This window comes from Eucalyptus grandis, chromosome 5 (genome assembly GCF_016545825.1).
Source record: "Eucalyptus grandis isolate ANBG69807.140 chromosome 5, ASM1654582v1, whole genome shotgun sequence".
Lineage (NCBI taxonomy): Eukaryota > Viridiplantae > Streptophyta > Magnoliopsida > Myrtales > Myrtaceae > Eucalyptus > Eucalyptus grandis.
In genome coordinates, this window is record NC_052616.1 from 59,896,070 (window position 1) to 60,017,965 (window position 121,896).

General features: G+C 40.8%; 10 protein-coding genes, 1 long non-coding RNA gene, 1 other non-coding gene and 6 pseudogenes across 12 annotated transcripts; 7 read left to right on the plus strand and 11 right to left on the minus strand.

Annotated features, from left to right (window-relative positions):
• Nucleotides 1-5,350: 5,350 nt before the first annotated feature.
• Nucleotides 5,351-5,740, plus strand: LOC104447535 (cysteine proteinase inhibitor 1). Its single transcript, XM_010061258.2, has one exon. The coding sequence runs from the start codon at nt 5,351-5,353 to the stop codon at nt 5,738-5,740; it is 390 nt and encodes a 129-aa protein (XP_010059560.1).
• Nucleotides 5,741-12,124: 6,384 nt separating this feature from the next.
• Nucleotides 12,125-13,421, plus strand: LOC120294127 (cysteine proteinase inhibitor 1-like). Its single transcript, XM_039314105.1, has one exon. The coding sequence runs from the start codon at nt 12,204-12,206 to the stop codon at nt 12,552-12,554; it is 351 nt and encodes a 116-aa protein (XP_039170039.1). The 5' UTR covers nt 12,125-12,203; the 3' UTR covers nt 12,555-13,421.
• A 4,317-nt stretch (nt 13,422-17,738) lies between these two features.
• Nucleotides 17,739-23,549, plus strand: LOC104445627 (putative MO25-like protein At5g47540). The gene is made up of 11 exons (XM_010059535.3): nt 17,739-18,190; nt 18,745-18,906; nt 19,045-19,163; nt 19,833-19,907; nt 20,753-20,846; nt 21,646-21,705; nt 22,144-22,212; nt 22,586-22,684; nt 22,905-22,949; nt 23,037-23,139; nt 23,229-23,549. Exons 1-11 carry the CDS (start codon nt 18,071-18,073, stop codon nt 23,303-23,305), a joined length of 1,023 nt encoding a protein of 340 aa, XP_010057837.2. The 5' UTR covers nt 17,739-18,070; the 3' UTR covers nt 23,306-23,549.
• Nucleotides 23,550-26,627: 3,078 nt separating this feature from the next.
• LOC104445626 (inositol-phosphate phosphatase) lies at nt 26,628-30,770 on the plus strand. The gene is made up of 12 exons (XM_010059534.3): nt 26,628-26,815; nt 26,938-26,993; nt 27,102-27,152; nt 27,561-27,641; nt 27,763-27,866; nt 27,971-28,055; nt 28,297-28,351; nt 28,431-28,474; nt 29,835-29,903; nt 29,994-30,094; nt 30,183-30,239; nt 30,510-30,770. The coding sequence occupies exons 1-12, from the start codon at nt 26,803-26,805 to the stop codon at nt 30,604-30,606; spliced, it is 813 nt and encodes a 270-aa protein (XP_010057836.2). The 5' UTR covers nt 26,628-26,802; the 3' UTR covers nt 30,607-30,770.
• Nucleotides 30,771-31,406: 636 nt separating this feature from the next.
• LOC104445625 (cytochrome b561 and DOMON domain-containing protein At5g47530) lies at nt 31,407-34,233 on the minus strand. The gene is given in 4 exon segments (XM_010059533.3): nt 31,407-32,042; nt 32,213-32,467; nt 33,134-33,390; nt 33,393-34,233. Coding segments are annotated over 4 exon segments (1,203 nt in total). The 5' UTR covers nt 33,748-34,233; the 3' UTR covers nt 31,407-31,706.
• An 11,795-nt stretch (nt 34,234-46,028) lies between these two features.
• Nucleotides 46,029-48,381, minus strand: LOC104447534 (annotated as a pseudogene).
• Nucleotides 48,382-50,724: 2,343 nt separating this feature from the next.
• On the minus strand, nt 50,725-59,663 carry LOC104431184 (ABC transporter G family member 31-like). Its single transcript, XM_039312570.1, is given in 23 exon segments — nt 50,725-51,175; nt 51,867-52,012; nt 52,015-52,032; nt 52,119-52,206; nt 52,287-52,458; nt 53,295-53,522; nt 53,651-53,784; nt 54,596-54,679; nt 54,774-55,064; nt 55,152-55,228; nt 55,231-55,483; nt 55,595-55,725; nt 55,858-55,923; nt 56,058-56,214; nt 56,290-56,393; nt 56,490-56,650; nt 56,733-56,954; nt 56,956-57,047; nt 57,322-57,425; nt 57,428-57,602; nt 57,668-57,969; nt 59,408-59,552; nt 59,643-59,663. Coding segments are annotated over 23 exon segments (3,426 nt in total). The 5' UTR covers nt 59,649-59,663; the 3' UTR covers nt 50,725-50,905.
• A 3,222-nt stretch (nt 59,664-62,885) lies between these two features.
• On the minus strand, nt 62,886-64,034 carry LOC120286161 (annotated as a pseudogene).
• Nucleotides 64,035-66,409: 2,375 nt separating this feature from the next.
• Nucleotides 66,410-67,938, minus strand: LOC108959780 (annotated as a pseudogene).
• Nucleotides 67,939-68,770: 832 nt separating this feature from the next.
• LOC104445623 lies at nt 68,771-70,923 on the plus strand (annotated as a pseudogene).
• Nucleotides 70,924-71,329: 406 nt separating this feature from the next.
• LOC104445622 lies at nt 71,330-74,508 on the minus strand (annotated as a pseudogene).
• Nucleotides 74,509-74,603: 95 nt separating this feature from the next.
• Nucleotides 74,604-76,844, minus strand: LOC120286108 (aminomethyltransferase, mitochondrial-like). Its single transcript, XM_039312718.1, is given in 4 exon segments — nt 74,604-75,424; nt 75,727-75,845; nt 76,271-76,680; nt 76,683-76,844. Coding segments are annotated over 4 exon segments (1,224 nt in total). The 5' UTR covers nt 76,831-76,844; the 3' UTR covers nt 74,604-74,877.
• Nucleotides 76,845-79,955: 3,111 nt separating this feature from the next.
• Nucleotides 79,956-92,638, plus strand: LOC104445621 (annotated as a pseudogene).
• Nucleotides 92,639-95,523: 2,885 nt separating this feature from the next.
• LOC104447533 (glucan endo-1,3-beta-glucosidase 1-like) lies at nt 95,524-98,045 on the plus strand. The gene is given in 3 exon segments (XM_039314006.1): nt 95,524-96,874; nt 97,498-97,525; nt 97,713-98,045. Coding segments are annotated over 3 exon segments (1,557 nt in total). The 3' UTR covers nt 97,891-98,045.
• Nucleotides 98,046-100,859: 2,814 nt separating this feature from the next.
• Nucleotides 100,860-104,264, minus strand: LOC104445620. The gene is made up of 7 exons (XR_005550977.1): nt 103,950-104,264; nt 102,610-102,889; nt 102,392-102,511; nt 102,151-102,308; nt 101,800-101,972; nt 101,535-101,640; nt 100,860-101,192 (listed from the first exon to the last, which is right to left on the minus strand). It is a non-coding gene; the product is annotated as an uncharacterized LOC104445620 (transcript).
• A 4,478-nt stretch (nt 104,265-108,742) lies between these two features.
• Nucleotides 108,743-111,308, minus strand: LOC120293203. The gene is made up of 3 exons (XR_005550920.1): nt 110,741-111,308; nt 109,016-110,443; nt 108,743-108,902 (listed from the first exon to the last, which is right to left on the minus strand). It is a non-coding gene; the product is annotated as an uncharacterized LOC120293203 (long non-coding RNA).
• A 648-nt stretch (nt 111,309-111,956) lies between these two features.
• LOC104447531 (arogenate dehydratase/prephenate dehydratase 1, chloroplastic-like) lies at nt 111,957-114,579 on the minus strand. Its single transcript, XM_010061256.3, has 5 exons — nt 114,343-114,579; nt 112,883-112,963; nt 112,696-112,791; nt 112,194-112,271; nt 111,957-112,079 (listed from the first exon to the last, which is right to left on the minus strand). Exons 1-5 carry the CDS (start codon nt 114,577-114,579, stop codon nt 111,957-111,959), a joined length of 615 nt encoding a protein of 204 aa, XP_010059558.3.
• A 1,876-nt stretch (nt 114,580-116,455) lies between these two features.
• LOC104447530 (inositol transporter 4-like) lies at nt 116,456-120,801 on the minus strand. The gene is made up of 6 exons (XM_039314007.1): nt 120,646-120,801; nt 119,222-119,329; nt 118,804-119,139; nt 118,615-118,722; nt 117,165-117,770; nt 116,456-117,056 (listed from the first exon to the last, which is right to left on the minus strand). Exons 1-6 carry the CDS (start codon nt 120,799-120,801, stop codon nt 116,583-116,585), a joined length of 1,788 nt encoding a protein of 595 aa, XP_039169941.1. The 3' UTR covers nt 116,456-116,582.
• Between the last annotated feature and the right edge of the window lie 1,095 nt (nt 120,802-121,896).

Below are 121,896 nucleotides of genomic sequence, written 5' to 3' on the forward strand. Positions count from 1 at the left end.
TCTGTTGATGATGAGGAACCAAACAAAGATGTAGTCTGCTTTGAATGCAAGAAAAAAGGGACACATCAGACCCAACTGTCCTCTTTTGAAGAAGAAGAAAGGAAAAGCTGAAAAATTTCGAAAAGCTCTCAAAGCTGAAACTTGGAGTGATACTAAGTGTGAAGAAAGTGATAATGAATATGCAAATCTATGTCGATGGCACAATTAGACTCGGACTGGATCGGACTCGGGATCGAGACTCGGACGGTGAATTTGAGGCAAGTAATTTTAAAATTCCTGTCAAAGTTTCTAAATATATTGAGGAACTATGCTTTAGTCTTAAGACTTCTCTCAAAAGTATTTCCAAACTAAAAGGAAAACTCAGCTCTAAAACAAAAGGAAAATGTTTTAGCGAAAGAGTTAAAAGTCTAGACTTGTCGTTTCCAATCTTAAAGAAAATGAAGAAAATCTTTTAAAAGAAAATGCGTTTTTAAAAGACTTATCTAATATATCAAAGAAATTTTCTATGGGATCTGAAAAACTTGAGAAAATTCTTTCAAAGACAAAGACCTTACTTCAATAAGTCTGGTCTAGGTATGACAGAAGAAACAATTCCCTTGATTGATTTTCCTAAAGTAAAAGAAAGAATTAAGAAAAGGCTTTCGAGTGAGGTTTACAAAAATCACTTCAAGAAAGTCTTTGTAAAACCTGTAGGTAGAAATGCTCTCGAATGTTCTAAGTGCAACGTTCGGATCACTTTGAAAAAGAGTGTCCTATGGTATGGAAACCTATTAAGAAAGTATGGGCTAATACATTTTATCTTACTAACACCAAAGGACCCAAGAAAATTTGGGTACCAAAGAAAGCTTGAGACTCTTTGTTAAATGCGGAGTCTCCATCAAGAAACAGGTAAAGTGGTATCTTGACAGCAGATGCTCAAGACACATGACAGGAGACTCAAATTACTTTATAAAGCTTGCTCAAGTAAATGGTGGAAAAGTTTCATTTGGAGGAAACAGCAAAGGAAGTATTGTGGGATTTGGAACCGTGAAAATTGGAACTCTCACAATAAGTAATGTTTCCTTAGTGGAAGGACTCAATTACAATCTTCTCGGCATTAGTCAATTGTGTGATACTGGTTTCAAGATCTCCTTTCAAGAAGGAACATGTCTGAATCGATAAAGACTCTACTCAATCTTTTCTGGGTCGAAGACATGGAAACATCTATCTTACGGATGTGAAACCAAATGAATCGCAATGTCTTATCTCAATTCAAGACGAAGCAAGCTTATGGCACAAAAAAGCTTGGACATGTCAATATGAAGCAATTAGCCAAAATATCATCAAAGCAGCTTGTTCGAGGTCTACCAAAATTGCCATACCAAAAGACCGATTCATGCACTCCATGTATTCGGGGAAAGCGGTAAGAAATTCTTTTTTAAGCCAATAAATCATGTCTCTACTAATCATGTTCTACGGTTGTTGCATATGGATCTCTTCGGACCAACCAGAACTCACGAGTATTGGGGGTAAGAAATATTGCCTAGTAATTGTTGATGATTACTCCGTTTTACTTGGGTATATTTCCTTTCAAGTAAGTCCGAAACCTTTTCGTATTTTGAAAAATTTGCTAAAAAGGTTCAAAATGAAAAAGGTTGTGTTATCTCTAGTATAAGAACAGATCATGGAGGTGAATTTGAAAATCAAGATTTTACAAAATTACTGTGATGAATAACTGGCTGTAAGCATATGTTTTCCTCTCGTATACTCCTCAGCAAAATGGAGTTGTGGAAAGAAAGAACAGATCTCTTCAAGAAATGGCTAGAACTCTTTTAATTGAAAGTAAAATTTCTTCTCAATTTTGGGCTGAAGCTATTTCAACAGCTTGCTATATCATCAATAGAGTCTTCTTAAGATCTATTCTTCAGAAAACCCCTTATGAGTTATTCAAAGAAAAGAAGCCTATTGTTTCATACTTTCATGTATTTGGTTGCAAATGTTTTATATTGAAAAATGCAAAAGATCGAGTTGGTAAGTTTGAAGAAAGATCAGATGAAGGTATCTTCCTTGGATATTCTATATCAAGCAAAGCTTACAGAGTCTATAACAAGAAGAGCCAGTCTGTAGAGGAGTCAATGAATGTCAAATTTCAAGACTCAATGCAAGATGAATCAAGTCAGACTCATCAAGAAGAATCTGAACCTACTCCAGACCCTCCAAAGTCTACAACTCAAGAAGCATCTCGGACTCTTGAAAACCAGCATCAGGTTGTTAGTGAAGAACCAAATAAAGAAAGAGATCATCAACTGAGACAAATCAACAAATAACCGGAAGCATAAGTCCAGTCATCCCAAAGATCTTATAATCGGCGAAATGAATGAAGGAATTCGCACAGAGATCAAAAGGCGAGAAGAGTCTAGTCTTTGTGGCACTCGTCTACGAAATTGAACCAAAGAGCATAGAAGAAGCTTTATCCAATGAAAGCTGGATTGAAGCTATGCAAGAAGAACTCGGACCGTTCAGCATAAATGATGTTTGGGAATTGACATCCAAACCAAAAAGGAAAAACTGTTATTGGAGCCAAATGGGTGTTCAAACAAGATGAACGAAAGGGAAAGTCGTACGAAATAAAGCAAGACTCGTGGCCAATGGATATACGCAAGAAGAGGGAATAGGCTGAACATGAGAGTGTTGAAATTAATGAATTTCACTAAAATCAAAACCAGATTATATAGAAGAAAACGAAATTTACGAAGTTTGAGGATCATGTGGTAAATTTTGTTCAATTCTTCGAACAAATTTTCTCCAAAGACCAGAAAAAGTATCTTTTTTTTCATAATAAGAATGGTTTTGTTAATAGATGCCTCTAGAGTACATGTTAAGCATAACTAATAGAAAATATTTTGGTGTCTAAAACGTCGATTACGAATAACACGAGAAAAATAGTGCGTGAAAGCACTTTTTAACAAAATCCTACTAATAATAATAATAATAATAATAATAATAATAATAATAATAATAATAATAATAATAATAATAATAATAATAATAATAATAATAATAATAATAATAATAATAATAATAATAATAATAATAATAATAATAATAATAATAATAATAAATAATAATAATAATAATAATAATAATAATAATAATAATAATAATAATAATAATAATAATAATAATAATATGATCAAATATGAAGTACGGATACAATTTTCATGGCACAAGTTAGAGTGTATTTAGTGATAAAATTAAATGGAAACTAATGGAGGTTAAATTTTCCACGAATATATTAATTTTTTTGGTAAATTTATCACAAACGTGTCAATTTGAAGTTCTTCATTGTATTGATGTTAATTAATATTACTTTGCTCATAGCTTATTAAGTCAAACATTCTGGTGAAGGTAGGTCTATTGAGAGTGCTTCAAAAAAACTAATTAGTAAGTTTTTGGGCGAATCATCTTGTTGATTGTTCTTTGTCTAATGCTGGGGTCTGGCATGTTTTGAAACACAAATTTGTGTTTGTAAATTCTTATCATGTACATGATAACTTTGTTTACACATTAGGATAACCTCAAGAGTGGTCCTTTTATTATTTTTCTTGAAATTTAAAATCTCACCAATACTTTTCTTCTCTTATTTTCTCTTTTCAAAAATGGATTACACGTGCAATATTGTGATTTTTCATCGGAAATGGTTAAGCACCGAGCAACCAATCTTTATTATGAATTTTGACAAGATCCATCCTTTCCGCGACTACGTGCTACTTTTGCATCGGAAGTGGACGACAAGACGGGGCCATTCTCACGTTTGTGCGATCCATCTGTCATAAACGCTGTCGTTTCCTGCCGCCATTTGCTCATCCCTTGTTACCAGCCACAAATTCTGCTACGATGTCCTTTCTCCGCACACTGTTTCCGGATAAAATCGATCGAGTACAGGCAAGCTCCCATCTTATTTTAAGGGTTTTTGATTTATGGATTTTACCTCGTGTCCTGCCAAAAATTACCGACATACTTCTTCCACTCGATTTTATTCTATAACTACTGAACTCGAGGATTTGATTGAAAGATAAAATGAAAGAACACCATCTTATTTTCTAAAGAGCATAAGATCTCATTTTCAATTTCCTCGCTTGAAGTCAAGCTCCAAGGAAGCAATTTTTGGACTTCGGAGAGTCCCTTGGTTCCGACGTGCATAATTTGCCTTTGACTGAATTAGGAAGATCGCTTAAATTCGAGGACTTGATTGAAATGAAAGAATACTATCTTATATTCCAAAGAGCACGAGATCTTATTTTCAATTTCCTCGCTTGGAGTCAGGCTCCAAGAAAGTGATTTTTTGGACTTTGGAGTCCCTCCGATTCTGAGGTGCATATTTTGCCTTTGATTGAATTAGGAAGATGACTTGAGCTAATGCATGAAAGTTGACTCGTGATGTCGTCCGATAAATAGAGGAGAATACACTAGTCTAATTATTGATCTAAACTCCACTTAAAAATACATGAACATATATATTTCCATGCGACTTCCAGCATAGATGTAACTGCTAAATTGAAAGAGCTCATTAATCTCTCAAAGCATGAAGTCAGTTAAGACCTTGCCATGAAATATGAGGCTAGAAATCCCTTCACTATTGTGCATGTATCACAGGCCGATAGTTTCCTTGGCCGCAGAATGACCCGTGCAGTGCCCAGTGGCCAGACCAGCTTTCCTTCTATAGCTGTTCCAGCGAACAATACGGTGAATATATTCTCTGTACAAGATTGTATCACGCCCAGCTTTGCTTGGGCGTATAGTTTATCGAGTGAGATAGCAAATCTCTACTAGTTTCGGCCTGCCATGACCTCGTCAAGAGAGCAGCATTAGCTCCCGACCAGTTTGTGCACGGAAAGCCAACCCCGCCTTCAGCTCCTAAATGATATAATTATTCTATTCTAGAACTCCTAACACTAACCGTTCTAACGACACTCCCACTGACTGGTTGTGTTCATCCCCTCTGCTTCCTCACTCTTCATCCAATAACCCCAAACATCGCTAACAAGTGTCACGAGTACAGGAGGATTTACGGACCGTGACACATGCATGTTGGTTAAAAGAACCCTAAAAGGGTAACTTGCTCACCTTTAAGCAAGATAATTAAAAGCATTATAATATAATCCTTAAATTAGCAGCAGATCCAGAACTGTTTTCAGTCAACGAAAATTCTTAGCTGGCCCAAAAGCAAAATCGGATGAGTTCATTCTCTTGTTTACAAAATCTAAATAGTAAATACACGTTCCCACCACCTATAAAAACATTCGCGATAGGCATTCCACTTCAAAGCCAGAGAAGACCCTAGAAAGCAGTTACTAAAAAACCTCCGAAGATGAGATTCGTCATCCTCGCTGCTGCTGCTGCCGCCGTCCTCCTCCTCCAAGTCTCGGCCTCCAGTGCCACCCGCACGGAGGCGCTGGTTGGGGGTTCCCCGGAGGCGCTGGTGGGGGGGTGGAGGCCGATAAAGAACCTGAGCGACCCGTACGTGAGGGGGATCGCTGAATTCGCCATCAAGGCGCACAATGACGAGGCCGAGACGGGTCTGGTGCTGGTGAAGGTGATGAAGGGCGAGACGCAGGTCGTGTCGGGGGCGAACTACAGGCTCGTCGTCGAGGTCAAGGATGGGGCCGACACGAAGAGCTTCGAGGTCGTCGTTTGGGACAAGCCGTGGGAGCATTCCAGGCGTCTCACTTCGTTTACGGCCGTTCCGGGCAAGGCGTGAGGTCGTCGTTTCGTCTTACCTGTTAATAATCATCCTTAGACGTACCACATTTTCAGTAATTTGATGATAAAGCTGCCATATAAATTGAGGAAAGGAACTTATTTGGTGCTCCCTTTGAAATAGATATGTCTGTCTTTTTCTTTTTCTTTTTTTTTTTCCGTGGATCTCACTATTGGATGGAATTGGGAATGGGAAAGCAGATAAATTTCAATGATTCATAAATTAGGTTATCGCAAAGAAAATGAAATTCGGGAAGTTTGCCCGTTTGTTTCGTGAAATAATTAGCTAATAAAAAATATTTTTATCATCAATAATAATTTATATTTAAATATTTGATTTGTTCATTTATTTTTGTAAATGATTCATGCAATTATTTTTTGAAAACATAAATTTGAAATTATTCATTTTTGGTGAAATAAACGGAATCTAATATTGTTAATTTCATTAAATAAATCTTCTTCCGAGACTCAGAAACTACCGTGCTGTCTATGGCAACGACGACTATCGCACACATTTGTTGCAACTTTGGCAAAAAGTATTAGAGGGACGAGAAATTTTCTTTTGATCAAGGCTAAGTGGATAACAAGTTTAGCGTCATTCATTCTCGTAAGCAAATCCGTCACCGAAAATGGTCTAATGATTCCTTTCGTAGCTCTGAGAGTTGTGCTGCTGGGAGTTGAATTGAGGTGCCTGCTTAATTGGCAAAACCCTAAGAAGAGGAGAGCTCAAGCTGTGACGGAAGCCACACGACGAAGGCGTTCCAGATTCATCCTTTTCACGACCACTTGCGACTTGTTCATCGGTGATGGACAGCAAGACAAACCATTCTAACGTTTGTGCGGTCCATCTGTCGAAAACACTGTCATTTCCCGTCGCTATTGCTCATCCCTCACGATCCTTCGAAAATTCTGCCTGCGATTTCTTTTCTCCACACTGTTTTTTTGGGATAAAATCCATTGAATGCAGATGGTCTCACATCTTTATTCTTGGGTTTTGGTCTCTGGATTTTGTCGAGCACCCTACCTAAAAATCAGAACGTACTTTATCGACTTGACTATATTTTGTAGCTACTAAACCCAAGGATCTGATCAAGAAATAAAATGAGACGAGTACGATCTTAAATTTCAAAGAGCGTGAGATCTCATTCTCAAATCCGTCGCTTGGAGTCAGCTCCAAAAAAGTTAATTTTGGACTTGGAGGATACCCCAGTTGTGACGCATAATTTTCCTTTGGATGAACTGAAAAAGTGGATTTAGGCTAGTGCTTGGAGTTGACTCATGATATAATATGACAAAAAAATAAATGAAAATTTACGATTTGATGAACAGATTATATAATACATGAGCGTGTATATTTCTGTGTCACGATTAATTTTACCTAACGAAATCCAGAACCATCGCCACGTATTTAGTATTTTCCTTTAACATTTCCAGACTCTCTCTCACTAATGCGTGGTGAGTTTGCGTGAAGTAGCTTGACGAATTTGACGAAATGGAAGTGTTCCATATGTTTGTGGGAAAAGAACTTTGGGATGGAAGAATTCACTGTCAAGGTATAAATTATTGTTCCATCAGCCAATGATAAAGGAATTTAAGGTTCACGACCATTGAACTAGGTAAAGAACCAAAGGGATTTAAGGTTTAACCAACAAATTAGATAAAGAACGAAAAGAATAATTCACTTAAGAAAAATTCTAATGCATTATCAAATCAAAACTCTGCATACAAACAATAGAGAATGCACTTTTATTTAGAGAGAGATTAAGACACAATAACTTAGGAAACATCAAATTAGGGGATCAACTTAAATTTGGAAGCTACCCTTCAGCTTTTAAATCAGCTGAAAGTGCCTTTGTTCTTCAACTTATTGAGACTCCATTTTGGACGCTTTCCCCTCATTGCTTCTATAGGATCATGTTGTGCCCGAAATGTCCCTTTGCTTGCACAAACAACAAATGGTCTTCGATGGAATTCGATACTCCTGCATCACTCAACGCAGATTGATGGAGATGTAACCTCTAATTAGATAGGGCTTCATCCTTAAGATGTGGGAAAGGTCTCCAACAATGAAAGTTCCCGAGACGCCACAATTACCTCTACTTAAAGGACCTCGACTATTAAAGTTTCTCGGACCGCTTTTGCAACTTACTAGACATTACAGCAGCTTTGTTGGGAAAACTTTTTATGGCAATTTAAGGTTGACAAAACCTTCTATCTCTCGTTATTGATTAATAAATACAAATGTAATCTCATTTCAAGAAATATTTATATGAATGAAGTTTTATCTCTATTACGTAATCTAATGTACAACATGAAAAGACTGATGGAAGCTAGATGGACCTTGACATAAAGTGAACAAAAATATGAAGGACGAGAAGTTCATGAAGACTTGCAGGCACCATGACAAAATAAACAGCTGAGTGAAATCTTGATCACTAATACTCTAAGGAAGACCAAAGGGAAAATTGTCAAAAAAAAATAAAAAATCTTAAACCTATTGTACAACAGTCAATTCAATTATAAACTTTTCCTAATTTGGCTAATTTAATCCTCAACCTTTTGGTGATTTTCCAACAAAATTCCTTTAGCCAATTCTAGGCAAGAATCACTCATGTGGCAATCTAGTTTAGCGCCAGTCATCATATATGGTATGATTAGCGTTGAAATGGACAATATTTGCAATTTTTTAAAACTAAATCTCTTCTTCTTTTTTTTTTTTTTTTTCTTTTTCCCTCCTTGTTTTTCCTATTTTCCTCCGCTTGTCGTCAAGGCCTCAGTGATAGTTGCCCAACCGTTGTTAATTCTACGTGAAGGCCTGCAAGCCCTCATTGTAGCTAATGGCAACCTCTACCAAATATCGCCAAGGCCATGGCGACCAGTGAAAGGAATTAGGAAAAAAATAATAAAATAATAAAATAATAAAAGAACAGGAAAAAAAAAGAAATCGTCCATATCGGCATTGGCCATACCACGTAGGACGGTGAGCATTTAAATTGGTGATTTTCAATCAAAATTGGCTACAATATCTACATTGACAAATTGTCAAAAAGTTGATGATTAAATTGGCAAAATTTTTATAATTAAATTGGAAAATTTTATAAAAAAATTAGGATTGAATTGGCTGCCTTACAATGAATTTATAACTTTTCAGAATATTATCCCAAGACTAAACAGATAGCAATACATAAGTCAAACTACCAATGAAAAGCTTGGATAGACTCATGAATTGCTAAAAGAAGTAGCTCATACAATCAAGTAAGAAGAAATTATTGTTCACGTATTTATGGAATTTGGGTAAGAAGATCATGATATTACCTCGACTAAAATTGAAGTTAAAAGAAAATTAACAGCTATCTTCAAGCTTGTAACTCTAGAAGAAATATGTGAAAGAGAATTCAACTGATTATTATGGAATGGATAATTACCAATTGTAATTAACTCCATTTGAGGAAACCTCACTATTCAAAGAAAGATTTGATTGTATGAACAATCGGATCTTCGGATTCTCGAAAATTCGGGATGAGTGGTTGGTGTCAAGTATTGATGGACAATGATACGACGGCGGCACAGCGAACAAACCAGCGGCAACAAGCAAGGTGAAGCGACGACAAGAGCTACAAGCAATAGTACTCAAACATGTGAGAAATAACTAAAAGAAGAAAGTCAAACTTTCTCTCTTTTCCTCTCCCTGCTTTAGGAAAGTGGTGTCCCTGCAGAGGAGATAGACCAATTTGCCCAAGTCCTCTTTGATTCCAACAAGGAAGGTGAACGCCTCTATCTCTCTCTTTCTCTCATGTGTCTCTCTAAAGGCGTTCTCTGAATTGTGAAATCCCGACTCCTAATTTGTGAGGCATAATTTGATATATATAGTGTTAACCTAAGTCTAATCACGGACTTAATAAAGGCCTTTTTCTTGATTCATGGACTCTAAAGCCTAGCGTCTACTTCTTGATTAATTCAAATGGGCTGAATTATATTCAATTAAGCTTAATAAAGCCCCCCTGAAGTTCGGCCAGCACCCCACCAAAGCTTGGTGGAATTCTTCCCCTCTTTGCGAACTCAGTCTATTCATTTAAGCTCAAAATTTTCCACTGTTGGTCCGATTAAATGCAATTAATTGAAATGCACTCCTAGTGACTATATGCAATGAACTTATGTTTTTGCTAGGGCCCAGGGCAAGCCCTAATTTCTATGCAGTGAAGTAAGTGGGACACCAAAATTTATGTGTCAAATAGTGTGGTGGATGTGAATTGATGGTCTCCATTATTTTCCCCGTCTCACTTCGTTCTCCAAGAGGTTAACAACTTCAGATCTATCATCGGAGATTCTCTATAGCGAGGTCACACCTTTCACTGTGGGTTTGTTCTATAGTCAAGCCTCTAATAACTAGATTATTCATTTTTTTAAAAGGAAAATTGGCGAAAAGTCCGAAACCTGTTGTACTTTTATCAATTCAATCAAAACCTTTCCAACTTTAACAATTAAGTCTAAACATTTTCATTTTTTGTCAATTGAGTTCATCTAACTAATTTTAGCCAAAATTTGCTGACGTGGACAAATTTTTTTTTTTTGAATATATTTTTGGAATTTTAAAATTATTTTTATATTTTTTAATTTTTTAATTTCTTTCCCCTTTTTTTTTTTTTTTCCTTTGGCTGGTCACCTAGCCTCCTACAACCGACCAAAGGCCATGACCGAGGAGGGCGAGGGCAAGCCTCACTCATGGCTTGTGAGGTCGCCCCTCACCAAATCCTAGCAAGGGTGACCTCGCCTAAGGTCCACAAGGCCAACCCTCGTCATTTACCAAAGGCTAGGCAAAAAAAAAAAAAAAAAAATTAAATTTAAAAAGAAATTTAAAAAAATTTAAAATTTAAAAAATAATTTTGTTTATGTCAACGTCGATCATACCACATAAAATGATCGGGATCCACATTATGAATTCTAATCAAAATTGGTTAGATGGACTCAATTAATAAAATATCGAAATGTTTAGTACTCAATTGGTAAAGTTGAAAGATTTATGACTCAATTAATAAAAGTACAATAAGTTTAGAACTTTTTGGATAATTTTTCCCATTTTTTTTAGAAGGAAGTATGAAGTAGAGAACGGGAGAATTCACTCGACTAACTCAACCTAGAAACTCTTATACCAACTTGATGAGTGGCGTGTTAGGCTAAAATTGCTAAAAGAATTTGATGGAATGCATATGTTTGATGTGTTTGGAAAAAGAACTTTAAGATAAAAAAGTTCACCATCAAGACATAAAGGAATATTCCACCATTCAACAATAAATAACTTTAAGTTTCACCACCAATGATTTGGATAAAGAATAAAATGAATCACTCACTTAAAAGAAATCCGTGTATTATGAACTCAAAATCTTGCATGCATACGACTTAGAATGCACTTCTTATTTATTGAGGGAGTAAGACACAATTTGTTTGGTAATACTTTTGTTTCTAAGAATAATTTCTTTTCATAAATAATCTTTTTCAATTTCCATTCTTTAGAATAATTTTTGAGTAAAAGAACGCGTTTGATAATTATATAAAATTTTTATTCTTAGAATGAAAAAAGAACGGGAATATGTTTGGTATGATCCACAATTCTTTTTTTTTAACGTATAATTTCTTTTATTTTTTTAGTAATTTTTAAGATTTTTTTTTTTTTTCCTTTTCTTTTTATTCCTTGCCGCCACGGCCGATCGCCACCACCGATCACTAGTGGCCGATGATGGCCAGACAAGAGGGGCGGCAACAGGGCGCGGGCCATGAGGAAGAAGAAAAGAAAAAAAGAAAAGAAAAAATAACTTAATTCTAGAAATTATTCATAAAAACAAGAAATTACTTTTTTCTATTTTTTGTTTCTATTTCAAATATATTTCTCGGCCACTTTTCTATTTTGGAAAATAGAAAAAGTAGTTGATATTATTGAATGGATTTCATTATTTTTCTATTTCAAGGAAATAAAAGAATAGAAAAACAAAAGAATAAAAATATTGCCAAACAGAGCCTAAAGCCTAAATCAAAAAATCTTAAACTTGGGAACATCAAATTAAAAGGAAAAGTTTAACTAGGAAATGATCAAACTAAAAATCAAAATTAAATTAGGAAACTCCATTCCAAAATACAAATTATCTTTAAAATCATGTTGTGTCCGAAACGTCCCTTTGCTTGTATTTAATGGAATCCGATACTCCTACATAACTTATTACATCCTTAATTTAGCTTCCGTTAAATCGCAAGTCATTAATTTCATAATCCATGAAAAATTACCTTTCCATAAATTTCTTTTTTTCCCAAACCACGCGACATCCGTGACTCCCGCAATTCCAAGACCTATAAATGTATGTACCCACAAGTCACCACCCATAGAAACCATCGAGATAAGCATTCAATCTCAAACCCCACTACAAGGAAAAACAGTTACCAAAACCAAAAACCGAAGCCGAAAACCTTCGAAAATGAGACTCCTCATCGTCGCCGCCGCCGCCGTCCTCCTCCTCCTTCAAGTCTTGGCTGCCGGGGCCACCCGCACGGAGCCGCTGGTCGGGGGGTGGGAGCCGATAAAGAACCTAAACGACCCGTACGTCCAGGAGATCGCCAAGTTCGCCATCAAGACGCACAATGACCAGGCCAAGACGGGGCTGGTGCTGGAGAAGGTGGTGAAGGGCGAGACGCAGGTCGTGGCGGGGACGAACTACAAGCTCGTCGTCGCGGCCAAGGACGGGGCCGACACGAAGAACTTCGAGGCCGTCGTTTGGGACAAGCCGTGGGAGCATTTCAGGAGTCTCACGTCGTTCAAGCCCGTTTAGGGCAACGCCTGAGTCGCGTTCGTGAATAGTTTATAGTGATATTGAGAATAAAACAAGATCTGGTTTTCATTTCTTAGGATGGACGTTGTAATCTGATCTGATGGCCCGGTTTTGTTTGAAACGTCTGGTGCAACTTGACTGATCATATGTTTTATCTTTCCCTTTCTTGTTCTGCTTTTGCTTTTCTGGGTCTGGTCTTGCGTGATGCAACAGGCAAGAATTTCGTGAAGATGGATCAGATTAGGTGAGCTGAGATGAGAGATCTGCATATAGCTTTTGTCTTTTCCTTGGAGGAGTGCTTAGAAATTATTCAAATTTTGATCTTTGACGGTGGGGCAAGCAGATTTAAGGGATATTTCGGACGAATTACAATCTGCCGAAGGTAAGTTCTTGATGAAAACTCAGATGACTTCGGGTGAAATATAAGAATGGAAACTCTTCGTTGTTCTGCAACTCAGCAGTACCATGGCGATCACGTCGTCGATCGCAGCGCCATGATCACCACTCTTAGGCGACGACTGCTCGGTTATCACATCTCTCCGGCGATTTCTCTCTCTTCCGCCTCGGATCTACGGCCTGAATGTGCAGGACCGCCCATGATGGATGTCGGGATTGCGGTCGGCGCGGCGTATGGCAAAATGTCTCTCGTCCTCTTCCCCTCCAACCCCGCTTCCCGTATTTCCTTTTCCTCCATCGCAATGGTCATGAAGGACCACCGCAGCAATGGCAACCACCACCGTCGTGGTGGTCATCGTGGAGACACAACCACCATAAAGGTGGTTGTTGCCAACAATGGCTACTGGCTATGAGGATTTAAAAAAAAAAAAAAAATCAAGGATCATATCTTATCGTATTCTATCTTATCATTTCCAACTCTATCTTGACAAGCCAACTTGATCTCAATTATTTCCACTATTACTCACTGTTGACCGTATTATCTAGATTGACTTGGACCAGATGAATTGGAGTGTAGTGCTAAACAGTACATAGAATCGCGCACATATCTATTTCCTTATGGTATGTTTAGGGCTTTGAATTCAATTTGCGTAGATTGAATGCCTCGTTCAAATACCATCCTCAATTTCCTGTGGGCTGGCAATGCAAGGTGCTACACAAAACATATCAAATGAAATATTGGATCCATGGGAAGTAATTATTTGCACCATTGTATGAACAACCGGGGCTGAAATAACAAAAACTATGGTCCGTTATAAAATTGGATTTGACTACCTTTGCTCGAAGGTGTGCAATTGGGATTTGTTCAACTCAAGAACCAAGCGGACCGGCTATTTCAACCGCAGGAATGTTTCTCTCTATTGATGAAAAATTGCTTCTTGCCGACGTGGACAACCAATCATTTTTTTTTTTTGAAAAAAAAATGTTTTCCAAATCCTTTAAATGTCGTGAAACAAACGGAGCTTAAATGATTTGACAAGATATTTAAAAAATAATCAAGTTATTAATGATTGGACAAAACCAAGTTATATTGGATATCGACTATTTATATATAGGTTTTGCTCTTACCTGAACATCCAATTACTAAATCACCAGGTATACTAAGTGTTAGCAAAAATTCTTAGTATTGTTATCCTTACTCCGGCTTAACTCCCTAAAAAAACTCCCAACTTTAGGTTCAATTCTATCTAAAAAAAAAAGAAAAAAATTGTCTTTGAAAAAGAACTCAACTTTTACTCTAGACCCAAATGTGCCAATGCATCCAAAGATCGTTACTAATTTCTTTAAATTATCGACATCAAGGTCAACTAGAGGTCCATCGAGAGGTCCATTGTCATAACATGTGTCTTCATTGACACCATCACATTCATATAGAACAACAACAGTCTCTTGATGTTGATAATTTTACAGAAACAGTTACGACTTTTGGATGCTTAGGCAAATTTGGGACTACAATAAACTTGGAGATATTTTCAGACAAAAAGAAAAAATTTGGGACAAAATTGAAATTAAAGTTAGAGGTTTTCAAGGGAATCAATCCTCCTCCTCAAAATGACTTTTGAAGTTATTGGTATTTTTGTTCTAAAAGATTATTCCAGCACATGAAGCCCTAGATTGTGGGGCAGGCAATGCATTAAATGAGAAATGGAGGCATGTGAGAGTGGAGTTGGAAAGAAGCTGAGCCCGAGGGTCGATTGGATATAAATGCAAAAGTTGACTTAAAGTTGGATATGCTGTTAAAAGATTTTTTATTTTTTATTTTTTTTTTTTTTTATAGAAAGGGATGGGAGCAAATTAACTGCTGGTGTGTCTATTAATTGAAAAGTCGCCGACTCTGGTTCCTCCAAAGGTCATTTCTGTTGAGGCATGAACATTTAAGGACTGTGTAATGGATATGAGATTTTCATTTATACTGTCTTTTGTATATGATTTATGAGCATTTGGATCCGAAATATTCAATTCTACCTTATAAAATAAAGTTCGAAATATACTTGACATACATCCAGGACACCGCCAATGATTCAATTCCACAGAAATCGTGTATACAAATAAAAATCCTTCAGGTATATGTCTTAAAAATGAAGCCAATTGTAAGTTTGTAACACCCAAAAATTTAGATTATTAGGCGAAAAAAGATTAAGGTTTTAACTTCCGACTCGTTCTAAGTTAGTAAATATGCATTCCGTAGCAACTACACATATGTATAATTGACCCTTACAAGTGCAATTTTATTTATTTATTTATTTCTTATTTTGTTTTTGGAAGGAAAGTGGGTAATATATACAGATCAGTTCAAATGGTTGTTTTTGTCTTGATAAATAACTCGAATAGGTCATGAGAGAAGCGATGTGCATGCTTTTGCGATCAATCGTTGTGTTGCGTGGAAATATATGATGTAGCTTAAAGAAAATGTCCAATTTAGAAAATCATTCTTAGTGAATGGAGGGTAATAAATATCAGCACAATATTGCAATGCAGTTTTTGTTAACGCGCACCATGCCATACAAAAAGAAATAATAATAAAAATCATCCCTGAACTTTATTTATTTATTTTGTGTAATGTGATTTCTGAACTCTGCTACAATATACAATATCTTCATTAGATTTATTTTGTTCCATATGATCCTGAAATTATTGGTAAATATTCGATATAATCATTTCATTTACTCAAAAAACAAATAAGACATTATTTGATTACGTGAATTATTATGTATCGAGTTGGATTTTTAAAAATGATAAGTCAGCATGTTTGTCCTTATATCCATCTTTATTAGAAAATGGAAAAAACAAATTAAGGACTCCAAGTATTCCACGTGGTCATCTTTTTCCCAATTTGAGATTTATCGTAAGAGGACAATCTATCTATGATTCACTATTTGAACTTAAAGGATTTGAACCCACATAGTAAACTCCATTAACTTAAATTAATGGAATGATGTCATGAATCATAAAGGTAACAAAAGGAAGCACTTAGACTGGACCGAACCGGTAGGTTCCAAGCGATTCTCAAAAGCATCAATCTAGTTCCTGGTTCCAAAAAATTGGAACTCATGATTTTTGGTTCATATATGTGGAACCGTGTACCCATATCACCTAGACCAAACTGGTTTTTTCTTTTTAATTTCTTAAGAAACTATAAAAATTAATGTGAAGTTTATACTTGGAAGGAAAACTAAACTTTCAAGAAAGATTAGGGAAAAAAATACTTTTCCTCAAACTAGCTATCTAGTAGAAAAACACGGGATGCTTATAGATACAAGGAAAAGAAAACACTTTTGCACTCTACTTCTCAACTCTATGCGACCTTACTCTTGATACCCTAAAAGAAAAAACAAATAATTGGTGGATTTTCTATTTGTTAAGAGGTAAAATGCGATTTAATGAGAGAATATAACGACAAATCAACAACAACAACAACAACAAACATACTGCTGATTTTAAGAGGCACTAGTTTGGTTCTCGATCCTACAAAATTAAGAACCGGCCCATGTTGTTGAATTCTCGATTCCCGAGTGAGAATTAGACTGCCCAATAATCGATTTCCTCTTGTCTACGAACTAGATTGAATATTTATCAATAATTATGGACACATCAAGCAAATTAGAAATTCAAGAATAACATTGTACATTAAACCAAAGTTTAATAATCATTTGCATCATTTTTCCTTTAGAAAAGGTAAAACAAGTTGTTTAGATTTTGAATAAAAAATGATAGACAACCGTCCAAGCAAACAAAACTTCATACTATTGTATTTACATCATAAGATTCTATTCTCGATTTAACATTGACATCATGTCAAGTGGTTCATTCGACAAAACACTTGATGTGATATTTTAATGCGTTATAATTTGGGTTAATATTTTTAAAAACTTCAAATTGGTACACATGTGACAAATTTATCCCAAACTATTTTTTTTTTTTATCATCAAAAACACAAAACTAATATACCTTTGCAAATTTACATCAAATTGGTATATTTGTGATAAATTTATTATCTATTAGTTTTTGTTAAATTTTACTATCAAATTATTAAGTTAAATGACATATGACAGTTGACTGGTATACCAATTTAGAACTTTATGCTATGTTTATCATAGTTTACAATTTTTGTGATTTTTTTGTAGTATTAATACAATTTAGCGAATGGTATATTTGTCACAAATTTATCAGTTTTTGGTTTTTGCGTTCAAATAAATTAGTTTGGAGTAAATTTTTCATAAATGTCTTGGTTTAAGACTTTTTATAGTCAATTGAGGTAAATTTGTCACATATGTACTAGTTTTGGGTTTTTCAAGGTATTAACCATTATATTTTGTTTATCTTTTACTATATCTCGACTACAAGTTGACTCACGTATTCCGATTTCATACGTAATCGTATACTAATGTACTAAGGTAGGAAATTCCTTTAATATAAAACGCATAAACAACTAGAACTAAATTAACAAAGAAGATATAAGGGAGAGGGAGAGAGGGACACGTGTTAACGACCCCGAAGGAGGGTTCGAGATCCGTTGGTCCCCGCCCGATCAGCTACCGTGCATCCGCGGCCACCGAATCGCGACCTGACGACCGTCGGATCTCTCGCCGGGTCGCGATCTGACGCCCCATAGCCACGTCCTAAAAAAAAAAAAAACTCCGAATAAAATAAAAAATTTAAACGAAAAATAGGGAAAAAAAAAGAAAAAGGAATGAAACAAATAAATTAAAGAAATAAAAGGGAACTGCATGAAAATCAGAAGATCACGTTCTCTCTCTCTCTCTCTTCTTTCTCTCTCTAGCTCTGCAAAAATCCTATCTCGTCATGCCCGATCTGTTCTTCGCCAAATCCAGGAGCTCGGCCGGGAAACCCTAGGGGAGTAGTGGGGATTAGCGGCGGCGGCGGCGGCGGCGGAGGAGGCGGCGGAGCTGTAAGTAATCTCCATGGAGGATTGCGCGGGAGGGAGCGAGCGTCGGTGATCCGGCGGTGCCCACGTCCCGCGATCGAGCCGAGCCGAGCCGAGCGGAGCCGAGCCGGAGGGCGTTGACGGAGAGCCGCGGCGGGTTTTGTGGCGGCCGCCGATGAAGGGGCTGTTCAAGTCGAAGCCGCGGACCCCGGTGGACGTGGTCCGCCAGACGCGCGATCTCCTCGTCTTAGTCGATCGCAGCGGCGATGCGCGCGAGAGCAAGCGCGAGGAGAAGGTGCCTCCGATTTTCGGTTTTTCGTGGTTTCGATTATCCTTTTTTGTTTCTCTGTATGGAGTTTTTTTTTTTTTTGGATTCAACGGTTGAATTGGGCCGCGAGTGGGAAGGAGCTGGAATTGGTTTCTGTTTCGGCTGGTGGTTGGTTTTCCAATGGAGGGAATAAGTTGAGTTGAAAATTGCGAAAATTTCTGCAGTATCTTCGGAGTAGGAGTTCACTTCCGGTTTTCCTCTAAAGTTTGGCGCTTTTTAGCTGATACTGCTTCGTTAAGTATTCAACTGTTTAAGGGTCCTTGAATTCCTCACGGATTGGCTGAAGAATCTCGTCATTACTTGGTTATGTTGGCGCCGCTGAAATTTGATTAGCATGTGGGCTTTTAGGATGGAAAATAGTTCTTAGATATCAAGCTAGGCTCTTTTGAAGCTTGCCGTTTGTAATTCTCTGGTAGCTTAGCATATTGATCTAGCATTTGATCATATAAGCCAGAGTTGTGCAATAAGCTTTGTGGTTGGCCGAAACGACGTTGATCTTGCTGTTCTTTGTCCTCATGCAGATGGCAGATTTGTTTAAAAATATAAGGGAGATGAAGTCAATTCTCTATGGGAGTAGTGAAGCCGAGCCGGTAGCAGAAGCTTGTGCACAGTTGACTCAGGAACTTTTCAGAGAGAACACTCTGAGACTTCTGATAATTTGTCTTCCGAAATTGAACTTAGAGGTTAGCTTATCTGAGAGTCCCCCCTTTCAATTGGCTGGGTTTCGCGAGAGAATTCTTTTGTACTCCTTAAGTGATTAGTAAGAAAGTCTTGGGGTCCTTTTTGTGTGTTGTATTGATAAGCATCTACCTTTTCTTCAGGCTCGTAAAGATGCCACTCAAGTTGTTGCAAACTTACAGAGGCAACAAGTTCATTCGCGATTGATTGCTTCAGATTACCTTGAAGCAAATCTTGATCTGATGGATATTTTGATGGCAGGGTAAGTGGCCGTTTAAACTTTATGGTGTGAATCAGAGCTTATAACTTTGTGTCAAGACCTTATAGAAGGTCCTGCTTAGATTTTGATCTCTGCCCTGTCCCAAAAAAACGCCATTTCTTTCGAATAAAAGTCGAAGATTTGTTGATTTCTTAAGCACTTCAAATAATGAAATTCTATCTGAAGTTACTGCTTTTCTTTTGCTGCTATTTCTTTTGTTTACTAGCATCTTTAGTGCAACAACAATTGGAGGAATGACATTCAAGATTGGCCTGGTTGGCAGAGTCCACTTTACCCACTGGGGTTATTGTTCATCAATCGCCTCCACTGCCTTGTTTAACCATTGGAGAAACACAAAAGAAAACTGGATAAAAAGCTTAAGAAAAATTATCTGTTAGATACAGAGGATTGGTCTTCTAATTTCTTCAATTAATTTTTTGGTAAATTATATATTTTGAAGCTGGTTTCAGTTTTCTTGCTAAATTGTACTGGTTGGTACTTCCTGTGCTTTCTCAATGGATGGGGCATATCTTTTGTTCCTCCAGCTGAGGAAATTGCCAGCATTAATATGTTTGGATGATTGTATGTTGTGATTTTGTTGTTTTTTGGTCACCTCAATTAGATGCTGTACTCATTTGCATCTTATAACTTGGCTTATGTTGTCTCTTGTAGTTATGAGAACACGGAGATGGCTTTACACTATGGGGCAATGCTGAGGGAGTGCATACGGCATCAGGTTGTTGCAAAGTGAGATTATAAACCAGGACTATTCATCTTCTTCTTCTCTCTGTTTCTCTCTCTGTTTATAAACCAGGACTATTCATCTTCTTCCTCTCTCTCTGTTTCTCTCTCTCTCTCTCTCTCTCTCTCTGCTTATTTTCTTAATAAGTTTAATGACCACTTTTTGTTGCATGTTAGCTTATTGAGCTACTTTATATTCTTACTTTTGTTACTACTATACCGTTGTGTTGTTTCTTCTAATTCAGATAACAACATAGTTATATACATAGTCAACTAAAAGTCAACACCAGGGGAAAAGTTGTGCTGTTATATCTTTCAAAGTAACACTGCAGGACTTGTGCTTTTAAGATTGAGCATGTCAGAAATATGTCTACTCCGGGCATATGATACTGTTTGCTAGTATAATCATTTTAACAAGTATACAACGTTATATAAATATTTCTGTATTTCCATGGAAACCTTTTGCATTATCGACTACCATATATGTTTTTTGTATGTATATGTGTATTAACATACATATTGACATCTTGGCTTTTCCAGGACCCTTCAACATCATTACTGTCTACTATATCACTGTATAAATTACGACTAAGAATAAGTATTTGTACTGAAGAAGTTCATGTGAAAATGAAATTGTAAGTACTGTATCAGTGTATCAAGCATGAGACTTTTTGCCCAGTTTGTCAGGACACTTGGATGCCACAAAAAATTCATGATTCATCAATTTGTGGCATCAGGGAACTTTAGGGAAATGAAGTTTGAGATATTATTAGATGTCAGCTTAAATTTTGATATGCAGTTTGCTTTGCACAGTTTTGGTAATGATCTGATGTTATTTACTCAATTTGTAGGTATGTGTTGGAATCACAGCACATGAAGAAGTTTTTCGATTACATTCAACTCCCAAATTTCGACATTGCTGCAGATGCCGCTGCAACCTTTAAGGTCAAGTACAAAAAACACTTTCTTGCAGACATTAACTCCGCATTCTCACCAAATATTAGCAAACCTTGGCCTTTCATTAGAGAGAGTTTAATTGGACATAGGAATTGCTCTGTTGTTTATGGCTTTTGACCATGGTGTGGAATGGGAATGTGACTTATCTGAGGAAATCTTTGACTGTCTTGGTTATCTGGTTCTTGTAATAATGGGTTACTTCTTTTAGTGGCATTTCAGTTCTCCTTCATGCTGCAGTTCTTCTATCAAGGGAACAATTGGTCTTCTAGTAAACTGGAAACGACTTTCCTCTGAAAATAGATTCTCACTTCACAGTCTGACCATATATTTGTTTACAGTAGAGGTCATATATGTAGCCTAGACTGGTTCAGTGGGTAAGATTGGTTTTCTGAGCAGGGGATTCTCCCCTTCTGAACAATGAGAGAAATGGAAGTTAAGTTTTTTGGTTTTTGTTCCTAACTTTTGGTAGCCTAGACATTGCCCTGGTTCTGTGACATGCTCTGCACATAGGCTTTCAATTTACATGATTAGTCCATGGAAGGTTCCATGCCACAGCCTTTGGACTCCACCACCTGCCCAAAATATTACTTGTCGGAGTCCTATGGTTCTGGCTCTTCTTTGCCGTGTATGGTTTGTTAACTAAATTATCATTATACATAGTTGATGAAGATGCTAATCTGTTTTTGCAACTTACCAAACAGGAAAAGAACAAATTATTTTTGGTGAATCATGTTTGACAAGTATACATGCATTGGTTATACCTGACACTATCTACATTTGGTTCCAGGAACTTTTGACGAGGCATAAATCTACTGTAGCTGACTTTCTTACCAAGAATTATGACTGGGTAAGCAGTATTTGTATGGCGAAGTTGTTCTTTGGGTTTGGCATGTGCATTAGTACATGCACACCAGATAACTAGTTTTTGTACGCTATTAGATGTAGTTACACTCAACAGCCCACAGGACAATATAAACTCACACAATGACAGTTTATATTGTTCTGGGGCCTTGAAAATTTTAGCTTTGCCACATTGGGACTTGGTTTGCGGAGTAATCAACTTTGGAATTCTACTGCTTATCATCCAATTTCTTGTCTACATGATTAAGTGCAAATATTTGTGCGATCCTTTTGTTCTGTTTTTCTTTGGCTGAACAAGTGTTTGTCTTGTTGTTTCTTTGTTGTTGCTTTTACAATCTCACCTAACCATGGGATGTTGCAATTTTAGAGATCTCAATATTAGAACATTTGAAGTGATTGGCTTACCTTTTATTTCTGTGGGTAGTTCTTTGAAGAGTATAACTCGAAGCTGTTGGAGTCAAATAATTACATCACCAGGCGGCAAGCTGTAAAGGTAAAGCATCTATCTAATGGCTTTTGCAAGCTTATGCTCTGAAATACCGCAGTAGACTGCAGATATACTCCCCACCAGTCCTTTTTTAATTTTCCTGGAGAATGTCCTTTCTTTGAGAAATTCTAGGGAACCAAGTACAATTTATGTTTTTGACCCAAAGATAGTGTGTTGGAGATGTTTTAGAATCACGAAGTTCTTTAGATTTGAAATGTAAACCTGATGGAAACTGGGCTGGAGATTTCAAGGAAATCTGGTTCCTAGAGTTTTCTTAGCATACATTGCAATGAAGTTTCCATTATAGGTCATTGCATCATCGGGTTCTGTAAATAATGGAATGTAGTCTTATTCATTCTTTTATTCTCCTTTGTGGCAGCTTCTGGGAGATATGCTGCTTGATCGTTCAAATTCAGCAGTGATGACCCGTTATGTTAGTTCGAGGGATAATTTGAGGATTCTCATGAATCTTCTCAGGGTAATTGCTTTTGTATATGATATTCTCCCCTCACTGAAATTATTCTGAATCTCGGCGGACATATGATGTCCCCTTGGTCTTTAACCCCTCTTATAGTCTATGAACTCATGTATTTAGGATGAACAAAGTTTCAGCTTTTGGATTGTTAATTTCACGGGTTTCCTCTGTTTTCATGGCCATTTGAACTGAATTTACCGCATTAACTGCTAGCCTTCTGCAGGAGTCAAGTAAGAGCATCCAGATGGAAGCATTCCATGTGTTCAAGGTATTATTTCCAGGGAGAGCTAAGAATGTGAATTTACATCGTTGCTTCAACAGTTCTCTAAATTCTCGACACTTCTAACTTCTGCAGCTCTTTGCTGCCAACCAAAACAAACCTCTCGACATCATCGGCATACTCATCACAAACAGAAGCAAGCTTCTCCGCCTGTTTGCTGACTTTAACTTTGATAAAGGTTAGGAGATAGTCAATTCTCTCTTTCGGAAACTCATGCTATTAGCGACCGTGGACTTGAGTGACACGTTTAGTTCTGTCTTGTTGCAGTGTATGAACAGTTTGAGGCGGATAAAGCTCAAGTAGTCAAAGAGATAGAGGCGCTCGAACCAAGGGAAAGCTCGTGAACAGGCCCGTTTTGTATTTTTATGTCCATAAGTATTATGGTTGTCCTCCCAATTATATAACTGTGAATTATGAGAGGCTCTTCATCTTCTGTAAGGTAAAAAGTTCCTGAATCTTGCCCGTCCTGCCAAGTAAATTATTATTATTATTATTTTTCAAACCAGAATGCAAATTTTGTAACCTTATCAATCAGCTTAGCAATTTGTGTAAGACACATCTGTAAGACACATCTGTATATTTCATTCCCTTCACTTTGTTAAAATCGAAATGCAAAGCTGGTCTGGCTGGTTTAAGGCTTGATATTCCAGCTCTTGCGATCGCCGTGACTTCGGCGATCTTCCTGTGTTTTGCAGCTGCAGTAACACGGTCCTTGCCATTCTCTTTGACGGAATTTTGGATGTGGGCGTGAAGTTTTCTTGCCGAGCTCCAAAGACGCTTTTTAACCGGCCTAGTGTGCAAATATTCCAGGAGCCTATATATATGCTAACGGCCAGTATGTTTTGGGGAAAAACCCCGTTTCCCATGAATTGTTTCCGACTTAACAATGTTTCGATGACAAACCACCCGCCGCGGTGGCTCTGTTGGGTAGGCTCCAGACTTCCATTCGGGACACAAGTTGCAGGGAGGCTGGCGAATCATTTGGCGACTTACTCAGGTGCATGGGTGGTGGTTTCCCACGTGCCTTTTAGGGTTTACTTCCAGCTGTCGGTTGTGCGGGGTTTCCTAAGTCACAAAAAAAAAAAAAAAATTTTGACAACAAAAAGTTAAGCAGAAAATACTTTATAATTATTTTAAATATGAAAGGAATAAAAATTAAAGATAACGATACAAATAGTCTTGAACTTTGGCTCACTGTTGATTTATCAATCTTGAATTTGTGTATTGTGATTTATGAACTTTGAATCAATACTCAATTGGGTTTCTGAATTTTTAATTTGTCAAATGTGATTTTTGGAATTTCAATTTATTTAATGTGATTCTTATTTTTGTGCTTGTTTAATTTAGTTTGTAAACTTTATAGAATTGTTTACTGTTGTTCTTGGACTTGAATTAATCGAACGACAACATTAAACATGCTCATGTAGTTTATTAATTATATTAAAAATCACATTTTTTTTTTTTTTTTGGTTAGTCTACTCTAATCCTACTTACACTCACTCGCGTAAATTAAAAATTTACGCACTATTATATATCTAACTAAAATTCAGGAATTATATTAAACAAATTAAAAATCAATCAATGGATCACATTACATATTAATCAAATTTGTCATTATTCCTAAAAACTAATGACTTTTCGTGTCCTTTAACACAAAGTAAACGATCGTGCACTAAACTCAATTCGAAACGTCATATCCGACGAGATGGGACGGCCCTGCTTTCTCACTTTTTCTATTGTGCTGTCCCTAGAGGAAGTTTCCCTCCTGGTTGATGTTGAAGTCGAGGGGGGCCTCGGAAGGAGGACGACACGAACCTTCCTTCCCCACCGGACCAACCGAGCATCGCTGTCGTCTTCTCGCGTGAAACTTCCGAACCAGAAAAGCTTCCGTCTTTTCAGCTTTAGGTGCTCCGAATATGCCACGGTAAAAATCTGAACCCGAACACGAACCCGAACCGGGAATCCGAATGATGCTTCCCGACCGAACGACAGCATATTCCCCATCTGCGCATCAGAATCTCACCATAAAACTAAAGTGGCTGGACCTGAGCAAGTCCTTAAACTGCTCCATCCTGAATCAGGTATCCCAGGGTGCCCAATTAACCCCAATTTACAGGGGGGTTTAACTGGGATTACGGGATAACGTCTTCATTGGGCTTCCCTGCCAACCCCTTCACAGAAAGGAGAGCTCATCTCGGATTCCCGTGAAGCCCTTCTCCTAACGTACTAGATTGGGTTCAGGGAAATGAAGAGGCCTAGGTAGCCCCCACACGCGAATGGGCTACCCAGGCCTGAGAATCCAAATGATGCTTCCCGATCGAACGACAGCATATTCCCCACTACGCATCAGAATCTCACTATAAACTAAAGTGGCCTCGACCTTACCATCGTATCATTTGTCGGATTGAGAAAAAGAAAGAGCACCAACGTTGGCAATGCTAGCAACAAGCCCCACCTGACAAGGGACATACCAGTCACATGCATGCTCTCCCGATTCCTTTTCTTTCCTTCATTTTCGCATCGATTTATTAATTCTTGCTCTAAGCGACCTCCGAGCCGACTGGACGGTCAGAATCTGGACTCGACCGGGAGTTTTCACGTCTGAATTGATTAGCAATTTGCTGAATGGGCATAAGATGGGGGATGTAATGAGACACAGTGATTCACGACAATGTAAGGTGCTTTGAATCCAACACTAAGCGGCACGAATTGACCAATGACACATGAGTCTTTATATTTTTATGGTCGGTCAAAAGAAAATGTCGAAATTCAATGAACCATCTTAATCAAAAATTAAAAACGAGGCTGTCGTCACTCACTAGCTAAAATGATGAGGTTCGCCTTACATAATTCAATCTTGTGAATCACAATATCTTTCTTGTCATCAAGCATTGAAGATGAGTTTTTAGAATGGTTTTGTAAAAATATTGTCACATATTTAAAGCGACACATCTAAACAAGCAAGTAAAACTCATATAGGACGTGCTTTGCATCCAACACCAAGCGAAATAAATTGACCAATTACACTCAAGTCCTTATATTGTTGTGATCGGCCAAAAGAAAAAAAATTCAAAATTCAATAAACCATCTTAATCGAAAAATGAGGTTGTCATCACTGATTAGCTAAAACGATAGATTCACATTACATAATTCAACATTGTGAATCACAATATCTTAATCGAAAAATGAGGGTATCGTTACTAACTAGCTAAAATGATAGATTTACATTACATAATACAACCTTGCGAATCATAATATCTTAATCAAGAAACGAGGTTGTCGTCACTGCTTAGCTAAAACGAATGATAGATTCATATTACATAATCCAACCTTGCGAATCACAATATCTTAATCAAAAAACGAGGTTGTCGTCACTAACTAGCTTTCAAAACGATTTTATGAAAATCCAATCTTGTCAATTCATTCTTTCTTGTTTGTCATTGACCACTAATGAGTTTTCAAAATAATATTATAAAAATGGCTGTCACATTTTAGAATAATGCATTTAAGCAAACAAATAAAACTCACATAAGACGGTTCAAATTTTTAATAACATTACAAAAATTTATAATTTTTATAAATATCTTATACTTATAATTTTTAATAAACCAATATAAATAATTTTTTCTTAATTTTATGAACTAAATGTAGGGGGCACGAATATCCTGGGGCTTGATTCTGTCATCTTCTTCCTTCTCTGTTCATCACGCGCTGCGTGAAACAGCTCCCTTCCACTCCCGTGCTCTCCTCGCCATTGTCGTTCCATCCCATCTCTCTCTAACCTCTCTTTCTCCTCTCTCTCTAGCACGCTCGCTCTCTTCGCGCCACTGGGTAGGAGGAGATGGCCGCAAACGGTAAGGCCCGCGTGGGATCTTGGTCGCTCCCTCGTTCCGTTTCTTGAATCTCCGTCGCGGTTTCTTGAGTCTCGACGTCCTGATGTTGTTGGGTTCTTCTTGATGTATCTTGGAATTCCCAGATTTGCTGTTGGACTACTTGGCGGCTGCCGTTGAGGCCGCGCAGAAAGCCGGAGAGGTGGGTCGCTGCCCGATTTCGAAATGCCTCTTCTTTTTCTCGTGTTGGGATGTTCGTTTGATCGCGCTGCTGGAGTTGGCAATAGGTTGAACTTTGTGGCTTTTGTAGGTTATTCGCAAAGGATTCTACCAGACCAAGCATGTCGAGCACAAAGGCCAGGTTCTCTCTCTCTCTCTGTTTCTTGCCCTGTGATTGCCTCAATTCCAGTTGTTGAGTGAACTGCAGAAATGGGTGATCGTTTGTAGCTAAGCATGACGGCGACATTGTTGAATTTCGTGTTGACGTGACGGTACGCCGCGAAAGCGTGCAGTTGCAGAGACTGCTGTGGCCCAATAATGTTTTTTTATAATCGTAGGCTGATGATTAGAAGGAAGAGGAAGTCGTGGACTTTAGTTTTTCTACACTAGTGAAAAGTTTCTTCTTTTGCAATGTACATTTAATCTTGCTGTGGTCAGATGGGAGCCTGCCAACTAAAGCGGGAAGGATATGAACGTTAGTCGTGAACGAAGAGAAGTCATGTAGCTTCTTTATCTTGTGGCTAATTTACTCATCTGGTTTGATTCACAGGTGGATTTAGTCACTGAAACTGACAAGGCATGTGAAGATCTCATATTTAACCATCTCAAGCAGCTTTATCCCGCACACAAGGTCGATGCTCACCTCATTTTCTTTGCTATCGTATTGATCTGTGGAATACCACATAAAGGGCTTCTCGTCAGCCCAGAGTCAGATTAATTTCTTGACTTCATTCTGTTAATGTCGCTTACAGTTTATCGGTGAAGAAACTACTGCTGCTTGTGGGACCTCAGAGCTGACTGATGAACCTACATGGATAGTGGATCCTCTTGACGGAACAACCAACTTTGTTCATGGGTGAAGATCGATCTCCCAGATATTCTCATTTCTTGTTTCTTGCTTGATTCATTCATCCTCGTGATCTCTTGGAATGACATATCTTGTAACTGTGATACTTGTAGATTCCCCTTCGTTTGCATATCTATTGGGCTTACGATTGGAAAGGTTCCTACAGTTGGTGTTGTATATAATCCAATTATGGAGGAGGTGAGCATTCTCATGCCCTACATATCTGAATATAATGCAGATACATTTAAAAAGATGGTACGTATTAATGTCATGAAGGGTCACATGCAATATAATGCCGTCGATTCATTGCGGCAAATCAGTAGAAATCATTGGTTTGGAATTCTGTGACCTTCTTTTGGTGTCTGCTGAACTACTTCTGCTCTTCTTTGGATGCGTATTGGTGCTTAATAAATGTACTACTCTGGCTTCCGAGTTGTAGCTTTTCACTGGTGTTCAAGGGAAAGGTGCTTATCTGAATGGAAAACCTATCAAAGGTGATTTCACTTCTATCAAATCTCTGTTGGAAATTCCTTGATCCCTGAGAAGGACCTAAAATCATCTTTTACTTGCCAGTGTCATCTCAATCAGAACTTGTGAAATGCCTACTTGCCACCGAGGTATGTAAATTTTTTATAGAATTGATAGTTTGCTGGATGTGAAATCCTACCTTTTAACCTGACTGTTATTTTAACTTTGATCTATTTTCTCCTAGTTCACTGCATTGATGAGGATAATACAGTTTCACTCTAATGATAAATAAGTACTCCTATATTTGAATTTGAAAGAATAAACAATGATTGAAGGAACTATTGGTTTGTCAAATTTTAATATTATATCCAAGTTGGATATATATCAAATTTGGCTTGCTTCCTTGTTTCACTCTGCCAAAAGTGATGTGGTAAACTTGGACTTCAGATATTTACTGTGGTCTGGATAGGTCATGATGAACATTTGTCCTATTTTGCCTTTGTCACTCTACCATGATTTCGTATTCCACCAGCTCTGATCTTACCAAGTCCTTGACATAATCCCAGAGGAGTAAACAATTTTACTTGTCCACATGAGAGTAACGTGTTTTTTTTTTTTTTTTTTTGAGTCACGGTACGATCATCCCCGAGTAAAGATACTGCAAAGACCTTTTTAATCTTTGACAGTGATTGGACAGGAGGAATTTACTTATACAGTAACTTAACTTTTGCTCATAATTCAAAACTGAACACGGATGTCATGAAAGGCATCCTTCCTCAAATGCGAATATCTTCGGTTGCTTCAAATTTGAAGAACTTGATTTTGCCACTGTATGAGTTAAAAATTAGACTAACTGCATGTTACATTCTTCGATTGAGGAGCTTTCGCACTTTCACATCCGAGTTAAATGATCTACTTTGTCAGTTTAAACTCTCAGTTATTTTAGCATGGTAAATTCCAGAGCTAACTAAACACATTTTACATTATATCATGTTTAATATCATCTTACATAATCTTGTCAAATTGTGGAGTTGCTTGCTATAGATTGTCCTTGAAAGAGTTCAACATATATAAAAGGGTAGAATGTCACTCTCAAAGAAAGGAGCAGATTCCATTTCATAAGGAAAGCTATGTGTCTGCAAACTTGCATTGGTGTGTGTGCGCATCCCAATTGAGGGATAATCTTATCAGGCTATGAACATCACTACTATCCCATTCCTACCTGCCAAACCTCATATCTCATGATTGAACAGCATCCTGTGAACTCAGTTTAAATTTTGTCCGCCTACTTTGGAAATAGTTGATCCACCCAGAATTGCTATCGAGGAGCTTTATTTTAAACTGTGCAAAGAGCCTTTATGCTGTTCATTGAATAAATTTTCCAGAAGTACCATTCGCCTAAAACACTGGACGCTAGATTTACTTCAGAAATTGCAGATTTGGTTAGCTAGAAGAGTGAAGCAGCAAAATAAATGGCTAATTGACTATTTTGCCCTACTGAAACTGCAGGCTGGTACCAAGCGGGATAAGCCAACGTTGGATGCGTCTACTGAGAGAATCAAAAGTCTACTTTTCAAAGTAAATCCGATGTCGGCATGCATATGTTCATGTTGAGTTCTGTTTTTTCCACCATCTGATGTCAGCTTTTCTTTCTTGATATATGGTCAGGTGAGGTCAGTTCGCATGAGTGGATCCTGTGCATTGAACCTCTGTGGAGTTGCTTGTGGACGGCTTGAATTATTCTATGAAACCGGCTTCGGAGGTCCCTGGTATGGTTTTATGGTTTAGCATTAATGTAGAAGTAATACTCCACTACTAAGGAGAATACGAGTAAACGCGTCCTGCTCTTCTTCCCAGGGATGTGGCAGGTGGAGCTGTGATAGTGAAAGAAGCTGGAGGTCTTGTTTATGATCCGTAAGTAGGCATAATCCCACTTAGATGTTTAAGTTTGAGTTCTAAGAAAGAGACTGCGTGCAACAATCATAACTTGTGGCTGCAAATTTAGATCCTAGGAGGTTAACTCACTCTTTGGGCTCAATCAACGGGTGCTTTTTATGACCACATGATTTGTGGGCCACTACATATAATCTATGATTTGCAATGTCAAAATCTTAAACCTTCACAGGTTTAGAGAGAGAGATTTCGCTTACGTTGAGATATTGGTGGTGATTGTTTTTGCATCAGATCTGGTGAGGATTTCGACATCACATCTCAGCGGGTTGCGGCTTCAAACCGTTTTGTCAAGGATGCATTCGTGGAGGTTTTGGAACAAACAGCATGAGATGGGACCGACCCAGTTGAGCGAAATTTAAAAGGAGCTCAATTATTTAGTATTATGACATGAATAAACTTTAGTTTACTTGTTCTTCTGAACAATTTCAAACTCTATTGTAATAAAATACTTCACAAGGGGCTAAGGAAATCCAGTTTTTTTTTAATTGTTCATTGTTTGCATGATTAGTCCACTTGACTTGTGAACCTTGACATTTTGTTCAGTTTTTGAAATCCTTCTCTGAATGTGTTAAGCTCACATGGTTCCCACATTCATTGCCTCCATTTGCAAGTAATGGGGCCACTAAACGGATCGGGTCGCGATTTAGGATATGTTCACCTGAGAATTCCTCCCGACCTCATATTCTCCCTAACTTAAGAATTACAATACAATATAGCATTTGGAAAATGGTAGGTCGAAGATTCAAACTTAAGCATTACATTACAATATAGCATTCGGGAAATAATAGATTAAAGATTTGACGAATGGGTGACGTGAGATTACGCTTGTTGAGATAAGCATATGTTGTTCCGGTATATCACAGAAATCGCCGATCCACTCCCCTTTTAGTTTTCTCTTGGCATATGCCTCTCTGTTTTATTAGCTTTCACCAGGACTTATGCTGTTTGAATGGGAAACTAGAGAATTGTTGTAGCTGTTCAGACATGAGTTCTGTCTGGAGCTTGCGTTTGAGCTTAACTAGAGCTAAAACCGAACTTTTCGGTGTCGAGTTTGATCACATTGCGCTACTTTACATAATCGAGCTCGAGCCTAATGGGTCGCGAAAGTGACAATGGTGAAGATGTGAATTAGAAAGCAAAGAAGGCATGGAGGGATTCAGTAATAACACAGGAAAGTACAGGGTCCCAAGAAACCTGGGGGAACGCCAAAAATCCAGAGGAGACAGAGAAAAGCTATGAAAGAATTACTGCTATATCCTAGAACTCCCTCGCAACAAGCATAACATGTAGCTGAATGAACTCGTGTATAAAAATTTACATAGTATGCATCACTGTGAACTCTAAGACCCAAGCCAGGAAAGAGGAGGAAAAATAAACATGAAAAGGAGGGGCAAAAGGACCCGCAGCCACCATCTGATAAATCATTCTCTACGCCTCCTGGTGTGGCCTCGCACCGTATCCATTGTGATTGTAGCCATTGGATCCGTTCATGCCGTGAGGCACCTTCGACCCGCCCTGCGACCTCCTCCGCTTCAAGACCACGTACCATGTGAATCCCTCCAGAGCCACCGCAACGCAGCCCAAGGCCGCGATCACCCCGATGTATGCGTGCTTCCACTTCTTATCGGGATTCAAGATGTCAAACCCCTTGAATATGTTGATGATGCTGAGGATGATCACCGCGTAGCCTATGGAGTGATGGTAGACGTTCCAGTAGAATCTGAATTTGTGGTCCTTCTTGGGCCTTAGAAGCAAAGCAAACACCTGAAAAAAGTAGAAAGCCATTATCATTGCCTGATTTTTATATGCCATCAGTTTTTCCCACACAAAGATCAAACCAATTTTCCCCTGTTCTGCTGGAAAAACTGTATGTAAACCAACGCAAGAGGACACGGGATATGACTGACTGCACGAATTAACGATTCAATTGATACCTGAACTGTGCCGAGGCAGAACAGAACAATGCCAATTGTCCTGTGGGCAGAGTAAGTTATGCCGGGCGAGTCGCTGCCGAGCTTGATACCAGTTGCCCATCCGGCGACGCCGACGATGTAGGCTGAGGTTTGGCACGCGATGTGGAGGTAAAACCATGCCGGGTCCGCAGCTTTGGACACCTTCAAGTATCTGGCTATGATGGCGCCAATCGGCAACAGAATCCCCCAGCTCACAGCATTTAGCACTCCATGCGTCTGAGATTTTCCATGTTCATGATGGTTAGGACCAAAGAAGCGCTTCTCGATAAGTAACAACAGAACGAATAAAGTCGCAAATGCTACATCACTTCAGCTACTATTGTAAGAGCGATTCGAGTTAGGAAGTTCTCTGTCAGGCTGCCTTTCAGGAAGATTTGGAATATCACATGAAATCTTCCTATCTTCTGATCAATAGACATGTCTAGAATGTGTAAAGTGTGCAACTTTAGTCAAAATTTGTATGCTAGATTTTCAAGCTGTCGTGATTCAGAAGATTCTGGGTTACCAACTAAAGTTTCTGCTCAAAAAGAAGGAATTCTTCGCATGAAAGAACAGGACAAACTTTATCTGCAAGGGACCTGCTTCTTCTGCTTCCTCTTCCTTTACGCCTGTTCTTTTCCCCTTTGTAATATTAAAAACAGGGCACGTCTGAAAGGTACCCACGTGGCCAAAAGAGTATACTTGAAGGGGAAAGAACCAGAGCTCAAGCACAGCTGATCGATCGCAGCATCATGGAAAAATCAATGGACATATATACTCTTTTTCAATCCAAAATCGGATAGATGATCGACGCCTACCGAAAAAGCATGTGCGAACTCGAATAACACGAAACCAACATGAAAAACAAGACAGGAAAGGAAGAAAGAAAAGACTTTCACTTACATTCCTCTTTCTTATCTTCGAGTTGCTACCCCCAGATGACCCTGCCTGACCGGAGGCGAGATTCAGCGTCCCCATGGACTGAACGTTAGCGCCGGTGGTGGCGTGCACGCTCGGGGACCCGCCGGAGAGCGGGCCGTCCTGCCAAACCTGGTTCACCGCGCCGTTGTTCGGGGGGACTATGGTGGCGAAGATGATGATCTCGCTGCCCGTGGACGTCGCGGAGAGATCCGACACGTTGAAGCTCAGACTCCCCTCCTGCAGCTGGTCTGGTACCCGGCGATCGGCGACGTGTAGGCCAGCATGGTCCCGTTGGACTGCTGGTACGCCACGAGCGACTGCGCCCCGACCATGCCGGACCCGGTCGGGTTGATGGCCCAGGCCACCCACTTGGACGTGTCCACCGACGCGTGCCGGTAGGCTATCTGGGCCGTGCCCGTCGCCGAGTCGTAAGTCCAGTGCAGGAACGAGCTGAGGTAAGGCAGATCGGTGCAGGAGCTGAACAACTTGTTGTTGGAGAAGGTGTAGCTGGAGCAAGTCTGCGCCGAGGACGGCGCCACCATGGACAACACGAGCAGGGCAGCACAAAGCAGGAGCTTCTTGAGGAAACTATCCATGGCAGCAGGTTCAGGAGGGCTGGTTTGCTGTGCTGGTTTTCCTGATGGAGCAAGTGCAGTGCAATGAGAAGCTAGGAGAGATGGGAGGAGGGAGGGGTTATTATAAAGGAGGGAAGGTGGGGTTAGGTCGTTGGGTGGGCTGCTTGATGAATGTTTCCAACTTGACAGGGGAAGGGGGAGGGGAGTTGTTAGGCTCTTCTTCCCTGTCGCACAGCAACTTTATCTCTCGCTCTGTGGAAATTTTTATAAGGATTTTCTCTAGGGGGGAGGGGAGGGCGTTGTTCTTATTCGGAAGACTTCGTTGAAAAATCTCTTTTGGAACTTCTCTCTCTCCACAACCACCGCCTAATGTCCTCTTCAGTCTTCTTCCTCCTGTTCACACCGTGCCCCCCCCTCTCCTGCCCCGAACCTTCACCTACGCGCACGGCAAACTCCAGTGACACGGTCGTGCAAGAACGACCGGAGGAAACGAGCAAGAAACAACAACGTAGGACGCCTAGAGAGAGAGAGAGAGAGAGAGAGAGAGAGAGAGGAAAAGAGAGGGCATGAAGTACCAGAGAATGTCCTGAAAAAATGAAAAGATTTTCTTTGGAGTGGAAGATGATGCACTCGAGATTGTGGAGGATCTAAAGGAAGTCATCGTGGAAAGCCAGATAATGTCCTGCTAGGGTAGATTTCGATTTGGGTTGATAACCAATAGAAATGGGAAATTAATCTGACCGAATTGGATTCTAACATTTGTTCGTGTATGCAGTTGCCCAATAAATGTTTCTTTCCTTTTAGGTTGGAATCGATCGGTTTTCAAGATAAACCTACTAGAAATTTACCTTCGTAAAGTTAGTTCATGGTTATTGGAATTGAGAACCGAACTGATTGACCCAGAAACCGGTCTAGAATTGAACTGGGTTCCGACCTTTCCAAAATAAACAATTATAGATACAAAACAATCGACAACAAACATCAAATCGATGAATTTCTTCGAGTCATGCACTCTCGATTTTAACGGTAAAATGGTTTTTATTCCGAATTACCTTATGAGGGCAACTTTTTCGTGGCATTCTCTTTGCCTCCTTTTCTCTCACTGGAAATTCATTTCTAGAATAATGATTTTCTCTTGTTATAACATGTTGTAAATACCCAAAAAAAAAAAAAAATTGTTTAGAGCTGTCTCCGCCTATACTCCACAATTCCCCTATTTTTGTCAGAGTTACAACCTGAGGCCAACTAGATTTGCCAACGATTTCCAATATTGATTCAAATCCAACATTTTGAGATCCAGCAAAACCCATAAAGTAATCAATTCGACAAACGCTTCGATAAATCATCGCATCACCTTAAATTTCTCTAATATTCCTAGGATTCCAAAAAATCAAGGCCCTTTTGGAGATGTCCTATGTAATAGGTAAACAAAAAAACCCTAGGGTTCCGTCTCCAGAGCTTGTACTACAAGCGTGTACGAACTGAAGCCACGGACCTGGCAAGGCACGTTGAACAAAGTGACCCAATACGAAGTCAAATATTTCACACACGTCATGCGCACATGGTCTAATCTTCGATTTGAAATACGTTTGAATAATTCGCCCATGTATATGAAAAAAAATAAATGGTCAAATGATGACATGAAGGAAAGTGTGGACACAAATATCGCCTTAGGCATTCGGTGAATCGTGATCTCATCGTTAATTTTTCAACAAAGAGGAAAATTTGGATGTCTAGCGTAAGAAGAACTTCTTCGTGACAATCACGGAATTAACGACATAATCACCAAGAAAAATCTTAAACTTATCGAATGAATACTAATTTAATCTCAAAAATTTAATATAAAACATTTTGACGATTTATTAACGTGTCTCTTCTTAACAATTTTGGCCGGTAATTTTCAATCGATACCGACTATCCTATGAGGCACGACTCTCTTAAAAAAAAAAAAAAAACATATTACCTTGGCTTTTTGGGGGGTGTTATATGATGCAATTGTTTAATGTGACAGAATGAAGTATTTAAATATTGTTCCCTAGAAATTGGCTAATGCATAGGTGATCGGCCAAGTCAAAGTCGAGTGGGGGATGACCAAACACCAGAACGGTGCCGTTTTTTTCCTGGCACGACCCAATCTCAGCGGGGACGGTGTAAAGGAAGGGGGGAGTATTAGGTACGCGGTTGGCCCACTTCATCGAGGACCCTCCACTTGGTCAAACCAAATCCCCACCAGGCGCCCCGGTCAACGTGCCACGTGGCACGTTCTGCAATTTCGAAACTCGTGAAATTTTAAGCCAAAGTTTAGTCGATGATTATTACAACCTTAGAAAAATTGTGTTTAAGGAAACCGAAATTCTAGCAATTTGGTGCGACACGGTCCAAGTTGGCTCAATCACGGATAATCGAATTTGAGGTGGTCGATTTCAGGAGTAATGAATTTTAGGGTGGGTATTAACTCATTTTGGAATCGAGAACCAAATTGGATAGGAATTATTCTTATCCTATGAAATTGAAAGCCGACTTTGACTATTTTGAAATAAGATCTAATCGAAGTTACCTAAAACCAATAGTGTTTTATTTTTTTTATAACTTCTGCTATAAATACTTTTTCTTCAAAAAAAAAATTAATGATTTATACTATAAAAATTCAAAGATATATAGAATTGACGAATTCAATTGGAATGATTTCTATCTAAGGATTAGGGACCGATGGGATTCACTCAAAATTAGCCAGTTCCGTCCGATTCTCAAGTTGGATCGGGATCGACGCACATGCCCCAATTGGGTTGAACCGAGAAAAAAAAAAAAACCAAAGTCTCGAAGTCAAAATATAACGTGTAAATAGAAATTAAAAGAATAGGTCCTAAAAACACGCACCAGTCGCAGCAAAGCCTCACCTGCTACGCCTTGTCGTTTTCGCCGGTGCCCTCGCGCCACGTGTCAAGGGAGACGACGCGTTTTGAGAAGCTTCCTACGTGCCCCCAAAAAAGAGTTAAAAACATAAACTTTTTTTTGGGGAAATGTTCAATGACGAAGATTATAATAATGTGCGATTAACATTAATTTAATATTTGATCAAGTGACTATCATATTTTTTTTTCCTGTTTAGCACGTCATCACGAGACACGTGACCTCATCCAAGACGACTATAACCGCAGGATCTCAGACGAGTGTACACACCATGACGGCGATGTGCCAAACGACGAAAAAATAAAAATTTTAAATATTAAAATAAAAGTTTTGCATATTATAAAAACTAAAATTATTTCTTTTTAATTTTTAATTGCGCGGTTGATCCTCCCGACATGCCTCTATGCAGTCACAATCGTAACATTTTGCTTGGCACATTTGGGCAATTATATGGAAGACAGCCCTCCGTAATACAAGATCATCTTGTGCTTATTTTATGCCCCACATGAAGATTAGAAAAAATTGCAAACACGACGTCATAATTCCGGTGCAATCGCTAACTTTTTAACTCCCGCGTGTCATCCTCCGATCTCTTACTCCTTCTCAATTATTTCTCAGCACATTGTTTATCCTATCGAGTTCAAATCCTCCCGAGGTTCTATTTAATTACAAGTGAAGGGAGAATATTTAAACATTTAAATATTAACACCATAGATTTGTCGGACGATTCAAACTTTTAAAAAAATTGGCAACATCCTATAGAATTTCACAAATCTCTAACATAGGTATATAATAGCCCATTAAATGTAGCACCAAGTAGCCTGCCGAGAGAGATCTTTCAATCTAGGGTTTGCCCCATGACGATAATTATAGTAATGTGCGATTAACATTAAGTTTTAATATTTAATCAAGGGATTATCATATTTTCTTTTTATATTTAGCACGTCATCATGAGACACGTGATCCCATCCAAGACGCCAACACCGCAGGATCCCAGACGAGTGCGAAGGCGATGTGCCAAACGACAAAAAGTAATAATTTTTAAAAAATTAAAATAAACTTTTTGCATAGTAAAATCTAAAATTATTTATTTTTAATCTTTTAATTGCGCTGTTGATCTTCCCGGCATGCCCTCTCTACGCTGTCACAATTGTAGCTATTTGCTTGGCGCATCTGGGCAATTATATAGAAGACAGCTCTCCGCAATAGAAGATCATCTAGTGCTTATTATAAGCCCCACATGGAGATTAAAAATAGATGTAAACGTGACGTCATAATACAGGTCCATTCCTCTTTTCTAATCCCCAATCATTCCTCACCACATTGCTTTTCGTATTAGGTTCAAATTTTTCTAAGCCTCTGTTTGTTTGCCAATGCAATACATTTCCATGCCTTATTCTTAGGCCTAAGTTAAATATACACATGAAGGGGAGCGTTAAAGTATTTCAATATTAAAACCGTGCATTCATCTTACAGTTTAAATTTTTGAAACGGCCGACAGTCACCCTTCTTAATTTTCATAGATCTTTAAAATATGTATATCGACGTTAGGAAAATTGTTGTGATAAACGCACGCTCGCACATGCCTAAGGCCTAGCTCAGCATCGGGGAAAATGGGAAAAAAAAGTAGAGGACCAACTCTATTTATGTAGACTAACCAAGATATACATATATCTAGTAGCCCATCAACTGTAGCACCAAGTAGCCGGCCGACAGTGATCGATCAATCTAGGGTTTTGCTCCATGCCTATATAGCGATATGTCCAGCCCTAGCCATATTATTTCTTCTTTAATCTTTTAATTGTCTGGTTGATCCTCCCGACATGCCTCAATGCTGTCACAATTGTAGCTATTTGGTTGGGGAATCTGGCAATTATATGGAAGACCGCCCTCCGCATTACAAGATCATCTTGTGCTTATTATAAGCCCACGTAGATTAAAAATATGCAAACGTGACGTCATAATACAGGTGCATTCCGCCAACTTTTTAGCTGCCACATGTTATCCTTCATCTCTTGCTCCTCCTCAATTGTTTCTTGGCTTATTGCTTCTCGTGTCGAGTTCGAATCTTCCCAGGCCTTTATTTGGCTCCAGTACAATGCATTTTCACAGAGGTGATCAATTCCCCATTTGATCTAATTAGATGGAACCGGGAATCGGTCCTAGACCGATTCCCAAAAGCGAAGCCGAGGATCGGATTGATTGGTCCTAGGACCAGAAACCGATTACTTACTTTTTCTCACTACTTTTTCCCATTAATTCTTTTCCCACTACTTGAAACCGAACCAATATGGTATTTAATTCACATTTTACTATTTTTTTTGAAGAAATAATCAAATAAAAAAGTATATTTAGTTAGTCCAGTCCAATTTCCCCTTCGAGCTGAGAACTAGACCGCTCAAACATCAATTCCACTTTTAGGAACCGGGAATTGGACCGACACTCTTGGAAACCAGACCAAATCGGCCAGTTCGGTTTAGTCCGAGTGATTCCTGATTCAAGCAGTCTGTTTTGCACACCCCTACATCTTACGCCTAAATCAAGCATACGAGTGAAGGGAGAGTGTGAAAGCATTTAAATCTTGGAACTGTGCCTTCATCCGACGGTTCCAACTTTTGGAATGGCTAGCAATTATCTCTCTTAATTTTCACATATCTATGATATACGTATATTGACATTAGGAAAAACTATCGTGATGCACGCGCTTGCGCATGCCTGAGGTTTGGCATGGCATTAGGAAAAAGTAGAGGACTAACTCTATCTATACGGACCAACCAAGATATACATGTATATAGTAGCCCATTAAATGTAGCACCAAGTAGCCTGCCGAGAGAGATCGATCAATCTAGGGTTTCGATCCATGCCTGTATAGTGAAATGCCAAGCCCTAGCCATATGATATAGATCGCTATCAGCAATGACATTTTTATTTGTTATTTCAAGAAAAGAGGGTGACCACTTTTTCTGCCTGAGAACATTCAATTATCGTGGTTTGGAAAAGGGCAATTAAATATTGTGTACGCACCTTAAATAGGTCAAGAAATGGACATCATCATCGTACTTTTTTTCAAGGGCTTGTCGTAGTTCTGTGCAAGATTTGCAGCGTATTTGAATGTAGAAACCCTAGAAATGCAGAAGAGAGAAGGAGGTGGCGTGTTTTCTCTTCGTTGATTCTTAGTATCGTCCGCACCCAGAAAGTTACACGCATAAATCAACAGAACTTGGCAAACGTCATTCGCCAGGGACTCTCTCTCTCTCTCTAAAAGAAGAACAAGCTTTTAGAACATTGAAGAAGGTGCAGACATGTTCTATATACAGCAACCCAGCTCTCCGGAGAAGTTTCTTGAACCCTCTTGGAATTGACCGATATAGAGTTTAGAAAAAAACTGAAGAACTCAAGAAACCGAGTTGAATTTTTGAGTTGAATCGCATTTTATAAGCCAAAGTTCGGGTCGTGTCGAATGAATGTGTGTCGGTCAGATTTTGGTCGGATTTCGATCCAATTCCCGGCTTTAAGCGATGGAAGAAATCGGAACGGCATTTGAACAAATTCGAGTCGACTTCCATAGCCAAAGTTCACTAGAATTTTATAGGGAATTCACTGTGGTGATGAGTGTTTTGATGTGATGTTTCTTGTTGCGTTATCGTAATCGTTGCATATTCATTATGTCTAAAGAAATTAAATTATATTTCCCCCCTATAATTATTGCAGAACATGACTAACATCAATTATTTGATGCTTTGTATTCAAACCGGGTCCGTTCGAATCGGGAATTTGACAACTCGATTTGATTTAGCTCGAATTTTTATGCAAAACCATGCCAATTTGAACCGCTTACACCCTCGCCCTACAACCCTCAAACTGGATATTTATGTCTTATGAGAGCAAGAATGTGACTCCTGCTAGATAAGGATATTAATAGATAGATTTACAAATGAAAATAGCCATTGTAGACATAGCATTCTGTGGGGGGAAAATAAGCATTTAATGGACATGAATACTGTGACTTATGTGATTGAAATACCAAGTTCGTTTGATGAGGAATGAGATCCTTTAAAGCTAGAGTGATACGCACAGGTCACAAGACGCTGCTATGGAGACACGGCAACTCAGGTGGTGGCTATTAGATCCAATTTTTAGTTAGGGGATCCTAGTGGGACGTCGTTGTGGACACAGAGCAGCCATTAGATCCAATGTGGACACACATTCATGGGAGGATGAGGAAGAGGTCATCTCTCTCTCTCTCTCTCTCTCTCTCTGATGTTGGGCTCCATTTATTGGGAGTGCATAGCAGATGCCCAATACCTTCACCTCGGGAAGATCGCCAAGAAGGAACTCAAGTCCGAGCCCATCAATATATCCAATTAAACCCATATTCACTCAAAAACTTAAGTCAATGAGTTATGAGCCAACTATAACATATCAACTATTCTACACCATATCAATTCCAACACAATTCAGTCACATGCACATTCTAACAATTTCCTCATCATGTGCGAGCTCAGCTTTGGGTTCGCTTGCCCTTAATTCAGGCATCATTTTGCATCAACTTCCTATGGGTCAGTGTTGCTACACCGTAATACATACTTGCCTGGAAATCGCAACTGTGGGCTTTGATACCATTTATTGGGCTCCACTTGTTAGGAGCACGAAACAAAAATCCAATTCATTCACATAGAGAGATCACTAAGACGGAACCCAAGTCCAAGCTTGTCAATATATCTAGTTGAATCCACATTCACTCAAAATTTTAAGCTAATGAGCTATAAGCTCCCCACTTATTCAGCACAACTCACTTATACATGTATCCTAACACTCTTCATTTTCAAGACTTCTTCGTTGATTTCGTGGACATCGCTGTCAATTTCACTCATGAATGTGGAAAGTGTATCCCTATGAGTTCTAAAGATTGAAGCATGAGCGCCTTAGAAGAATCTAATCTCTTCGAATATGCTTGCTCGCTTTGGCTCTAGGTGCTTGCTCTAGAAAGTCTAGCACTCTGCAAGTCTTTGAAGCTCCTCTCTATTAAGGTGCACATGTGAGTTGTGTTAGAGAAGAGCCCCACATTGGAGAATTGATGTGGTATTAAACAATTAATATATTCTAATTGGCTCATAACTCACTAGCTTAAATGTTTGAGTGAATGTGAGTTCAACTGGATATGTTGACGAGCTTAGACTTGGGCTTTCTCTCAGCAATCTCCTAGGCAAATGTAGTGGCTTATGTTACGCACTCCCAACAAATTGGTCGGTTCTGAGCATTGGGAGTTGAAGTGTAGCAGTGCAGGCCTAATGGTAGACTTCAAGATTTGGTCCAAAGAAAGAAACCGGGGATGAAATTAGATGTTGGAGATTTAAATTGAAATAAATTGATACAAAAGGATATCTAAATTAAGGGGGAGCAAATTTAACACTACAACTCACATGTAAAAAGAAGATTGTTAAGATGCACGTATGAATTTTGTTAAAGAAAAGTCACATCAGAGAACTGATGTGATATGAAGCAGTTTATATATCACAATTATCACATAACTCATTAGTTTAAGTTTTTTTAGTGAAGGTAGGTCCGACTAAATATATTAACGAACTCAGATTTAGCCTTCCTCGTGGCAATCTCCCCAGCCAAAGATATTGAGCTTCTACTGCGCACCCCAACACCCTAGTGCAATGTTCAATGATGGACTTCTCCGAAAGTAATTTTATGATCAACCAATATCTATTTTACAGCTCTCTCTTGATGTAGAGTTAGATTTAGACTTGGCTACCCTTTTATTCGGATCTAGATAATAAATTAAGAATGATTCTCTTTTGTCCTATACTTAATCAACTTGAAGAAAACCAAGATGAAGTGCACGGAGTTTATTTCACTATTCTTGAATGCATAACTGAGGGAACTTTGATTTAACCAAAAACTAGGGTTTTGATCAACTACACATCATAATGACGTCCTGCTGGCATCACTTGCTACGCATCGCCATCCTTATTTGTCCTATAAAGAAGATCTAAATAACCTCATCTTTTTTCTTTTTTGGTAATTTGACTCTGTAGATTTTATTATATGCTGCTTTGGCAAATAGCGCGAAATGATGACGGCTACCTATACATTAGTATCGAAATACCAAACTAAAATTAATTAAATAATTAATTGTCGCTGTCATGAGAAAAAATTTATTTGTTTCCTATACTTTTTTTCAAAATTTGGAGGGAATTTTGATTTGCTTAGCCTTGCCTCCAATCTCCTCCGAACCTAATGCCGAATTTAAAACCATATTCTCCGTCATCCGTTGCAGCGTGGTTCGGCCACCACCGCACCATAGTCACCTACCAATAATTTCTAGCCCTTGCTACAACTGCCGGCCGCCGCAACATCGACTTCCCATTCGTGGTTCTCTCTCTTTCTCTCCCTCCCCGATAGAGGCGGGCAGTGGCCCTCCGGCGGCGTTAAGTCACGGACCTCGATGTGAGGCTGCACGGTGACAAAGAAATAGAGAAACATAGAGAACGTAATCGAGAGAGAAGGAGGAGAGTTGTAGGTTCGATGGCGGCAGATGAAGGGTCGGAAGGCGACGGCAACATGGCACGGCTAATGAGAGCCGCGAGATTGGCCATGGATAGGGGGTGGCGGGGATGCACACGAGGAGGCTAAACGGGCGGAGTTTAGTATATTCTAACTTGGCTCACTAATCAATACCAGTCCTAAAAAATCCGAGTTGAGTTTGAATTGCAATCGAGTCGTTTTAGCAATGTAGTCGAATTCGATACCATACTCGAGGCATGGTACATGCTTGAGTCAAGCTGCTCGCGAGTAGTCGAGTTGAATTCAAATAGCCTATGTCATAAACTAAGTAGAACTTGAGTTTCGCCTTCGAGTTTGTTCTCACGAGGTAAGTTGAGTGAGCTCCGGCTTACTAGTGAAAATCAGGCAAATTAGCTATACTAAAAACCATCGCACGACAAACCCTAATGCCCCGTTTAGTATAGAGGTTTCTCGATGAAGTCATGACCATGCGACAGCCGATAACAACAAAGTTACATTAGCCGCAATATGTCTTAACATTTCGATACCTTGTATTTCATATCGGGTAACGACTTGATGAGATGATCACCTGGAACGTCGGGTTCGACCGAAATATATGAATACAATAATCGTGCATTATGTAGACGTACTAGATTCATCCGCTAGCCGCTTAATGTTTGAACATTTCGAAATCCTGTATTACATAAAGGGTAGCACCTCGATCAAATGATCACTCCGCATGCCGGCCTCGACCGCGAAATGCAATTACAATAACCATGCGTTATGCAGACGTACTAGATTTGATCATCTAAACAGGGTCGTCAACCTTTTCAAAGGTTGGTGAGATCATGACTTTTGAGAAATCTCAGTGCATGTCTAAGGGTTCATCTACTAATAAATGTTAAAGTTAGGTGATGAATGACGGGATGACTTGCTCCCTTGGCAGTTCTGGGACCCTACTTGACCTGCAATTGGGGGGCTTCAACAATCCATTTCTAATTCGGACTGCAATTGAACTCCTCAACTACCATTTCCTACTTTAATCGGGGCTTCGCTTTCGTTAATTTTCCCAAATGTTATGCTTCGCTTTAGAGCAGCGGTATGTATTGTCCATCAAGTCGATAATCAGATTTTCAGAAAATGTAGACGCACTATCGATCCTTGAACTTTTATCAATTGGTTCGATTTAATCCCTGATGAAGTTGTACGGAAAAAGGAGGAAAAAGAATCAAAGATATCATTCACAGCTTAAACTTAGGTATACAACATCTATATATGATGTACTTTTATTTGGGTTAGGCTGAAGTGTCATTTGAGGCAAAAATAAAGCACCAACTAAAAGATGGCCTTAGCCACCTAAAAAAGATTGGTATATAATGAAGATGGTTATATTTTGTAGTTAAAAGATTGGCCAACTAAAAAGATTCCGTGAGGGGAAAAAAAAAGAAAAACAAAGACCAATTCGAGAAGAAATGAATATATCCTAAATAAAAAATTTTGCTTCTAGAGAAGTACAAGGAAAATTTGGATTTAAACATATTTATATCCTAGTAACCATCATAATTTTTTTTTTCTGATATGCCGATCCACTATCAGAGCGAATGAATGAAAACATGTATACATAAATGAACATTATATATATAAACATGTATAATGAACTTAGAAGTCAAATTAGCTATGGACTCAAGACCAATGTCAACTAGAAAAATTATATATATGTCATAACTTTTTAAGAGTATCTAGATAAAATTAAAACAAAATGATTGACATTGAAATTGCAACCACATATCTCAATTTTTTATGTTGAACCCAATCAAATTTGAATATATATATTAGAAGTATTATGATAATGATCAAGCTTACTTTACTAGAGAGAGAGAGCAAGCCCAAGTTACAAGGAATCAAAAGCCCATAAAATCTTTCTGGCCTTTGTGACCCACTTAAACAAATCAGCAATCCGGATCCTCTAGACAATTTGTAACAACTGGAGACATTAATTCAATAGGATGTATCAATCTTAAATATGTTTAGTGCTAGACATATTAAGATTTTTAGAAAATTATATACAAAGTAAGCTAACATATCCCATCAGACCTTGAGTATTGTCCACTTATTTAAAGCTTATATGATATTTGACACCTTACTTAATGTATTGAGTTTTTAGACAAGTCGCCTCCAAAGAACGTAATAGGTCACTCTCATGCCTTTCCTGTATCTTGTGTGTATCGTTAATGAAAATACGGAATTCCTTCCCTAATCTACTCATCACTAACACCTAAAAAATTCATCTAATTCCCTTAAAATGCCATTAGCCCGGGTCTTAATGTTGGCTCAAGCTTTTTTTGGTCTCACAAAAGAAAAAATATCCATTTAAAGCTCCGGTCCCAATTTTAGTACTAACTCTTTTTTATCTGATAAAAAAAAAAAAATCAAATTTCAGTCACTACCTAAATTTGACTCCCCTATTTGAGATGCGACTGTGTCATTTCATGTGTACTCGGCAACTTATCTAAGAACTTTCTCTACTTTCAGCGTCGTTAATTACAACCTTAAGGTTCTATTTTTCTTAGTTTCTGGACATATTTCCATCTTGCCAATCACCCGCTTGTGTCTCATTTTCCATGAGTAAATCATTTCTTCAATCCACGCTTAAATGTTCAAGATTCCTCCTTGACTCAAAACTACTTAAATCGGGGCGGCAGCTTCAGTGATGAGAACTGTGAGTTCCCCAGTACATGTGAGACAACACATCGCATCTTTAATGGCATCATTGAAAAGAAACCAAATAGGGTCACATTCAAGTAATATGTGGGGAGAACGAGATTTATCAACACAAGATGGCATAAACACAAGAAAAGAAAGTACTGAAGAAATGGCCTTTCTCACCTTCCTGGAAAGATACAGTCTCCATGACCTGAATTGAAACAATAAAATCGTCAGATGGGCTCAAAACTTTCAGAAGCACAGTAAACATTACCAAACAGGAAAATAATATTTCTTATTAAGATCTTGCAAATGCTAATTTTGCAATTAGAAGCATCGCACAGGAAATGAGGCATCTCTACTAAGTTTATGGTCACTTAGGAGTCTTCCAGCTCAACCCAGATAAGGAAGATAAGAATCATCGTGTGGCCTAGGTAAACGGTTAAATGACAGATTGAGAAGTTTGGTTGACCAATAGTACTCACCAGTCTATTATCCTAAGACCAATCCAATTCAATGATTAGAGCTTACGAAAGGTGCATTCACAAGGAAGTCCTAATGCCAACTTCAAGAACTACTACTTCTTCACAAACCCTTTAGTTACATTGACTAGTAACAGGATGTGCACTCTTAGGGCTCAAGTTTGAGAAGAAAAGATTCATCCAATTTAGTCATACTTCTTACTAAGACGAGTTGTAATCTTGCTCATAGGGAATCACACATTCGCCAATGAAGTCATAGCCCCTTACAGGCATGGCCAAGCAGGGGCATGACACAAATCCAATATCTATGCAGTTCAAGAAAGCAACATGGAAAAAGAAAGAAGAATGCCTACTGGGGTCAGTAGTGGTGATCATAGCAGCACCCTTGAAATCACAAGACCCAGCAACTTTCCCTTCCTTCTGGTAATAACTATCAAATGCATACGAAGCATGGCTTTTCACATTGTTTGGCTTAAAACAACTCTCTCCTGGCTGAATCTCTGTGCAATTTGCCTGCCCAGGACCACATGCCCAATCCAGTGCTGCTTGTAATGTCCTTGAATCTACGCCGCCCATTGCAATACAGTATGTCTGGTTGGTTGTATCATTGGCCAAAAAGCCACCGGTGTCTGATACGTGCAGCAAGTAAGCCGGTGTCAAGTCCCCATTAAACAACCCCAACTGGCTTCAGATACTGGAGGTGATCTAAGATCCTCATTGAACAACTCATATATGTACACATTGGACGTGAGCTCTGGATGCAGAGGAGTACCACTTTTATCAAGTACATGTTTAATCAAATTTGAATTGTAAGTATCAGCATAATCAATGGTTGCATAGGGCTCCTTTTAATCACCCTTCAAAGGCTATCCTGTCTCAGTCACGAGAACTTTGACATCCGTAATGTTAAAATTCTTCATCGAAAAATAGGCAGCGTCAATCATCGCATCGAGCACATTAGTATAATGAAGCAAAGGGTTGGGATCAACCATTTCTTTGGATGGAGCTATTGGCCTGGAGCGAATTTTCAAGAGGAACTACACCTTTATTCTCCATGAACACATAGTAAGGGTGCAAATTCATCATCAATGGCGAGCCAGTCCTAGACAAGAACCGCAACAAAGGGACTATCACTGAACTAAGGCTCTGGTTAAAGAAAGCTTGAGAAGGCGGGAACGTGTCAAGAATCAGAGACGCGGCATGTGGGGTCGAAATCTTAATTTCATTATGCAAATTTGCAGCTACCAAAGCACTGTAAAGGAATTCAATTGCAGGCACAAGAATGGGAGCATAAGAGGGTACTGTGGTCAAGACCTCATCCCCAACTGCAATGCCTGTTATTAGGGTTTTCGGGTAGTAAGCAAGAACGTTTCGGCTAATCCAAGCTACAGCCGTGGCATTCGACGACCCGATTGCAAGAATCTGGTTGTTGGGAACACTGATGATTACCCGAATTTTACTGCGAGCCAGAGCTGTGAGAATGTCCGGGTTCGCATCGTAGAGACGCACGTGGGCGATCTTCTGCACTTGAATTTGCAAATAAAGCAAGGGGATTAGTACTGAGGTTCCTTTTCTTTCTTTTTTTTTTGTGGGTTCATAATTTAAATTCGAGATGAGGAGGAGGAAGTTGGGGGCGGTTGTGCCGGCGTCCCAGGCATCGTCAGCCTAGTCAACCGTAATTGATCAGATGACCTTGCAAGCTCGACGGATTCGGTTGGTGGGCTTTGGACACATTTCCGATTAGATTAATAAATGAAGCTTTCGAGTTTTCCAAACTTTTGAACTCTCTTTCCCTCTTATGTCATCTTTCGATTGATTCCCTCGCATTCATTTCGACTTTCCTGCCTCTTTCTCGATTGTTGTCATCCACCCTTTACTTGGTAATCTCATTGTCACTCCCGCAAGCGCTTCTGGCCACAGATTTTCTAACAAAAGTGTCGAGGCAGGGGTGATCGTTAGGATCCCACATACCCGACAGACGCTCAGGATCTTTTCTCGCCCTATATATGGACGTGTAGACTGCGTTGGCATTGCATTGAATCATGATTCATCAGCCATCTTATTCATAATTCGCAGGAGTCGAGAAGAGCCAGAAAGCAGAGAGAGGGGGAGAGAGCAGGGGAGGAGAAACGGAGGAGGCTTTTCCTGGTTCTGGTTCTGGGTAATGCTCTGTTCCCGTTCTTGTTTTCCCCGTTTCTCCGTCATGCATTCAGTTGAGCGATGGATTTTGACGTAAGAGTTTTCTCGATTTATCATTTGTGGGTTCTCGATAGAATAGAATAATTGAAGTTGTCAGATGACAAGGTAGAAGCTTTGGAGTGTAACATGGAAAGGCTTGTTTTTATCCTGCTAAAAGTTGTAAAATAATATGCGGCAAACGGTGAAAGAGATGATCGGAACAGTCACTAGCCTGACTTTACTGATTTGGATTGGTATAAAAAATTATCCTTTTTTCGTGTTTGGAGGGGAAGGCTTTCAATCATTGTAACATTTTTGTTCATTTCGAATAAGCAGATTAGTGACTCTTTCTTTGGTTTTTCACAGAAAATCCCGGATTTAAGATATTGCTGTGGTTCCTCCCGAAGGGTGTGTGCGAGGGAGGGATAAGATGGAGGGAGGTCACACCAAAACCGTTAAGACAGAGCTCACCGAATGTTGGCGCACGACATGGAAGACGCCATATATTATGAGGCTTGCACTGTCGGCTGGAATTGGTGGAATGCTGTTTGGCTATGACACAGGTAGATCAAGCTCTTGCCTTGATTTTATTTCCATTTGCTACGATTTACAGCTAATTAAAGTGGATAAAGGAAAGTTTAAGCCTGATCGGGATGATTGGCAGTCCGCCATGGTGCTTTTGTTCTATCAAATTCTTTTGCTAGGTCAAGTTTTGCCAAAAAACTTGTAAATAAAATAGTTTGTCTTTTGATTTAATTGTTTTCTTACTAAGGTATGAAACAAGTTCTTTGCTCTCTCTCATTGTAAACCTCCAGCGAGAAGAGTGGGTAGTCTTCTTTCTTTTAAACTGTTTAAACCTTTTCTGTTCCCATTTTGCTTCTCTGTTTCCACTGGCCTTTTCTTTTCATTTACTTTTTCCTCCATCCTAGTTCGCTTATCAACCTAGAATCGGACCCCATAACTTAAGACAAAATGTACATGAGATTCTGTAACTTGGTTTTTAGTACTATTGATGTTAATCTTATCAATGCCTGTTGTACATGCTCCCAGTCCTTATGCTTGTCGCGGCAAGTAGTCAGTTCTTTTGCCTTTTTGAGTGTCTGCCTCTGTATTAATTGAGATTTGGCATACAACAGAAAAGTATCACCTGTTAAGAGGAATGAACACTCCTCGTGTTGTAAATCGGCGTCGCAGCGAAAGCGGATCGTGTATTTTGCAATTATGTCGGGAGCTATAGGAATCGATCGAAATAAAACGAGGAACAATAAAATGATAAGAACACTAGAAATTTACGTGGTTCGGTCCAAATGTCGGAACCTACATCCACGGGGAGAGCCAGCAAATCAATCCACTATAAATCGGAGAATTACAGGATTACAATCACACATGCACTCAAGTTTTTCCCAGTCTTACTTTATACCCGATACCCACGATGTTTTAACAATACAACTCAATGGACTCGACTTTTGCACAAAACCTCTCTGAGCTCAAGCCTCGCACTCTCTCTCTCTCTCTCGAGCTCTTTTCTCTCGCTCACTGGAAGCTCTTTTCTTTCGCTCTGTCTCGAGCTTCAGACGTCTTCACCTTTTATCGGTTGAAGGGGAAGAAAAACTTGTATTCCATAATTGTCAGAACGGTGCCGATCGTCAAAGCATGTGCCTCCATGCAATTAATGTTAGCGTGTGAGCCGAGCAGCATGTACTGACACACGTAGAAGAGCTTCTGCCTTCTCTCCTTCTTTATCCGCAACAAGACGAAAGAAGTCCACAAAAGTTGAACAAAGAGAGGGAGAGAGTTCGGCGCCTACGAGATAGTCTTCTGAAGCCACAAGTGTTGACCAATTTCTTTTCTACGTGCATGCATGCACATGGCCATGTGCGTGCATTTAATAAGGTGGAAAGAATTCGCACGATCAACTCTTCAGAAGATTTCATGCTGACAAATGACAAGGCCACAAAAATCAACACATGGTGTGGCCTTCATTTTCAACGGTAGAAGCTCGTATCTAGGGCTGAATCCTTTCGGCTTCTACCACGCGATCTTTATTTTAATTAAATGCTCCTCGGATGTGTTTTTTCTCATTTCAGCATGTAAATGTTTTGTGCGTATCGGATATCGTATAATGGATTCAAACTTGAGACATAATTTAAAAGACATCACAACCAGATCAAGAATGATTTACATATGGATTCCGAGATAAGACCAGTGTCATATGGCTTCAAGAGATTGCAGCGTGGATGTGCTGCCTCCAGAAGTAAAGCATAGCAAGTGTAATGAGGCAGGACAAACAAAAAAACAGAGACTACGATTGTAATAGTATCAAGAAAGCCAGAGTATCATGGCTTTCACAAAAGTAGTCTCCGTTAATGAGTGTTATTGCTTTTCCCTTTTCATCTTCTCTGGAAGTTAGGGACTTTGACGGAGAAGGCAAAGACAGCGAAGAAGAAAAGGTTGAAGCCAATAAGCACAGCCACTGACACTCCAATCATGCCACTGCCACCATAGCCAAGACTAACCTCCAGATACTCTTTCACACTGCCCTTGAAAGAAGGTCCAACAATCTGAGTGTCCACATCCCCAAGCTGAGAGGTGATGACACCACGAAGAGTCCATGCAACTGGGCAGATGTAGTAGAGCCATATCCACCAACCCGGGATGTTCTGCAATTAGTGCACAAACTGGGTCACTAAAACCTGGCAACTTGATTTCTTAGGTTAGGAAAACAATCTCCTTCCAACAGTGAGGATGTAAGTGCTACAGTGTCAGACCTCACATCGTAAGTGAGATTGAAATCCAGATTTACTTTTCATCAATAGGTACCCAGACTTCAATTTGCTCTATGAACATATTATTAGGAGCATCTTTTAATCCCCTTACTAGGATGCTCTATTCTACTAATGGCATCGAATGCTAATTCAAAAAGAGGCAGGATCAAACTTGTCTCATTATATGCAGAAAGAAGAAACTCAGACCATGTCGGCAGCAAAATGATATTTTTGTTGTCCATCCAGTAGATTCTAATAGGAGGAGAGGAAGCTCTTCCTCACCATCCTCAGTGATATGTGTGCGCACGCGCACGTTGGGGTGGGGGAGAGAGAGAGAGAGAGAGAGAGAGCAATTCTCATGGGTGCTTCAGTAGTCTTTGCAGTAAACAAACAAAGATAATGGGGTGCTCATTCCAGCCTCCTCCATTACTCATCAGGTTAATCTAAAGGTTTTGTCTTGTTAATTCTAGAATTGTTTCATATGACTGGCGGGAAATGCACCATGGAGGCCAAGGAAATCTGCCCAAAATCAGAAATGAGAGAGACACCATAGTAAGGAGTTTCTGACAGGAAACAGTCAACTTACTGGTTTTGGGACAAGAAATCCTGACAGAAGATTCCATAGAGAGTAAAAGGCTGAAGAAATGACAGCTGCTAAATGCGGTGAAGGAGTGAGACCAACAGCCATCATGCCGTAAAAGGTAAAGTAGGTGAAGGTAAGGAACATGAACACAAGAAAAGAAAGAACTTTCCTGCAACAAAAGTGAATAGTGGGTTAACCACTAATTTTCGAGCTCAAAGTAGATTAGAAAATTCAGGAAGATCAGAAGTTTCTCACTTGCTGTCCTCTCGAAGTTGACCATGAAATATGTGATGACTCCATATATTATGGTTTGCACAACCACGTACGGAATCTCCACAAGGCCCTGGAGCGAAGAAGTTAGAGATGTTATTTTCCACTCCACTAATTTTTACAAATCAATCTCTTTCAGTATGAAAAACTTACCTGGGCTGCGGCATAGGCCAATGGGGAGTACATTCCAGCTGCTTTTTCTCTATAGAATACCGTCCTTTCTATGGAAACAATTGGTTGTACAGAAGAGGCATTGTTGACGCCAAGAAACAAGCATGATGCATAAAGAGCTCCCATAACCACGAAAAGGTCTTGAGGCGACTCTCTGCATAATGTTAATTCGAAATGTGTTTTACAATATAATCAAAGGACTGCTAAAAATATGTCTAGATTTAACAAAGAAGACAGGATCTCTATTAGTAGCATTGGCCTCAAGAATTAGACCAGACTACTAGAGACAGAAAAATCAAGAAAAGCCGAATGCCACCTGGACAGTCTCATCTTGAATTTCTAAAATTTCAAGATGTGTTCTCATCTTGTTTGTCAGAATAGTTCACGACCATTTAATGAATTAGTCCACAGACGCAAATAGAGACTTGGTTTTCATTAATCCAGAACATGGCCACATGCGTGAGATCTCTGTAGTTGAGTCCAGAGCCAGCAAATTGCCTTTACAAAGAACGCATATCTAAACTCATCATATGATAAATGAAATTCCAGCATTTGAATTTTGACGACCAAAATGAAAAGATATTAGTGATGCCGAATGAGATATTGCTATCCATATCCCAGCAAAAGAACCTAAATCTAATTTTTGTCAACTTCATTAAGATGAAAGCTGCCAAACATCATGGGTTCTGGCCTCCAAAAGGCACATCCAAAAGAAAAAGAAATTTTTGTGCTTCCATGGTAGAAGGTTCTTAATTCTTATCCCTGCTAGACAGTTCCCAGCTAAGTATCTTAATTCTAGAGGACAATAAAGCTTATAGCTTACTTTAACTTCATGTTTTCTTATGATCAGTCAGCATTAGAGTGGGGAGGACTTGAGAAACAGAAAGTTATTTTGTTAATTGATAATCTATGGCAAAAGTAAATGCCTTGCCTGAAAGCTTCCAAAGACAAGAAAAGAAGACAGTCTTGAGAAGTTTGTATGAAATTTACCTTTTTGAGCCAACATTCCAAAAGACGGAGCCTAAAATCAGCGCACTTAACGTAGTGAAAAAAATCCTCACAGCATTGTACTGTGGACTTCTCCAATAGACGAGATTTTGTTTCCAAAGACAAATAAAAAATTGAGAGAGTTTGTCCTGTGAATACATGGTGTCAAATTTTAAAGGCCTTGAGCCAGCAGGTGGGACACTTGAGCGTTCAATCGTAGCTTCCACCTCCCTGGAGCAAAGTGAAGAAGAGTTAACAATGGATAATTGTGGAAGGAGGAGACAAACTCCAAAAATATGGGATGAATGGCGGCCACAGATTTCTGCCCACATAGCTAAAGTGATGTTGAATTAGATCACCTAAACTGATCCGAATTTCTGTAAATATCAGCAAAATCAGCACCAATCTTCTGTTCAGCAGCTGGTGTAGTAACCTCAAGCATCCAAGTTGCTGGATTATAACCACTTCGGATTGGGGTAATTCCATTGATGCCCTGCATAAAGGAATACGATAAAGACTGTTATCTGTGCATAACGAGATTTAACAGTCATTAGGCAATCTGTCTAGTTGACCAAAACCTTAGCATCCCATCAAACATAGTACATTACCACATTTAGTCCCACTTCCTTCTCTGGGCCCCTCAGTACAAGAAAAAGAACTGTTCTGGGCTAGGGAAAAAAATTAAAAGCACAAACCAAACTATCAGTTACCCTGCATGAAGCAGCAGCTGCTAGAAATTTAACTAGGAGAGGGCGACAGCAAACCCAAAGATTTTGGCATCTAAAACTGTCGGAAACTTCAACCTAAAAGTTTGAATTATTAGATGGAAAATAGAAATATACGTACACAAATTCCTGCCGAAACCCCATACTCAAGCAATGACGAATATACTTTAACATCCCCCATCACATGCACGTCATAACAAAGGATTGCAGAATAATTGTCTCGCTCGTGGAATAGAAGAATAAGGAATCACTTCTAAAAGAAACTATCAGGAAATCCTACCTAAAATCCTAAGCGAAGGCGGAGGGAGAATGCATGAATACACGACTCCCATAAACCCCATAGACAAGTGACTAAAAACATGGAATTAATGGATCGGATAACTTAATGAAAATCCATTCACAGTATCAAATATTAAATGGGGAAAGGAGGTGGGAACTTGCTTGATACCATCAACCTAAATTAGGCGGAGGGAAGTCACAGAGTCCCACTGAAACCTCGTAGATAAACATTGGGGAATATACTTCAACATACAGAGAGACCAAAAATGAACCATAAAGAGTAAGACAATTTTTTTTTACCTGAAAATAGTCTATTAGGGTCTGTGAATGTGTTCCAAGCTTGCCACCATATATAACACATCCTCCACGTTTCATGAGAAGCAGCTGTGATGAAATAAAATAAAAAGCTGCACCAATGTAAGGATCTGGCATATTAAAATAGTCTTGAATATGACAAATTATTGTTTGTCCTTCTAACCTCATCGAATGCTTCAAATATGTCAATACTTGGCTGGTGAATGGTACAAACCACAGTTCTTCCAGTATCAACAGTATTACGAACAGTTCTCATCACAATAGCTGCTGCTCGAGAATCAAGACCAGAGGTAGGTTCATCCATAAAGATTATAGAAGGATTGGCAACTAGCTCAACTGCAATGGTTAACCGTTTCCTTTGTTCTGTTGATAAACCTGAGCTACCAGGTAGACCAACCAAAGCATGCCTAAGCGTATCAAGCTCAACTAATTTCATTACCTCTTCGACAAACTCCTGCAACACAAGAGATCTTGTCAACAATGAGGTAAACTGGATCCAACCATCGTTTTTGAATGTATTAACTTAACCCTGAAGATTCACCGCTTTTTTTTTCTTTGCTGACTTCTTTTGGGGGCGGAGGCTGGCAGAAAACCTGAGAGACTCCTCAACTGTCACTTGGGAGAATGTATATCATTTTGTTCTACATATCCAGAAACTCTAGCAAAAGTATGCTGCTGTTTTGGGTGACCTGATATCCTGATATCACCTTCAATATATCCACCTGTTTTCCTTCCAGCAAGAACATCCATCAAAGTAGTCTTACCAGCTCCACTTGAACCAACCAATGCAGTGAGTACTCCTGGAGAGAATACTCCACTAACTTTCGACAAAAGCTGTAGTTTACTTTCTGGTATTCCTTGTGAACGCATAGCCTGTCAATTTTAGCGATATTTTTCGCCGCATTACACTTTATCATGTAGAAACTGGACACAAATTAAGGCATTCAAAATTACTAAAAATAGTTAATGCATATGAAATCACACCTTTGGCATGTCAACAAAGTAATTGACATCATGGAAAGTCATTGTTAATGGCTGAAATGGAAGAATCATGCCCTTCTTCTTGTTACCCTCCCCAGAGGATGTTGGATTTGATCATGATTGCGTACCATCCCCTGCACACCCATCACAGGTTTGCAACATTACCGTGCCAAAGTACAGTGCAACATTGATGAGGAAAGATAAGTAGAATTTATCAAAACACAATACACATCCCTCTATTATGAAGATAATATACTTCTACTAACCAATGCCCTGGCTGGAATTTTCTCCAGTTTCATCCACGGGAATTACAGACTGCGCAGTTATGATAGCTGTAAAAGGAAAATGAAGATCCTCATTAAGCACATACTAGCTAGATCTTGAAGTGACCCAAGAAGATACTTAGCTAGCGAGCAAGTTGTTCCTGAATTTATATAGATGGCAATGGAAAGATTATCAGACTTACGATTAAGGTAAGCCAAAGCTAAAGTCACAATATTGTTGAAGAGCAGTGCATAAAGCAATAGAACCCCAACTCCAAGCCAATACCAATGACCACTAGATGGTAAGCTATGTGACTGAAGTACGTTGTAGCCAACTGAATTATTCCCATAGGCAGATTTCTGTGGATTAACCGTTGTCAGGAGGATTTTACTATTGGGACAAAAAGTTGTAAATAGCACCCTCAAGTAACATACCTCCATCCATCTTGTGGCAGTAAATTCGTTAACAGACATTGCATTTTGCCCATAGGATAGTGGGGACACCCAGAAACCCCAGACCCACCATGCCTTGATCATGGCTGAAAGAAGGGCCACAAATCAGCAATCCAATGACATTCTACTTGCATCATGCCATCCAAGGCACACTTTTCTTGTAGAAGAAGGACCAAACTTACACTTTGGAATAATAAATCCACTCAGTAAGAATATAACCAGCAAGGCAGCAGACCCAAAAGTATTTGCAACGACCATGTCTCGAGCTATTGTAGCCATCATACGGAAAAGACCCAATGCCATTTGGTGCACTGCAAAGAGCAATAGCATAAACCGGAAAAACCTGAAACAATAAAATAAAAACTGTGAAAAGATTTGCAGGATTAGGAGAACCTATATGAAGGAAATTGAGCGGAAAAACGTACCTCCCAACACCAGGAGCAAATCCAACAGTGTAGTATACTACACAAGACCACACAACGGCCTCAATAATAGAGTATGGGACACGTAGAATCCAGCTGGAAATGGACCATGCCCATGCCGGATAGAAGAAATTATCTCTTTGCTTGTAGAATACAGGTAGCCGAGATATTGTTATCGGCAGCTCAGAAAATCCATTAAACATCATGTGTATTAGCCCAAAAAAGGCAGGATAGGTAGAGGTTGCCATTTGTCTCATCAGTGGGGTGTACTCTTGTCCGTAAGAAAATTGTGCAGGTTACCAGTCCAACAAAAGCAACCTTTAATATATGAAAAGAAACAGTGAAAATATAACTGACATAAACAACAGAAATAATTGTTTAGAAGTTCCAGATATATAATGCACTTAAATTCAGGGAGAGTAAAGAAGAAAGCACCAGAGTGGTAGCACAATAATTTTGGATAATGGAGTAATACTGAGACATCATGTTGCAGTTCACATGTGACATGAATGAGTGAACTATCTCATAAACCTAATGCAATTGAAGTTACAAGAACAGTGTCGAGAGCAGTGTACTCAAAATACAGTTATACCTGACAAGTCCTAAAAATATACAGAGAGCGATGCCTGCCGATTAGCAGCACTTCTCGGGCAAAGCATGTTTTGAACAGCTCCCACCTTGAGACAGCAAATTCGTTTTGGACAACGCATTAGGATGGCTGTTGGATTGAACATTTGAAGCCGCGAGATCAGGCTCGACAGAGCTACCAAATCTGGACATTCTAAATGCTTCTGCGATTTTGGAAACAGGTAGAAACTCGTATGGTCTGGATGGATCCGCCCAATACTGAGCTTGATCCTTTCTGGAAGTGACCTGGTGATAAATAAAGTTAGTCATAGTCTAGGAAGACAAGAAAGTTGTTTTATTATGGCAAGTACCTCCTGGAGAAAATCCGCAATTCCCTTACGTGGTGGCAAACGAAAACCTAATGATTCAAAAAATTCTAACACGTCCGACCGAGGTCCTTGATATACAACATGTCCTTCGGACAGTAGCACCAAGTCATCAAACAAGTCAAATGTCTCCGGGGCGGGCTGAAGAAGAGCCATTAGGACAGTTGCTTCCATTAAATGAACGAAATTCCTGACACATTTAACGATTTGATACGTCGTAGAGCTATCTAGCCCTGTGGATATTTCATCCATAAATAAAGTCTTCCTGGGTCCAACGATCATTTCTTCTGCGTCAGAGATACAACAAGCATTAATTTGGTTGATGAATTTATTTTATACCAAATATATTGGCTAAGTGTCCAACTTAATCTCAAATAAGAAGCTCAACCGATGGCCCATGGATTTTATCAAAGATGCATGTGAATTGCATGGGTTTGTCAGCCAATGGAGATTTGGCTGGGTGATGAACTTGAGATGATATTTGAAACTAAGTTGGCCACTTCATCAAGATCTAATTTAAGGCAATGTTCGCTCTAACCCTCTTTTAAAAAAAACGGCCCCACTTCAAAAGCTTTATTTGAAATTTTGTCTTATCTTCATTTCCATGAATATCACATAATATTATTTATTCTTTCAAAAATTCCGTCTTCTTAAAGCATGCTTTGATTCAAGAATATCATTATTTGAACTTAAATAAAAGGTCAAAAAGTCGCCTGGGAAATTTTTGAAAACTTTTGCATATTGTAAATTTGAAGAGTTAAGGTAACTTGTAGCTTATTAGAAGCTGACAAAGAGTCAACAAAAAGTGAAAAGAGTTCTTATTGCAACATGTAGAAGTGACTTTTAATTCCTAGATGGAAAAAGAGAATGAAGAGAAATAGTGAAGGTTTGCAGGAAATATACATATTCCTGAGGACCATTGAAACCACCACAAAACTTGTGACCATTGCAACATTAGTTTTCAATATATTATTGACCATCACAACACTTCCTTTCAGTACTTTATGGATACCATTCTCTATTCATTTCGATCAAGAGATATGTACGAAAAAATCATTGTCGATTCTTTTAAGTGCTAGACTGCAAAATTGCTCCTTTGGTTTGCAAGGGCCACACTAACTTGATTTCAAACATTCTTTCAGAAAAAAAAAAAAAAAAAATTGATAACCGAGAAATCCGCCTGAGCCCCCTTCGGGAGTCACAAGGCCTGCTAGTGCCTGATGGCACCTTAGGACCGACGCCTATAACTCGAGAAAGACTAGCACAGGATCCTAATACCATGGCCCCCCACTTACACCGCTTACAACATGTTAGCAACCCATGGATTCAAACTCTTGACATTAGCGATGAAGAAGAGACTCTAGTACTAATGCAGCTGCCCATGGTTGTGTTTTTTCAAAAAAAATTATCCTCAAAAGAAATGAAAATGAAACTAAGATGAATAGATGCATTTCCCCGAATTGATTCAGTTGGAGAGACACTTCCAAGACCAAAATCAAGTCTAAGCGATACCTGCTTCTGCACTTAATGTTCAAGTGAACAAGCTCACCTTTATGCCTTTACAAATATTAACAGTATATCAATCATCAGTGATATCATTTTAATAGTTCAATTCCTTTTGCATTTTGAGCAAAGCTAGAACAGCCTCCATATAATAAATCAAGCGTGTAAATTTCTATCAGCATGGCACAATGTACGATATATATGCACGGAGGGAGAATATACCCGTTGTGACTCTTTTTCTTTGGCCACCTGAGACTCCCCTGAGCATATCATTCCCGACGAAGGTGTCCGCACAAATGTCAAGACCAAGCACTTTCAAAACATATTCTGTCGAAATGCTATGTCTTTTTCCACCAACGGATGATGCCTCGTGCGATGATATGCAATCCGAGATTACTGGGATAGAAGTCGAGAATTGTGCTAGGAGGCAACGTATTCACGGAAATCAAATATATACCTTCATAAAGGCATCAATCTATGGACTTGGACGGATGTTCTTTTCATTCTCTAAATGGGTCAAATCTTTCGACCGAGCTAGTCTGCAAGGGTCATTACGGCACAATTAAAATCGATTAAAGATCGGAGATAGGTCGACTCAACAGAGGCATGTGATCAGGGGTGGGTGATTCCACCGATCGCACACCGTGTCGATCGGCACCGGACCGACTTTTCTATCGATTGGGTACCCTCGTGTTCGTATTTGAAACCTTGAGATTACTCCGACAACCGAAAGTCGCCAATGTTTCAAAGATGTACATTGTGGCTTGAGATGATCAACCACATGTCAAATGCATGAAAATCTCTAAAGGCTACCCGGTAGGTTGGACCGCGCTAGTATCGTGCTAAAGTGAAATTAACCGTGGAATTGAAGTCGAATTCAGAAATTGGAAGTCTGGGTGTATCACAAATCATTTTAGGATCATTGACTTATCTTTGGAAGATTTTTCATGAAATCGAGTTTTTCAACAATTAAATCGAAAATGGCTAATTTGGCTCGAGAAATTAGTAGGCTTGTCTTTGGTCGCGCTTTTGGGACTTAAGTTGATTCTATGGACAAGTGAAGATGTGAATTAAAATGTTGTGATATTGGATTTATTTTATGGACTTCAATTTGAACTTAATTGGAAGAGAATTGATGGGAATTGAAGAAATTGGATGTCAAGAATTGGACCCGGCGGAAAATGAAAGTGCAACCATTGGAGAAGTTATGGGAAGGGGTTTGAAAATGAGTGGAAGATGACATAGGATGATGTCACAGTTGGCCAAAGAGAATGATATTTGGACAAGTGGAGGGTAGATATTGGCTCTTGGAAAAGCACCCATCAACATCATCTTCAAGCTTGGGACTTTGGAGGAGAGAGAAGGGGGAGCTTCGACCGGAAGCTAGCCGAGCCCGACGCCGCCTCCTTCGCCCGCTCGACGCCGCCGCTCGTTGTCGTCACCGCCGCGCACCGTCGCCGCTCCGCCTTGGCCGTCGCCCTCCGTCTTTCCCCTTTCTCTTCCGTCGGTTCTCTCCTCCATGGTTGCTGTGCAAAGATCAGAAAGTGGCAGCGAAGAAGAAACTGGAGCAGCCATGGCCGTCCGCCTCCTTCGCCGCTCGTCTCTCGCCGCCGGTGCCGTCGTTGTCGCCGCCGTTCGCGCGCGCAGCCGCGCGTCTGCTCACCGTTGTCCGCCTCACCTCTCCGCCACCGCCTTCACTTCCAAGCGGCTGTTCGGCCAGCTCGAGCTGCGGTTCAGCCCACCTCCGGCCGCCGTGAGACCCCGCCTGGCCGCCGTGTGCCACCGTCCGAGCTGCCGCCTCCCTCCTCCGCCGTTCCTCCGCCCGAATCGCCGCCGGACAGCCCTCCTCCGCCCATGATCAGCACCTGCAGAAAATGGGTTTCTCAGCCCCTTCTTGGCCCGTTTCGGCCGCCTTCCCGAGCCCGGATGCTCGGCCCGCCTTGAGGAAATCGATCCTTGTGTCATCCTCGTCGTTTTGGTTTGCTCGGCTAGCTAATCCGGTGAGTTTAGCTCACTAAACCTTGATTAGACGGTTAATGATGCCTTAAATGTGCTTAGTCTAAGTTAAGTAAGTTTAGGTGGTTAGATTAGTTTATTTGGTTGAGGATTATATTAAGATGTTTAATTAAGTTAAAGTGTGTTTAGTTTAAAGTTAAATATGTTTATTTTTAATATAAAGCCTTGATGTGACATAATAGGGTTTTAATTTTGAATTATTTAATTGCTTCGAAATTCTGGAAATTTATAATATTATATTAATTCCGAAATTATTAAAATATTATTATTTAAAAAAAAAAAACGGAAAAAAATTATTTTTGACCCTTCTGCTCGAAATTTCGTGCCGATTGTTCTTTGTGTATTCGGATTTTGAAATTGATGATTGGATATTATAAATCGAGTGTGGATCGTGAAAATATGAATATTATTATTTAATTATTTTCGGAATAAATTTAATTATTTAATAAATTCCGAAAATTTTGTCAGGACCCTAAACTCTCAGAATTTCGTGCCGATCGCTGTTGTGCATTTAGAATTTGATATTGATGATTGGTTGTGGCAAATTGAGTATGATTGCGATATATAGGGACTCTTTATAAAATCTAAGTGGGGAAATGAATGGGCGATTGGCCGTGATATGCCACCTATTAGAGGTCACGCCCAATGGGGCCGTGATATGCCACCTGATAAAGGTCGCGCCCAGTGGGGCCGTGATATGCCACCTACTAGAGGTCGCTCCCAGTGGGGCCGTGATATGTCACCTATTAGAGGTCGCGCCCAGTGGAGCCGTGATATGCCACTTGATAAAGGTCGCGCCCAGTGGGGCCGTGATATGCTACCTATTAGAGGTCGCGCCCAGTGGGGCCGTGATATGCCACCTGATAAAGGTCGCGCCCAGTGGGGCCGTGATATGCCACCTATTAGAGGTCGCGCCCAACCGGGCCGTAATCTACCACCTTTTTAAAGGTCGTGCCGAGTGAGGCCGTGATGCCACTAATTCTAATTTTGCCGAGTGGGGCCGTGATTGAGAGCAATGATTGATTTGCTAGAATGACATGTAATCGGCCGAGTCGATTGATCGCTGAGACGATCCAAGTTGTTGAATTGTTTTGATAATGTGATTGTGCCATGGTTGTTTGGTTATTATAATTGCACGTGGTTGAATTATATGAACTATGCTAACTTGCAGATGAAAGTTGAGGCGAGGTAAGTCTTCTAGGTGATGTGGTTAGGCCACCCGGGGCGTATTTTCTTTCTAATAGGGGTTTAGGGGGTTGAACTTGCTGAGACATCGTCTCATCCCGGTTGTGGGATTAAAATTTCAGGTCCCCGGTGGACGGAGTAGCCATATAGCTTTAGTTGGCCTTGAAGAGTTGCAGATGTGAAGTCATAAGGATTGGAGAGCGTGTCCGACTTGTAGGTCGTAGGACAATTCCTTTTTAAGGGCCGGTCTTTTGTAGACTGTTGACCGTAGACCTCTGTTTGTAATTCTGTTGAATTGTGAAAGTGTTATGTGGTGATTTTGCTTCCTGCTTTTCTATCCCGTATTTTATTGTTAGGGGTTTTATAATACGTTCCGCTTGCGCAATAATAAATCAATGGGGTCGGCGACACTACCTGAGAATGTCGCACTTAGGGGCGTGACATTCTAGTTTTCACATTGTAAAAAGAGTGCGCATTAAGCTTTTAGCAAAAAATGCAGCTAACATGATAACTTGCAAATAATTCGGGTGAAAGAGGTGCGAGCACTTTCTCGCTCGAGGCACAAGCTCTTAGCGCATTGAGTTCTGAGGACGGTAATATTAAGTAGCAAGATGCTTTGAAGTAGATATCGACTAGCAACATGACTAGCACCATTTTCGTTACCTTCCAGCTTGACGGCTCCGCTGATGTTCTTCAAGATCGTGAGCGAATGCCTCCGGGGTCGAAATATCCTCAAGCCGCCGAACGTCCCCGCCATGCATCACCCACGCAGCATATTGTTAACGTACGAAGTGTAACACGCCACGTGAAGGGAAGAAAAACAGCTGCAGCATTGCATGATATGAAACATGAGAGAGAGAATAGTAAGAAAGGACCTCGATCATGTTACGAGTGTAATTCACCAACGTAGGCAAAGCTCTCGAGCCGCTTTGCACGCTGGCTCCGATGTTTAGATTCTCGAACCTCACTTCGACCTTCGGCACCTCCAAGCCGACCCGACGATCATTTCTAGAAGAAAAGTCACGGATTCGGAATCATCCTATCGATCGAGAGAGAGATCGCGATCGCACTACCGGATCGGCTAGTGCCGCGTGCACAGGTTCGGCGTCCGCAAAAAGAAAAGGTCACACACTACACGTGCGCCTTTATCGCCCAAAAAGGAGATGATCAAGAATCGCCAACACGCAAAACGCCAGTCGATCCAGAGGACGGACGACGCGTCTAGCATGAGAACGACCGACCATCGAGAGTTTCCTGAACCGAAAAGAAAAAAAGAAAAAAAACGTGGAGGTTTGCGTTACCAGTCGAGGCGCTCCTTCATGGCGGAGAGGAGGTGGTGGTTGTCCTGGTCGTTGGTGGCCAGGGGCCTTCCGGACGACGAGTTCCCGGTTGAGTCGGTCCAGCTTCCGCACGTCGATCGTCTCGCTCGGAGCAGCCCGCCGCCGCGGTGCTCCGATGGCGTCCGCGTGAGGAGGGCCATGTTGGGCCGCTTCTGCGAGGGGAGTCACTCGATCGCCGCCCACAGCAGCTCGCTCTCGTCCTCCTCCACCGACTCCGCGTTCGACGGCGGCGACAGCGCCTCGCGCTCGCCCTCCACCTCCACCTCCACCTCCACCTCGAAGAACTCGCTCCCGTTCGACGCCGCCATGACCGCCTCTCTCTCTCTCTCTCTCTCAAATGCGAAAAATTGGAGGGGGATTTCTCGAGGAATGGGGGATGGCGATCTCAATAGACGATCGCCCCAGGAACTTTTGAAGGGGGAGGGGGCGGAAAGACGAAAGTCCCCCTAGCGGGTTGCCGGAAGGGGATTCTGGGAGAATGCGGGATCGCAACAGAATTCGCTAGTGCTAGCTTACGAGGAGAGACGATCGCCCCGGGAACTTTTGAAGAGGGGAGAGGGGGCGGAAAGACGGAAGTGCCCCTTCCCCTTCCCCCCCAGGCCGAAGTTCTAGAAGGGAGTTGGTAACGCGGGAGCTTGGGCATCGCGTCATCGTCTTTGTCCTGATCTTTCGAGCCAGCGTGTGGACGGAAGAAAAGAAGCACGTATAAAGTCCAATGCGAAATGAGGAGGACCGGAGGGTAAATAAATAAATTGGAAGGACGTCGCGAAGAAATTCCCTTTTGAAGGGGGAGGGGGGCGGAAAGACGAAAGTACCCCTAGCGGGTTGCCGGAAGGGGAACACGGAATTCCGTCAGTCATCCTTCTTGTCTTTCATGTATCTTTTGTGTATCGTTAATGAAAACACGGAATTCCTTCCCTAATCTACTCATCACTAACACCTAAAAACTTGCCGTGTCTCCATCTATCCTTCCATGCGTTTACGGGAAACGTGTAGCCAACATTCCGCTCACGTACCCTCCTCTCGTTCTCTCTAAGAAAACTGAATAAGAAAGCGAGGAACAAAATCCACCCACAAGACGTCTCCTTCCGCATTCTGCATGACACCCGCGCAGCAGAAGGAAAATCAGCGGCGGGGCAGCAGGTTCACGTGGGTTGCCCGGATTCCGGGGCGAGGACTTGTGGGTTCGGTCTGAATTTGAGCGCCGAGGTGGGTTCGGGAGGCCTCGGAAATGGGAGTGCCCGAGCGTTGGGGTCTTGGCTCGAGAGGTATCACTCCGCTTGAGGATGAGAAGCCTCGACTTCGGGTTGGAGTCGTCTGGGGCTATTGAGAGGACCCAGCAAGAGGAGGCCAAGGCGTTTCACAAAGACTTGAGTCTTCTTCCAAGTGAGTAGTTTTAACCTTGCATTTAGTTATGTGGTTAATGTAACTCGGAAGCTTTTGAGATGCCATTGGAACCTAACAATATACTATTGGCTGTTATAATATCGGTAAGTTGATGATATTAAGATTAATGGTTTTGATATTAAATTTCCAGCTCTCTCCTCTGTCTTTTTGACAATTTCATAAACTTGATCACATGAATAAATGGCAGGACCACTGTCTGCGCTGGATCTTTATTATAATTCAAATGATGGTTCAAAAGTGCAAGTTGCTTATCAGGTATAGAACCAGCTTTTGCTTATTTTTCCCATTCATATTTTTAGAATGCTATATTTATGAAATATGATGTCATCAATACAAAGGTGTACCCGGAGCATACAAAGGAGGCTGCTGCTCTAAAAGCATACCCAAATTGTGGGACAAGCCCACGTGAAGAGTTTGAAGCTGCATTCAAGGTTTAAGATACTTGCTACGGTGTATGCTCAACTGATAATTTTGCACGGCCAGACCTAAATATGGTTAAGTGTTTTTCTTTCGGGCGCTTGAATTGTGGCTAGTTGACAAGGCCTTACCTATCGAGAACTCTATAGGTGGAAGCATCCACCATAACTATGACTTGCTTCTTCGTCATAGATTGCATATAGTGGGGGAGGTGCAATTACAAGTTCATCACTGTTTACTGGGTTTGCCTGGCACAAGAAAAGAGGATATTAAACGGGTTTTGAGCCACCCACAGATCGGGAAGTAAACTGAAAAATTGGGCGCGGCAAAGAATAAGACAATGAACTGCTTCCTAGGAATTGATACTATAGTACAATTTAAACTCTGAAGAACATCAAATTTCCAAAATACCAATCTCTAGTGAGATGTGAAACAACAAACCTACAGATGTCCCAGGGCAAGTTGGGCCCGGGGCTCTGCCATGGACGCTTCAAAGTCAATGTAGAAAAAGGTAGTCAAAGTACCTGCCATGTTTCAATATCAAATAGTCAAATAACAAAGTACAAAAGTCGTAATAAACTCTGCATCCCCAAAGAGTAGAAGATAAACCCTACTCTGAAACTAGAAATTGCATTATGACTATGTAATGGAAAACCAGTCGATAGTGAGACCACTCACTTGGCACTGCCTTTATTTGAGTCATCCACAACCCGTAATGGACACTTTCTGTGAGGACGGCTCCCTATCAATAGTTATGATCCAAACAGGTAGCTGTAATGACAGCACATATACCTACACCGAAAAGACAGTTTAACAGTTTCATCACAATTGATTTATGATCATATCCATTGGCCACAGTTTTATAGTATGTCATAATCAGTTGGTAATCATTACCCATATCCTGCATACAAGCAGGTCATAAAGTTAAACAGCCTTCCTATTTAAGGAACCAGGGAAAAGGAGAAGGTGAAAATGGGAAAATAAGTGACCTGTGGGTGGCTCAAAACCCGTTTAATATCCTCTTTTCTTGTGCCGTGCAAACCCAAAGAACAAAGGATGAACTTGTAATTGCACCTCCCCCACTATATGCGATCTATGACGAAGAAGCAAGTCATAGTTATGGTGGATGCTTCCACCTACAGAGTTCTCGATAGGTAAGACCGCCTTGTCAACTAGCCACAATTCAACTGCCGAAAGAAAACACTTAACCATATTTAGGTCTGGTCGTGCAAAATTATCAGTTGAGCATACACCGTAGCAGTATCTTAAACCTTGAATGCAGCTTCAAACTCTTCACGTGGAACCTGCTCACAATTTGGGTATGCTTTTAGAGCAGCAGCCTCACCGTATGCTCCGGTACACCCTGTATTGATGACATCATATTTCATAAATATAGCATTCTAAAAATATGAATGGGAAAAATAAACAAAAGCTAGTTCTATACCTGATAAGCAACTCGCACTTTTGAACCATCATTTGAATTAGAATAAAGATCCAGCGCAGACAGTAGTCCTACCATTTATACATGTGACCAAGTTTATGAAATTGTCAAAAAGACAGAGGAGAGAGCTAGAAATTTAATATCAAAACCATTAATCTTAATATCATCAACTTACCGACATTATAACAGCCAATAGTATATTGTTAGGTTCCAATGGCATCTCAAAAGCTTCCAAGTTACATTAACCACATAACTAAATGCAAGGTTAAAACTACTCACTTGGAAGAAGACTCAAGTCTTTGTGAAACGCCTTGGCCTCCTCTTGCTGGGTCCTTTCAATAGCCCCAGACGACTCCAACCCAGAAGTCTGAGGCTTCTCATCCTCAACTGGAGTGATACCTCTCTGAGCCAAGACCCCAACGCTCAGGCACTCCCATTTCCGAGGCCTCCCCGAACCCACCTCGGCGCTCAAATTCAGACCGAACCCACAAGTCCTCGCCCCGGAATCCGGGCAACCCACGTGAACCTGCTGCCTCGCCGCCGATTTTCCTTCTGCTGCGCGGGTGTCATGCAGAATGCGGAAGGAGACGTCTTGTGGGTGGATTTTGTTCCCTGCTTTCTTATTCAGTTTTTCTTGGAGAGAACAGAGGAGGGTACGTGAGCGGAATGTTGGCTACATGTTTCACCGTAAACGCATGGAAGGATAGATGGAGACACAGCAAGTTTTTAGGTGTTAGTGATGAGTAGATTAGGGAAGGAATTCCGTGTTTTCATTAACGATACACAAAAGATACATGAAAGACAAGAAGGATGACTGACGGAATTCCGTGTTCCCCTTCCGGCAACCCGCTAGGGGTACTTTCGTCTTTCCGCCCCCCTCCCCCTTCAAAAGGGAATTTCTTCGCGACGTCCTTCTAATTTATTTATTTACTTCCGGTCCTCCTCATTTCGCATCGGACTTTATACATGCTTCTTTTCTTCCGTCCACACGCTGGCTCGGAAGATCAGGACAAAGACGATGACGCGATGCCCAAGCTCCCGCGTTACCAACTCCCTTCTAGAACTTCGGCCCGGGGGGGAAGGGGAAGGGGCACTTCCGTCTTTCCGCCCCCCTCTCCCCTCTTCAAAAGTTCCCGGGGCGATCGTCTCTCCTCGTAAGCTAGCACTAGCGAATTCTGTTGCGATCCCGCATTCTCCCAGAATCCCCTTCCGGCAACCCGCTAGGGGTCCTTTCGTCTTTCCGCCCCCTCCCCCTTCAAAAGGGAATTTCTTCGCGATGTCCTTCCAATTTATTTATTTATCCTCCGGTCCTCCTCATTTCGCATCGGACTTTATACGTGCTTCTTTTCTTCCGTCCACACGCTGGCTCGGAAGATCAGGACGAAGACGATGACGCGATGCCCAAGCTCCCGCGTTACCAACTCCCTTCTAGAACTTTGGCCCGGGGGGAAGGGGAAGGGGCAATATTAACCTAGAGTCGATTAATAACATGTTTAAGTACTCTACTCAAGTTGCACTTTAAAGGCTCGTTATTCTAGTTTTGGTTTGTGTTTGTCCCGCTCATAGCCCCTTTATTTTCTACCCTTTTTTTTTTCTCAATATTGCATGTATAATTCTATTGAAAAGGGTGCGAGATTTTGTAATATTATTGCCAGCTATCTTAAAAACTTAACATGTTAAATTAAGTTATGATTAATATTTAAATATTAAAACGAAGCTTATGCTTTATTTGCAGTTGTAGTGCTTTAATGTAGTTTTATGCCGTTTACATATATGTTCCCTGGGTAATATCTTTGCATATGCCATGCAGATTTTGCCACTATTTAGCAAGCATAAGGTGGTACATTTCAATAAGACAGATGCTCGTTTGGCAAACAATGGAATTTCACTAGATCTTCAGAGGCTCAGATGTCGAGTCAACTTTCAGGCTTTAAAATTTACTCCTCAGATCGAGGCTCTGGGGAACAAATTAGTCCACCTCCTTCGAGATAAGGGGCCTTTCATGGCTTTGCATCTGAGATACGAGATGGATATGTTGGCTTTCTCTTGATGCACCCAAGGTTGTACAGCAGAAGAAGCTGAAGAGCTCAAGCGAATGAGGTTTGTCTTGACATGTGCTTGCTTTATTGTTTGCCATTGGAATAATTTTCATTTAACTTAATCAGCTGATGTTGTGCTACTTATGCCTCAAGGAAAAATCACAAGTCTTTTGAAACCTCAGGGTGCAAATTATAGGTTCTTGAACGAAGGTGTAAAATCTAGTTTAACTAGAGATGCACATTGTATTTAAGGGAAAGTCGATGAAGTTTTTGTACATTTCTCTGTACTTACTTATCTGATATTTCGCTCTAGGAAGGGATATGTTTTTTAAGTCTTTAAGTTAATGTGACTTTACCCTGAGATGGAACTCTAATATATTCCATGGCCTATGCTACATTTTAGTCAAATCCTGTGGCTTTACCTCTGAAGCTCTAGGTGTCGCACTTGGGCAAAAGTAAGCTTGATTGAATACGAGGAATGTGGCATTAGATGTATTTCATCCTTTTATTTCATCAATTTATCTGTTTTTCTCGTTTCTCATATGTAAAATGTGGGGCCACATGAATTGTGCTTTTCATTCAGGTATGCATTCCCCTGGTGGAGGGAGAAAGAGATTGTATCTGAGGAAAGGAGATCACAAGGTCTGTGTCCTCTGACTCCGGAAGAGACATCATTAGTTTTACAGGCACTAGGTTTTGACAAAGACATGCAGATTTACATCGCATCTGGAGAAATCTGTGGCAGCGAACGGAGATTAGCCACATTGAGGGCTGCATTTCCACGGATTCTGAGTTAACATATTAACGTGCTGTTATATTTCTAATTCAGTGACCAACATCTTCTGATGCTAGCGGTGTTGAGCTCTCTGAAGGTGAAAATCGTAATGGAGAATGTTAAAAAGTTCCATCTTCACCTTGAGGGCGTATGTAAAAATGATCCAAGAACGGTAGACAGTGTGTATAAAAGGATGCTTTAGCGGCTGCTAATGCTTGGAGCGTGTATTAGAACATCCATTGATGCTTTGCAATTGGCACTAGGATGATTCCAACTCCATGTAATCTGACACTTAGTTCTTCTATCTTTTTTCACAGATTTTACTTTTATGTCAGGTTAAAAAGGAGATTCTGCTGGATCCAAAGGAGTTGCAGCAGTTCCATAATCACTCATCACAAATGGCGGCTCTAGATTTTATGGTATCAATAGCCAGCAATACTTTCATCCCCACATATGATGGAAATATGGCAAAACTTGTGGAAGGTCACCGCAGGTAAGCTGTCGACTTGATTGATGTTCTTCCATTATTTCCCTTGGAAGAACAAGACAAATAAATTAGGCCTATCCAATTTTCTTTCAAAAGGCTGTATGCAAACTGTGACATTTTTTTGCAGATATCTTGGATTTAAGAGAACCGTTCTCTTAGATCGTAAAAAGCTTGTGGTGTTACTGGATTTGTATCAGAATGGGACACTTACACAGAATGATTTTGAAGTTTCTGTACGTCTGGCACATGAGAAGAAGATGGGACAGCCAAGTCATCGTAGAGTTATTGTCGATAAGCCCAAGGAGGAGGATTACTTCTATGCAAATCCTCTGGAGTGCCTTTGCGAGCAACGCGACTGTGATGATTTGCTAGGCCTGGGCAAGAGGAACTCCAGTGAAGTCTCTAGTTGATTGACGGCGATGATCAACTATTGTCATCTGGACATGTTCTGTACAATATGTTCACAGGCTTGGGATTCAAGTTGATCTCTACAAAAGTTGCAGTGCGCGGCATAGCCGCATTAGTTTTCCTTACATTAAGATATGAAGACGCTCTTTGAGTTTGTTGCGCGAGCTGCTCTGCTTTCATCATCGTGAATGGTTTTTTGTTTGACCATGATAAGCAAATGCCTGAGAGCCAAGCAGCAGCCATCAACAAGCAGCAGCCATCAAAGAATTCTTGTCTTCCTTCTAGGGCAACTACAAAGATAAATTCATCATTTTTTCTTGTCCATAGTTAGCGATTGTAATCTGTTGAGAAGTCCCTGAAAGTGAGAGTGTACATATTGCCCTTTTTGTGATAACACAGAATGAAAGCTTATTTGGTCCATGTCTATAATTTTGGTTGGTTAAGGATCCATTGAGATGATGACTCGAGAGACATCTGCAAGTTCATTTCAATTTTATTTCTTAACGTCATTAGTGAGGTTTTGAGTAAGATAGTAAACGAAGTCAACTGTAGCCAAACCTAAATTTATATGGGGGTCGCAACATTCGGCGAAGCAACATTTCTTTGAGCTTCACTTTTTGACCGTTACATGGAAGTAAGAGAGCGCACCCTGCGATCACAAATTTGTAAGGATACAGTGATGCAACTTAATGTGCTCTTCAAAGAGATTTGGTCGATTTACAAACCGAACCAGTGATCGTTTCTTCTGGCAAAGCAATGCCACGAACCACGATACAAACAGAACTGCGGAAGTTTGGTTCTTTGCCTACTCAATGAAAATTGGCAGAACTAATACAAATCCCTGTAGTTTCTTTTGTTCCCTCAGAACTTCATCCAAATTGGAACTCACTCGCCAGAGTACGGTACACAAATTGTCGATCCATCTAAGCCGAGTCTGTAATGTTTAAGACTTGATACAACAGATAATACACTGATTTTGCTTACCATCCCTTGCATACTCCGGAAGTAGGAACAAGTTTCTACAGTTTGTTTCTTACTCTTCAAAAAAAACCTCAAGGCAACGGCAAGATTAAACTTGCGTACTGGCTCTATAAGGTGGGTATAGAATCCTTCTTAGGCTGGCAATAAGTTTCGCCTTCCTCGCCAACCAGACCAAGCTCCTTCAATCTCCTCTCATGGTAATACTCAAGCTTTATCCAATTGAGCTTCCTTCTCCTTGACAATACCCTCAATTTTGCTGCAACACCCGCTTCTCACCTACTCTAACCCTCACGGCTATCTCAAGTTTGTAACCGAGGTTTCCTTCCTGAATTAGCTTCTCGTCCTGCAAGTCATTGTATTTGAATGGGGGAAAGCATAGAGCAATTAGGTGGGATTCACTTCTACAGCTTTCAGGAGAAAACAAAATAACCTGATCTAAGAGTTGCCAGACTTTTTGCAGCAGAGACAAAAAGATGCATAGATATGTACAAATGTGATCATTGACAGAGGTATGTACAAATGTGATCATTGACAGAGGTTTTAGCGCTTCATTTTCTTAGACATCCCTACTTTTAGTTTCACTGGGCTTAGATCGGGAAATGTGAACGCTCTGCAAATACTAGAACTGTTAAATGACTTGGCTAATTTCGACAATTTAAAACATTTTGCCACATTTGGCATTGAGACTAACAAACATGAGATTATCATACCCTTAGCTACCAAAAAAGTTTACTACCATGATTGATTTCAGGATAGAGACGACATGCTAAAGAACTCTCAGCTAGGCCATTTTAACCCTGTATGGTTCAGCGAAGTCCAACCAAACCAATTCCCCAGGAGAAACCATCCTAACAAAATTACCCAAGTGGAAATCAAAATGTTACATGTACCTGTTCAACTGTGGTGCGGTAGCCTGAAAGAGCTGATTCACAGGCATCTATGACCATCTTGCATACCAGCTCCTCGTTCACATGACTAACCGGTAATTCGAGAGTTTTCCAGATAGATTTCTTGTAGACAATGCATCTGTTTCTTGAAGTGCCACAAGCCACAGATATGGAAGAATTGCTGGTGGAAGAGGACGGTCCATAAAAATATCTAAGTATGCTGTCTCACCCAAATCATTGGCTGCTGCAATATCAAGCTTCTCCCGATGGAAGGGGTCCAACTCAGATATGTTGAATGTAAGTGTGTACGAGTCGCGATTGGTATTTGGTTCCACAAACCCATAATAAAAAGCCAAGTCAGCATTGCTCTTCTTTAATCCATACTGGATGAAAACCTGTCCCAGGATTCTGTTAGTCACAATGAATGGTCACAAATCACTGCCCTACCGGATGAGGCTTGTGCAATACCATTTCTGGGTAATCAAATGAAACTTTCTCGACCTCTGGGGATTTCTGGACAGGTAATCAATTTGTTAATTACTACAGTTCAATTAGGTTAAGATTCATTTCTCTGTGACTGACAGGGAAAAAGATATGCGGTGTGTTGAGAGTGGATCATCAATTACTGAATAAGTTCAACAGGCTTAAGAGGTTTACCTGCTCACCCTCTTTGACAAGCATTGTTGACTTCAAACAGAAAAGGAGGTCCCAAGAAAAAAGACCTGATGGTCCATTAATCTCCTCTGCATTATCTTCTCTCGTTATGCTAGCGCTGTGGTTAATCTGATGCACGTAAATAATATGGAATTCATAAATTTTCTGGCAGACTGATTAAGCCCGAAAGAAATGCAGACAAGTTCATTATCGATTTAGAATAGGAAAGATCGATTGACTTACCAAATCCACAGGTGGAAGCATAACAAGTTGGCCCCTAAGGTGAGAGAATGCCCTTTGATCTCAGCATGCTAAATGCCCAAAGAAACCCATCCAGCGTAATAGAAGATGGAAACAGCTGCTCATGCCGCGATATGATTTCTTCTTTTACTTTATGGTATTGACTCTCTACATGCTCTTTCATCTCCCTGGTCATCCACAATAGTAAGGTTCCTGGATGATTCCGCGAAAAAAAAAAAAAAAAAAAGGTTCATTCGTTGATATCCAGAGACAAGGCAATTAAACAAAGGCACATAGAGCAAGGGACGTCTGCGATGGAGAAACCACGCGGACCTTTTATCTCTGCAAGCTCTTCTTCTGACCTGCCCTGGAACCAGAAAACAGAAGCACACAACTAACCACCCCACAATCTTAGACTATCCAATAGAATTAATAACAAGTCTTAAATTTTTTTATAGGATTCGCAAAGCAACCCACCAATACAATGTCGAGTCGGTTTGCTCCGGCAATATATCAATATAGAACCACCACGGCAAGTTGCCCCTCATCTTCTCCCTTATCAAGAAGGGAGAGACAGCCACCCAGGGCTTCAAATCGGTGCAGAGATAGCCAATCTCTGAAGCAGCAACGGTGTCCGGGTTGATCCACAACCTCCTGGGGACCTTCACGACAACTTCATCTTGAGCAATGCCTCACCGAGCGACGAGCCAGAGGCCTTCGGGAACGTAAGCCGGGCGAACCGGGCACGTCGAAGAGACCACGCCCTCCTCGGCGAGCCACTTCCAGAAGGTCCGGACGTAAGATGGCAACGGCGGATCGGACTCGAGGGGGTCAACATGGAGCGAGGAACGAGTAGTTGTGGAAAAGAGAGGTCTTTTGAGGGTGGTCTTGAGGGGAGACAAGTGTTTGAAGGATTTGAAATGGAATTGAGGAGGGAATGAAGGAGAGGGTGGAGAGACGGAAAAGAAGACAGGGGACATTTTTGTGTCTGTTTTCTTGGATAATGTCCAGAACCCCGAGCGCGCGCGCTTCTGCTTTGTCGCCATCGCCAGCGCCGTCGAGCTCGTCGTTTCGCTGGAAGAGGGGCACGACTTCGCGGAGGGGGAGAGTGAGAGCAGAGCAGACGTCGCGAGAGGGAGGCGGAGGAGCGTCGGCGGCGTCGGCGTCGGGTGGGGGGTGATGGAAGCAACCAGCGGAGGCGGAGGGGAGAGAGACGGACCAGGTCCTCCCGCGCGAGGCGCGAAGAAAGAGACTCGGGAGAAAGAAGAAACCCTCAGTCAGTCAGTCAGTCCGAAATTTTGAAAAAATGGCGCCTGACACGAGGACACGTGTCGTGCTCCGAGCGCCTTCTTGTTTCCCAGGCTGGAACGTCTCACGTACCTAATATTTTCTCGGGCTCATGTACCATCCAACAATTAAGATGGCTTGTAGTACTTTGTGGGGACGAACGGCATTTTTGTGACGACGCCATCGTAGGCCTTTCCTCGGACCCGGATCTTAACCTTGGTTCCAGCTTTGTGTGACCCAGATTTCACGTACCCCATGGCTATGTTCTTCTTCAAGCAAGGGCTGAACCCTCCGCTTGTGACTTCGCCGATGTTTGCTCCCTTATCATTCTGGATCTCGCTGTGGCTTCTAGCAGGCGGGCCTGAAGAGATGAATCCAATACGCCTGATCTTTGGACCCTCTTCGAGCTGCTTGAGGATTGTCTCAGCTCCAAGGAATCCGCCTTCAGCCCTCCTCCTCTTCCCAATGGCCCATGTCAATCCGGCTTCCACCGGAGTTATGTGCTGTTCCATATCGTTGCCATATAAACGAAGTCCAGCTTCAAGACGGAGACTGTCCCGAGCACCTAAGCCAGTCAACCTCACCTTCCCTTCTGACTTCTCCAGGATCGCTTTGGCCAGATCCACGGCATGCTCTGAAGGAACTGAGATTTCAAATCCATCTTCACCAGTGTAACAGCAAAAACACAGAAAACCATCCAATAGGCTCTCATGCTAGTTGGATGTGAATAGGGAAGTGGCATAAATATGAAGAGAATTTGAACTATCGATCCAGCTGACTAGATATATTTGGATCATTTTCTTTGCTCACTTGTGAGGAACATGAAATTATAGATGGACAAGAGAGGCCTTTCCACAAGACATGATCTTTCAGGACCAAATATAGGAGGACAAGCTGATCACGGAGATACAAGAATTATGGTCATTTTTATGAAGGAAAAGGCAATAAAAAGATCAACTGAGAAAATTTTCATGTACCCCGTTCTGGTGAGAAAGCAGGAAGAACCGTTGATATCAACGATGCGGAAGTCGCTGAAATAAATCTTGCTCAAGTCCTCTTTTGTCAAGTGCTGGAGAACTGGGGCGGCAAGAGGACCCTATACGAAAGAAGATAGGGCTATAAAGAAAACAACAGTCCCCCCAGTTACAATCGAGTCTAGAATAGATTCTTTTATAAACTGGAGCGCATGACCTTTCATTTGTCCCTCCATATTTCATTTATGCAATCAGGAGTATCAACTACAAATAATAAGATAAATAAACAAAGCAAGGCCAGATTACTTGAAAAACGATACTTTCAGAGTTTTTTCGATCTTATCCTAAACCAAGCTTTCAATTCTAGTATCAACATTATTATCACTCAATTGGAAGGACAAGGATAGGTTGATCAGACAGTCTTCTTGGCCCATTTCTGAGTACAAAAAATAACCATCTATTTAAGAATAAAGAGTCAAGTAGTGAAAACTGCATGTCCGCCCAAAAACTGTGAAATTAGGAAAAAGATGTGTTCAGTAAGATCAACCTGGAGAGCAAGGAGAGATCTTTCATCATGAATGTGCCACAAAACATCCCCGCCTTTGGCCTTGAAAGCCTTCATATGCTCCTCGATATGGGCCAGGTCCTTATCCCTACACCCGGCATTCACCACAAGGTATATATGATCGTCCTTGACTTTGGTGATCACAGAGTCGTCAATTGCCCCTCCTTTCTCATCAGTAAACACAGACAGTGTCCCTGTGCCAGGAGCTAGCGCAGCGACGTCGGCAATGACCAGCTTTTCAAGGAAAGGAATGCAATCCTTCCCTTTAAGGCTAAGCCCACACATATGAGAGACATCAAATAGGCTACCATTTTCTCTGCAGTTCACTGTGGACTCCATGATTGAGTCCTTGTATTGAATGGGCATGCTCCACCCAGCAAAAGGCACCATTTTCCCCCATGAGTGACATGGAAGTCATAAAGCACTGTCTTCTTGAGATCAGTTTCGCTTGCGAAGTATCGACGTGCGACAGCCTTCTTATCAGCCTGAGCAAGGCGGCGACAGATTGACTGGCCAAGCTGCCACAAACCTCCTCCTCTCATGTTTAGATGAAAAAAATCTGGTCAAAGAAATAGAAGACGTTATAAGAGTGAAGGAGAGTTCAAAAGTTTTGAGAAAATGCAATTGCATTTTCAAAAACCTTTAACCTAAGGCAAGTCTGGAGATGCTTTGAATAATGCATCTTTGAAATGTAGATGCATTTTTTCTTCAAACTTTGTTCTGGCTTAATTTTCATAATTTTGGAAATGTCATCGCCTCATGCAATCTCACCAGCGAGGCTAGATCTGGCTGCTGGCAACGGCTAAGTTCCGTTGGCAAATCATTTCAGAGTTTTTAATAAATAAATAAAAAGATTAACAAATATCATTTACAAAGTATAATTTTTATCAAAAGAAATTTTATTCAAAACTCATTTTCAATATATTTTTAAAATGATTTTTTTTTTTCAAATACTGCTTGCATTTCAAAAAATCCCTTTAGCCAAAAGTTTGTATATTCTCTCGAAGGCTATCCCAAAACTGAGTCAAAAACACCCTAACTCTATTGCTCTGGACCACTGACCGTTTTCGGTGGATATTCAGTGAATATTCATCAAGCTTTCAAGATCCAGTGTAAAGATTATGATCGACCGTTGACCCAAAATAATCTCTGGTCATGGGTTGTTTAATGATAAGCTAAGTCAACGGTTTTGCCCCGAGCCAGCTTGTAAATCAAAATGAATGCATTATCCCCCCAACAATTGAGTCCCTTAAAACAGCGATTTTGTAGGCCGTGAGATAAGGGTTTTCGTAGCTTTACTTAGCCGGAACGCTTGAATGACATCACTAAGCAATTCCATTTACGTTTCAACGGCTAATAATTGTAGATCCCAAAAGGGCACAGACTCAAATCATGGCCACCAAAAGAAAGATTTTCAAAGTGAAAATGCCAGGAAGGGAAGAGGGACCACAACAATTTAACCTGTCGAGCCTTTGGATTTATTATCATTAGATATTGATGCAAATTTGTTTTTAACGTATGGTCATTGTCATGAGGTAGGTCTAAGGATCGGTCCAAAGGAAGATTCTTTGAAGGTGTGATTTTAGCGTCGCCTTTGAGGAGGGGGAGGGGAGGTATCCAGGTTTGGAAAGAGCGAGGTTGTTATCGAACACTAAGCAAGTTCAAAAACCTCAAATGGCATTTCCCAGATCGATTTCAAGACAACATATGAGGTTTCAGAAATAGATCTCAACAGGAAACTAAGGGCATTTTCTGCTCGGCCGTCTTCCAATAGATACCCTCAAGCTTTGTTCGAGTAAAGATATAGCAATACGTGACGTTAATTAATCACCTTTTAGTTGTTGATTATGTAGCATTAATAATGTGGTTCGACGATCATGAATCTTCATCTTCACACATAACCGATGTCCTCTTCTTTAGCTTTATATCTTTGATTGTCCTTCCGCATTCTGCATGACACCCGCGCAGCAGAAGGTAATCATTAACCGGCGCGAAAAAAAAAAAAAAAAGGAAAGATTTTCCTTCTGCTGCGCGGGTGTCATGCAGAATGCGGAAGGAGACGTCTTGTGGGTGGATTTTGTTCCCTGCTTTCTTATTCAGTTTTTCTTGGAGAGAACAGAGGAGGGTACGTGAGCGGAATGTTGGCTACACATTTCCCCGTAAACGCATGGAAGGATAGATGGAGACACAGCAAGTTTTTAGGTGTTAGTGATGAGTAGATTAGGGAAGGAATTCCGTGTTTTCATTAACGATACACAAAAGATACATGAAAGACAAGAAGGATGACTGACGGAATTCCGCGTTCCCCTTCCAGGAACCTGCTAGGGGTACTTTCATCTTTCCACCCCCTCCCCCTTCGAAAGGGAATTTCTTCGCGACGTCTTTCCAATTTATTTATTTACTGTCCGGTCCTCCTCATTTCGCATCGGACTTTATACGTGCTTCTTTTCTTCTGTCCACACGCTGGCTCGGAAGATCAGGACAAAGACGATGACGCGATGCCCAAGCTCCTGCGTTACCAACTCCCTTCTAGAACTTCGGCCCGGGGGGAAGGGGAAGAGGCAATATTAACCTAGAGTCGATTAATAACATGTTTAAGTACTCTACTCAAGTTGCACTTTAAAGGCTTGTTATTCTAGTTTTGGTTTATGTTTGTCCCGCTCATAGCCCCTTTATTTTCTACCCTTTTTTTGCTCAATATTGCATGTATAATTCTATTGAAAAGGGTGAGAGATTTTGTAATATTATTGCTAGCTATCTTAAAAACTTAACATGTAAAATTAAGTTATGATTAATATTTAAATATTAAAACAAAGCTTATGCTTAAACTAGAATAACGAGCCTTTAAAGTGCAACTTGATTGTACCACCAGCGGACATTTTCCCGTTACATTCTCTAGTGAAATTTCAGATAGGGAGCCGTCCTCACAGAAAGCGTCCATTATGGGCTGTGGATGACTTTATAATTTTGTTAACTGTAATTTGAAATGATTATACTATTTACAATTGAATATAGTAATAATTGGCATTTCTTAAATAATATTCAGGATTATAAATTATTCAATAAAGATAGCATCGTGGATAATATTTTTTCAAAAGCACAACAAATTCAGGAAAAAAGGGATCGTACATCCGCTTTTTCAATCGGGGCAAAAAGGTTTGACGATCCGCCGGTGGTACAATCAAGTTGCACTTTAAAGGCTCGTTATTCTAGTTTAAGCATAAGCTTTGTTTTAATATTTAAATATTAATCATTTCGCATCGGATTTTATACGTGCTTCTTTTCTTCCGTCCACACGCTGACTCGGAAGATCGGGACAAAGACGATGACACGATGCCCAAGCTTCTGCGTTACCAACTCCCTTCTAGAACTTCAGCCCCGGGGGGAAGGGGAAGGGGCACTTCCGTCATTCCGCCCCTTCTCCCCTCTTCAAAAGTTCCCGGGGCGATCGTCTCTACTCGTAAGCTAGCACTAGCGAATTCTGTTGCGATCCTGCATTCTCCCATAATCCCCTTCCGGCAACCCGCTAGGGGCACTTCCGTCTTTCCGCCCCCTCTACCCCTTCAAAAGTTCCCGGGCGATCATCTGTTGAGATCGCCATCCCCCATTCCCCGAGAAATCCCCCTCCGATTTTTCGCATTTCAGAGAGAGAGAGAGAGAGGCGGCCATGGCGGCATCGAACGGGAGCGAGTTCTTCGAGGTGGAGGTGGAGGTGGAGGGCGGGCGCGAGGCGCTGTCGCGGCCGTCGAACGCGGAGTCGGTGGAGGAGGACGAGAGCGAGCTGCTGTGGGCGGCGATCGAGCGACTCCCCTCGCAGAAGCGGCCCAACATGGCCCTCCTCACGCGGACGCCGTCGAAGCACCGCGGCGGCGGCGGGCTGCTCCAGACGGAGACGATCGACGTGCGGAAGCTGGACCGACTCGACCGGGAGCTCGTCGTCCGGAAGGCCCTGGCCACCAACGACCAGGACAACCACCGCCTCCTCTCCGCCATGAAGGAGCGCCTCGACCGGTAACGCAAACCTCCACGTTGTTTTTTTCTTTTTTCTTTTCGGTTCAGGAAACTCTCGATGGTCGGTCGTTCTCATGCTAGACGCGCCGTCCGTCCTCTGGATCGACTGGCGTTTTGCGTGTTGGCGATTCTTGATCATCTCCTTTTTGGGCGATAAAGGCGCACGTGTAGTGTGTGACCTTTCTCTTTTTGCGGACGCCGAACCTGTGCACGCGGCACTAACCGATCCAGTAGTGCGATCGCGATCTCTCTCTCTCGATCGATAGGATGATTCCTGAATCCGTGACTTTTCTTCTGGAAACGATCTGTCAGGGTCGGCTTGGAGGTGCCGAAGGTCGAAGTGAGGTTCGAGAATCTGAACATCGGAGCCAGCGTGCAAAGCGGCTCGAGAGCTTTGCCTACGTTGGTGAATTACACTCGTAACATGATCGAGGTCCTTTCTTACTATTCTCTCTCTCATGTTTCATATCATGCAATGCTGCAGCTGTTTTTCTTCCCTTCACGTGGCGTGTTACACTTCGTACGTTAACAATCTGTTGCGTGGGTGATGCATGGCAGGACGTTCTGACTGGCTTGAGGATATTTCGACCCCAGAGGCATTCGCTCACGATCTTGAAGAACATCAGCGGAGCCGTCAAGCCTGGAAGGTAACGAAAATGGTGCTAGTCATGTTGCTAGTCGATATCTACTTCAAAGCATCTTGCTACTTAATATTACCGTGCTCAGAACTCAATGCGCTAAGAGCTTGTGCCTCGAGCGAGAAAGTGCTCGCACCTCTTTCACCCGAATTATTTGCAAGTTATCATGTTAGCTGCATTTTTTTTGCTAAAAGCTTAATGCGCACTCTTTTTACAATGTGGAAACAAGAATATTTCAAAGTACTTAAAATTACCTAATTCCTGTTCTATATCAAGTAATATGAACGTAAGAGTGCCGTGTAGCATTCTTAATATTACTCTTGTGAACCGGCACGAAACTTCAAAGAGCCTAAACACGGATGCAATCGCCACGTCTTGCCAGAGCACTAGGAATTCACGTGTTCCGGCAGATGTAATAATCCCCACTTGACGAGCTTCTCTTCAGGGAACAAAATTCTTTTGACGGGTTCGTCCTCGTAGCTAGTAGACTCGCCGAACTTATGCACTAAACGCGACCGGACCCTCGTCAGCTCGCGTAATACGTCTAAAAATAGGTTACGTGCATCGCGTAATTGGGCCGTATGTGTGCATTTAAACAGAAGAGCATTTACTCCCAGCGTGCTGGGTTGGATGAACCCGTTACACGGTAGCATGTGTCGTGTCCACCCGTGAGCAAGCCATTTATTTATTTCTCCATGGGGTCTATGCAGGATGACGTTGCTTCTAGGTCCCCCCGGTTCTGGAAAATCCACGTTGCTTTTAGCTCTGGCAGGGAAGCTCGATGCCAATTTGAAGGTAAGAACTTTATTATTTTACTATAATTTTTCGATTGAAAGACTTGCCAAAATCATCCGGGCGGCATCTCATGTGGCTAATTTCCATATAAAATTATGTTCTTTACCCGCCTTTCTGGGCGACAGTTTTCTTCTCCTTTTTTCCCCTAAAATTTAATAGCATGAACTGAAAGAGTCATTATTGATGCAACATATATCATCAGTCACCCATAATAATGACTTGCTATCAGTAAAATATCCTTACCATATACTTGCTTTCAGATGCATTCAACATAGATATACTTACCCAATGAAGTGAAATTTATTAATACTCGACTTCGGGATAGCTGGTTTGTGGTAAAGTTTTTAGCCAGTGAAATTTACATTATTTTAGTAGCCAGTAGTTCTCCCCCGCATTGTAATATATAGGTTGGTCATAGGAATGTTCGTTCCTATAGGATTAGCTTTCCGATTGATCTCTTTTTTACTTATTTCCTGGTAAATTAACCAAGACTTTGCCTCTGGGTCAAGCCTCCAATGATTTCAAGGACAATACTTTAGCCAGCCTTAATGACTTCATTTTTTTCACCATACTACCTTAAAATTTGTTTGTCCTATTATCCTTCTCGAAAAGTTATCCCAAATGTAATATTTTCTCATTTATAGAAGCCATAGAATTTGGTGTAGAACTTCTAGACATAAAAATAAATGGCAGTTTCATATTTTGTTCAAAGAAGTACAAGTAACAAGACTATTTCTTAATGGGCAGTGAGAGTATAGCCGTTAAATTTTACTTGTGAATTCTGTGAAAGAAAAATCCCATAATTGCGACAAAATCATCATATTTGTACTCTCTAGAATAAGGTGCGTACTGTGGTCTTCAAAAGCGTTAGCCCGGTACCCCTCTATAAGCTATTAAGTCAAACTTGACTACCTCAGAAGAAGTTAGCCCTAATAACAAATGAGTGGCGCAACCGTACTGCAAAAGTAAATAACAGTGGACTTCAGGAGAAGGTACAGAAGAATGCGTCTCGGTACAGAACCTTATTTCTCCCCCATTTTACATGAGTCTCGGTATAGAACCTCCTACCGTGCTAAAAGTGATACGATTTCTTTTCAATCTGTTATTGAAAGACTACAACTAGCGTCTTGATAGATCCCCTGATATCATGTCTGCTTTTGTTCCAGAAAAGTGGTAATATCACTTATAATGGGAATAAGCTCAGTGATTTCTGCGTTCAAAGGACCTCTGCCTATATAAGCCAAACGGATAATCATATTGCTGAGTTAACTGTTCGAGAAACCTTTGATTTTGCTGCGAGATGTCAAGGTGCAAGTGAAGGTTTTGCAGGTACTTTTGCTTCAAAGGTTTTAGTCATCTTATTGTGAGTTTGTTTCTGTTTAAGTGTGTCAAAAGTGATGCATTTTGGACTCGAAACAGATTCGGGCAGGTGATACTCTGGAAATGTTTGATCTTTTGCAAGTTTGAGTGCTCCCTTGATAGGGTAATGCCTGTGACTTCCTGATTTGACCAACGTGCACTCGTTTAGCGTTAGTTGGCACTTGGCACCAAGTAGAGATTGGTTCCTGATCATCCCGCGAATACGGAGTGTGCCCCTAAATTCTCTCTTTCACGGTCGACATCACACTTGAATCCACATGTTGCTCTTTCTAGTTATCTTTTCTCTACAAGAGAACTGTGCATATCCTTTGTTCAGCCACCGACTTATTTCTTTTGGCACGAGTACATTTGTGAAACTAATTTCATTGATTTGATTCTACCATCATTATATAATGTCCGTCTCAAGGGCTTCTCTTTTGTCAGTCATCCACTATCCTATTTCGCAGTTTTGGGTGTATGTTGGGTACTGTCATTGCTGCAACCTGTGTATTGATATCGGCAGAATTCTGTTAGGTTGATTTGAAAAACTGGTAGAGAGTGAATGTAGGATATTCTTGTAAAGTTTCGAGCCAGAGTTCTTTAATTTCTCCTAATTATACTCGGAATTTTCTTCTCAGCTAGATGTTTTGATTATTTTGTCAATAGACTTATATAAGCGGTGCTCGAGTACATATCAGCACATTTGGTTGAAATGACTACCTTCGTCAAGTCCTATTGAATTGTGACTGCAGGATATATGAAAGATTTGGCCCGTTTAGAGAATGAAAAGAACATACGTCCAAGTCCAGAGATTGATGCCTTTATGAAGGTATATATTTGATTTCCGTGAATACGTTGCCTCCTAGCACAATTCTCGACTTCTATCCCAGTAATCTCAGATTGCATATCATCTGCACAGGCATCATCCGTTGGTGGAAAAAGACATAGTATTTCGACAGAATATGTTTTGAAAGTGCTTGGTCTTGACATTTGTGCGGACACCTTCGTCGGGAATGATATGCTCAGGGGAGTCTCAGGTGGCCAAAGAAAAAGAGTCACAACGGGTATGTTCTCCTCCGTGCATATATATCGTACATTGTGCCATGCTGATAGAAATTTACACGCTTGATTTATTATATGGAGGCTGTTCTAGCTTTGCTCAAAATGCAAAAGGAATTGAACTATTAAAATGATATCACTGATGATTGATATACTGTTAATATTTGTAAAGGCATAAAGGTGAGCTTGTTCACTTGAACATTAAGTGCAGAAGCAGGTATCGCTTAGACTTGATTTTGGTCTTGGAAGTGTCTCTCCAACTGAATCAATTCGGGGAAATGCATCTATTCATCTTAGTTTCATTTTCATTTCTTTTGAGGATAATTTTTTTTGAAAAAACACAACCATGGGCAGCTGCGTAAGTACTAGAGTCTCTTCTTCATCGCTAATGTCAAGAGTTTGAATCCATGGGTTGCTAACATGTTGTAAGCGGTGTAAGTGGGGGGCCATGGTGTTAGGATCCTGTGCTAGTCTTTCTCGAGTTATAGGCGTCGGTCCTAAGGTGCCATCAGGCACTGGCGGGCCTTGTGACTCCCGAAGGGGGCTCAAGCGGATTTCTCGGTTATCAATTTTTTTTTTTTTTTCTGAAAGAATGTTTGAAATCAAGTTAGTGTGGCCCTTGCAAACCAAAGGAGCAATTTTGCAGTCTAGCACTTAAAAGAATCGACAATGATTTTTTCGTACATATCTCTTGATCGAAATGAATAGAGAATGGTATCCAGAAAGTACTGAAAGGAAGTGTTGTGACAGTCAACAATATATTGAAAACTAATGTTGCAATGGTCACAAGTTTTGTGGTGGTTTCAATGGTCCTCAGGAATATCTATATTTCCTGCAAACCTTCACTTTTTCTCTTCATTCTCTTTTTCCATCTAGGAATTAAAAGTCACTTCTACATGTTGCAATAAGAACTCTTTTCACTTTTTGTTGACTCTTTGTCAGCTTCTAATAAGCTACAAGTTACCTTAACTCTTCAAATTTACAATATGCAAAAGTTTTCAAAAATTTCCCAGGCGACTTTTTGACCTTTTATTTAAGTTCAAATAATGATATTCTTGAATCAAAGCATGCTTTAAGAAGACGGAATTTTTGAAAGAATAAATAATATTATGTGATATTCATGGAAATGAAGATAAGACAAAATTTCAAATAAAGCTTTTGAAGTGGGGCCGTTTTTTTTAAAAGAGGGTTAGAGCGAACATTGCCTTAAATAAGATCTTGATGAAGTGGCCAACTTAGTTTCAAATATCATCTCAAGTTCATCACCCAGCCAAATCTCCATTGGCTGACAAACCCATGCAATTCACATGCATCTTTGATAAAATCCATGGGCCATCGGGTGAGCTTCTTATTTGAGATTAAGTTGGACACTTAGCCAATATATTTGGTATAAAATAAATTCATCAACCAAATTAATGCTTGTTGTATCTCTGACGCAGGAGAAATGATCGTTGGACCCAGGAAGACTTTATTTATGGATGAAATATCCACAGGGCTAGATAGCTCTACGACGTATCAAATCGTTAAATGTGTCAGGAATTTCGTTCATTTAATGGAAGCAACTGTCCTAATGGCTCTTCTTCAGCCCGCCCGGAGACATTTGACTTGTTTGATGACTTGGTGCTACTGTCCGAAGGACATGTTGTATATCAAGGACCTCGGTCGGACGTGTTAGAATTTTTTGAATCATTAGGTTTTCGTTTGCCACCACGTAAGGGAATTGCGGATTTTCTCCAGGAGGTACTTGCCATAATAAAACAACTTTCTTGTCTTCCTAGACTATGACTAACTTTATTTATCACCAGGTCACTTCCAGAAAGGATCAAGCTCAGTATTGGGCGGATCCATCAGGACCATACGAGTTTCTACCTGTTTCCAAAATCGCAGAAGCATTTAGAATGTCCAGATTTGGTAGCTCTGTCGAGCCTGATCTCGCGGCTTCAAATGTCCATCCTAATGCGTTGTCCAAAACGAATTTTGCTGTCTCAAGTTGGGAGCTGTTCAAAACATGCTTTGCCCGAGAAGTGCTGCTAATCGGCAGGCATGGCTCTCTGTATATTTTTAGGACTTGTCAGGTATAACTGTATTTTGAGTACACTGCTCTCGACACTGTTCTTGTAACTTCAATTGCATTAGGTTTATGAGATAGTTCACTCATTCATGTCACATGTGAACTGCAACATGATGTCTCAGTATTACTCCATTATCCAAAATTATTGTGCTACCACTCTGGTGCTTTCTTCTTTACTCTCCCTGAATTTAAGTGCATTATATATCTGGAACTTCTAAACAATTATTTCTGTTGTTTATGTCAGTTATATTTTCACTGTTTCTTTTTCATATATTAAAGGTTGCTTTTGTTGGACTGGTAACCTGCACAATTTTCTTACGGACAAGAGTACACCCCACTGATGAGACAAATGGCAACCTCTACCTATCCTGCCTTTTTTTTGGGCTAATACACATGATGTTTAATGGATTTTCTGAGCTGCCGATAACAATATCTCGGCTACCTGTATTCTACAAGCAAAGAGATAATTTCTTCTATCCGGCATGGGCATGGTCCATTTCCAGCTGGATTCTACGTGTCCCATACTCTATTATTGAGGCCGTTGTGTGGTCTTGTGTAGTATACTACACTGTTGGATTTGCTCCTGGTGTTGGGAGGTACGTTTTTCCGCTCAATTTCCTTCATATAGGTTCTCCTAATCCTGCAAATCTTTTCACAGTTTTTATTTTATTGTTTCAGGTTTTTCCGGTTTATGCTATTGCTCTTTGCAGTGCACCAAATGGCATTGGGTCTTTTCCGTATGATGGCTACAATAGCTCGAGACATGGTCGTTGCAAATACTTTTGGGTCTGCTGCCTTGCTAGTTATATTCTTACTGAGTGGATTTATTATTCCAAAGTGTAAGTTTGGTCCTTCTTCTACAAGAAAAGTGTGCCTTGGATGGCATGATGCAAGTAGAATGTCATTGGATTGCTGATTTTGTGGCCCTTCTTTCAGCCATGATCAAGCCATGGTGGGTCTGGGGTTTCTGGGTGTCCCCACTATCCTATGGGCAAAATGCAATGTCTGTTAACGAATTTACTGCCACAGGATGGATGGAGGTATGTTACTTGAGGGTGCTATTTACAACTTTTTTGTCCCAATAGTAAAATCCTCCTGACAACGGTTAATCCACAGAAATCTGCCTATGGGAATAATTCAGTTGGCTACAACGTACTTCAGTCACATAGCTTACCATCTAGTGGTCATTGGTATTGGCTTGGAGTTGGGGTTCTATTGCTTTATGCACTGCTCTTCAACAATATTGTGACTTTAGCTTTGGCTTACCTTAATCGTAAGTCTGATAATCTTTCCATTGCCATCTATATAAATTCAGGAACAACTTGCTCGCTAGCTAAGTATCTTCTTGGGTCACTTCAAGATCTAGCTAGTATGTGCTTAATGAGGATCTTCATTTTCCTTTTACAGCTATCATAACTGCGCAGTCTGTAATTCCCGTGGATGAAACTGGAGAAAATTCCAGCCAGGGCATTGGTTAGTAGAAGTATATTATCTTCATAATAGAGGATGTGTATTGTGTTTTGATAAATTCTACTTATCTTTCCTCATCAATGTTGCACTGTACTTTGGCACGGTAATGTTGCAAACCTGTGATGGGTGTGCAGGGATGGTACGCAATCAAGATCAAATCCAACATCCTCTGGGGAGGGTAACAAGAAGAAGGGCATGATTCTTCCATTTCAGCCATTAACAATGACTTTCCATGATGTCAATTACTTTGTTGACATGCCAAAGGTGTGATTTCATATGCATTAACTATTTTTGTAATTTTGAATGCCTTAATTTGTGTCCAGTTTCTACATGATAAAGTGTAATGCGGCGAAAAATATCGCTAAAATTGACAGGCTATGCGTTCACAAGGAATACCAGAAAGTAAACTACAGCTTTTGTCGAAAGTTAGTGGAGTATTCTCTCCAGGAGTACTCACTGCATTGGTTGGTTCAAGTGGAGCTGGTAAGACTACTTTGATGGATGTTCTTGCTGGAAGGAAAACAGGTGGATATATTGAAGGTGATATCAGGATATCAGGTCACCCAAAACAGCAGCATACTTTTGCTAGAGTTTCTGGATATGTAGAACAAAATGATATACATTCTCCCCAAGTGACAGTTGAGGAGTCTCTCAGGTTTTCTGCCAGCCTCCGCCTCCCAAAAGAAGTCAGCAAAGAAAAAAAAGCGGTGAATCTTCAGGGGTTAAGTTAATACATTCAAAAACGATGGTTGGATCCAGTTTACCTCATTGTTGACAAGATCTCTTGTGTTGCAGGAGTTTGTCGAAGAGGTAATGAAATTAGTTGAGCTTGATACGCTTAGGCATGCTTTGGTTGGTCTACCTGGTAGCTCAGGTTTATCAACAGAACAAAGGAAACGGTTAACCATTGCAGTTGAGCTAGTTGCCAATCCTTCTATAATCTTTATGGATGAACCTACCTCTGGTCTTGATTCTCGAGCAGCAGCTATTGTGATGAGAACTGTTCGTAATACTGTTGATACTGGAAGAACTGTGGTTTGTACCATTCACCAGCCAAGTATTGACATATTTGAAGCATTCGATGAGGTTAGAAGGACAAAAAAAATTTGTCATATTCAAGACTATTTTAATATGCCAGATCCTTACATTGGTGCAGCTTTTATTTTATTTCATCACAGCTGCTTTTCATGAAACGTGGAGGATGTGTTATATATGGTGGCAAGCTTGGAACACATTCACAGACCCTAATAGACTATTTTCAGGTAAAAAAAAAATTGTCTTACTCTTTACGGTTCATTTTTGGTCTCTCTGTATGTTGAAGTATATTCCCAATGTTTATCTACGAGGTTTCAGTGGGACTCTGTGACTTCCCTCCGCCTAATTTAGGTTGATGGTATCAAGCAAGTTCCCACCTCCTTTCCCCATTTAATATTTGATACTGTGAATGGATTTTCATTAAGTTATCCGATCCATTAATTCCATGTTTTTAGTCACTTGTCTATGGGGTTTATGGGAGTCGTGTATTCATGCATTCTCCCTCCACCTTCAAGCTTAGGATTTTAGGTAGGATTTCCTGATAGTTTCTTTTAGAAGTGATTCCTTATTCTTCTATTCCACGAGCGAGACAATTATTCTGCAATCCTTTGTTATGACGTGCATGTGATGGGGGATGTTAAAGTATATTCGTCATTGCTTGAGTATGGGGTTTCGGCAGAATTTGTGTACGTATATTTCTATTTTCCATCTAATAATTCAAACTTTTAGGTTGAAGTTTCCGACAGTTTTAGATGCCAAAATCTTTGGGTTTGCTGTCGCCCTCTCCTAGTTAAATTTCTAGCAGCTGCTGCTTCATGCAGGGTAACTGATAGTTTGGTTTGTGCTTTTAATTTTTTTCCTAGCCCAGAACAGTTCTTTTCTTGTACTGAGGGGCCCAGAGAAGGGAAGTGGGACTAAATGTGGTAATGTACTATGTTTGATGGGATGCTAAGGTTTTGGTCAACTAGACAGATTGCCTAATGACTGTTAAATCTCGTTATGCACAGATAACAGTCTTTATCGTATTCCTTTATGCAGGGCATCAATGGAATTACCCCAATCCGAAGTGGTTATAATCCAGCAACTTGGATGCTTGAGGTTACTACACCAGCTGCTGAACAGAAGATTGGTGCTGATTTTGCTGATATTTACAGAAATTCGGATCAGTTTAGGTGATCTAATTTAACATCACTTTAGCTATGTGGGCAGAAATCTGTGGCCGCCATTCATCCCATATTTTTGGAGTTTGTCTCCTCCTTCCACAATTATCCATTGTTAACTCTTCTTCACTTTGCTCCAGGGAGGTGGAAGCTACGATTGAACGCTCAAGTGTCCCACCTGCTGGCTCAAGGCCTTTAAAATTTGACACCATGTATTCACAGGACAAACTCTCTCAATTTTTTATTTGTCTTTGGAAACAAAATCTCGTCTATTGGAGAAGTCCACAGTACAATGCTGTGAGGATTTTTTCACTACGTTAAGTGCGCTGATTTTAGGCTCCGTCTTTGGAATGTTGGCTCAAAAGGTAAATTTCATACAAACTTCTCAAGACTGTCTTCTTTTCTTGTCTTTGGAAGCTTTCAGGCAAGGCATTTACTTTTGCCATAGATTATCAATTAACAAAATAACTTTCTGTTTCTCAAGTCCTCCCCACTCTAATGCTGACTGATCATAAGAAAACATGAAGTTAAAGTAAGCTATGCTTTTATTGTCCTCTAGAATTAAGATACTTAGCTGGGAACTGTCTAGCAGGGATAAGAATTAAGAACCTTCTACCATGGAAGCACAAAAATTTCTTTTTCTTTTGGATGTGCCTTTTGGAGGCCAGAACCCATGATGTTTGGCAGCTTTCATCTTAATGAAGTTGACAAAAATTAGATTTAGGTTCTTTGCTGGGATATGGATAGCAATATCTCATTCGGCATCACTAATATCTTTTCATTTTGGTCGTCAAAATTCAAATGCTGGAATTTCATTTATCATATGATGAGTTTAGATATGCGTTCTTTGTAAAGGCAATTTGCTGGCTCTGGACTCAACTACAGAGATCTCACGCATGTGGCCATGTTCTGGATTAATGAAAACCAAGTCTCTATTTGCGTCTGTGGACTAATTCATTAAATGGTCGTGAACTATTCTGACAAACAAGATGAGAACACATCTTGAAATTTTAGAAATTCAAGATGAGACTGTCCAGGTGGCATTCGGCTTTTCTTGATTTTTCTGTCTCTAGTAGTCTGGTCTAATTCTTGAGGCCAATGCTACTAATAGAGATCCTGTCTTCTTTGTTAAATCTAGACATATTTTTAGCAGTCCTTTGATTATATTGTAAAACACATTTCGAATTAACATTATGCAGAGAGTCGCCTCAAGACCTTTTCGTGGTTATGGAGCTCTTTATGCATCATGCTTGTTTCTTGGCGTCAACAATGCCTCTTCTGTACAACCAATTGTTTCCATAGAAAGGACGGTATTCTATAGAGAAAAAGCAGCTGGAATGTACTCCCCATTGGCCTATGCCGCAGCCCAGGTAAGTTTTCATACTGAAAGAGGTTGATTTGTAAAAATTAGTGGAGTGGAAAATAACATCTCTAACTTCTTCGCTCCAGGGCCTTGTGGAGATTCCGTACGTGGTTGTGCAAACCATAATATATGGACTCATCACATATTTCATGGTCAACTTCGAGAGGACAGCAAGTGAGAAACTTCTGATCTTCCTGAATTTTCTAATCTACTTTGAGCTTGAAAATTAGTGGTTAACCCACTATTCACTTTTTGTTGCAGGAAAGTTCTTTCTTTTTCTTGTGTTCATGTTCCTTACCTTCACCTACTTTACCTTTTACGGCATGATGGCTGTTGGTCTCACTCCTTCACCGCATTTAGCAGCTGTCATTTCTTCAGCCTTTTACTCTCTATGGAATCTTCTGTCAGGATTTCTTGTCCCAAAACCAGTAAGTTGACTGTTTCCTGTCAGAAACTCCTTACTATGTTGTCTCTCTCATTTCTGATTTTGGGCATATTTCCTTGGCCTCCATGGTGCATTTCCCGCCAGTCATATGAAACAATTCTAGAATTAACAAGACAAAACCTTTAGATTAACCTGATGAGTAATGGAGGAGGCTGGAATGAGCACCCCATTATCTTTGTTTGTTTACTGCAAAGACTACTGAAGCACCCATGAGAATTGCTCTCTCTCTCCCCCCACCCCAACGTGCGCGTGCGCACACATATCACTGGGGGTGGTGAGGAAGAGCTTCCTCTCCTCCTATTAGAATCTACTGGATGGACAACAAAAATATCATTTTGCTGCCGACATGGTCTGAGTTTCTTCTTTCTGCATATAATGAGACAAGTTTGATCCTGCCTCTTTTTGAATTAGCATTCAATGCCATTAGTAGAATAGAGCATCCTGGTAAGGGGATTAAAAGATGCTCCTAATAATATGTTCATAGAGCAAATTGAAGTCTGGGTACCTATTGATGAAAAGTAAATCTGGATTTCAATCTCACTTACGATGTGAGGTCTGACACTGTAGCACTTACATCCTCACTGTTGGAAGGAGATTGTTTTCCTAACCTAAGAAATCAAGTTGCCAGGTTTTAGTGACCCAGTTTGTGCACTAATTGCAGAACATCCCGGGTTGGTGGATATGGCTCTACTACATCTGCCCAGTTGCATGGACTCTTCGTGGTGTCATCACCTCTCAGCTTGGGGATGTGGACACTCAGATTGTTGGACCTTCTTTCAAGGGCAGTGTGAAAGAGTATCTGGAGGTTAGTCTTGGCTATGGTGGCAGTGGCATGATTGGAGTGTCAGTGGCTGTGCTTATTGGCTTCAACCTTTTCTTCTTCGCTGTCTTTGCCTTCTCCGTCAAAGTCCTTAACTTCCAGAGAAGATGAAAAGGGAAAAGCAATAACACTCATTAACGGAGACTACTTTGTGAAAGCCATGATACTCTGGCTTTCTTGATACTATTACAATCGTAGTCTCTGTTTTTTTGTTTGTCCTGCCTCATTACACTTGCTATGCTTTACTTCTGGAGGCAGCACATCCACGCTGCAATCTCTTGAAGCCATATGACACTGGTCTTAGCTCGGAATCCATCTGTAGATCATTCTTGATCTGGTTGTGATGTCTTTTAAATTATGTCTCAAGTTTGAATCCATTATACGATACCCGATACGCACAAAACATTTACATGCTGAAATGAGAAAAAACACGTCCGAGGAGCATTTAATTAAAATAAAGATCGCGTGGTAGAAGCCGAAAGGATTCAGCCCTAGATACGAGCTTCTACCGTTGAAAATGAAGGCCACACCATGTGTTGATTTTTGTGGCCTTGTCATTTGTCAGCATGAAATCTTCTGAAGAGTTGATCGTGCGAATTCTTTCCACCTTATTAAATGCACGCACATGGCCATGTGCATGCATGCACGTAGAAAAGAAATTGGTCAACACTTGTGGCTTCAGAAGACTATCTCGTAGGCGCCGAACTCTCTCCCTCTCTTTGTTCAACTTTTGTGGACTTCTTTCGTCTTGTTGCGGATAAAGAAGGAGAGAAGGCAGAAGCTCTTCTACGTGTGTCAGTACATGCTGCTCGGCTCACACGCTAACATTAATTGCATGGAGGCACATGCTTTGACGATCGGCACCGTTCTGACAATTGTGGAATACAAGTTTTTCTTCCCTTCAACCGATAAAGGTGAAGACGTCTGAAGCTCGAGACAGAGCGAAAGAAAAGAGCTTCCAGTGAGCGAGAGAAAAGAGCTCGAGAGAGAGAGAGTGCGAGGCTTGAGCTCAGAGAGGTTTTGTGCAAAAGTCGAGTCCATTGAGTTGTATTGTTAAAACACCGTGGGTATCGAGTATAAAGTAAGACTGGGAAACACTTGAGTGCATGTGTGATTGTAATCCTGTAATTCTCCGATTTATAGTGGATTGATTTGCTGGCTCTCCCCGTGGATGTAGGTTCCGACATTCGGACCGAACCACGTAAATTTCTAATGTCCTTATCCCTTTATTGTTCCTCGTTTTATTTCGATCGATTCCTATAGCTCCCGACATAATTGCAAAATGCACGATCCGCTTCCGCTGCGACGCCGATTTACAACACGAGGAGTGTTCATTCCTCTTAACAGGTGATACTTTTCTATTGTATGCCAAATCTCAATTAATACAGAGGCAGACACTCAAAAAGGTAAAAGAAGTGACTACTTGCCGCGACAAGCATAAGGACTGGGAGCATGTACAACAGGCATTGATAAGATTAACATCAATAGTACTAAAAACCAAGTTACAGAATCTCATGTACATTTTGTCTTAAGTTATGGGGTCCGATTCTAGGTTGATAAGCGAACTAGGATGGAGGAAAAAGTAAATGAAAAGAAAAGGCCAGTGGAAACAGAGAAGCAAAATGGGAACAGAAAAGGTTTAAACAGTTTAAAAGAAAGAAGACTACCCACTCTTCTCACTGGAGGTTCACAATGAGAGAGCAAAGAACTTGTTTCATACCTTAGTAAGAAAACAATTAAATCAAAAGACAAACTATTTTTATTTACAAGTTTTATGGCAAAACTCGACCTAGCAAAAGAATTTGATAGAACAAAAGCACCATGGCGGACTGCCAATCATCCCGATCAAGCTTAAACTTTCCTTTATCCACTTTAATTAGCTGTAAATCGTAGCAAATGGAAATAAATCAAGGCAAGAGCTTGATCTACCTGTGTCATAGCCAAACAGCATTCCACCAATTCCAGCCGACAGTGCAAGCCTCATAATATATGGCGTCTTCCATGTCGTGCGCCAACATTCGGTGAGCTCTGTCTTAACGGTTTTGGTGTGACCTCCTCCATCTTATCCCTCCCTCGCACACACCCTTCGGGAGGAACCACAGCAATATCTTAAATCCGGGATTTTCTGAAAAACCAAAGAAAGAGTCACTAATCTGCTTATTCGAAATGAACAAAAATGTTACAATGATTGAAAGCCTTCCCCTCCAAACACGAAAAAAGGATAATTTTTTATACCAATCCAAATCAGTAAAGTCAGGCTAGTGACTGTTCCGATCATCTCTTTTACCGTTTGCCGCATATTATTTTACAACTTTCAGCAGGATAAAAACAAGCCTTTCCATGTTACACTCCAAAGCTTCTACCTTGTCATCTGACAACTTCAATTATTCTATTCTATCGAGAACCCACAAATGATAAATCGAGAAAACTCTTACGTCAAAATCCATCGCTCAACTGAATGCATGACGGAGAAACGGGGAAAACAAGAACGGGAACAGAGCATTACCCAGAACCAGAACCAGGAAAAGCCTCCTCCGTTTCTCCTCCCCTGCTCTCTCCCCCTCTCTCTGCTTTCTGGCTCTTCTCGACTCCTGCAAATTATGAATAAGATGGCTGATGAATCATGATTCAATGCGATGCCAACGCAGTCTACACGTCCATATATAGGGCGAGAAAAGATCCTGAGCGTCTGTCGGGTATGTGGGATCCTAAAGATCACCCCTGCCCCGACACTTTTGTTAGAAAATCTGTGGTCAGAAGCGCTTGCGGGAGTGACAATGAGATTACCAAGTAAAGGGTGGATGACAACAATCGAGAAAGAGGCAGGAAAGTCGAAATGAATGCGAGGGAATCAATCGAAAGATGACATAAGAGGGAAAGAGAGTTCAAAAGTTTGGAAAACTCGAAAGCTTCATTTATTAATCTAATCGGAAATGTGTCCAAAGCCCACCAACCGAATCCGTCGAGCTTGCAAGGTCATCTGATCAATTACGGTTGACTAGGCTGACGATGTTGAGTCTTGGATTCGGTCTCTCTCTCTCTCTCTCTCTCTGTGATGCCTGGGACGCCGGCACAACCGCCCCCAACTTCCTCCTCCTCATCTCGAATTTAAATTATGAACCCACAAAAAAAGAAAGAAAAGGAACCTCAGTACTAATCCCCTTGCTTTATTTGCAAATTCAAGTGCAGAAGATCGCCCACGTGCGTCTCTACGATGCGAACCCGGACATTCTCACAGCTCTGGCTCGCAGTAAAATTCGGGTAATCATCAGTGTTCCCAACAACCAGATTCTTGCAATCGGGTCGTCGAATGCCACGGCTGTAGCTTGGATTAGCCGAAACGTTCTTGCTTACTACCCGAAAACCCTAATAACAGGCATTGCAGTTGGGGATGAGGTCTTGACCACAGTACCCTCTTATGCTCCCATTCTTGTGCCTGCAATTGAATTCCTTTACAGCGCTTTGGTAGCTGCAAATTTGCATAATGAAATTAAGATTTCGACCCCACATGCCGCGTCTCTGATTCTTGACACGTTCCCGCCTTCTCAAGCTTTCTTTAACCAGAGCCTTAGTTCAGTGATAGTCCCTTTGTTGCGGTTCTTGTCTAGGACTGGCTCGCCATTGATGATGAATTTGCACCCTTACTATGTGTTCATGGAGAATAAAGGTGTAGTTCCTCTTGAAAATTCGCTCTTCAGGCCAATAGCTCCATCCAAAGAAATGGTTGATCCCAATCCTTTGCTTCATTATACTAATGTGCTCGATGCGATGATTGACGCTGCCTATTTTTCGATGAAGAATTTTAACATTACGGATGTCAAAGTTCTCGTGACTGAGACAGGATAGCCTTTGAAGGGTGATTAAAAGGAGCCCTATGCAACCATTGATTATGCTGATACTTACAATTCAAATTTGATTAAACATGTACTTGATAAAAGTGGTACTCCTCTGCATCCAGAGCTCACGTCCAATGTGTACATATTTGAGTTGTTCAATGAGGATCTTAGATCACCTCCAGTATCTGAAGCCAGTTGGGGGTTGTTTAATGGGGACTTGACACCGGCTTACTTGCTGCACGTATCAGACACCGGTGGCTTTTTGGCCAATGATACAACCAACCAGACATACTGTATTGCAATGGGCGGTGTAGATTCAAGGACATTACAAGCAGCACTGGATTGGGCATGTGGTCCTGGGCAGGCAAATTGCACAGAGATTCAGCCAGGAGAGAGTTGTTTTAAGCCAAACAATGTGAAAAGCCATGCTTCGTATGCATTTGATAGTTATTACCAGAAGGAAGGGAAAGTTGCTGGGTCTTGTGATTTCAAGGGTGCTGCTATGATCACCACTACTGACCCCAGTAGGCATTCTTCTTTCTTTTTCCATGTTGCTTTCTTGAACTGCATAGATATTGATTTGTGTCATGCCCCTGCTTGGCCATGCCTGTAAGGGGCTATGACTTCATTGGCGAATGTGTGATTCCCTATGAGCAAGATTACAACTCGTCTTAGTAAGAAGTATGACTAAATTGGATGAATCTTTTCTTCTCAAACTTGAGCCCTAAGAGTGCACATCCTGTTACTAGTCAATGTAACTAAAGGGTTTGTGAAGAAGTAGTAGTTCTTGAAGTTGGCATTAGGACTTCCTTGTGAATGCACCTTTCGTAAGCTCTAATCATTGAATTGGATTGGTCTTAGGATAATAGACTGGTGAGTACTATTGGTCAACCAAACTTCTCAATCTGTCATTTAACCGTTTACCTAGGCCACACGATGATTCTTATCTTCCTTATCTGGGTTGAGCTGGAAGACTCCTAAGTGACCATAAACTTAGTAGAGATGCCTCATTTCCTGTGCGATGCTTCTAATTGAAAAATTAGCATTTGCAAGATCTTAATAAGAAATATTATTTTCCTCTTTGGTAATGTTTACTGTGCTTCTGAAAGTTTTGAGCCCATCTGACGATTTTATTGTTTCAATTCAGGTCATGGAGACTGTATCTTTCCAGGAAGGTGAGAAAGGCCATTTCTTCAGTACTTTCTTTTCTTGTGTTTATGCCATCTTGTGTCGATAAATCTCATTCTCCCCACATATTGCATTATGCATGTGCTCATCGGACGTGTTAAAACATAGAAGATTGCTTGATTAGAATCCCTCTTGACGTTCTCATTACCGGGTAATGCCTAACTTTGGGTGCAGCAAGGAAAGCAACAACACAGGTCAGGCAAATTCCACCGACTCAAGTTGTGCAGCCAACAAATTAGGGCTCATCACCTCAAGAAGTGGAGGGATAGGTGCATTGGTGAGAGCATTTCAACTTCTTCTAGCCACACGTTTCTCCCTTTTCTTTTCGATTCCCATGTTGATGCCACGCTAAGTTACAGACCAATGACCGTGGATCTTTGGTTGGATGAGATTCATTCATTTGTTATTTTCCCCTGATTCAGATCAGATTTTTTCAAACATCTGCCCCCAATTTCACGAAAAGTTAGGACAGAAATAGGTTGTAGATGCGTGTTTGAGGATTCTGACTATTCCTTCTGTGTACATTCATGTAACGAGTTTGTTCTTTTAAAGTTTGCAATTTCGGGGCATCTTTCCTCTGACTCGCCATGGCCGTTTCTTTTGTTTTTTTTTTTTTCGATGCTCTTTTCTTTTTGGTTCTGTTTCCTGAATTTTACACCGCCTCTTCTCTTTCAAGTCGAATCATAACGGGAAAGATGTGCTCTGAGTTTCATGCGATGTACGGCTCGAGGAATTACTGCTCGAGAATATAAAGTTGATTAAACTCAAAAGCTCAAAAGCACGGAACAAGTACTTTCTTTTGTATGATATGTGCTCCCTTTGCGACATATGGAAATATGGTGATTTTACAAAGAGGCCTGCAATTTTAGTTTCATTTAGGCCGGTGGCAAAATGGCAAAAATATGGAAGATACATACCAGGAGACTCAAGGAAATGAAAGTTAGTTTTCCAAACAAAATTAAGAAAAAATTATAAAATAACTAAAAATATAAGAGACTCAAGTTTGATTGCTGCTCACGTCACCGAATGGTGGAGACAGTCCCTACTCCCCACCCTCGAGAAAAATAAGAAGAAAGCGAGAGACGGTGGGATCCAACCGGGAACAACATACCTTTCGTATATTCTAAATTACTTTGTTTTTTTGTTCTTTTTGGGAATCGTTCAAGTCTAATATAAATAAGTCAATTGATGTAGATCCAGCAGAAGACCTTACTGTATTTAACTAGAGGAATTCAACTCGTTTCATGAATGAAATGGTAACAATTAACCTATAAAATGAAGGGACTAGGGGACTCTCTCTGTGTGTGATGTGGTTGAGAACCGAGAGAGCGTGTATTGGACCGTCCTTGGCTTTTAATGGGTATGGACCACTGCAGTGTGTCTAAGCAGCAGATTCCATTTCTAGCTGCTTATTTATTTAGAGCTGTGGGGCTTGGGTTCAACAAGGCCAAGTACGGTGGCTTTGACTTGGTGAAGCTCCCAAGCTGTCAAGAACAATTAATACATTTAACAGAGCTCTTCTCCTTGCTCTTCTTCTTTCTACTGTCGTTGTTTCCATGAGTGCTGTCGACCATGACATTGCCAGAGAAATTGATTGGAATAACTTTTGTCATTGATCAAGCGGCAGGAAGCTTATGGTCGACAAAGATGATGATGATGATGAGCACTGTGTTGTAATTATGGTTAATGGATCAACGAAAGCCAATAAATTAAGATACGTCTTTTCTGTTCACGTATCTCTTTTGGATTCATGATTTCCTAAATTTTTCTATTCACGTATCTATTGAATTCATGAATTTCCTAGATTCATGTATATTTTAGTTCATGTATTTATTGAATTCATGAATCTCTTGAATTCACGTATCTTTGGATACATGAATCTCCTGGATTCACGTATCTCTTTATTCATGAATCTCATGGATACACGCGTCTATTTAATCATGTATCTCTATAGTACATGAACTAAAAAAAGCTCTATAAATAGATATGAGCATAGAGCTTCATTAGAGTTTTTGGTTTTGGTTTTTCCGACTTGATTCCAAAAAGGCTTTGATATACTTTTCTACTCTTCTGTTTTTTCTGGATGTGCTGGTTCAATTGAACGATTCGACAGAGTCCTGTTTGCATAGTACTAATCCAAACAGGTTTGAGGTGTTATATCTTAAGAGGCATAGTTCGTGATCTGGGCAAGCACTATCAAGTGGAACTAATCGCCTTAAGGAGATTCGGATATTCGTACCTCACCTCCAATTTTATGTTATTTTTCGGTGATATCTTATTTTCTTCTCCTCCAAGATTGGTAAAAGGAAGGATATTATAAAGTTGTTATCATATTCTTTATATTGATGTTCTGACTACAACAAACAGTGTGTATTCTTTGGATTAATTTCCAACACACTGCTCGTTTAGAAGTTGGCATAGTTGTGGAAGTTTCTTTGGCAGGTTTGCTGAAAATTTTGACAAGGGAGGTAATGTGAATGGTAGCGCAGGCTATGGTGGAGCCGGAGGTGGAGTTGGTGGCGGCAGTGGAAGAGGAGATAGTGGTGGAGGAAATGGCGCATATGGCCATGGAGAAGATTATGGAGGAGGGGCAGGGGCAGATGAGGGTAGTAGAAATGGAAGAAAAGGCAAGAGTGGTGGAGGTGGAGAAGGTGGCTCTGACGGAGGCTTTGGCCATGGAAGTGGCTTTGGTGCTGGTGGTGGTATTGGAAGTGGAATCGGCAGTGGCGGTGGAGGTGGCGGTGGTGGAGGTGGAGCATATTGCAGCAGTGGCTCTGGCGAAGGGTTTGGTCAAGGAAGTGGCTTTGGCGCTGAATTTGCTTCAGGAGCTAATGGAGGGGGAGCTGGTGGTGGAGAAGGAGGTGGAGGTGGTGGGGGCGGTTTCGGTGGAGGCTTTGGCAAGGGAGGATTCACAGGTGTTGCTGGAGGAGGTGGCGGTGGTGGAGGAGGTGTGGGGGTCGCGGTGGCAGTGGATTGGGGGGATGTTCAGGGGAGGGATATGGCCATGGTGAAGGCAGTGGTTTCGGAGCAGGTGGAGGCGGAGGCATGGGTGGTGAGTTCAACGGTGGCAAAGGCAGCGATTCATCTGGTAAAGGGATGACAACTGGGGGAAGTAATGGTATTAGAATTGGGTTTGGCATGGATATTGGGATTGGATTTGGAAGGGGGGGCCGGGACGGAGCCAAACGTAGCAGCTACAGGAAACACTGAAAGTTCCCATCTGTATGTCCACATCAAGACCAAGAAAGTTTCTACCATATTCTTCTGTTTGGTGATGCAAAGAGAAGCATCACTCCTATCAATTTCAAGTGCCAGTGCAAATGCAGAAGGCATTTAAGTGATGTAGGAATGAGAACTAATAAGTCAATTACACATCTTGTATCTGTCTAATTGCGAAGGTATTCTGAACATTGAATGAACTAAAAAGACCGATGGCAGGGCCTAGACCTAGACTCGAATATTTGGGCAGACATATTCACAAATTTGCGTAATTATTGCACAAATTACTATGTACGATGACTAGTGAAAATTTCTGGGTCACTGAACATTACGGAACTTATAATCTGCACAGTTCTTACAAGGGATGATATGCTTGAAAAATGAGTACACCTCAGTCAGGAGCACTTAGACTTTTGGCCACTGTGGACTCACCACCTGCACAGGCCAATAAATAATCTCACCAGCAAAAACACATCAAGTAGATGCATTTATCAACTCAAAATTCACTGTCATCATAGAAATCGGATAAAATAAGAACAAACCAATTTTTAAGACCACTCAAGGAAGAAAAGGGAATCAGATGGCCAATAAAGAAGTTTAGTACATTATGGTCGAAAGCAGGGTGTCAATGTATTCTTCATGGCAAGGAGAATGCATGTAGTGGAAGGATACGAGACCGGGACATCCACTGTGTTCCAGTCTTTTAAACTTCAGATGATGCATTCTCTCAACATTTTGCGCAGAAATGGGAAAAATTGTAGTAGAATAGGAGCTAACCTCGAGAGTACTGAACACCAGACGCATTCGGCTAGCAACTACCGATGGCTCTTCTGAACGGCCCATCACAGCCATCTGCTCCAGTTGAAGAGTTTTCACCGGAAGCCTTAATTTAATCATACAGTTCAACAGGTATCAACATTAGATTCTAAAACTAAAACGTGGTATGCGAGGACAAGTAGTTTCCTTCTAGAATCTTTTGTCACAATGAGAAGGCTTGCATTCAGAAATCAATAATAATGATACGAAGAAAGCAAAAGCTCACCATGCCATTCCCCTAATATAATATGCATTTGCTATGAGAGCATAGAATCCTTTCCACTGGCGTAGTATTTCTTCCGACACTGGTGGGGTAGATGACCATCTAACGACTGTTGGTTGTGGTGTGCACAAGATGGTAATGAATATAATGCTCAACCAAAATATGCACTCATCAATCTGCGGATAATGAACACCAGTGGACATCTTAAAACAGTCAAATGCATTGATATTGGAAAGGGAATAAACTAAGAACAGGATCATTATAGATTAAAGAGCCCAAAAAGTCACCAAGAACACTGGAATGCCACTATTATTATATAGTTGATGAAGTTTACAGGTTCTAATCATTAATTACCTCCTCAGAGATGATCTTAGATTTTAAAGTGGTGTTTCCACCATAAGCTTGCATTGCTTCAATCTCAACACCAGATCCTTCATATCAGTAAGTTCATCCCTCAATCCTTCGTCAGTGCAGCCGAGTGCGTATGCATTTACCCCAGCACTGATGAACTCCTGATACAGGGAAAAGGTTTTGACTTACAAAAGACAACAACTCAAGCTCACTCATGAGAGATCCAGCAAACTGCTAAATATACTTTTAAGTTGTCACCTCCTCCACGATCAACAGCATTCTTGTACCACCTAAAGAGACTGATAGCTATGTTTCGGGATGAACGATATTCATCATCAAGCGAACTGGAGTCACCCAGTCGGCACTATAGCATCGCAGAAATTGCACAACCTTCAGCACCAGAAAGAACTAGATCGAGATATTACAAAAGAAATTGGAACTCGGGATAAAGAACATGCATACTAGCCATTTTTTTGAAGCCACATGGTGAAGGGTCTGCAGTTGAGTGCGGCCTTTGTCAGAAAATGAAGAATTCAAAACGTTACTAGTACTCCTCACAGGAACAAAAACTGCACTTTTAGTGGAGCAAATCACATGGCTAGCTCCGCATGAAACAGTCTCATGCAGAACCGGATTCTTTGGAAGTGCCTGGTAATTGCCAACACTGCCCATTACAGTAAGCATGGTTGTACCATGATAATTCTTCATTCAGCATGCCATCCCAAAACAAATGACTGTAAACCTGACAAGATTAACAAAACCAACATGTTGAGCACTTTCAATGATCAACAAAACCAAAGTTCATAAAAAAGAAAAGATAAAGGACTTGACTTTCTCCATGCCCAGAAAAGAATCTACAAATCCATAATTCAATTTACTAACAAAATTGGAAATTGCCCTGACCTATCAAAAATTGGCAATCAAGAATTTAAAAATGGAAAGAAAGGAAAATTCGGCCCATGGAAACAAAAGGAAGCCATTCACATCATTAGAAATTGGCTTATAGAAACTCCAACACTTCTTATATCCTCTGTTTTCTCTGTTCAACACCAGTATTGAAGTGAAGATACTAGAAAGCAAGGCTGAAACTTCACACTCTTACGTTTCTCCCACCAAAATTTTCATCTAAAAACAACATGGAACCAAGCATAAGCACGTACAAGCTCGCCCCCCTAATCGACAACCCCTTTCGATTGCTCGCCTTGACTCAAAAACACATCATTCACAGCAAAACCAATCAAACAAACGAGAATCCAGTAAACAGAACGAACCGCAAAACTCGAGACGACCCATCACCCGAAAACGCGAATCTGTGAAGGGGAAAAGCAGAGCAGCAGGGTCATTTGCATCTAGAAACAACATAGAACGGATTGCATCAGCACTTCCAAACTGGCCCCGCAATCGACAACGCCTTTCGATTCCTCGCCTCGACACTAAAACACGTCATTCACAGCAAAAGCAGTCAAACAAACGAGAACCCAGTAAAAAGAACCCAATGAACGCAAAACTCGAGACAACCCATCACCCGAAAACGCGAATCCGCGTCAGGAAAAGCAGAGCAGCAGGGTCATTTGCATCTAAAAACAACAAGAACCGATTGCATCAGCACTTCCAAGCTCACCCCCCTTATCGACAACCCCTTTTGATTGCTCGCCTCGACGCAAAAAACACATCGTTCACAGCAAAACCAATCAAACAAACGAGAACCCAGTAACCAGAACCCAATAAACCGCGAAACTCGAGACGACCCATCATCCGAAAACGCGAATCCGGAGAAAAGCAGAGCAGCAGGGGTCACGCACCTCGTCAGGAACGAGACGAGCTCATCACACGGGAAATGCTAAGAGAGAGGAGCTCTGTTTTCCCCCGCCAGCAGCGGCATGCATCATCCGAGTCGAGATAAGAAGAGAATTCGAAGCAGGGGATGGACCCAATAGCCATCAAAGATCTTTGGGGGCGGGGCAAGGAATCTGTTCTCGGCCACCAGTCATTTGCATGGCTCTGGAGATTCCGGTTGGATTCTCTCCCTCGAATTCTCGGACTTTTTCCCCTGGCGAATTTCGGCCGCCATGAAAGTTAACGTGCGGGGGTTGTCTCTCGTTTGGTTTTTTGTTTTTGTCCTCTTCTTGGTTCTGCAGTTTTGGGAGAGAGGGAAACGGCGCCGTGCTGTGCAAAAAGCAGTCCAATTTTATTTCATAGTTAGGTGGAGATATCATGATGAGAAAAATGGGTATTTTGTTGATGTTCCTAAAATCTTATTAGGCAAAGGTGGAAATCCGACGTGCAAAAGTAGGATAGAAAAAATGGTGGATAAACCATGGTTTTTTTCATCATCAAAACAGGACAAATTCAATGAACCTTTTCATTTTAGAATCATGATAAATGACTAATTATATAAACATCACAAGTAGAGGGAGAAACTGAGCCAATTCAACTTGGGAATTCAAAGTTGATTCACAAGGAGACTTATTCTCTAAATTGGGAACTGAATCAAGGTTGGTTCCCAATTTTATACTTGAAATTTGGTCAGTTCTACTCGAGAATCTTCTATAAGGTTGATTCTAAGGTAGAATTTAGAATCAAACCATATTACCACTAATTTTAAGTAAGGTTTTTTATACTCTTTTTTTAAATAATAATTTTGTGGATATTAAATAAATTTGACATCAAGCAAAAAAAAAAATTATATTCAAATTTGACACATGCATATTATATATAATAGATGAAACAAAAAAATGCAAAATAAAAGCCTCGATCGGTTCCAAAGTCAATAAAGTCAATTCCCTATATGAAAAATTGGAAATTGAATTTGACATCATAGATTTCAAGTTTAAATTTGAAATCCATGCAACCTAAAATCAATCAACCTTAATCTTAACAAGCCTAAAATTGTTTTATGGTATCGTGACATGTTTAGGTAATCTAGTATAGAAGGATTGTGCGTGAAAAAAAGGGGTTATAAATGTAAGGTAAAAATTATCTGGTTATCAAATATCAACTTCTGAGATTTATATTCCTTTGAAAAATTATATATATATGAGAAAATATTCAGTGATTAGCAATCACCACGTCATCGTCTTACGTGGCGCGCACGAGCTTAGATGGCTCCACTGAAATGTCGACACGTGTTCACTGATGGAAAATGGAAAAGTCTAAAATGTGAGGCTTTCTTTTTCTCTCTCTTCTGTCAGCCGACTGAAAAAAGCCTCGGCAAAAGCAACAATTAATGCTCTTGCCGCTCAAAAATCTCTCTCCTCCTTTCAATTTGCAAACATTTTTTTGCCTTCTCCTTCGTTGAGTTGAGAAGAAAAGACGAAGACACCTTCTCTCTCATTCTCCCGCATGCCTGATCGCTCGCCTCCGCCTCCGCCTCTCCCAAGGCCCTCATCGGTCGCAAGTTCTGCTAAGATCTGCCTCTGGCACGTCGCCTCCCCCATGACCCTCGCTTGGTCGCTGCTGCTCTGTCCCGAGCCCCCTTTGCCTCCACCGTCGCCTCCGGAGCCTCATCGGCTGCCACGATTCATCAGACTCCTCTCTCTCTCTCTCTCTCTCTCTCTCTCCCCCACGCATGCTCGTGCCGGTCTCTTGGGAACCCTGGCGGCGTCTACTGTGGCCACATCATATCTCTCAGCCTCGGCAACTTATGAGCCTTGGTCCGATCGCGTCCCTCCGACAAGCTCGTTATCACACCTCATCCCATCCACGATCTCGTCCACTTTACGTCTTTAGATCATCTGGTAACATTTCGGGTATTGGTGGCTGAAGACATCGTTGGGGCGTTTTTCTTCCTCAATCAAGCTACAAAAATCCTTGGAACATTGCAGTCGGGGAGGAAACTCTGAAATCAGAGATTTGTCTTCATCGAGATCACTGCACCTGAAGTCCCTGTAGAAATTGGATAAAAGAAGACGTCGACTGTGTATGTTAGTGCTGAACGCGACGCACGCCCACTCGACATCAAGCTCTGGCCAAAAGAAGCGCCCAAGGCCGTAAGGAACTTCTTTAAGCTCTGCCTCGAATGTTACTACGGCGGCACCATCTTTCACCGCATCGTCGAGGACTTCCTTGTTCAAGGTGTCAATCCTTTCCTAGTGGCTCTGGCACAAGTCCCCCCCTTCCCTCCCCCTCTCTCGAAATGGCATTACAGAGATTTTGAGCAATTGGTTTGGTCTGTTAGCATAGGGTTTTGTTGATGGTTATTGTTGATGGTGATGGCTGATGTGTTAGTGATGTTCTATTGCATTTGTTCATGTGACTAGAGATTGCATTAGCTCTTGCTTCAATGTAGGATCTGCACAAGTCAATCGTGTATTCTAGGGTGGGGGGAAGAACAAAAGATTGGCTTTTAGCTGGGTTTTGCACAAATATATAAGAGATTGTGCTCTAAAGATGGTTCTCTAAAAAGGAAATTGTGAATATAGAAATCTGTCATGTACAAATTCTTCAATGTAGGTTTCTATGTTGTCCCCGCTTTTGCTTTCTCTTAACACCATTGATGTTGTGAGCTAGTGATGAGGTTGCTTATTGTTTTCTTTCTTGTGACAGCATATGGCAAGGGTAAATCTTCTTTTCGCACATTTAGTTGTATTTAATCACTGTTTTTAGATAACTAGAGTGTGAAGGCAATCCGAAGGAAGACCATAGAAACTGGTAGGATGAGGTATCTCTGCATTTTCCCTCGCGGGTTCATGAAACTCTTGCGTTCGATTAATTTATTATCTGAAGATTATGAAGTTTTTAACTTCAGTTTGGAGTGCACTCGCATTGAAAAGATGGTTAGATCTTTCAATTGGTTTGGGCTAAAGATAGATTTTGTTGTGAGAAGAGGAAATTTCCAACTTGTTTTGTCACTTTGGTCTTTCGGCAACGGGAATATTAAATGAGTGATGAAGTCATGTAGAATCGAACTGTTGTATGGACAATAATTGAGCTTAATTCGCATTGAGTGAAGTCCTTGATCTTAAGATTATGCATGTAGTATTATCATGCTCTTCAACATTGTTTAATTTCTGAATTTGAAGGAATTTGGTTTTCAAACTCATAACCTTGTTTTTACCTCCTGATGGTCGAATGAGCTAATGTCTTGACTATGGACATTAATGGTTGAAGCTAGCTAGATTTGTGTATTTAAGTTGGATGATCTTGTCAATATATTTCTCCTGCTTAATTTAATTTTATTGGCTCTTTGCTTATAGTACTGAGGAAGCACAATAAGCTAGTTATGCCCGCTGTCTGCTTGCAGCTAGGCATTTCAATGTAAAATACCTTTTCCACTTTGTTCTTGTTTAAATGAGGTGTTGCTTTAGCCGATGGATAAGGTATGGTGATGGCTGTGGTGATGTATGTGATTATGTCCACCAAGATTCATTTGCCTCTATTACGTGGTTTGCATAAACTGCCTTGTTCTTTTTTACCCAGATTTCTTCTGTCTAATTGCAGTTAGGTCTTCTTCATTGCGGCAAGAGTTGCTGGCTAAGGTGGACAAACAATCTTAGTCCGAACATAAACATGGACCTTTTACTGAAGGGGGAGAAGCTTGTCGGTTAGCTTCAATGAATAGGTCTTCTGAAGCATTTATGGGGAGATCAATCTGCTTCATTGAAAAAGTGGAATTAACTTTGAATTGGTCTTTATCTTTGTACTTGGTATTGAGAAGAAAATATAGCATGCACATGATATTGAAAAGGCAATATATTTAAGGAAGAAGGCTTTCTCTATGTTATGCCTACGATTTGAAATTCGTTTACCTTGCTAAGCCCGGTGACAAATAGCCAAGATTTGGCTTCGTCTTGTTGTAAGGAGACCGGGATATTGCCAGGTTTGCTTCAGAGGACCGCCATCATTTCCTTTCAACTGGGATGAATTTCTAGTAATCTCCCAGTCAACTTTTAGTGGTGGATACCATACCAAAGCTCAACCCTGGGTGATGCCTATGAAATTATTAGTTTAGCGCCCCTACAACCCTCTATCGGCATGCAACAGTAATTCATTGGCAAAAAGGTGAGGTGCAATTGCAGGTCTTGACAATTTTCTTGATCTTGCTCTAACTTGAAAATAGAGATGCATTTCTTCGAAGGAAAGGGTCTGTCTCTTTTCATCTTTTTATCATTTTGAAGCCACCCTATTTCACTAAGAAAAGTTTAGAAATGCTGATTGTGCATAGGTAAAATTAAGTCCATGGCTTCTGTTTTAATCTCAACATGGTTGAATTTGATCTTGTTATATCTTTTGCATAAAAGTCTCAACCTTTTAATAGATTGTGACTTGAATGGTGCATATCACTGTCCGTCTCTTAATTTTTCAAAAGATCTAAGTTGGGCATAATCTAAATGTTAAAGGGAACAGGATAAATTTTTGCCTCCAAATAACCATCTCGCTGCGTACCAAAGATCTCGTGAGATGATACAGGTTGAGAAGGGGCACTCTCACAGTCAAGATCGCCATAATAGGACTCAACAACTTGCTCCAATCAAGAGAGATTAAAGTTATAACTAAGGACAAGTAGGCATTGCAAGAGCATTAACACTAGGCAATTCTAAAACAATGGTAAGCTTAATCTTTCTTCATTCAAAATTGCAAATAATGCCGCGATAGATGAAATTAAAACAAAGTATATTAAAGGGCAACTGTATATGCCAAAAGTTCCCAGCGTCTAGATAACTAAATTCTTCAAATTTACATGATTATGTCCCAAAACTATCATAACAATTAGGCAGAAGCCGGTGCTACGTGCTTCCTTCGCATGGCTTCAGTACCTACATCATCATCAGCTCCATAAATCAGCAAAAAAAGCCAAAAAAATTCCATCACCAAGTGCAAAAGATAACATTATCTCCGTAGACAATCAAACAAGAGCAAAGCTCATCACCTTCTCTGAAACCACTCCCGAACTTGTAAGGGACATTGCAGAGATACCCCATCCTACTAGTTTCTGTGGTCTTTCTTTGGGTTGCCTTCACACTCCAGTTATCCAAAAAAAATGATCGATTACATCTCAATGTGAGAAAAGAAGATTTGCACTTGCCATATGTTGTCACAAGAAAGTAAACAATAAGTAACCTTATCACTAGCTCACAACATTTATGGCACAAAGAGAAAACAAAAGCGGGAACATAGAACAAACACCAGGACCTAACCTACATTGAAGAATTTGTAAATGACACGTTTCTATATTCATAATTTCCTTTTCAGAGAACCATCCTTGGAGCACAATGTCTCTTTTATTTGTGCAAAGCCCAGCCAAAGTCAATCTTTTGTTCTTCCCTTACCCCAAAAAAGAAAGAATACACTAAATTAAAGCAAGAACTAAGGCAAGCTCTAGTGATGCAACAGAACGGCAATACCACATCAGCCATCACCAGCAACAATTAACTATCAACAAAACCCTCTATGCTAACAGACTAAACCAATTGGTTTTGCTCGAAATCCCTGCAATTCAATTTCAATAGCGAGAGAAGGGACGTGTGCTGGAGCAAGTAGGATCCCCACCTTGAATTGCAAGTAGACAGCAGAAATCAGGATAAAAAAGAACAAGGCGGCTTATGCAGACCACGTAATAGAGGAAACTTAAACTTATTGGACACAATCACATACATTACCACAACCATTGCCAATACAATCTCATCCACCAGCTAAGCAACCACCTCATTTGAACAATAACAAAGTGGAAAAGGTATTTTACATTGAAATGCCTAACTGCGAGTAGACAGAAGGTTCGACTAGCTTATTGACAAGATCATCCAACTTAAATACACAAATCTAGCTAGCTTCAACCATTAATGCCCATAGTCAAGACATTAGCTCATCCGATCATCAAGAAGTATAGACAAGGTTATGAATTTGAAAACCAAATTCCTTTGAATACAGAAATTAAATGATGTTGAAGAGCATGATAATACTACACGCATAATCTTAAGATCAAGGACTTCACTCAAAGCAAATTAAGCTTAATTACTGTTCATAACTTCATATAACAGTTCGATTCTACATGACTTCACCCTCCTTCAATATTTTCGTTGCCGAAAAGCCAAACTGACAAAATAATTGGATATTTCCTCTTCTCACAACAAAATCTATCTTTAACACAAACCAAATGAAAGATCTAACCATTCTTTCAATGCGAGTGCACTTCAAACTGAAGATATGTTTAAAACTCCATAGAACACAAGCTCAATCCCGAAGAAGCTACTCCACCATCCATTCTTGAGCATTGAATAAGCAATCTTGACCCAATTCACAATTCACTCTCTTAATTTTGCAGGGACGGGAGCAATTGGCTTAGCCTTGGCAGCCATTTCTGTGAAGCGAAGACGCAGAAACACAAATTGGAGGTTGGAATCGAATGCGAGAAGGAGCTTGATCGCTCATCTTAACGTTGCTTTCACATTAATCATAAACTCATCAGAGCGCAACTTCCAACCACATGTCCAAAAATAAAGCAAGAGGAAGAGAATCGAATCAAAACCAGATCGCGAAAAAGTAAAAAGCAGCTAGATTCATGACGCAATCACAGTAAAATAGGAGTCCACAACTTCTCAGTGCCATTCCAGAAAAATCAAACAAAAACTCAGATCACACAAACATGGAGACAAACCTTCCCCTTCGTCGGCGGCTCCAATACGTACATGGTCGACGTCTTCTTCTATCCAAATATTACAGGGACTCTGAGTGCAGTGAACTTGGCGAAGACGAGTCTTTGATTTCGGATAATCCTCCCTGACCGCGATGTTCCAAGGTTTTCTGTAGCTCGGTTGGGGAAAAAGAACACCCAAACGACACCGTCAGCTGCGGGTATCCAAAATGTTCCCAGATGACGAGATCATAGATGGGGTGAGGCATGATGACGAGCTCGTCGGAGGGACGCAATCGGACGGAGACCCAGAAGTTTCCGAGGCTAAGAGAGATGGTGCGGCCATAGTAAACGTCGCTAGGGTTCCCAAAAGATTGGGGCGATGAGGCTCCGGAGGCAATGGCGGAGGCAAAGGGGCTCAGGAATCAGGACCCAGCAGCTGCGACTGAGCGGGGCTCTTGGGGGAGGCGACGTGCCAAAGGCAGACCCAAGCAGTAGCGACCAAAGGCGGCTTTGGGGAAGGGGAAGGCGGAGGCGGAGGCGGAGGCGAGGCGGAGGAGCGCGCAAGAGAAAAGGGAGAGAAGCTTCATCGTTTCTCTTCTCGAGAAGGCCAAAAGCTTGAAAATTGAAAAGAGGAGAGAGAGTTTTTAGCGGCAACTCAAATTCGAGCATTAATTGTCGAGTCTCCTCGGTCCTTTTCGGTCGGGCGACGAAGAAAGAGAAAAAGAAAGCCTCACATTTTAGACTTTTCCATTTTCCATCAGTGAACACGTGTCGACATTTCAGTGGAGCCATCTAAGCTCGTGCGCGCCACGTAGGACGATGACGTGGTGATTGCTAACCACTGAATATTTTCTCCCTCTGAGATGTGAAACAACAAACCTGCAGATGTCCCAAGGCAAGTTGGGCCCGGGGCTCTGCCATGGACGCTTCAAAGTCAATGTAGAAAAGGTAGTCAAAGTACCTGCCATGTTTCAATATCAAATAGTCAAATAACAAAGTACAAAAGTCGTAATAAACTCTGCATCCCCGAAGAGTAGAAGATAAACCCTACTCTTTCAGAAATCAGAAATTGCATTATGACTATGTAATGGAAAACCAGTCGACAGTGAGACCACTCACTTGGCACTGCCTTTATTTGAGTCATCCACAACCCATAATGGACGCTTTCTGTGAGGACGGCTCCCTATCTGAAATTTCACTAGAGAATGTAACGGAAAAATGTCCGCTGGTGGTACAATCAAAGGCCAAAATCAACCACAGTAAAACTTACCTTTGTCAAATTAATGTCCCTAAGAGCAAAAACTGCAAGGGCTTTAAATAGTACACCAGGACCTTCTTTGAGAGTGAAAACAATGCTTGTCTGATGGGAAGATGTAAAAAGGAAAAAAAAAAAAAAAGAGAAGAAAAGAAGAAAAGCATTGTTGATGGTGCTATCAAGAGATTATGTCAAAATGTCATTGCAGCAATGTAATACCTTAAAGGGTCTGTCAGTTCCTGGGATGATAGGCTCTCTAGCAAGTATAAGGAAACGGGTAATGTTATCATCATCATCCTGATAAATGTTAAGTGGAAACAAACCCAATCAAGTATGACCATGAGAAAGACAAATGCAAAAGAAACACATGCTACACAAAACTTAAGACTAATGCCATTTAAAAAGAGCAGAGTATGGTAGTTTTACAAATACACCGATAATTGATGCATGATGGTTGTGCATAAGGGATGTGAAATGGTTTAAAATAAACTATTAATGTCATGGGATAATTCTCAGATATCTCAATGTCGGTGCATTAGAACTACTGTGCTGTATCGTTATCCTGGATATTTCTAATAATAAAAAATGCACAATCACAGTGAGTTGCTTTAGCAAACAGACAAAGACAGATTGACTAATATTCTAAACAAGTGATTCACTATGGCATGTGCATGCACTGAACAGTGCAAACTCCTCTATGTTCCTGTGAAACAAGCATCACCTGGATTTTTTCGGCGAGAATGTCGAGTCCATAAATCTCTGCTTCTCTTGAACTTGCAACAGCTCCAGCTTCTCTTACACCTTTTGAGGCGACAATCTATTTGGAGTATTATCGTTATGAAATCTTAGCAACATCAGTAATTTAAAATGATGCCAAAAGGAGACACATGACTTTTCAGCATGGTTACCTGAGCCGCCCCCGCAGTGTCTTCAGTATCTATTCTGACGACACCTAACTCCATTAGTGTCATCTCACATTGAGCCAGAGCCTGAAAGACATAAATTACATGTTAGATTGGAGACTAATAGGATCGTGTACATTTTCATAGAGAGTACATAATGTGTAATATAGTCGGTAGCATCAGATAGATATCACAATAAATACCAGCACATGAGATGCTTAAAACAAGTGACTAGGATTTGGCATCTAGCTCCTATTTCTAGTCAGCAATCAATAGTTATGATCCAAACAGGCAGCTGTAATGACAGCACATATACCTACAACTGAAAAGACAGTTTAACAGTTTCATCACAATTGATTTATGATCATATCCATTGGCCACAGTTTTATAGTATGTCATAATCAGTTGGTAATCATTACCCATATCCTGCATACAAGCAGGTCATAAAGTTAAACAGCCTTCCTATTTAAGGAACCAGGGAAAAGGAGAAGGTGAAAATGGGAAAATAAGGGCCTGTTTGTTTGTATTTCTTTTTGTGTTTTTAAACACTTTTTCTGTTTTTTTGTTCCTAGGAACAAAAAAAAACAGAAACGCGTTTGACGCGTTTACTTTCCTTTTTTGTTCTTTTGTTCCCGAAACAAAAAGAAACAAAAAACAAGAAACACAAATTTTGTGTTTCTTGTTTCTGAAACACTTTTGAGAAACACTTTTTTTTTTTTTTTTTCTCTTATTTTCTTGTTCTTTTTTTCTTTTGGCCGGTCGCCGGCCTCGGCCATGGCCGGCGACCGGCCAACGAGGGCGGCGGCCTCGCCCGCCACGGCGAGGCTCGCCGTAGCTGGGCGAGGGTCGGCCTCGCCATGGCTGGGCGAGCTCGAGCTCGCCCGGATCCGGCGAGGCCGACCTCGCCCGCCGGCGGCGAGCCTCGGCCTCGCCGAGCCACCGCCGGGCGGTCGACCTCGCGCTGGCCCGGGCGACCTCGGCCTCGGCGGATCAAGGTGAGGCCGACCTCGCGCCGGCCTGGGTGAGCTCGATCTCGCCCCGGATCCGGCGAGGCCGAGCTCGGCCGGCAAGCCTCGGCCTCGCCGGATCTGGGCGAGTCGGCGTCGCTTGGCGGTGGCCCGGCGAGGCCGCGCCGCCCGCCGGCGGGCGAGCTCGGCCTCGCCGGATCAAGGCGAGGCCGACCCTCGCCGGCCAAGGCCTTGGCCGGCGACCGGCCAAAAGAAGAAAAAAAAATGAAAAAGAAAAAAAGAAAAAAAGGAAAAATAAGAAAAAATAGAAAAAATAAAAGAAATAAAAAAATTATCCAAATTTACCAAACATGTTTCTGTTTATTTTTATTCCCGGAACAAGTTTACCAAACGCGTTGTTTTGTTCAAAAATTGTTCCCCGGAACAGAAACACTTTTTCTATTTCGTTCCCTTGAACAATTTTTAAACAGAAACGCAAACAAACGCGCCCTAAGTGACCTGTGGGTGGCTCAAAACCCGTTTAATATCCTCATTTCTTGTGCCAGGCAAACCCAGTAAACAGTGATGAACTTGTAATTGCACCTCCTCCACTATATGCAATCTATGACGAAGAAGCAAGTCATAGTTATGGTGGATGCTTCCACCTACAGAGTTCTCGATAGGTAAGACTACCTTGTCAACTAGCCACAATTCAACTGCTTGAAAGAAAAACACTTGAGTAGAGTACTTAAACATGTTATTAATTGACTCTAGGTTAATATTGCAAGTACATAAATTTGCAAATAAAGCAAGGGGATTAATACTGAGGTTCCTTTTCTTTCTTTTTTTGTGGGTTCATAATTTAAATTCGAGATGAGGAGGAGGAAGTTGGGGGCGGTTGTGCCGGCGTCCCAGGCATGAGAGAGAGAGAGAGAGAATCCAAGACTCAACATCGCCAGCCTAGTCAACCGTAATTGATCAGATGACATTGCAAGCTCGACGGATTCGGTTGGTGGGCTTTGGACACATTTCCGATTAGATTAATAAATGAAGCTTTCGAGTTTTCCAAACTTTTGAACTCTCCTTCCCTCTTATGTCATCTTTCGATTGATTCCCTCGCATTCATTTCGACTTTCCTGCCTCTTTCTCGATTGTTGTCATCCACCCTTTACTTGGTAATCTCATTGTCACTCCCGCAAGCGCTTCTGGCCACAGATTTTCTAACAAAAGTGTCGAGGCAGGGGTGATCGTTAGGATCCCACATACCCGACAGACGCTCAGGATCTTTTCTCGCCCTATATATGGACGTGTAGACTGCGTTGGCATCGCATTAAATCATCATTCATCAGCCTCTTTCTGGCTCTTTTATTCCCAGAAACAATTTCTAAAAATAAGTTTTTATTTTATTTTCTATTTTTCTTTTGTTCTTCTTCCTTGTTGTGGCCACCACCGGCCACTTGCTAACCGCCAGCCACCTCCTACCGCCCACAACCATTGTCGGCAGCCGACCGCTAGTGACTGTCGGTGGCAGTTGCCACCGCACGTAGCCCACCATCCACCGCCCACAACCCACCGGCCGACAACCGCCACCGTCCGCCGGCAGCTTGCTGTCGCCAACCATCACACGATCGCCGCATGACCGCCGATCGTCACTGCCAACCGCCGTCACAGAATCGCCATCCACACTCACCAGCCACCGCCCCTTCCCACGACCGATGGGCTATGGGTGGCAATCCTGTGGCAACAGTCGACGGTTGTACGGCGGTCGTGCAACGATTGGGCGGCAATCGTGCGGCGGCCGTGCGACGATCGTGCGGCAATCGTGTGGCGGTCGTGCGGTGACGGGCAGCGATTAACGGTCCGTGGGTAAAAAGAAAAACAAATAAATACAAAAATTTATAAATTTTTACCAAGCGCATTTCTATTCTTTTTCTATTCCAAGAATAGAAATTTTGTATAATTACCAGACACTTTATTTTATTTAGAAATTGTTCTCAAACTAGAAATAAAAAAAAAAAATAAAAACTATTTCTGAAAAGAAATAGTTTATTGGAATAGAAATGTTGCCATACACATCCTAAATAGGGTCACAATACTATATTTGTGACGACAATCGTGAGTTGCCAAGTATACGCAAAATGACACATTGCATTTTTAATGACATTGATGAAAAGAAACTAAATAAGGTCACATTCAAGTATTGAGTGAAAGTGTATGCTTTTTTATGAGACAAGAAAAATGAAAATTGACTTTTTGGTGAGACACGGTAAAAAAATTAGGTTAGAATTGACACTTGAGTTAAAATCATTATTTTTTATGAGATACAAAGTAGTTTAGACCAAAGCTTCAATACTTATTATAGTTACCACTTCTTAAGAGAATTGGGCCTAAAATACTTCCATTGTCGAAAGGTGCACGGGTTCATAGAAAATTGTTATCTTAAAATGCTTGCGATGACTAACAAGGAATACCCTATAATAAGAAATGGTTTCCGAAAAATTTGCATTATGACAGACCAATTATTTCAACTAGAACTATGAAAGTACTTGAAGGAGACAAGATTCTACACCTCTTGCTAAATTACCATAAAATTGATATACCATGATTTCAACTAAAGCTATAGAATTTTACTCCTTCCTTGCTGAATTGCCATATGATATTATTGTTCATTGACTAAAAGATGAAGAGATTTATTCTAAGAAATCCAAACCAATGCAGTCAACTAAACTGCTTTTGATACAGAGGAAGAAGAGAACAATTCAAGAAGACCCTTCAACTTTGGATTTCCTCTTTTTGAAAGCCTTAGGCTTGTATCCCTCTTGCAACAGCTTCTCAATTTCCTCAATATGTAACCCCTTGGTTTCCGGCACCAAGAAGTAAATGGCGACGAGCCCGAGAAAGGAAAACCCGGCGAAAAGGAGGAAGGTGCCGGCCGAGCCAAGAACCTCTGTCAAGGTCAAGAACGTCTCACTCACAACTAAATTCGAGCACCAATTGGCGACCGCTGCAATCCCTCCTCCGGTGCCTCGATACCTCAGTGGGTAAATCTCTGAATTCACGATCCATGGCACGGTTCCCATCCCAGGTGCGTAAGATATTATGTACAGCCCAAGGAGAAGGACGGCGAATATTCCGAACTTGCTTGGACAGCCATTCTCGAACCATATCCGTCGCTCGCCTCGGCACATGCCCCTTATTCCTTTGTCAGAAATCAGGCATGCTCCAGGTTGATACTAAATAACAAACGAACAAAATACGCAAGCTTAGCTTATGCATTATAAAAAGGGACGAAAACACTAGGGACAAATTGCTCGAAAAGAATAATTGAAGCAAACTTTTACCTCATTTGTACCATCGGCACAAAATGCACATTTAGCGTGTAAGCAAGACATGCAGTTCCATGAGGCTGCATCTGGAGCCGACAAATAAGCGGGACATGTAGTGTTTCCACCAAAGTGGTTAGATCCCAAATTACTAACGGCAGGGGCGTGTAGAGACGCTTGCCAGAATAAGACGGATAACACAACCAGGCAAGAGATAATGCCAAACATGGAAACGATCATCAACCTTCTCCGTCCATATCTATCGACAAATGCCATGCTCACAATAGAACCAACCACATTGAGGCCGGAAGTTATGAGGGAGAGAGCCAAAGCGGTCTTGTTCGAAGCAAACCCAGCAAACTGAACTATCGTCGGACTGTAATACATGACTGTGTTAATTCCCACAAACTGCTGAGCCACTTGAACCGTAATTCCAGCGTATAATCCTCTTCGAACTACCGGGTTACTCCAAGCACCCTTCACTTTGGCAATCATACTCTCTCCCACGATGCTCTCATCGGCTTTTTCAGCTTCAACAGATTCTTGCAGGGCATTCATTTCGTCCTCCACCTCATTGGCAGGATAAATCTTGGCCAAAATACTCCTAGCTTCATCGATCTTGTTCTGTTTTACAGAGGATATATGTATATCAGAGACAATATAATGTACCAGCCCATGTCGTAGACACGTGACTTTATGTTAGAATACAGAAGTAGGAAAATGGATTAAGTCATTCCCCATAGTCCAGCTAACCTGACAAAATTCTATTGCATAATATAAACATGGCTCGCATCAAAAAAAGTTCCAAGACAAACTCTCAACTCAATCACGACATGCATCTTATTTAAAAGAATCAGCAACCGAACCTGATGAACATACCACTGAGATACATAATTATCAACAATGGATCAAACAACAAAAAATGAATAATTTTTTGGGTTCATGCTCCAGGTAGAGAAATAAGTGTCTAACATACAAACATTTGCAAGATCAAGTCTAGACAATTTTTGGAAAACTCAACAAAGTATATAAAAATGAAAACTGATAGTGAAAACAAAATGGAAGTCAAGAAAATTATACCCGGTCATGTCATGTACAATAGGGACTTCCCAAGACCTGCAAGAATATGAAATAACTGAAAACTAATCCCTCTACACGATCTCAAATGGTAACCCCCAAGCATTTAATTCTCCACAGTTTGTCTTAATGCATAGCTAGCAAAACCATTATTCAAACAAGAAAATGATGTGTGACTTAACTACTAAACAACATGAAACCAGATTCCTAGTTTTAAAAGAAACTAAAAATTAATCAATAAATCGATTATGCCTCCAAAAGCTATGATTGTAAGAAAAAGACTAGAATTTTCCATCGACAAATTCTCAGTGTACATGCCTGCAACTATTACAATCAGACACATGACCAGTAGATACTAAAATGTGAAATAAGTTAAGAGCTCGACCGTTACCTTTCTGTAGAGCCACCTTGGAGACTCTGGTAGAAATAACATGAGGATGAATTGAACGAGGGCGGGTAGTCCAGCTACCCCGAGCATCCAACGCCAAGTCCCAGGTACCTAAAATTCAAAGAGGCCAACTTATTTGCTTATCTTAAATCGCTAATATAGGAGAAGAATATTACGTTATATTACGCATACACGAGTGAAGGCCAGATTGATGAGATAAGACAAGAATTGCCCTCCGGTAATGAGGAAACCATTTGTGCTAACTAGCGCACCCCGTATCCTGGCAGGAGAAGCTTCGGAAATGTAGAGAGGCGCGGTCATAGAAGCCATTCCAACGCCTAAACCTACGAGTATTCTTCCGATGATGAGCATCCATGGAGCTACAGAGGTGGCCATCACAATCGCACCAATAAAAAAAAGGGCGTCGGCCAGAAGTATCGATATCTTCCTCCCGAATCTATCGTTGATCCACCCACCAACAGCAGCCCCAACGATAGCTCCAGCAACAGCCATACTCACGATAGTTTCCTTCGAGCAGACAAGAAGTTTTGAGAATTAAAGTACTCAAGAAACATAAGCAATTTACAGGAAATGAGGAAGAATTAGTTACCTGTAACCATGTTTTCTTGTTGACGACTTCGAAGTCCTCCCGAATATAGAGCAACGCCCCAGAAATGACACCTTCAACCAGAGGAAATGAGGTATTCAGGTTTATGTACTATTCGAGGAGTGTTCGTTCCTCTTAACAGGTGATGCTTTTCTATTGTATGCCAAATCTCAATTAATAAAAAGGCAAAAGAACTGACTACTTGTTGCAACAAGCATAAGGACTGGGAGCATGGGAGTTGTAGCCTAGCAGTGTAGGCCCAATGGTAGACTTCAAGATTTGGTCCGGAGAAAGAAACCAGGGATGAAATTAGATGTTGGAGATTTAAATTAAAATAAATTGATACAAAAGGATATCTAAATTAAGGGGGAGCAAATCTAACGCTACAATTCACATGTAAGAGGAAGATTGTTAAGATGCACGTTTGAATTTTGTTAAAGAAGAGTCACATAAGAGAACTTATGTAATATGCAGTAGTTAATATATCACAGTTATCACATAACTCATTAGTTTAAGTTTTTTTAGTGCAGGTAGGTCCGACTAAATATATTAACGAACTCAGATTTAGCCTTCCTCTTGGCAATCTCCCCAGCCAAAGATATTGAGCTTCTACTGCGCACCCCAACACCCTTCTGCAGTGTTCAATGGTGGACTTCTCTGAAAGTAATTTTATGATCAACCAATATCTATTTTACAGCTCTTCTCTCCTGATGTAGAGTTAGATTTAGATTTGGCTACCCTTTTGTTCGGATCTAGATAATAAATTAAGAATGATTCTTTTTTGTCCTATACTTAATCAACTTGAAGAAAACCAAGATGAAGTGCACGGAGTTTATTTCACTATTCTTGAATGCATAACTGAGGGAACTTTGATTTAACCAAAAACTAGGGTTTTGATCAACTCCACATCATAATGACGTCCTGCTGACATCACTTGCTACGCATCGCCATCCTTATTTGTCCTATAAAGAAGATCTAAATAACCTCATGTTTTTTTTTTTTGGTAATTTGACTCTGTAGATTATATTATATGGTGCTTTGGCAAATAGCGCGAAATGATGACGGATACCTATACATTAGTATCAAAATACCAAACTAAAAAAATTAAATAATTAATTGTCGCTGTCATGAGAAACAATTTATTTTTTTCCTATACTTTTTTTTTCAAAATTTGGAGGGAATTTTGATTTGCTTAGCCTTGCCTCCAATCTCCTCCGAACCTAATGCCGAATTTAAAACCATATTCTCCGTCATCCGTTGCAGCGTGGTTCGGCCACCACGGCACCATAGTCACCTACCAATAATCTCTAGCCCTTGCTACAACTGCCGGCCGCCGCAACATCGATTTCCCATTCATGGTTCTCTCTCTCTCTCTCCCTCCCCGATAGAGGCGGGCAGTGGCCCTCCGGCGGCATTAAGTCACGGACCTCGATATGAGGCTGCACGGTGACAAAGAAATAGAGAAGCAGAGAGAACGTAATCGAGAGAGAAGGAGGAGAGTTGTAGGTTCGATGGCGGCGAGATGAAGGGTCGGAAGGCGATGGCAACATGGCACGGCTAATGAGAGCTGCGAGATTGGCCATGGATAGGGGGTGGCGGGGATGCACCACGAGGAGGCTAAACAGGCGGAGTTTAGTATATTCTAACTTGGCTCACTAATCAATACCAATGCTAAAAAATCCTTGTTGAGATTGAATTGCAATCGAGTCGTTTTAGCAATGTAGTCGAATTCGATACCATACTCGAGGCATGGTACATGCTTGAGTCAAGCTGCTCGCGAGTAGTCGAGTTGAATTCAAATAGCCTATGTCATAAACTAAGTAGAACTTGAGTTTCGCCTTCGAGTTTGTTCTCACGAGGTAAGTCGAGTGAGCTCCGGCTTACTAGTCAAAATAGGGCAAATTAGCTACACTAAAAACCATCGCACGGCAAACCCTAATGCCCCGTTTAGTATAGAGATTTCTCGATGAAGTCGTGACCATGCAACAACCGATATCAACAAAATTACGTTAGCCGCAATGTCTTAACATTTCGATACCCTGTATTTCATATCGGGTAACGACTTGATGAGATGATCAACCGGAACGTCGTGTTCGACCGAAACATGTGAATACAATAATCGTGCATTATGCAGACGTACTAGATTCATGCGATAGCCGCTTATGTTTGAACATTTCGAAATCCTGTATTACATAGAGGGTAGCACCTCGATCAGATGATCACTCGGCACGCCGGCTTCGACCAGGAAATGCAAATACAATAACCATGCGTTATGCAGACGTACTAGATTTGATCATCTAAACAGGGTCGTCAACCTTTTCAAAGGTTGGTGAGATCATGACTTTTGAGAAATCTCAGTGCATGTCTAAGGGTTCATCTACTAATAAATGTTAAAGTTAGGTGATGAATGACGGGATGACTTGCTCCCTTGGCAGTTCTGGCACCCTATTTGACCTGCAATTGGGGGGCTTCTGTTGGTAAAATATGTATTCGAAATGGGTTGAACAATGAAATCGGATCGAGTAAAAACAACTCGGACTTTGAGGCGTGATATCACTTTCTTTAAGGATTTATTTGCCCCACAACGTTGCTAATAGTCACTGGCAAAAATCCTCCCGAGGATACAACAAAGTCTCGGATGAGAATACTAAATAGCAATTCTAGTATTTCTCCAGGGT

Bases quoted from the DNA above. Each gene is read 5' to 3' on its own strand.
- LOC104447535 (XM_010061258.2), top strand. From the start codon at position 5,351: ATGAGATTCGTCATCCTCGCTGCTGCTGCTGCCGCCGTCCTCCTCCTC.
- LOC120294127 (XM_039314105.1), top strand. From the start codon at position 12,204: ATGAGACTCCTCATCGTCGCCGCCGCCGCCGTCCTCCTCCTCCTTCAA.
- LOC104445627 (XM_010059535.3), top strand. From the start codon at position 18,071: ATGAAGGGGCTGTTCAAGTCGAAGCCGCGGACCCCGGTGGACGTGGTC. The intron at 19,164-19,832 runs GTAAGTGGCCGT...TGTCTCTTGTAG, and splicing joins ATGGATATTTTGATGGCAGG to TTATGAGAACACGGAGATGG. The intron at 19,908-20,752 runs GTGAGATTATAA...CTCAATTTGTAG, and splicing joins CGGCATCAGGTTGTTGCAAA to GTATGTGTTGGAATCACAGC.
- LOC104445626 (XM_010059534.3), top strand. The intron at 27,153-27,560 runs GTTCTCTCTCTC...TTTGATTCACAG, and splicing joins ATGTCGAGCACAAAGGCCAG to GTGGATTTAGTCACTGAAAC. The intron at 28,475-29,834 runs GTATGTAAATTT...CTGAAACTGCAG, and splicing joins AATGCCTACTTGCCACCGAG to GCTGGTACCAAGCGGGATAA.
- LOC104447531 (XM_010061256.3), bottom strand. From the start codon at position 114,579: ATGTTTAAGTACTCTACTCAAGTGTTTTTCTTTCAAGCAGTTGAATTG. The intron at 112,964-114,342 runs GTCACTTAGGGC...TATGTCTTTCAG, and splicing joins GGGTTTTGAGCCACCCACAG to GCTCTGGCTCAATGTGAGAT. The intron at 112,272-112,695 runs GTGATGCTTGTT...AACATTTATCAG, and splicing joins TTCTCGCCGAAAAAATCCAG to GATGATGATGATAACATTAC.
- LOC104447530 (XM_039314007.1), bottom strand. From the start codon at position 120,801: ATGGCCAATCTCGCAGCTCTCATTAGCCGTGCCATGTTGCCATCGCCT. The intron at 119,330-120,645 runs GTCCGTGACTTA...CTCCTCGAATAG, and splicing joins CCGTGCAGCCTCATATCGAG to TACATAAACCTGAATACCTC. The intron at 117,057-117,164 runs GTAAAAGTTTGC...TTTGTTATTTAG, and splicing joins GTGCCGATGGTACAAATGAG to TATCAACCTGGAGCATGCCT.